Source organism: Ochotona princeps, chromosome 18 (assembly GCF_030435755.1).
Source record: "Ochotona princeps isolate mOchPri1 chromosome 18, mOchPri1.hap1, whole genome shotgun sequence".
NCBI lineage: Eukaryota > Metazoa > Chordata > Mammalia > Lagomorpha > Ochotonidae > Ochotona > Ochotona princeps.
The window spans coordinates 42,570,478-42,714,656 of NC_080849.1; positions in this window are offsets into that span (position 1 = coordinate 42,570,478).

The following is a 144,179-nucleotide window of genomic DNA, read 5'->3' on the forward strand; positions in this document are numbered from 1 at the left end:
TTAATTATAATTAAATATACAAAACCTGCTAAACTCTCATTCTCATTTTTAATTTTCCTTATTAGTTTATCTTTTCATGAATAGACTTGCATTTATTAAAATTTCTCCCAAACAACTGTCTCCTGTAAGTCACATCTGAGCTTTTTAAAAAATGCTTTCTAAGAGCTGGCGTGGATTGGCTCATGCCTCGCTGGGTGGGACACAAAGATTAGTCACTCCTCATCATAGTGTTGAGGATTTTCCTGCACACCCCACCCCCAAAAAATGTTCTGCACCTTAAATGTCGACAAATATCTTGTTAGAGTTACAAGCCAGTCTAGATTATCCTAAAATCTGCCAAGATCAGCAAAATTATACTTCATCACAACAAATGGCTAAATACTAAAATGAAATAGACACGAGACAGCTGAATGGTACCTTATAGCCATTTTAAGGTATATAGCAGCCGGTCCTGTATATAAACTAAAATTGAAATGTCAGTGAGCTAATCATAGGTTGTGGTTAAGAACTTGCTTTTTTTTTTTTTTTTAACATACTGGTTACTCAAAACCATGTCAATTCCATAATGTTGCAAATTGCTGTTGATGTTTATTGGGACTCTTAATTGACTGTGATGATATTCTACCAGCTCTAACTTCGGACCAGAAATGGTCTCCCCAAGAAACTGTTCAACCCATCTGAACAATAAGTAGCTGGACTCTATGCTTGGTATATGTTTGCAAGGAAAGAATCTTGATTGAATTTGAACTGTAATATTGCATCAAGGTGGAGGAATCCACCAGGGGGGAGGGGCGTGGAGAGGGGTGGGGGGATTCCCAGAGCCTATGAAACTGTCACATAATGCAAAATAATTAATAAAAAAATGCTTTCTAATTCACAGATTGTGAAATTGAACCCTTATAAAGTAAAAACATGAGGCAGACACTTCTGTGTTTCACTTAGCCTATGGTGTCCTTGCCTGTCCTTCATTACAAGAAATTCAGTGATTTCAGGCAGTGAAATTATTGCCTTACAATCACTGGGCTCCCCGAGTTCTTTGCTTCTCTGGTAGTTACAAACATTGGTGACCAGTATTGTCTGTAAGGGTTTGTGCAGGGGAATTGCAGGTCCTAGCACAAGATACTTACTGCCTTCAACTGGAGCCCATCTGGCTGCTGTAAATCACCTAAAGGCACTGCATCGCTGATGAATCACAGGATCGTCCCATGTGCCACTGACCAAACAGGAACTTGGACGTGAGCTGATTGTGTCCCTCTCTGCCCTACTTTCAATCAATAATGGAAATCTATAAATTCCCTAACCCCTTTTCCACCCCTCAGACCTCGACTGATTGGCTTTTGAATGGCAGGCCAGTGGACGCAGGCTTAGTATCCTACAGTAATACCTCCAACTAGTTTTGGGTACTATACAGAAACAGTTACAATTTGCAACTTTCTTGGGTTTGTAAAAGCTATTTGTATTTTTATTTTTCAAATGATGTAGGTATTTGCAATGGCAAAAATGTGTCATGCCGTTTTGCCCTATAATATATTAATGTTTTATAAGTAGCCTGTATTGAAATTTTAAACCATGAGTTTCCTTCAATAATTCATGAATAAGTGTAATAATTGCTTGCAGTTATGCTGATTGAGTCTTAATTCCTTTTTTTAAATTTTATTCAAGATTATTCATAGAAACTTTCTGCTTTTGGGAATTTAATCCTATGTCTTAAAGAGATAATGTGATTAAAATTTCAAATCATCCCATGGATTTTTGAATAATTTGTAGGTAGACAGAAACAGCAATTATATCAGGTTTATAATTATAATGTTATGAAAATGATAAACACAATACCAATGTTTTGCATAATCACATATTCAGGGATATAATACGTAAGTATGTGAGAATCATTACTCAAATCCATAATATGATTAGTTTTTCATGCCAGATGAAATAGACACCATTTAATCTTTTCTCTCTGAGTCCAGCTTTTCCCCTTAGAGTGTTACGTTCTTTGCTAAATGGAAATTTCTCCTAGGGGATAGTGGATGACTTAATACTCTTTTGCTCCTAATGCTCTTACCATTTTTCATCTCAATATTGTGTCTTCAATATTTCATTGAGCATGTGGCAAAGTTCAAACCAAATGTCATGAGTCTGCTTTTCTTCCCTTTTTTCTCACACCATTCCCATTGCTGATCATTATTCCAGACAAGTCACTGTGCCTAAATATTCGTAGCATGAGTTATAGTAGAATCTTTCAATTCTTTTTTAATGTTAATGTAGTGCCAACATGTGGTGTCTTTAATTTTAGTTTTTCTCCTTCAATTCATGGCCTATCTGAATATAAGAAAGTAATATATGTGGTGATGATTTCCTACATAATGCTAGTAACTTCAGCTACAATAGACATTGTATTGATGAGCTGAGTATTCTATTAGTTATGGTTGTTCTAACCAAACACTCTAGAGTGGGTGGCTAACACTAAAGAAACTGATTTCTCACAATTTGGAGACCAGAGAGTCCAACAAGGTGCTGGGAAAGGCGGCTTGGAACAGGACTTCTCCCTTGTTGGTTTCCTTGTGGTATGTTCATCAGGCACTCACTTAAAGGGAGTAAACTGTTTCCTTTCATCTCAACAGGAGACACTGATTTAGCAGGAGACTGTATCTTACCCTAAATCAGGACCAAAAGCCCATCTCTCAATACCACGCCACTGAGGTTTAAGGCTTCAACATATGAATTTGGGACGGACACCAACAATCAGGCCACATGAAGTGTTACGGGTTGTGTTTATTTCCCAAGGGCTCCTTGGCTGGAGGCTTAGTCCCCAGTGTGGCTCTAATGAGAGGCTCTTTATTGTGTAATCTGATGCAACTCGAAATGGTGGGGCCCAGTGGAAGGTAATTAGATTATGGGTACACTCCTCTGGGAAGATGCTGCAGTCCCTCTAGGGGAGGTAGATTAGTTCCTGTGCAAAGGACCTGTTACAAAAGTGATTTCCATAGCCAGCGCTTGCTCCTCTGCTCTTTAACTCTGCGGTTATTCTTTTCTCTCACATGGGCTTACACTGTGATGGCATCCAATACAGTAAGTTCTTTCAAATGTCAAAGGAATGCATAATTCTATAGCAAAGAAATTCTTCCAGAGCATATGAAAAGAATATTTCACAATTTACTTTGTAAAGATTGAATAGCAATGCACATTTGAACAAAGATTGTGCAAAATGAGACATGCATAAACAATATTCTCTAAAAACGTATACTCCGTATACTGACAGAACATGGAATACTACCAGTATAACAGTAGGATATGAGAGAAGGGAATTGCTGAAACAGGAACATAACAAAGTGATATTCAATACGGCGAGTCACAAGGTCCTGTCCAAAGTCAAGTATCATGCTTTTGAATTTGCAAACTGGAATCAGATAAACCACTCTTCAATGTAAAAACATACAATTCCAGTTATTTTGTTACCTCAAGTAAAAAATCACTCAATCTGTATATTTCTAGAAAACATTTAGCTATTTATTTAACTTTATCTAATAGGACAAAAGTGAATATTAATGTGCTTAGTTCTTTCATTTAATAATGTTTGTAAAACTGATTCTTTGCAGGCATGAAGGAGGGTAAGGGTGAGATAGATCTCTATGCTCCTAAATTTGCATTGTGGAATATATAACATGTGTTCACTTTATATCAATAAAAGTTATTCCTACCAATAATCCATCAGTTTTTGCTATTGCTTCACTTTATATTAAAATGTATTTACTCTATTATTGGTGAGAACCATCTTATTTATCTTCTTAAATATTTTAGAAAAGGTGGCTGTGGATATTTTCATCCATGTTTCCTGGTTGAACGTAAGTAATGGTTTTTTGAGCGTGTATAAGATGTGTGGATATTCCCATCAACAGTATAGTTTTATTTACATTGCTTCACATACTCATGAATATATGATGACTTATTTTAAATATTTTCCAGGTGCTGGCATTGTAGTATAGCAAGCTAAGCTGTCACTTGTGATAATATCATCCCCCATGAGTTCCAGTTTGAGTCCCAGATCTTCCACTTCTGATTCAGCTCCTTGCTAATAGCATGGAAAATGCATTAGAAGATGGCCCAAGTACTTAAATCCCTGGCACCCACATGGCAGACCTACATAAAGTTCTTGGTTCCCAAATGCTTGCTCTTGGCCTCTGCCTGGCCCAAGAGATCACTCATGCTTCCATTATTTTGAAATGCATTTTCATGTTACTCATTTAATATTTTCTGTGTGTGCCTTTGTGTTTGTTATTTATTAACAATGTTTATATATATATATATATATATATATATATATATATCAGGAATTTTAAAGCAAGATTTATTTTATTATTGGAAAGTCAGGTTTACAGAGAGGGGAGACAGACAGGAAGATTTTCTGTCTACTGGTTCACTTCCCAAGTGGCTGCACGTTTGAACTTGAGCCAATCTGAAGCCAGGATCCAGGAGCATTTTCTGGGTCTCCAATGTGGGAGCAGGGTCTCAAGACCTTGGGTCATCTTATACTACTTTCCCAGGCCACGAGCAGGGATCTGAATAAGAAATGGAGCAGCCGGGACATGAACCAGCACCCATATGGGATCCCGGTGCATACAAGGTGAGGACTTTAGCTACTAGGCTATCACACTGGGTCTTGAAGATTTTTGCGTCATGCGTTTCATGGGTTCTTTTTATAGAAATATTTACCTATTCTTAAGTTTAATATCGCCATTAAATTTTTTGTTAGAACTATAGACATATTAAGGATAATTGATGTCTTCACTATATTGACTCTGTATCCATGGCTATGATGTATTTCTGCATTTATGCTAAGTCTTGTAAATAATTTTTGAATGTTTATTATCTAAAGTTCAGTGATAGGAAGGTAGGAGAGGGGTTGGAGAGAGAGGGGGGAGGGAAGAAGGGAGGGAGGGGGAGAGAGTGAGAGAGTGAGAGAGAAATATCTTTCATCTTACAAAACCCATAAGAGCTGGAGGTTGGCTAGGCCAAAGTCCAAATCTAAGAACTCCATCAAGATCACCATGTGGGTATTAGAAGTTCAAGTACTTCAGCCATTATGCATTACCCGCCAGAGGGTCTGTTAGCAGGAAGCTGGAAGCCGAATGCCAAGTGGAAGCCAGAGTGAACCAAGCATTTCTTCTGGGATGAGAATCATCCAAGCAGTGACTTAACCCACTGTGTAACGATGCCTACTCCTTCTTTAACGATTTTCCCTCAGGTTGACCTTTATTTTCGTAAGAATCTTACGGAGAATTCAAAGATTACTCTCTAAAATGACATAATTTTGATTGATAATAAATGATGTCATTAGCAAAATAAGTGGTTTTCTCCTGACATTTGGAAATGTTATTAAGGGGCTGGCATTGTGGCATGGCAGGATAAACTGCCACTTATGACGGTGGCATCTGATATTGTAATGCTTTATCAGTCCTTATAGCAGTCCTTGCTGCCTCACTTTTGATCCAGTTTCTTGTTGTAGCACCTGGAAATGAAGTGCATAATGGTTCAAGTGCAAGGGTCCGTGGCACCATGCAGAAAACCAGGGTAGAGTTCTTGGCTCCCAGCTTCAGCCTGGCCCAAACACAGCTATTATAGCCCTTGGGGGTTAATCACTGTATGGCTGACCTCTGTGTCTCTCTTGGTCTGTCACTTTCTGTATCTTTCTCTTTCTCCATTCCTTCCTGTCAACATTCCATTGAAATAAGTAAATGAATGGTGTAATAAAAGAGCCTTTAAAACAAATAAATAAATGTGCATAAATGCATACACATGTTCATTTGTAAAGTAAGAAATATGGTCAACACATTGGATATAGAGTCGTATAAAAATATTGTACTTACTAAATCTGTCAATGTAAAGGTTTTGTGGTATTTACATCAACAATTATACCTTTTACACAAAAAGGAGACCTTTGCTTCTGCCTTTCTAATGTTTATTTTTTAAAATTTGGTTTTTCTTCATAGAAGTCTTGCAATAGCTTGTTGAACAAAAATATTGGCATTTTTGAGTTATGGCTTTAAAGAAAATTACTAAAATCCTTTTTGTATATGAGGAATATTCTCTTTATTTGTATAACATTCCTCTGGTTTAATTTTAGTATCTGGCTTCTAAAATAAACGTGCAATGGAAACACACATGTAGGACTTCACTGTGGATAGGAATTTAGCATTTCCCAGGGGTAAATGCTTTGAAATAGAATGGCTGTGTTCAGGAATCTATATTTCTTTCATCAGTGAAACAACGCTTTATGTTCTCCATCATCCTAGATTTAGCAGTTCTAATGGCATCTGGTGGTATTGCTTTTTGTTACTAAGCAGCATTTCCCAGAGTAGTCCAGTTTTCCGATTCTCTATTTAATCTTGATCTGATTTTTTATACATAATTTCATTAGTTTCAACAGCTCTGTGAAGAAATTTTTCAAAAGTGACACATTGAATTTTATCATCTTTGATTCTTTCAATCATATTGATCTTTATTTGTACTTGTAATATTTATAAAGAGTTATTTTACTTTTTCTATTTACTTCAATAACTACCAATACTTGGACTCTCATTTTGCAATTTGCTCATCATGCTTGTACTCATTCACATACACTTGTGGATGTGGGTTCTCTATTTTTACTTCCCCTTGATGGGCTCTAGAAGCACTACAACTTAAAATGTCCTAAGCAGCAATTATTTTCTAAGGTAGGAATAGTTTGGGAAATACAAGCTTTCAGGGTTACATGAATGAAGGCTTCCATTCTGGCATCCTAATATCACTTTCCATACTCTGGTTTCTCTTCAGATTGTATAAATCTTTCGCCTTTTACTAATATCACTTTCCTTCTTAATCCATCTACTAGTTCCACTAAAAAAAAGCTAAAATTAAAAATACTTCTTTTTGTTGTTGTTCACAGGTGTTAATTTTCTAATTAATCTCCCAGAGGTGACATCATCTGGGGTCGTCCCATCATGTCTCCACAAATGCTTAGTCCCAGACTTCTTACGCTAACAGAGCTGAATGATGTCTTCAGAGAAAACTTCATTGTTTCCATTGGCACATTCTTGCCTTTTTCTGTTTGTTTTAATGATTTGAATTATGTATTTGAAGAGAGAAAAAGAGGGAGAGATAGAGAAATGCAGTTTTCAACCATTTCATTCCCCTAAGTATGGCAGTGATTTTAACTGGGACAGGACAAAGCCAGGGGGTGGGAATTAAATTAGTGTCCCTGGTGCCTGGCAGGGTCAGGACTGGCACGACCGCATTACCAGGAAGCTATTATCTGCAGTGGAGCCTGGATGCATACCTACATGCTTGGATAGGCCTTGGTAGTATAACGGGCACAGTAACCATCTGTTGCCTTTCACCCTATGTGAAACTTTAATTTTCTTACTCTAACCTTCTGTAGCTTTTCTCAAGAGTTCATTGGGCTTGAAAATAGAGTAGACATATATTTTACTTTGTGTTCGGTATCAATAAGTGCATCTATGAACATTTCCCCTCCATAGTGCTAGAAATTGAAGCCTCTATTAATTAATCCAGAGGTTTATTATTGTAAAAATGAGACTATCATTTCTTTCCATAGTCTGATAGAAGAGATTATACGGTATAGTGGGTTAATAAGACATGCTTGCTGGTTTGGGGATCAAACTGGACTTCTGGTTTTTGCTTTAGCTACACCAAACATTCTTAAATTTCATTTAACTTGATATACCAAATAACAAGCATGTGTCATATACAAAATATAATCGCAAATGTATCATGCTATATTGCATAGTAGGAGGAGTTTAATGACAGGTTTGTATTGGCTTCCTGGTTTCTAGTTCATCACATCCAACCAGTCAATTATCGCAGTGACAAGATGCTTCAAATCTTGTATAGTGTAGTTCCTGGTTTACAATCATTTAATGTCAAAAAGCCAATTTCTATTTTCTACTCACATTTTCAATTATGATTTAAGAGTATTTCTGAAATTGACACAAGGTCAGAGATGGCTGTACAAACTCAGCTGTAGCACACTGGTCCTTTAAAGGAACTATCAGATATGGTTTTCTACATAGGTTTTTTTCACTAATTTATTCATCTCCATTTGTTTCATTTCTACATATGTTACAAAGGTAGTATAAATGATTTTTGTAAAGTAAATATTAAATTGATGTTTCCTTGTAAAACATATATCAAATTTTATGCAAATTTGGAATTTGAACCATAATGTTTCTTTATAATGAAAAAGCTAGTAAGTAATCACACTGCAGTATCCTTCTATGTGAAGCTTTCAGCTAAGTAGTTATTGGGACAAAAAAAGATTTACAGAAATGGAGTCAGGCAGTCTAATTAGTTCTTCCCTGAATTCCTGTTAAGATGATAGAAACTTACTCTTGACCTTCACAATCAAGTCATACAACCACCAGTGAGTGATGACTTTATCTAGCGCTTTAAAAATGAATGAAAACTGCCTCACAAACGATAATTCTTTGAACTAAAGATTGATACGACATCTACAATTCTACAAATGAGATGAACTGTCCCACTGAAGAAAGATGGTTCTGTGGAACCTTAAAAATGGAGCTAACTGCTGCGCACAGCTCTGGAAGGAGTCAAACACCACTGTGAATCAGAGCCCTACTTAATAACAAGTAGACGGGGAGCCACTGTAATTGGGTTAAATGGCTGTATTAACTCCATTTTTCTTGAAATCCTGGCCTGATCTTTATTTGCTTTATTCATAGTTGCCTTAAGCCACCCTGGCCAAATGACAGTGACTCAATTCCATTTTAATTACAGTCAATAATAACCCCTCTTATTGTGGGTAATACTGATAGATTCCCATGCTCTTCAAAGATTCATTTAGTCTGCCATCAACTCAAGCTTCTCTTTCATATGTCCAAGATTCAATAATCTCTTAGAGGTGCTAAACACATCAATCAAATGGCATTAATGGTACCTTGAAGTATATTTTGAACTCGCCAGTCAGATGCAAGATTTTTCATAGGTTTCTTACCATTGCCGCTTCTTGTCTCTTTTTATTTTTTCCAGATTTATTTGTAAGACAGAGGCACAGAGGGAGAGCCAGGGGAAGAGATTTTGCAATCACTGGTTCACTTCCCAAATGGGCATAAAGTTGGGGCTATGTCAGTCAGAGGCCAGGAGCCAGGAGCTTCTTCCTGGTCTCCCATGTAGGTAAAGGAGCTCAACACGCGCCACACTGTGCTGCTTTTCCAGGCACATTAGGGGGAGTTAAATTGGAAATGGAGCAGCCAGAACTTCAACCAGTGCCTTTATGGAATACCGGCATGTAGGCAGTGCTGTAACTTATTGTACCTCAATGCCAGCCTGATTCTTGCTACTCCTAATTCGCCTTCTGTGTGCCTAAGCTTTAGTGTTGTTTTCTTGGGAAACGTCTGGGAACAAAGGCTCTGAGCCTCAGTGTACAGAACTGTGATTCACTACAGAAGATCCACTTGTGCCAAAATATTGAACAAAAATCAATTTCCCTTAATTGATCATTTGCGGAAAAGAAATTAATCCTAACTAGTTAGACTGCTTTGTTTGCTTTGTTCTTATTTGCATAATCTGTTGCTTTTTTAAAAAGTCACAAAAACTTGAATAAATTTACCGCTGTGTATTAAAGTGAGTCATTTTGATGCAAATGTCTTGTCAAAGAAAATGATTATTAAGGAGGAAACAAATGGAAATGAGTAAATAGAAACCATATTGTTATGGTTTTATCAGCATGTGCATCCGTTGGATTTTATAAAGGAAAGGGAAGCAGTGGCTTCTGGAAGAGAATGGTCCTGTTTATATTTTAAAAAGTTTGATCACTACTAAAGTTTTAATAATGTATCTGTAATCAGCTAAAAATCAAAGTGTCTATCAAAAAAAATAAAGTTACTTGCAATACAATGACATAGACTGAGGAAGCATCATTTAAAAATATTTCTTTGTAAAGGCAGAGTGGCAGAGTGGGGGAGTTAGCAAAAGAGATCTCTTGTTCTGTTGACTCTCCAAATGGCTGCAACAACAAGGACTGGGCCAAGCTGAAATCAAAATCCAGGAACTCCATCTGGGTCTCCCATGCAAGCGGCAAGAGCCCAAGCATGTGGACGCTCATCTGCTGTCCTCCCAGGCGCATTAGCAGGGGACTGGAAGAGAAGCTAGTAGTCAGGTCTCCAAACCAGCAGTCTGCTATGGCTACACTACAAAGTTAGCCTCCAGGGTTTATTTTTAGCACAGAAAGCACCATGTACAGAGTGATCAAAAGTTGATTTAAGGAGCTTGCTTTCATTTTTACTTATTATTCATTTTATTTCAAAGTCAGAAACACAAAAGGGATACATAATTCTCTCATCTGCTATTTCATTCTCCAGTGATTATAACAGTTGGGGCTAGGCCTGTCTTCTGTGAGAGCCCAGATTTTCTTTTTTTAAGATTTACTTTATTTTTATTTGAAAGGAGAGACAGAAGATTTTCCATTTGCTGATTCACTCACAAAATGGCTGAAGCTGGGCTGATCTGAAACCAGGAGCACCTTACAGGTCTCCCAGGTGGGTACAGGAACCCAGGGACTTGGGCCATCCTCTTGCTGATTCGCCAGGACATAAGGCAGGGAGTTGGATCAGAAATAGAGCATCCAGGATGCGAGTTGCCACTGGATGGTCAAGGATTAACCTGTTGAGCACTGCACCAGCCCCCAGTACCAAAATTTTAATCTGAGTTTCCCATGTGGTGACAGGGGCTCAACTGTTTTACTCATTGCCTGCAGCCTCCCAGGTACATAAGAGTGGGAAGTTGGGAGTGGGAGTCAGAACCAGGACCTGAACCCAGGCATTGTGGTATGGGATATAGGGGTCCCAAGGTATCATACTGTGCCAAACACCTGCTCCAGAGAAGTGTGCTTGAATGGCCTATATTCATGGTAATGGGATTAGAGGGGAATAAGATGGCCAGACACAGGCTAAGGAAAACCTGGTAGAGCTGGCAAAGAGTTGAGCTTTTATCCTATAGTTTGTGAGGTTTACTGAGAGTGGGAAGACATCATATAATCCTTCTTAATGTAGTTTAGATAAAGATCTCATCTAACAGTGCAGGAGATGTATAAACAAGACTTGGAATACAGATGTTAATTAGTCTACAAGACAAACTATCTGACTTGAACAAAAGAAATGAGAGAGCAAACACAGCTCAGTGTTAATTTGGAAGTTAAATCCAAGGAGACCCATTTAAAGCATACATGTGAAGGGATATTGGAGAGAGAGAAGTGTCCAGTTAATGTAACTTTCTAGGTTAAGCATTTGGATGACTGAAATGCTATGAAATTATACAAAAATGTGTTGATCCTACATCTGTGTGTGTGAGCAGGGTTAGGATATAACACATGATGTGTGATTAAAATAGACAAGGCATACTTATTGTTTTAAGCACATTACCACCCAGCGGGAGAATTAAAATATGCCCAATGTACTTAAAAGACTATGGAAGTGAAATTTTCCATCTCCTTAGAATGTGTGAGGAAGACGTGAAGCAGAACCTATCAGGAACATAACAGGTAACTTATAGAAAACAGACTCAAATCAGCATTAGACAACAGTTAAACTACAAAGACATACAGGGGGAAACAAGAGCGATCCTGACAACCTCTTAACAGGAGGTCATATGCACAGAGCAGGGGGGAACCCCAGAGTGGAACAGGTGGACAGGAGGAGGCTTGTATCCCAACCCTGGAGACTCCCACATCCTCACCAAGGAATATCAGTACGAGCACCAAGGACTACATCCCAACTGCCAAGGAGACCACTGGGAATTGGAGTGCCTTCAGAGGCCAAGAACCCTGAGGTATTCCACCCCTGTTTGGATCTACCACATGGGATGGAAGAGGCCCAAATCCTTCCTCACAGGATCCAAGGTCATCAGAATGGCAGCCAGGGGCCCTGAGTGGTCCGCAGAAACAGAACAACAGTAGACTTCCTTCAGGACTAGGGAGGGGAGCTTTCTCTGGTCCTTACTTAGTTCCAACTTTGAATCCCCACCCTCTCTTGCAATGACCTTCAGGGTCGCTCTGGAGCCCCCCGCCAAAACAAACTAATAACCAACCAACCAAACAAAAAATTAGACTAGATAGGTAGAGAACAACAAGGAAAGCTTAGAATCAGACAGGAAACAGTCAGCGTGGATTCACATATACCTTACTAGGTAGGATACAAAGATTAGTTACTCCTAACTGAGGTATTGAAGATTTCTCTGCACAACCCTCCTAAAACTGTTCTGCACCTCAACTGTTGACACATGCCTTGTTAGTTATAAACCAGCTTAGACTATCCTAAAATCTGCCAAGTTCAGCAAATTATGCTTCAACACAATAAACTGCTAAATACTAAAATGAAAATAGACATGAAATAGCTGAATAGTACCCTATAGCCATTTTAAGGTGTATAGAAACTGGTTGTATATAGACTAAAATTGAAATGTCAATGAAGTAGTCACAGGATGTGGTTAAGAACTTGCATTTTGTAACATATTGGTTACTCAATACCATGTCAATTAATTCCATAACATTATAAATTTTTGTTGATCTTATGTTGGGGCTTTTAATTGATCAGAATGATATTTTGCCAGCTCTCCTTCAGACCAGAGATCGTCTCCCCAAAAAACCGTTGAATTTTTCTGGACAATAAGATGCTGGACTCTATGCTTGGCATATACTTGCAATGAAAGAATCTTGACTGAATTTGAAATGTAATACTGCAACAATGTGGAGGAATCCACCATGGGGAGAGGTTATGGGGAAAGGTTGGGGGAATCCCAGAGCCTATGAAACTGTGTCACATAATGCAATGTAATTAATAAAAAAAAAAGACTTTGTAAAATGGTTTAAGCCAAGGTTTTGTGTTTTGTTCATTGTCATGATCTACACATATTAAGTGCTCAAGAAATACTTGTTCGATGCATTAAGACTGAGAAGGAAGGTAGAAAGGGGAAAAGATAAATGCATGTAGGGGGAAGGCACTCTGGTACAGTGGATTAAGCTGGCTTCAATCTCGACTGTTTCACGTCCAAACCAGCTCCCCTCCCATGCATCCAGGAATGCAGTGGAGGATGGCCAAGGTGTTGGAGCTCCCGCCTCATGTAGGAGATGCTGAGGATTCCCTGGCTCCTGGTTCCTAGCCCCAGCTGTTGCTGCCATGTTGGGTGTGAACCAGAAAACAGAAGATATCTGTCTCTCCCCCTCTCTGTGTAATTCTTCCTTTCTAATGAATAAGTAATGAATCGTGCACTTGCCTCTGTACTTGTCATATTCACTATTACTGTCCTCTCCGCAGGAGAAACACTTTGGAGACAATGGTTCTCTATGGAACATCCCAGATGGCTAGCTTCATTTATAATTTTCAATTTCACCATCTGGAAGTTTCCATTTCATATGTAGTTTTCAATTCTTCCCAACTGTTTAATTTCTTGTTTGAGTATTTGCATGAAGTCTTCTTTATATTTTTTTTCTTTAGACAAGTGAGATCCTTAGTACAAATGTTGCCCCGAAGCTTAGAGCATATTCTTTTTTTAACAATAAACCCTGAGTTATTGCGATTTTTTCAAGTGACTTAACGCCAGGAGAGCTTTCAAATCCACTCTCCGCCTTTTAAAAAATAATCATACGAAATATCAATTTGCTTCTAGGTTTGAGTACATGCATACACAAACATACATTCACATATGTCTGTGAGGGTTTAAATTGGCTCTACTGACTACAATGTTGAAAGTATAAACAAGAAAGAGAAAATAAAGGTTATATATTTTTTTAAAAAGCCTCTAGGGGCTGGCACTGTGACATGGAAGGTAAAGCTGCAGCCTGTGGGACCAGCATCCCATGTGGGTTCCCTGGCTGGAGTCCTGGCTGTTCCACTTCTGATTCAGATACCTGCTAATGGTCTGAAAAAGTATCAGAGGAAGATCCAAATCCTTGGGCCCTTTTGCAGACATTGGAGACCCCAAAGATGCTCCTGGCTCCTTGGTTCAGAAATGCCCATTTTTGGTCATTGTAGCCATTTTGAAAGTGAACCAGCAGATAAAAGCAATTCTGCTTTCTTCCCTGTCTTTCCTCCTTCTTACTCTCTCTCACTTTAACTTTAAATAGATAGATAAATAAATAAACAAATCTGTTTTTATAAAAAAGAAACCTTGCATGAAAGTATAACCTATAGTCACTGTGAAGTTAGAACTGTGTCAAAAAGTTATGAAGCATTGCCCCATTTAAATATTCTTTTAAAAGTAAAGGGGCTGCATAGTGTGGCATAATAAGTAAGTCCTCGCCTGTAATACCAACTTCCCATGGGGACCCCAGCCGCTCTGCTTCGGACCCAGCTCCCTGGTGATGGTCTGGGAAAAGCAGCAGAAGATGGCTCAAGTGCTTCAGCTCCTGCACTAATGTGGCACGACTTAGATGAGGCTCCTAGCTCTTGCCTTCGGTCTGGCTCTGATGGCACTTGCTGCCATCTGGGGAGTGAGTCAGCAGTTGGAAGAATTTTCTCTCTCTCTTTGTCTCTCTCTGTAGTTCTGATCTTCAAAATCTCTAGAATATATAATCTTCAGAATATACACAAAGTTTGCATAAAGAATAAATGTGATAAAGCACATTACATTGATTTCTTGTGTGGTTCAATGTCTCTATGGTTCTAAACTAAAATTGGTCATCCCCAATTTAGGTTTGGGTCTGTATGTATACGTATGTACAAGTGTAAGTCTGTTAATACTATGGAATATTTTCATGGATCTACTAAAACAATGGAAAAACACTGAAAAAGTGTCATTTGCTGCCTGGAGCAATGAGACCCAACCACAAATATATGAGCAAATTGGACACACAAATAGGGCCATAATAGCATCTTAATTGCTTTTGCTAATAAACTGTTCCATTTCCTTCAAACAATAGGATTGCTGGTTCATTCTAATGTGATGATTCTGTGGCTTACAGCATACTTTGTGAGTTTTAGAAGAAAAAAACTTTCTTAAAATATGGATATGTATCAAACACCACTTTCAGGCTTGCTACTTGTAAAATCTGAGAGTAGACCGAATGAAATTTGCATTACAATATGTTCCCATGAGGACTAGACATATAGCATATGTATAAAACCAATAGCTTGCAAGTAGGCTATAACACTTACATATAATATTATATTGCATATCATATATTTTATATATGACATAATTCTTGCAATATATGCAAATTCTATGTCACATTGAAATATAATTCTAATAAAAATATTGGTTTTATTTAAGTTAATTCTGGCTCTTGCTAGGTTTTCTTCCAAATGGTTTCAGTTGCACTTAGTACTATAGTCTCTCATTAGAAATATCCATAGTTCAATGAACTAATGACAAGTATAAAATAATCTAGCTGAATTTTACAATTATTAAAGCAAATGCATTAGCAATGGGAACACAGAATTTACTCTCTCTTGTTCTAATGGATGCCCACAGAATGCAGAGTATAGATAAAGTTACAGCAAAGTGCTAACTTTTTTTTTTAAGCTTTAGAATTCTACCAGTTTTATCTGTGAGTTATATCGATTGAATTCAATCTACTGATGGAGCACCCAACTCCCAGGGGTCAAATGTGAAGTATTTCACTGGGATGCAGTGTATATTTCTTTTTTATAAAAACAGATTTATTTATTTATCTAGCTATTTAAAGTTAAAGTGAGAGAGAGTAAGAAGGAGGAAAGACAAGGAAGAAAGCAGAATTGCTTTTATCTGCTGGTTCACTTTCAAAATGGCTACAATGACCAAAAATGGGCATTTCTGAACCAAGGAGCCAGGAGCATCTTTGGGGTCTCCAATGTCTGCAAAAGGGCCCAAGGATTTGGATCTTCCTCTGATACTTTTTCAGACCATTAGCAGGTATCTGAATCAGAAGTGGAACAGCCGGGACTCCAGCCAGGGAACCCACATGGGATGCTGGTCCCACAGGCTGCAGCTTTACCTTCCATGTCACAGTGCCAGCCCCTAGAGGCTTTTTTAAAAAATATGTAACCTTTATTTTTCTTTCTTGTTTATAGTTTATTTATTCGAGAGGAAATGAAGAGAGAGATAGCTTCCCAGGTTGTTCATCATCGGAAAGCTAGAACTGGAAACAGTTAGGGCTCGAGCACGGGCACTCCACCTGAGATGTGGGCCTCTTAACCACTATATTAATCATTAGGCCCAATGCCTACACCTTCGATTCTACCCTTTATAAATTTGTTATAATTTTAACACATACCATTAATTCCTTTCAAGTGGTCACTGCGCACCTATCAACAATGAGAAGCAAGTAAAGCAGGCATTCAAGGAATTCAAGGAATATGTCACACTGGAAATGAATCAAATGAAACCTGATATATCAGAAATTAAGAATACAGTGGAGCAAATTAAAAGTACAGTGGAGAGTTTCCAGAATAGAATGAAGGAGGCAGAAGAAAGAACCTCAGAATTGGAAGATATTTCCTGTCACCTGGGGGAAACAAACAAAAAGCTGGAAGCAGAGCTGGATCAAGCCAAAAAAAGTATTCAAGAATTGAAAGACATTATTAAAAGGCCAAATATAAGAGTTATGGGAGTGCCAGAATGTGCAGAAAGAGAAGCTGGGTTTAAAAATGCTCTTAATGAAAAAAGAGAAAATTTCCCTAATCTGGTGAAAGAATTCAGAAACAATATCCAGGAGGGTCACAGAACTCCCAACAGGGTTGACCAAAAGCAATCTTCACCAAGACACATGATAATCAAGCTCTCTTCAATTGAACATAAGGAAAAGATCCTTAAATGTGCACGAGAAAAATAATCAACTGACATATAAAAGAATGTCAATTAAACTCAAAGGAGACCTCTTACAGGAAACTCTAGAGCCAAGAAGAGAAAGGAGTGACATATTCCAGATTCTAAAAGAAAAAAATTATCAATCCTTGGTCTTTGAAAATGAAATAAAATTCTGCCACAGTAAAGTTAAAAGAATATGCCTCTTCTAAACCTGCCCTACAAAGGATACTCAAAGATGTTCTCTTGACAGAGAAAAGGAATAGCACCCAGTAAAACAAAGGCAAATGCAAAGAACATCCCAGTAAAGTAACAGAAGACTAAATCAATGAACAACCCATTACTAAAATGACAGGACCAAATTACCACCTATTTGTATTAACCCTAAATGTAAATGGCTTAAACTTATCAATCAAATGTCATAGATGAGTAGACTGGATTAAAAAACAAAATCCATCTATTTGTTGCCTACAGGAGACACATTTCACTAATAAAGATCAGCAAAAATTATATGTCATGGAGTTTGATTTTTTTGTTGTCGTTTCATCTCTTTAAAACACTTTCTTCTGATTAAATTCTTCAGTGACTCATAGATCATATAGAAGCATCATTTTCTTCAAGAAGGTTCTTGATTTTCGTTTTCATTTCTTCCATGACACATTAATCATACAGTAGTATGTTATTTAACTTCATGGTGTTGTTAACTTCTTTTTTTCTTCATACAAATATTTCTATAGCCGAAACTACAAAAATCACAGAACCAAGGGACTTGAGAAATTCAGAAGAGTAACAGTTCACTTCCTTGAAGCATGTGAGGACTGCTCCAAAAAGGGAATGGTGTTGGAAGGAGACCTTGAACTCTTTTCAGTTTCAATGGTTTAGAGGTGGAAAGCAGATAAAGTAAGGAGCAGGGGTGGCGTGTGCTTTTGGGAGAATGACATGAACGAAGGTGTGGGAGAGGGCAGAGGCTATCATGTCTAAAACACAAGATTATGTGTGAAAATTAGAGGAAGTTGTTAACTTTTAAAAATTGATTTATTTATTTGTTGGAAAATCAGAATTATAGAGAAAATGAGAGACAGAGAGAAGGGTCTTCTGCCTGCTGGGCCACTACCCAAGTGGCCACAACAACCGGAGTTGAACTGATTCGAAGCCGGGAACCAGGAACCTCTTCCGGGTCTCCCATGTGGGTGCAGGGTCCCAAAGCGTTGGGCCGTCCTCAACTGCTTTCCCAGGCCACAGGCAGGGAGCTGGATGGGAAGTGGAGCTGCTGGGACATGAATTGGTGCCCACATGAAATCCTGGTTCATGCAAGGTGAGGACTTGAGCCACTAGGCAACCATGCTGGCCCTAGAAGTTGTTAAATTTCACACTCAAATGTTGAAAACCAAGAACTTTAAATTACTGAATAAAATTGTGCTAAACTTTTTCTTCAATCTTGTTAAAATTGAATTAGTTTAAAAATGTAAAACAATTGAGTAAAAATGTTTTATATCCCATTAAAGCTAGTAGGTTCAAAAATGAAATTGCAAATGCTGAAAACAGAATTGCTAATTTTATTTTTTACTTAATAAATTTACAAATGTTATTGTTCCATGCCCAGTAAATGTTAGTCCATTAGTTTCTGCATAATTTGAATAAACATTGGAGAATTTAGATTACAATGAATAGCGACAGTTTTGAAGAGGAAATAGTGGAACTGAAGAGAAACTGTGTCAAATAGTAAAAAAAGAATTCAGAAAGACAAAGGGTAAAGTATTTTGGCCTAGAATGATGCTATGCACTGTTTTAGTTTTATAGAAGCTTTGTGGAATGGAAGAAATAAATTTTCTTGAAGATATCTTCCCATAATGGTCCACTCCAGAATGGGGTAGAAAGCAATGCTAGTGATAAAGTTACAGTGCCAGTTAAATGTTATCAGGAAAAAGCCAACTTACAGTTTAATCAACTACGTAAGCGCCCTACTCTGTGGAGCTGTTGTGTTTTAGGAGTATCTTAGGAAAGACAAAAGCAATTATTCGATGAGTACAAGATTAGTAAAAGGGGTGGGCATCCCCAGGCGGGAAAAGAGAAGGCTGGAGTACAAGAATGTGTTCAGTTGTCACCCAGCACAACAAGGCTAAAGGCATACACTGTCTGGGTACTGCCAGGACACAAAGCTTGGCAGCTGGGATTCCTGGGAATCCTTGTGGAAGACAACACAGCACAAAGGTATTTGGTTGCCCTGATGGGCTTATGGTGGTATTTAGCAGGTTTCACTGGACTTATCCTTATAGAATCCATGGATTATTTCATCAGCTAGCTCACTGACAATATTTCTGCAGACTACATTTTCTTCAAATTAATATTTTATTCTTCGAGATAACTTATTTTTAACTTGCATGATTGTGAAAGGTTTAATGCTCCAATGAGTTATTAAGTACAGTTAGAAATTTGACTTTGAACTTTAAGAGTTCTTCAGTTCTTTTTAAAATGAGATTATTTTCTTGAATACACATCTATTGCTTTATGAAGCTTCATTAAGCAAATCTTGTAAAGTACAAATTACATTAAACTAATACAGGCCAGATGTGTACATATAATGTCCACAATCTATGAAAGTCATTGTTACTACTGAGAATGAGTGGGTTCATAACACACCGGGCTACTCATTGCGGCTATCATTCGAACTTCCGTGAAAAAAAAATATATGTATTAGGTACATGGCTCTTACCTTCAAAAGGTTTGAATTTGTACTCTAATAGATATGCTACTTAAAAAAGCCCACAAGATCCTGAGATGTCAGCTTATCTGTCAGTTCCATCATTGCTAGGAAAGGCTGCGGATGGAACTCAAGCAGGGGAATGAAGAGGAACATGGGGCTTTACTTCCATAATCACAGTGGGAGTTCTTCACTTCCGGTAATTACTATTAGCCTATGGGGTTATGGTTTGGGTGCCCGATTTTAGAAAATATAACTTCTTTGGTGATGGAGAAAAACTAAAGTGCAAAGGATTGGGATTGTAAATTATGTCAGAGCAAAGACTGTGTCTTATCCACAGTTGCATTTTATAAATGTTTGAGCCGAGTTGTACAATCAACACGTTTTTTCATGTAGCATTTTCATTAACTACACTTTCACTGAAAACAAGTTGAAAATTATGTATATTCTGCTTTCAAGGATGGGTCTAGCCTCTAGGAAGGTGGAGAAAAAAGCTGAATTAGGAGAACTTTACTTCAAACAGTACTGTTAAGTGCATAGCACTTTGAGTACCTTTGGCTTTGTGGATTACAAATATTACTAATTTCTCTATATTGGATTTTCAGAACAAACACTTCAGATAAAGACTTTACATATTAATTGCATTTGGCTTATAAGATTACTTAAGCTGTGGATTTAAGAGGAAAAAACTGAAGAGAGATCAGATATTTTTGCAGTGGTTAATAAGACCCAGCTTGAAATTCCTTCATTCCATACCAGAACACTTGGGTTTGAGTCCAAGCTTGGCATTTGTTTCTAACTTCCCGTTGGTGTGCATTCTGGGCAGCAGTGGTACTGGCTCCAGTAGCTGAGCCTTTGGTGTCCACACTGAAGAGCTGAGTTTGAATTCCTGGTTCGGACTGTGTCCTGACCCACCTCTACTGCTGTGGACATTTGAAGTGTGAAACTGGGTGATAGATCTCTTTCTCTTTTGGGTTTTGAGAAAAGTCAAGACAACTTATTTTTAACAAAGAAAAAAAATGAATCTAGACAAACAAATGTTTGGATGCACTAGAATTGCCCAGAGGAAAAAGAACCAAAAATAAGAGAGAGGAGTTTGTAGGTGATATACACACACACACATTTAGGAGACACATACATACAAATGAATTACTGAAAGAATTGGCTTATTCGAAAATTATGGAGGTTGGAAAGTCTGAAATCTATCTGGCTGACCAGCATTGTGAAAAGTCACGTAAGTGTTGCTGCTGTAATCTTGTTTTAAAAAGATAGAAGAGGGCTGATGTGGCAGCCGAGTGGACAAAGTCCTCACCTGGCAAACATTGGGTTCCCGTATTGGTGCAGGTTCTAATCCCACTTCCCATCCAGCTCTCTGCTTGTGGCCTGGGAAAGCAGTCAAGAATGGCCCCAGACTTTGGGACCCTGCACCCACATGTGAGACACAGAAGAGGCTCTTGGCTCCTAGCTTCTGATCGGCTCAGCTCCAGCCATTGTGGCCACTGGGGGAGTGAACCATTGGACAGAAGATCTTCCTCTCTGTTTCTCCTACAGTCTGTATATCTGACTTTCCAATAAAAATAAACTAAAACATACACACACACACTCACAACAGGCCCACAGGACAGAAACTTGGGCAGAATGCCTTCTCTCTCTCTCTTTTTTTTTTTTTTTGCAACTTCAGGTTTTACTCTACATATTTGCAGTTGCATGAATGAGGCACATTCCTTTTAATTCCTTTTATGGAGGATAATCTGCATTATCAAAATAAATTGATTATGAATTTTAATGATATCTAAAAATACATTCCCAGCAAAATCCGGTACCACAACCTAGCCAGGCATCTGCTGCTTGTCAGCTTGGTATTCGTGCAGAGAAATTGTACTCAGTCCCACACAACATTAAGAAAGTAGTATTTCTGTCACAGCAATACTCCCTACCTACACCTGAAAATTCCTTAACCCTTTCCTCAGATGAAGATACAAAGCCTGAGTGGTATTTACTCTTCTCTTGATATCTCGTAATTTAAGTATTTATGTCAAGTTAGAAATGATTAAAAGTACTGATATAAAACTACTCATAAACTAGAGATGAGATGAATATATTCATAATAAAATCAGAAAAATTTAGGAATAATTAGTTTTTGTATCTACAAGTGGTTATGTGGTCGTTGCTGGGGCCTAACCATCCACTATTTAACGCTTGTACCTTTGCTTCAACAAGACCCTTCACTGTTCTTGTGTCTGTAGTTGGTGATGTGACTCAAACTTGCAGTTCTGAGTCTGCACCACCACTAGTACCCCTGCATTGGATTGCCATTGGTAGTTTGCCATTGGGTTTCACCACAGGGAGGGTCAGTGGTAGAGGATGCATGAAAGTCTTTGAAAACCATCTCAACTTACTGATGTATTCAGGCAATGGATACACAGGAAGGAGGTGGTTCTCAAATTTTCAAAACATTACTAGAAATTTTTATTTCAATAGTTAGATGCCACCTAGAGGAGAAATCATATTTCCTAATTTATGGTTCAATTATGGTGGGGTAAAAACATACTGATATTAATAAAGCTACTTATATGAGTCTTATACTTTTATAAAATATATGATCAAGACACAATATATGAAAGGATATTTTGAAATCTGCGACTTAGAATAAAGTTATTGTATGAAATTAAAAATAGAAATATAAGTCTTACATTAACTGATTTACAATAATACCATATCTGATGTGAGGTTTTTATAATGTTATCAATATAATGCATCGGATTGAAATGGATCAAATAAAAAAATGGTACAAATTAACACAAAATCCAATAGACCTGCAAGAAGCTGTTACCACCTATTTTAATCTGTACTGGACTTTCATGGAATGTTTTGAATATATGACTTTTAATATGGTTCAATTTTACAAAACAATCTGATAGATTTTCCACATGGAGATGTTTGAACTGTTATACCTCAGGGATATCTGTTCAGCAGAATTTTTACCTGTCCTTCTGAGACTAAATGCTGATATAACTTCCTCAATCCATTAAATTAATAAAATGCTTCTTAGGGAAGTTTGCATGTTGGGAAGTTCTTTAAGGTCCCTGATGAAGCCTAACTGCAATGGGAGGGAAGCTCTGGCTGACAACCCCACAGCAGTAGATGGGCAAAAGGGCATAACCTGGCTGTACATTTTGTGATTGTGGATGCAGGCCATCCATGTCTGTCTGCCTGACAATGTCACTGGTATTTGGAAGTATGGGTAAGTATGCTGAGTTACGAAGTTGAAACAAAAATGTAACATATCACTATAGCTCCACAACAATGTTGACTAGCTACAATATCATGGGCAAAATGTCGTCCCTGTATCCCTGCTCACTCCTCTGTTAGGAAATGTGAGGAGTTAGATAGGATGATAGGTAGTTAGGGTCTCTGGTTCCTGGTGAAGCTACCCTGTCTATAGTGACCATTCAGGAGCAACGAAGAATCGAGTACAAGAAGGCCTAGCTAAGAGAAAATCAACTCGAGCCAGCTTTTCAAAAAGGACTCTTAATAACCCTTCCCTCCATTCCCAGCCACTGAAATGTAAAATTTTTTTAATCAAACCATTAACCAGTTTCTTTTGCAGGACTAGAAGCGTCCCTCCGTCTCCCATTCTTCCCACCAGGCTGCAACCACTGCCAAGAGAAAACAACTCCTAGAAGCCATAGAGAACAATGCCCCTCTTTCTTCATATATAACAAAAGGGAGGAATGTAAGGAGTTATTCCAATATCCTTCCCTGGACCCGGCGCCATTCCTTCTTCCTCACACCTCACGAAATTCCCGCCAGCCTAGCTATCCACCAATCGGATGTAACCTGGCATTCCACCTGAATCCCACCCCCAATCTTCCAGCCCCCTTCCTAACCCCGCCCACTCACCAATCATCCCTAGGCATTCACCTGCAGGCACCAATCCCCTGGGGGCCTGGCTTCAATCCCTCCCAATCCCCACCCCACACCTGGCAGACAAAAAGGTCCCCAGGTGCGGCCCACTCTCTGGTCTCTCTGGTCTCTCCCCTCTCTCTCTCTTATCTCTCTCTCTTCTCTCCTCTTCTTTCCTGATCTTCACCACCTCTATCCTGTTCCTGCTCCGTTGGAATAAACCTCCTAAGATACAAAAAAAAAAAAAAAAAATGAACAAACCCATTTAAACCATGAAAGACGATCTTCAGTGATAACCCGGACACACCAGTTTAAACATTAACCATTTCTCCTAACATCTGTAAGTAGAACCAATTTCATGGAATTGTTTAAATTTCCAAGGATCAGAGAATTTAGGCCACATAAACCCTCAAGGGGGAAAATACTTGAATGTGACTTGCTGTGTCTTCCGACCATAGTTATACACCTCTACCTTCTTCCTGAATTTTGTTTTAATTATTGGTAAATCTCTCCTGTTTTTTTTTTTGTTTTTTTTTTTTTTTTTTGCAAGGCACCTAATGTCCACCACTAGGTACGGAAACTAGGGTTAGAGTGAGTTATTACAAAATCCTCAGTAGAGCCTAGGATATGATACCTTCTTCCCAGAAGCTATGGCAAGGCACACTTTGGAAATGTATGATGGCAGTATGTCATAAAGCTGTTGTCGTTTGAGGCCAGGGAGCTTGAGCTAAACACAAAAGGTGAAAACACATGTATGGGGGAAGGTGAGAAGCTGTGCTAATATTTTAAAATGTATCTACAGCCTTGACAGTGGCTAGGAGTTGGGGGCAAAGAGTTAGAGGAAGGACCTGCAACCTGTGATCTGAAACTGGATACATCTAATGAGGGCTCAGTTCCCCAACGATCAAAGATCAAAGTCATGGTTTCCAACCCTGTGTGAGGAAAAAGACTCCCACGGTCCTGAGATTTCACGCTCTATTTACAAATATTAGTCACCAGTCTTCATGTTCCTCTGGGTCTCCGTATGATTTCTCACCAGTAGCTCTGAGCTTTTCCAACTCTGAAAAGCTTTTGATGCCTTTCCAAGCCTGATTGCTCCATAAAGGATGTACCCACATACCATTATCTTAGGGTTCCCTTCTCAATCCCAAGCATACATGGAGTATCTTACCCATCAATTTTGAGAGCTCAGGTTTGGCTCCCTTGGTCAGAGCTGAGGTATCACAACTCTCTCATGCAAGGAGTTTCTCTAGGATTCTAGGTTGGGAAGATATGTTAAAATTTATTTCTTCTCTATCCTCTGCAGCACGTGGAAGCATTCTAGGTAACGGCACTTTGTTAGGGCATTAGACTTCCTTTGGAAAAGTATCTGTGTCTCATCAGAAAACACATGGTTTCTGTCTCTTTTGCAGGCCGCGGAGACTGGGCAGAGATACCAACTTCCAGCACTTTGGGATGTCCTAACTATACTTCTCATGAAATGTCATCATCTTGTTTTATTCTCTCAATATGTTCAAAACACCTCATGCAAGATTTCATTTATTTTGAAATGCCCCTGGGAGGAGATGGGCAGAGAGTGTCATTGTGGTGCCAGTAGAATTTGGGTGAGTGAAGCTTCATGATGCCAGCTTCCTTTGACAAGATGAATCTTCCCTCAAAAGGTTCAGTTCCCTCTTTTGGGAGGGGCTCCACTCACAGAGAAATAGGCTTTTCCAGAAGATAGAATCACAACACTCGGTGAGATGTACAGACCACTGTGCTCGGAAGCAAAGGTAAAGGGGTGAAACCCCTAGAGCTCACCTTCTGAGCGAGAGGAAAAGGAGAACTACAGAGGGCTTTTAAGATTTGGACTCTGGAATCCCGTCTTTCCAGTGCTCATGCAGCAGGCTGCGGTTTTCCAACGCTTAGCAGCAGAATTCTTAACATCGGTAGATCTCAGTGTGAGTTTATCTTATTTTCTGGAATGATAAATGATAGGATGCATAAACTAAATTTCGAAAATGAGGCTTTTTAGGAACAAAAAAAGACATTCTCAGTAAATGTTGGTTGCAGTAACTTTTCAGAAGAAGAGGAAATTGTGTGTTTCTGGAGATTGTTTCAAAGGAGACCCAGACAAGAGGCAGGTACAGGAAGGCAGATCTGCCAGTTATTCTGAAAATGTAGACATACCACAGCCTGGCTTTCCTCCTAGATGCAGAGGTGTCTTTTTTCTCACACAAACCAATAAACTAACTCAAGTAGCAAGTGGGAGTCCCATGATGAGTACTGACATTCCAACCATACCACAGTCAGCTATGAGCCTCCTTACAGAAAAACCTCCGCAGCTTACCAGCCAGATCTCTGATCTAGACAACCAGCCCTTGTACATGTAGCTTTCTTTTTTAAAAAATTTAAAGATGTATTTATTTTTATTGGAAAGTCAGATTTACAGAGAAGGAAATACAAAGAGAAAGATCTTCCATCCACTGGTTCCCCAAGTGGCCACAATGACTGGAGCCAGGAGCCAGAAGCCTCTTCTGGGTGCAGGGTCCCAAGGCTTTGGGTCATTCTCCACTGCTTTCCCAGGTCACAAATAGGTATCTGGAAGAGAAGTGGAGCAGCCAGGATACAAACCTGTACCCATATGGGATCCTGGCAAATACAAGGTGAGCACTTTAACCACTAGGCTATGATGCTGGGCCCACACAGCTTTCTTTACAAATGCAAAAAGTTTAAATTTGTGTCAAGTATAACATGATCACATGCGGTTCTGTTCCATATACACTTGAGGTGATAATAAGTTTTGTGTCACGTACTTGTGTGGGACAGAAATGATCTAAGATACATTTATCCAGGTGATCATTTGGCATAGCTGTTAAGCTAATAGTTCAGACACCTGCTTTCCACAGCCTGGAAGTGCTAGCTGGCTCAGCTCCTGCCTACAACCTCTGCTATGACTCATCTTCAGCCGCAGTTTTAATGGGTGTGACAGAGTTCCTGCCTTCAGCCTGAGAGACCTTCTCTGCTCCTGGCTTCAGCTCCCACCTGGGTTCACAGGTCTATGCGGGTCAATCTGACATGCGCTACCTCCTGCTCCTTCAAACACCCAAGACACAGAACGGAAAAGTAATTTGTGAAACTGAATCAAAAATAATCTTTTTCTTAAAAAAAAAAAAAGATAAAACTCAAAGGTTTAAACTTGCCACGAGGGATTAATTGGAGCATAATCATTATTTGAAATGCCACAATAAATTGTAAATCAATTTCAGAGTGTATGGTTATTTAAAATTTCCCCCAGGAAAAAGTATATAGATTAGTTAATACAAGTAGCTACACTTCCGTAAGGAACACTGAATGTTTAATGTCAATTCAAGAATTAAATTACAATTTAAACTAGACTGTGACAAATCTGAAAATTAGATTGTCAATTAGCAAACAGGTATAATCAAATCCATGCCTTATCAATAAAGAATTGTCTAAGGAAACCGTGGTAAATGTGAATGGAGACTGCCAATGTTACAGAGCAAACATCAGCTTGGAAAATGTTTTCTGAAATGCTGCTAATGCCCAATGGCTATCTTATTTTAATGTAACTGTCTTGGCCACAAAGACATTGCATTAGCGTTTTGGGGGTTGAAGTCACCTATTAACTCAAGAAGGAATATGGCCTTTTTGGTTTCTCCAGTTAAGAGCTGACTAAATGACTATTTAAAATGCCGATTCACTCTCTGGGCCTTGCATTCACTCTCTCATTGTCCTGTAGCTTAGATCCCTTGACTATCACCACTGAAACTATGCTTGGCAACTTTCTGCAGAACGTATCTGTGAAACTTGAGGGTACCCAATGGTCTTCGCATTTTCAAAGGCTACCATCTCTAAACAATGGCAAAACAGAATTGAAACCCATAGGCTATATTGTGAAAGAAATATATTATTTCATCTGACTTCGGCTCAATTTTCTGTCAATTTCAGCTATTTTATTTTCTGTTTCTTTGCTTATATTGTTCTATCCAGCAACTTCTGTAGCCTGCATTAACACAACAAATCTAATTACATCATATAGGTAAAGTAGGTATAACTTTGAAGAACACAGTGAAAGAAATGGAATTTTTTTTGTCACTTTATCACAGTATTTACCAGTCATTGGGTATTATTCTTTGTAGTTTTTTCCCAAACAATTTTACTACATTTTAAAAAATAAGTACTGATCTAATATTATGGAATTTTTAAAGATCCTATTTTGATCTGTTACATATTTTCTTTTCCCATATCTTGAAGCAAAAATTTTCATCCAGCTGAGTTCTTATTATTCAGTACTTCTAATAGTCCTTCTCTTTCTTTATTAACATGGTGGAGTGAATCAGCACAAGAAAATATGGCATCACAAAGCTTTCTAACATTCTCTTAATTTCCTGATACATTTATCTCAGTTAAGGAATTTTCTTGACAATGGCCTCTACGTGGGACCACAGGATGTTCTTCAGACAACACAGAAAGGAAGAGCTTAGATTCTGTAATCAGCTAGTTTGGGTTTAAATACATTTCTACTGCATCTGAATGGCATGCCTTTCAATAAAGTTGATCTCTGCACAACTTCCCTTCATATATTTTTAATGTAGAAAAATGAAACTGTAGTATGAGAGTGGCAATCTGGGGATATGACAGTCATGCACAGCCTTTGTTAATACTCTTGAGGAATAGCAGGTCTTTCACTTTTTTGTTTGCATGTTATTATTATTTACTTAATCTTTGTTTATATCATTATCGAATGTAATGATAAGCCCATGAACTTAAAAAAAGAAGGAACTCTATGATATCACCCCCTTCTATCTTAAAAATGGAGTCTGTTTTGGGCAATAAGTTATAAAGCCACACAGTTGACTAAGACTGTAAGTTTGTAGATTATAAACACATGTTAGAGTTACTCATTAGTATCTTTTGTCACAGCCACTATAAGATACAAAAGGCCCTGGTATATGTATCAGATCTTGCATTAGGGAATAAAAGATGAACAAGAAAGAGATAAAACATGCAAATTAGCCCTCTTCTGAGCCCTTCAGAAACGATTGTGTTTTTCTGTTGCCATGCAAACAGGCATTGCACAAATTTGATTATTTATTCTGTCATTCCTGTTACTGCTATTAGAAGTTTTTTTTTCCTGCCATTTTATTCATATTTTGTCACAAACACTTCCTTCTTTTAAATTTGATTAGTGTGTTATGGACTCTTTGACAAATAGTAATACTCATCCAAGATTTCATTTGCCTCATCACAGACTCCTATCCCTTTAGAAAAGTTGAGTAGTGTCATGTAATAAGTTTTGAGAGGAATGCTATGTGTGGCTGCTAGGCTGAGCTTGGCAGAGGCTTAATGCTGTTCCAACAAGTGCCCAGACCAGAGGGCCCATCACTGGGCTGCCTAGAGCAGAATCCCTGCTTTCTGCAAGGGACAGGTACAGAGATGGAGACACTCTGGATATTTGAAGCCACAGGAACTTGAAGTTTATTGGTCCTCTCACATTGACTCATCCAATCTCAGCTGAAATCTAATTGTCCAAATTGTTTGTATTATTAGGGGGGGGTGCTTTGGGAAATATTTGGGAACTGCTGAAGTTAAGAGTTCCAAAGCCACATGGTTTGTCAGTAGGAGGAGAAAGAGACTAAACTTGGCAAACTTGCTCTGTCTTTTCAATGTGGTATTTTCTGTCTTCTGACCCCAGCAGGAAGTCGAGCATCACACCCTTAAATTTCCAGATCTGAAGCTAAATAAGCTTCTTGTCTTTATAAATAATTATGTCTGTGGAATACAGAGCAAAAGAAGGCAAGGTGAGATTTCCCGGCATCACCTAGCCAGCCTTAACACACACAGAAGCCAGTATCAGCAGAGAAATGGTGTTGTAACAGACTAGCCAAGATGCCAAAGAACCTTGCAATGATTTAAGAGTCACTGAGAGAATGGTTGTGGGGTGAGAAAAATAACAAACTACTTTAAAAATAAACTTTCATTTTGGAACAATATTAACTTTCATTAGCAATATGTTTTTGCAGAACTAAAATACTTCGTAAACTGTTAAGTTGGAGTGGTGAAGCGAGCTGATCATGGCGCACCTGATGGACGGTGTAGGAAAACAGCTTTAAGAGTGTATGTTGGTGGCGGAGACTCGCAAGATGGCCGACATAGGAGGAAGACTGTGAGAGAGCTCACAGACAGAGAGGGCTAGAACGCGACAAAAGCGTAAGTGGAGCAGCATAGAACTACAGGGAGAAGAACATGAAGTTCCCTGGACAGTGTGGAGCCAAAAAAATCCACACAACTCGGAAGAGCAACCAGGGAAAAACAAAGCAAGGACAGGGGAGACGACTTTCCGCTCCTGACCTGCTGAGTCACCTCTGAGTGCAGACACTGAAAGCCGCAGACCGATCCGCAAACCGACCAGCAGACTGACCCACAGACACAGTGATCGTGAGGACTGGTGGCGATTGGGACCCGCTGGCATCTGCTCACCCTGGTCACCAGGACTCGCCAGGACCTGCCCCCCTGCGGACACCAGGACCCTGAATCACCGGGACCCGCTGGCATCTGCCCACCCTGGTCGCCAAACCCCGGGACCTGCACCAGCCGCAGCCTCCAGGCTCCATCGCGACCCGCCGCGACCAGCAACGGACGCAGCAGTCGGGAGACGCACCGGCGGCCAGGATTCCCACCAGAGGAAGAGGCAGACTGCAAGATCCTGAGGTTTGAGTGAGTTGGGTGGGGACAGTGGTGGGTTGGAGGCTTCGGGAGTTGGCCCCCCAGGGGCACGCACAGAGCCTGAACACAATTGGTGCTAGTCTCCCCGCCCCTCCCCCCCCCAGACTCCAGCGTCTAGAGACACAGGGCGAGTACCTTGAAACTGCCAAAACTGTGTCTGGGAGAAAGGCAAAAGGCACACTGGATACTCCCCCGTGCCTTTGCGGTCTGGCACTCAGCTGGGCGGTGCTATCCCACAGGAACCCAAGCACGCCTCTGGGCTGGGCAGTTCCCTGCTAGCGCCGGGGCGGTCGGTCCCCTGCAAGTGCTGGGGTGGGCGGGCCTGCGCAGGAGGCACTTCCAGAGAGCACCTGGAACACCCCATGCCCTATAGTCCCTTGCTCCAAGCCCTGTGATCCAGCGCACAGGGGGCGCGCACAGCGAGTGCCTTCACTCCCCCACGCCCTGTGGTAGCATACCTGTAGGGGATGAGCTGAGAGTGCGCTTTGAATCCTCTGGGCCCTGGAAGTGGCGCCCTGAGGTCCAGTGTTCTGGAGACGCACCAAAAGTGCCTTGAAAATTCCCACACCCTGCTACTCCAAGCCTGCAGACTCCGATCTCTACAGGATAGTGCTTGGAGACCCCTCAGCACACTGGTGCCTAGGTCTCTCAAAAAAGAAACACTAACACAATGGGAAGAAATACCAGAAAAGGTAATGATCCAGATGAGAGTGCCAACACCCTACCAATAAAGGATCGAAAGCCAATGTCTATTTCGGAGATGCGAGATGAAGACATAGAAGATCTACCAGACAAGGAATTCAAAAAAATAATGTTAAAATATGTCAGAGACAATGAGAAGAATTGGGAGGACTTCAAGGAATTCAAGAACCACATAGCCTCAGAAATACAACAAATGAAAAGTAAAATCCTTGACTTAGAGCACAAAATTGAGAGCCTAACCAACAGAACAAATACAGCAGAAGAGAGGATCTCTGAAACGGAAGACACACAAAACGAACACACCCAGTTCATGAAACAGCTGGAGACAAGTCTGAACAAAGCCAATAAGACCATACAAGAAATGAAAGACAACCTCAGAAAATCGAATATTAGGATTATTGGCCTTCCTGAAGGAACGGAAAAAGAATCAGGAATGCAAATGGTGCTCGACGAAATTATACAGGAAAACTTTCAAAACACTTGGAACATGAATCCAGCTCAAATCCAGGACGGTCAGAGGACTCCCAGCAGATATGACCCAAAGCGATCTTCACCCAGACATATGGTGCTCAAGTTCCACTCCAACGAAGACAAAGAAAGAATCCTGAGACAAGTACAAAGCAGAGAAAAGATCACATACCGGGGAAAACCAATCAGGATCACTGCTGACTTTTCTGAAGAGACCTTACAAGCAAGAAGAGAATGGACAAAGATCTTCCAAATCCTGAATCAGAACAACTGTCAACCAAGACTATTGTACCCAGCAAAGATCTCATTCGTATTTGAGAACGAAATCAAATACTTCCACAGCAAAGAGAAATTAGAAGAATATGCCAGCACAAAACCAGCTCTACAAAATCTCCTTAGAAATGCACTAAATCCAGAAAAAAAGGAGGTGAATCATAAGCAAAGATGGCAAACAGGAAGATCTCCCCACTAAAGTCCACACAAGGAAGGGCAATAACACAGATATCAACACCCACAAAAACAAGTATGGCAGGGCATAATCACAACCTCTCAATTTTAACTCTTAACACAAATGGCCTGAACTCACCAATCAAAAGGCATAGATTAACGGAATGCATCATCAAACAGCACCCAACTATATGTTGCCTACAAGAGACACATCTAACCAGAAGAGATTCGAAGAAGCTGAAAGTGAAAGGTTGGAAACAGATATTTCATGCCAATGGACGAGAAAAAAAGGCTGGGGTAGCTGTCTTAATTTCAGATGATGTGGTCTTCAATCTGACACACATCAAAAAGGACAGGGAAGGACATTATATATTGGTGAAGGGACTGATCCATCAGGAAGTAATTACAATCGTGAACATATATGCACCAAATTCAAATGCACCTAGCTACGTGAAGCAATTACTCACGGACTTAAGGGGAGACATAGATGTGCACACAATAATAGTGGGCGATCTTAACACCCCACTAGCAACTATAGACAGATCAACAAAACAAAAACTCAGCAAAGAAACAACAGAACTCATACAAACAATAGAACAACTGGACTTGGTTGACATTTATAGAACTTTTTACCCTAAGGCCACAGATTATACATTTTTTTCAGCAGTGCATGGCACCTTCTCCAGGATCGACCACATGATAGGACACAAAGCAAACCTAAACAACTTCAAAAAGATAGGAATCATACCATGTACCCTCTCAGACCACCACGGAATGAAGCTGGAAATCAGCAATTCAAAATGCCCCAGGAAATACAGAAACTCTTGGAGGCTGAACAATATGCTACTAAACGAACAATGGATCAGAGAAGAAATTAAAGATGAAATCAAAAAATTTATGGAAACCAATGAAAACTCTGACACAACATTCCAAAATTTGTGGGACACTGCCAAATCAGTGCTGCAGGGTAAACTCATCGCAATTGGAGCTCATGTCAAGGCCCAAGAGAGACGCCAAATACAGGAACTAAACACCTCCAGGAATTGGAAAAACAACAGCAGAAGAGCCCCACACGCAATAGGAAACAAGAAATCATCAAAACAAGGGAGGAAATCAACCAGATAGAAATAAAAAAAACCATACACAAAATCAATGAATCAAAAAGCTGGTTTTTTGAGAAGATAAACAAGATAGACACCCCACTGGCCCGACTGACAAAGAAAAAACAAGAGAAGGCAAGAATTAACAGCATCAAAGATGAAAAAGGCAACATAGCAACAGACACCGCATCCATTAAGGCCATAATTAGAAATTACTACAAAGCACTGTACTCCAACAAATCAGAAGATCACCAAGAAATGGAAAAGTTCTTAGACTTCTACCACTTGCCAAAACTTAGCCCAGAGGCAACAAACGACCTGAACAAACCCATAACTGAAGTAGAGATTGAATCAGTGATTAAAGACCTCCCAACAAAGAAAAGCCCAGGCCCAGACGGCTTCACTCCAGAATTCTACAAAACATTCCGAACAGAGCTGACCCCAATCCTCTACAAACTCTTCAAAACAATAGAAAAAGAGGCAACCCTTCCAAACTCATTCTATGAAGCCAACATTACCTTAATCCCAAAACCAGACAGAGAACTAACAGAGAAGGAAAACTACAGACCTATCTCTTTGATGAACATTGATGCTAAGATTCTCAACAAAATCCTAGCCAACAGAATTCAAAAACACATCAGACAGATCATTCATCCAGATCAAGTAGGATTCATCCCTGGAATGCAGGGATGGTTCAACATTCGAAAATCTATAAATGTGATACACCACATCCAAAAACTGAAAAATAAGAATCACATGATAGTATCAATAGATGCAGAAAAAGCTTTCGACAAAATCCAACATCACTTCCTACTAAAAACCCTAATCAAGGTAGGCATAGATGGAAAAATCCACAACATAATTAAAGCCATATATGAAAAGCCCAACGCCAGCATCATACTGAATGGAGAAAAGCTGGAACCCTTCCCACTGAGATCTGGAACAAAACAGGGATGTCCACTTTCTCCACTACTATTCAACATAGTCCTAGAGGTACTCGCTGAGGCCATAAGACAAGAAAAAGAAATCAGAGGAATCCAAATGGGAAACGAAGAAGTTAAACTCTCACTATACGCAGATGATATGATTCTTTATGTAGAAGAGCCAAGAGACTCAATACAGAGACTGTTGGAACTTGTACGAGAGTTTGGTAGAGTGGCAGGGTACAAAATTAATGAACAAAAATCAACAGCCATAGTGTATGCGAACAGCCCCAAGATGGAAAAAGACTTAACCAGCAAGATACCATTCAAAATAACAGAGAAAAGTATGAAATATCTGGGAATAAATCTAACCAAAAATGTAGAAGACTTATTTGAAGAAAACTACAAACCACTTAAAAAAGAAATTGAACAAGACCTCAAAAGATGGAGTAACATCCCATGCTCCTGGATACGTAAAATCTATATCATTAAAATGTCTATACTGCCAAAAGCAATATATACATTCAACGCAATCCCAATCAAATTGCCCAAAACATTCTTCATGGAACTGGAAACAATGATCCAAAGGTTCCTCTGGAAGCACAAAAAACCACGGATAGCTAGAACTATCCTGAAGAACAGGAAGTTAGCAGGGGGAATCACAGTTCCGGACCTCTGGACATACTATAGGGCAATGGTTATCAAAACAGCGTGGTACTGGCACAAAGATAGAGAGGAAGATCAATGGAGCAGAATAGAAACGCCAGAAGGAAACCCACACAGATACAGCCAAATAATCTTTGACAAAAAGACAAACGACAATCCAGGCAAATGGGAAGGTCTGTTCAATAAATGCTGTTGGGACAACTGGTTGATAGCCTGCAGAAACAAAAAAATAGATCCACATCTCTCACCATACACTAAGATCAGATCTAAATGGATAACAGATCTAAACCTACATCCAGAAACCTTCAAACTTTTGGAAGAAAATGTTGGAAACACACTGCAACACTTAGGGGTAGGCCCTCACTTCCTAAAAAAGACTCCAGATGCAGTAGAAATCAAGACCAAAATAAACAATTGGGACCTCATCAAACTAAGAAGCTTCTGTACAGCTAGAGAAACAATCAACAAAGTAAAAAGGCAACCCACAGAATGGGAGAAGATCTTCGCACACGACATAGGTGATAGAGGGCTAATATCCAGAATATACAAAGAGCTACAAAACAACCAAAATGTCAAAACAAACAACCCACTCAAGAAATGGGCACGGGAAATGCGCAGACACTTCACAAAGGAACAAACCCAAATGGCAAATAAACATATGAAAAAATGCTCAAGTTCCCTGGCAATAAGGGAAATCCAAATTAAAACATCAATGAGGTACCACCTAACGCCAGTAAGACTGGCCCACATGAATAAAAGCACCAACGACACTTGTTGGCGAGGTTGCGGGGAAAAGGGAACCCTACTCCACTGCTGGTGGGGCTGCAGGCTGGTACAGCCTCTATGGAAATCAGTATGGAGAATATTCAAACAACTCAAATTCAATATACCGTATGATCCAGCAATAGCACTCCTAGGAATATATCCAGAACACTTGTTCTATGAGAAACCAACATGCACTCCTATGTTCATAGCAGCACAATCAGTAATTGCAAAAACATGGAAACAACCAAAATGCCCATCAACAGAGGATTGGATAAGAAAGCTATGGTTCATCTACTCCATGGAATACTACTCAGCTATTAAAAAAACAAAATGCAGTTCTTTGTGGCCAAATGGGCCAAACTGGAAACCATAATGCTAAGGGAAATGAGCCAATCCCAAAAGGTTAAATACCACATGTTTGCCTTAATTTAAGATGATATGATGTTATGTATAACATGTTATGTTTTGAATGTTATATGTTGTGTATAAACTAAAATTGAAGTATAGGTGAGGTGGTCACAGAAGGTGGCTGGGAACCCGCATTTACTTTTAACATATTGGTTACTCATTACTATGTCAATTAATTCCATAATGATGTAAATTTTTGCTGATGGTATGTTGGAGCTTTCAATTGACTGGGATGATACTCTGCTGGCTCTGTCTTCAGACCAGAGAGGGTATACCTAAGAAGCCGTTGAACTTGACTGGACAATAAGATACTGGACTCTATGTTTGGTATATACTTGCAATGGGGGAATCTCAACTGAACTTGAGCTGTGGTTATGCAACAAGGTGGAGGAATCCACCATGGTGGGAGGGTTTGGGGAGGGGTGGGGAGAACCCAAGTATCTATGTAACTGTGTCACATAATACAATGTAATTACTGAAGTTAAATAATAAATAATTAAAAAAAAAAGAGTGTATGTTGGTGGCGTGTCAGTTGTATTTAATGAGATATTATAAGGGATATCTGGTTTTTAATAAGGCAATGATCAGTTTTCAATGTAATGAAACAGAATTAGGGCATTTTTTTTTAACCTTCATCGTTGGTCAACTACTTTTACCTACAGTATTAACAGGCATGAAGAATATTTTTGATGACTATACATACAACTTTCAACTAAGTAAAAATGTTTTGCAGCCAAATTAAAACAGAGGACATTAAAACCTTTTTTCACTGGAACCTAGAGAGACTTGAAGTGCCACTATTACATTTAAAAAACATTTACTTGTATGTTAACTAATTCAGGTGAAATATTTAAGATTGTTTAAGTTCTTGAAAGAATTATTTTTTTTCCAAACAGGCCAACATATGGCCTTACAACAATTTTAGGAGGTTAAATTATGTTGTGGCAATAGACAACTCTAAAATGTCAGTGGTTTACACAAAAGCAGTTTTCCATGTTCCATTATATGATCATCATCGGTTGCCCCAACCATTCTGCTCTTAAAAACTTACAATGAAAAGGATTTGGGATTTGACACAAAGTGGTCATTATTTTACTTTGATTTTCCTCCCAAATGAGAGATTCTTGCTATTGTGTTTCTATGAGAGAGCACGATAACAGGTCTTTTTGGCTCCCAAGTTTGTGGACCTGGAGGGCTGAAGTGATATTTGAAATTAACATTACTGAAAGATGCCAGAGTATAAGGTGAGTTACTGAGTGAGTAGAAAGTTGCTTGATCTTCCCTGGGAAACTAAAATGTGCCCAGTTGGAGGAAAAGGAAGACAATAGTATGTTTAGTAACTAGAAGTGTACACTGGACCATATACAGTGCTATCCCCCTGATTTCCACAATCCCTCCATTACTTCCCATCTGACCAATGATGACCAATGCAACGTGGGACTTGGACTGAGGCACTACCAAGGCTGGCTGTTATCCCTGACATTTAAACTAAGCTTGTCTTGTTCAGCTGCGCTGGTCCAAGACTAGAGCCCTCTGCCAGAATTTGCCTCTAAGAGCCATAGGGAACAGAGCCCCCTGGTGACCTGCATGGGGCATGAACCTTGAACAAAATAATCCGTTTAAATGACTGAGCTTTGTAAAAATGATTTGCTCTTAAAGTCTATATTTACTTGATCAAGGTAAGTTCAATTATGTTACATAAAGCGTAAATTCTATGTAAGAAACTTTGTTTTGAAAATATCATTTTATTTTCTTTCTTGTTTGAGAGGACACTTTAGCTACCTTATCTGTCCTATTCACCCCTCCCCCTGTTCCTTGGGGAAAATAAATATTATAAAAGTAACAGTGAAAAGGCAGAGAGCGTCCTGCACTATAGATGTGCTGCTTCAAATGCATCAAAACATGTGGCAGAAGTGCTTGTTTTTTCCTTCCCACATAATGGTGCATCAGAGGCTAGACACACTCAGGAGATGGTTATTGTGACTGTCCTCTGGGAAATTCATAATGGGCGCTTGCTTTTTGTGCATTCGTTCTAATCAATGCAAAATAGCAGATTGTGGGTTCCATAAGCAAAAGCACAGACATTTAATCACATGAATGTCCATGGATCTAAAAGAAAAATTAATTATTAATGATGCTGTGGTTAGGCTCAACTTCAATGAATAAATTATTTATTATGCTGTATACAACAAAACTGTGTTATAACACAAGATAAGGTAAAGGCCTAGCAGAAATCCCCAAGTTAAAAATGAAGAGACCATTTCCTAACAGTGATGATTCCTAAGAGTGTAGCATTCCAGTCAGCCCACTTGGGTTTATTCCCAGCAACACCCAAAGACCAGTGTGAGATAAAAGCTGCATTAATATTTACAAAATTCTTTTACTAAGTTTTTGATAGCTTATTGTGAAAAGGCATAATTCAAACTGTAATTTGCTCTGATAAAATGGAAATCTGTACCACCTGAAGCAGCTTTCATTAACACACGGAAGGTTGACAAGCTAATATCGTCTAGATGTTCTGCCTTTTAAATCCTAAAACTCCTGTAAATGATAAAGCACATGGTGCCATCCTCACCTACTGGTCCCTCTGTGGCACACAGCTAACGTATGCGATAAGTTGTTCATTCTGGAATGCCCTAGCAGGTAGACCTTGAGGGACAAAGAGACCATCATCACAGGATGCTGTTTTCTTCTGATGGGCACTCAGCAAACAAATGCTTCTTTGTGGTCCTCTAGTTTCTCTGTCACAACACAGCACAGACAATTGAAAGAGATTAATTAGGGAAGTCACATTTGAGAATTACTTTCAAGAATCTCTGATCATTTCCCACTCTCTTTATCTCCCTTCTCCATTACAGTGATTGAAAAAAATGGGGAAAATGAGTTCCAATTTATGCCAGGCTTCCTTTGGCATTAAAGGAAAACCAAGATAGTTTGGCGTGGTTTCACTTACAGTAAACTGTGATACTTTTATTTCCCGTGCAGCTAATATTCGGAGTTTGCAATGTTGTGGATAAAATGGTCAAACTGAAATGTATTCTAGGGCAGACAAAATATTAATCATCTTGGACGTCTGGAAATTTCATCTGAGTTTGTGGTATTAAAGCATACAGAGGCAATTTTTCAGATGTTGATACAATATTCACTTTTGAACCACTGGTTCACAAAACACAGGCTTCATGGGGAAAGTGGCAGGCAAAGTAAACATGAAGATTTAACAGAAAACAAAACAGAAATAAAAACCAAGAGCTCTGTAGAAGCCTCAGGTTCTATGTTACATTAGCCAGTATATAGCTTTATTTGTTTTTAGAGATACGAAAATACTTGTAAATTTTTAAATATACATTGAGTTCTTGTGAAATTGGTGCTCCACATTACAAGATGGATTACATTGTAAGAAATATACATAATTTTGTACTTTAAAAAGAAGATAGCAAAGAGTGAGTATGTGGGGAAACTGGTGGTGCTTGCTGTGCTGCAGACAATGGTCAAAGCTTAACAAACTCAAAGCTCCTTTAAAACAGGATTTATTTACTTTTGTTAGAAAGGCAGGTTTACAGAGAGAAGGAGAGACAGAAACAACTTTCATTGTTTCACTCCTAAAATGGCAAAAACAGCCTGAGCTTGGCCAATCCAAAATCAGGAGCCAGGAACTTCTGCCGGGTCTCCCACAGGGGTGTAGAGTCCCAAAGCCTTGGGCTGGCTTCCACTGCCTTCTCAGGCCACAGACAGGGAGGTAGATGGGAAGTGGAGCAGCTGGGACACAAACTGGCATCCATATGGAACCTTGGCAAGTGCAAGGTGAGGATTTAGCCATTAGGCTACTGTGACAGGCCTTATCCCAACACAGAAAAAAACAAAATTGGACACTTTCACTATTGAAATCAGCCAAATTTTTATGGAAGAACCAATCCCAATTTGTAAATTAAAAAAACTCTAGTTTTAAACTTGAGATCTCAAAATACAAAATTACTACAAGAAAATACAGGGGAAATATTGCAAGACATTGTCAGAGGTTACAAGTTCTTGGATAAGATCCCAGAAGCACTAGTAATAAAAGAAAAAAAATGGAAAAATGGAATAACATCAAGCAAACTAAGGAAATGATACAAAGTGAAAAGGTAATTCATACAATGTTAGAGAATATTTAAAAGCTATGTACCTGATAAAGAATTAATAATCAAAGTATATAATGAGTTTCAAGAAACTCAACAACATCCTTGTTTAAATGTATTCCAAAGTATTTTTATAATTGTTGTGAATGGTACTGATCTTGTAAGTTCTTTATAGTCATGACATTATCTGTGTATGCAAACATAGTGTTTGTGTGTTGATATTCTATCAATTCCCTCTGAATACATTTATGGATTACTTGCAGTATTTTGCTAGTACAAATTTATCTCATTGGATGGATGCATATTTTAATTTCTCCAACATGTCTGAGTTAGCATAAGTTTCCATCAACAGTGAATGAGGAAACATTGGAAGCCCAGGTGAACTCTGTCTTCCTACGATGAAGCTCAGATCATGAATGAGAGCAAGATGCAAGACTAAGGGAAGCGCTCTGTTATCCGTTCCTTATTTGGGCGCCCACCCCTCCTCTGGGAAGCGTCTAAGCGTGGGTTCCTTTCCTTCGAAGGCCATGTAAACAGCAGGCTGCTCCTCGATAACCTCCTTCTCAACAGACCAATCTGTTTCAGAATTATTCCAAAACAATATTTAAAACTATGCCACTTTTCTGGGACACGCAAATGCTTTGAAAACCAGGCTGGGTTGTCATTGTGTTCCCTGCTCTTTAAATCAGAGTAACAGACTTCCTGAATGTAACGGGACAAATACTACAAGTCACTGACACTCCATGTCGTCAATGAACACGGGTGATTTCACTTCTCTTTACAAGTAGCAAATATTTAGTATGCTAGGTCTAGAATAAATGTTTCACTTGGTGTGGACCCAGAACAGTTTTATTTGATTCCAGTCTGATGCGCTCCACCTCAAGGAAGGATGTAATGAACAGATCTTTCTTGTCTTAAGTATATATGTAACTAACTTGGTTAGCAATGACTTACAGATATGTCAGCTTGTTTGCTCTAATGAGGCACCAATGTCTCCTTTGCAAATACTCAGCCCTGAAGTACCACTGGGTGTTTGTAGAACTATTTGGAAATGTGCACTGGAAAATAAACATGAAAAAGCAATTGAATATGTCTGGAGCAAAAATCTATGTGTTGTTTCTGAAGATCCTAAAAGACGGGCACTGTGAATTGACACTAATTTGCTTCTGAAACGTTTCAATGCTGCTATTTTCCCCAGTAGAGATAAAAAAAATGTCTACAGCACTGCATTGTTGAAGAGTAGAACATTTATAGAGAGTGCATATGAGCAGGGTCATTCTATTTGCCAGTTTCTGCTTTTGCTTTCAAGCATGTCTGCAAAATCCTCAGCAACTCATGTTGCATGTTGACATGATTTACCTTGAAGCAGCACACATTCATAAGCCTCCCATTTAATTACAAGGTTCCTACCTAAGAAATCTTTCCAGGGCAATCATGTTCACTTTCTACCAATTGTCTGTTCTAATCAGAGATCAATTACAGGGAAAATATTTTGGGGGAGTTAGAGAAAAGACTGTTTTTCATGTTTGTTAATATTGTTCTACTTGTAGTCATCAATACGCTGGCTATGAAAGATATTATTGAGCATCATCCATTTTGTATTATTTATAACATTCTTATTTTTGAAAGGATTTATTTTTTATTTTTATTGGAAAGTCAGATATACATAGTAGAGGAGGAAAAATAGAGAGGAAGATCTTCCGTCCGTTGATTCACTCCCCAAGTGGCTGTAGCAGTCAGAGCTGAGCTGATCCAATGCTAGGAGCCTGGAGCTTCTTCCAGGTCTCCCACAAGGACGGAGGATGCCAAAGCTTTGGGCCGTCCTCGACTGCTTTCCCAGGCCACAAGCAGGGAGCTGGATGGGAAGTGAGGCTGCTGGGATTAGAACTGCACCCATATGGGATCTCAGCATGTTCAAGGTGAGGACTTTAGCTGCTAGGCTACTGTGTTGGGCCCTATTTACAACCATCCTACTACTTATGACACTAAGATGACATTTTGCTATTATGAGAGCCTCTTTTATGCATAGAAACTTCAAGAAAATGAATACCAAATTACAGAAACAAAAGGATGGTTCTATCTTGTGGATTTGTTACCCCAAAACATAGCTAAGCAAAACCCATCCTGCTAACCCATAAAAACATCCAGCACACCAATGCTATTTTATGCACTTTGGAAGATGAGCTCTTAGTAAAGGTATTCCAACAAAACACAAGTGAGTTTGAAGAGGGCTGGTATACTTCCAATGATAAGAAAGTTACTGTTGTTCAGGCACTGTGGCACACTGGGTTAAGTCACCATTTGACATGCAGGCACCAACTCTGACTAATGCATACTCAAGGAGACAGTGGATGCTGGCCAAGTGCTCGAGTCCAGGCTACCCACAATGAGACCCGGATGGAGTTCTGGGCTTCTGGTTTTAGGCTCATCCAGCCCATGCTCTGATGGGTACTTGGGGAGATGCCCCCCTTTGACATTTGGTCTTTTAAACAAATAAATAAACTTGAAGCAAACAAGAAGTGTTGACCCATTTCTGGAGCTTACACAGTATCTGAGGGTGCTCATATGTGAAGAAGTGGCTTTAGAACATGATGCTGTTAGTTTTTACAAGTCCCTATATTAAATGACTGCCCAACCTTCTGGAGTTCAAAGCAGTTGCTAGATGCCCACTAACAGAGGAACTGCACTGTGACCAATGGAACCAGAAGAACAGAGTGGCGCCCGACCTTTCTTGTAGTTCCTGTTTTATTTTCTATTTTCCACTTCATGACTTATTCCTTTCAGTTTTCTCTTTCATCTCTTTCCACTTTGCTCTCCGGAGTCTGTCTGTACTCAAATTAACAAGAACAAATAGAGAATAAATGTCCTTTAAGTATTAAATTTCGCACAGAATGCTGCCGTCTAAAATGTGGATTTACCTTGTTCTTGGCTTTTCATGAACTTTCTATCTTCTCCTGGAATCTAATAAAGTAGTGCAATTTGATGTTAGGAACTTACAGGTTGTGAGCTATGTTCTGAGCCTTTCATTTCAAGTTCAGATTATTATTCTTTGGCTTCCTTGAGGAAGGCAAAGAAATCAAAACCAGAGATTAAAACCATTGTTAGCTTCCGTCTGTTCTGGCTCTGCTTGCGTCTCATCTTTCTACTGTAATCATTGACTTCCAGCAACATTCCCGCCAGATGCTGGCCTGTCCCTCTCCAACTCCTGACTTTTGTTCGCTTTTCATCTCTGAGTGCTACTTGCGGCATGGCCTGAGCACCAGCCGGCCTGGATGACACACCTTCACGGAGTGGTCCCTCCTCTCTGCACACTTGTTGCTTCTCTGCCTCTTGCTCCTGCATTCTCTAGTGACACCCTGCCTCTGCCCACTCATGGATTCCCTACCGAATAACTGGCTGCTTCCTGGTCTACAGATCGGTCTCTGCAATCAGTTCCCCTCTTCTGCTGGAGCATTCAAATTGCTCTCCACTGAACACTGCTATCTTCTGATCAGGGGTAGTATTTTCTATGTAATATTTTAGTATATTTTTACTAACATTTTACTATTAGTAGGTATTATTTTTCTACGATATGCCACTTAGTATCTGTTTGCGCAACACGTGAAGAAGTAAGTGAAGAGAGGAGGGAATGCCTGAGCTTTGAAGATTCAGGCTACTCAGGGTCTAGACTGCCTGGTGTGGCAGGTGTTGAGCTTGAAGTTCCCTTCCTTGTCAGTAAGCAAAAGCAGTATATTTTAGTAACTTGCAAAATCCCCTTAAGAGCCACATACTGTTCACAGTCTCACTAAGATTTCGCTTCCTCTTGACCTCTGATTTGGTCTTGAAATGCCTTTTCACTCTAAAGTCAAACAAGTATTGTAGGGACAAAAGGTGAAAATAGGGCCTGGCGTGATAGCTCAGTGGCTAAAACCCTTCCCTGGCAAGCACTAGGATCCTATATGGGTGCCAGTTCATGTCCTGGCTGCTGCACTTCACATCCAGTTTGCTACTGTCGGCCTGGGAGCGCAGTAGAGGGTGGCTCAGACTTATGGGACCCTGCACCCGCCTGGGAGACACAGAAGAAGCTTCTGGCTCCTGACTTCGGATTAATCCAGCTCTGTGCAGTCACTTCAGGAGTGAAGCAGTGGCTGAAGATCTTTCTTTTTGTTTCCTTCTCTCTGTAAATCTGCCTTTCCAATAAAAATTTTTAAAAGGGTGAAAATAGAAGAGGAAATATTGCTAATAAGAACATGCTCAAGGTATATTTCAGTTTCAGACTTGAAAAAGTAAACTTTGGGCTAAAGTGTGGATAGTTTCCACTTTTCTGCTTCTACAATAACTTCTTCACATGATCATGTTAATCAGATCTTTTAAAGCATGTAGAACAGAAGGAACAAGTCTGGAGAGATTCGGTGAAAAGATCAAATAGGAATGTATGCACTAATATTTTTAATTCAATACATTATAGCAAATCCTAAATTAGGTCATGGTTAAATGCACACACACATATGTGTATATGTATGTATATCTTTTCATACCCATTATGTGTACAAATATGTGAAAACACAGGCATGTACACAATTTTAAAAATTCCTTGATAGGTATATAGATACCACATACATGTTTTGGAGTGGAAATTACAGAAATTCAGGTTCATAGAATCAGTCATCACAGAAGTGGTAAATGTTGTGACAAAAAAAAGGGCTTAAAAATCTTCACTTTGACTTAACAGTGAATAGCAAGGCCATGAAGATAACTAAAATGTTTTTGCTTGATAGTTCTGTAGTTTTCCAGATGAACTTTTCAACAAGATAGAATTTTAAATTAATGGGTCATGCCTCCTTAATGTTTTCTAGCTAATTCAGAAAGCAAGGGAAAAAAAAAACCTGCCTTGGTTTCACATCTTGACCTTTGAGAAATTCTAAGAACAGCTATTAGTCTTCAAGATGGATGACTAAGGGCAAAGCCTGGTGGATGGAACACACCGGTCCTCGCAAGTCTCCGAGGGCTGTATACCCCTGAGGTTATTCTCTATTTTGTAAGTGATCTCAGTTCATATAATTTGGAAACTTATGATTCTGACATGTTTGTATTATTTTCTACTCTCTTTAGTTGCCTTTAGTTCCTTTGCTCAAAGACGACTGCCCAAAAAGCAAAGATGTTTAAAAATCTGCAGGTGGCTTCATGCTAATGAGGGCTCACTTAGATAGCCCAATAATTCAGAATAAACAAGAAAGTTAATTTTAAATATTCCTCATCTACATGGATATACTTCCAAGTTTTTAACTTATTTGTTTCAGAGGGAGAGAGATAAAGATATAGACAGACAGGGCACACCTACGCACTGGTTCATTCCCTAAAGGCCTGCAACAGCCAGAACATAACAGGACAGACAGAATCCACAAACTTAATCCAGTGCTTTCCTTGGAGGTGGAAGAAACTCCACTGCCTGAGCTACCACTACTGTCTTCCAGGTCTTCATTAGCAGATAGTAGTAGTCAGTCACCAGAGAAAGATGCAACTGCAAGATCAAACATCCTCCCTTACTTGAATATCTTTTCTTTCTTTTTTTTTGGGGGGGGGGTCATGAACATGTTATGTTTTGGTAATAAGGAAGCATAAAAATGCTGTGAGTTGTCCTACTGCCAGGTCTCTTCAAATTTGTAAGGTGTAATGATAAATTGCTTTAGGAAATAAGCCTGCTTTTGTTGAATGGCAGAATGATTTTTTTTCATACAATTATTTAGATAAATTATAATGAGATAGTAGATGTAAAAGTTAGCTTAAAAGCAAGTAAGAACATCTGGTCAATTAACCGAAGGACTTTTACTGAAGGTATGTCCAGGTATCAAAGTGATGGCGGGAAACTGGAAAACAAGCTTAGTATTAGGAAGTGCATATATACATAATATGCTAGTTACAGTATAGATTAGATCAAATGTTTCTAGTCATAACTGACAATAAAATATACACAATGTATTGAGAATTTGTAGTCAGCAAAAAAATAAAACATTCAGTAGAAAATTACTCAAAGTAAATGAGCAAGTAATTTGCCACAGAAACCAAAGTTCAATAGAGATACAACATTCAACCTCAAAGCAATTAAAAGAAACAGATGTCAAAAATGAAAGTGAGGTTAGAAGTAGGGTTCTGCAGCAAACTCTCTTTGGGACTCGGGAGAGGAGCTTTCTCTGGTCCCTATTTAGTTCCAACTTTGAATCCCCACCCTCTCTTGCAATGACTATCAGAGTTGCCCCAGAGGCCCCCCCCAAAAAACCATTAGATTAGATAGACAGAGAACAACAAGGAAAGCTTAGAATAGACAGGAAACGGTCAGCTTGGACTCCCATATACCTTACTAGGTAGGACACAAAGATTAGTGACTCCTCACTAAGGTATTGAAGATTTCTCTGTGCACCCTCCTAAAACTGTTCTGCCCTCAATCATTAACATATGCCTTGTTTGAGTTACAAGCCAGTTTGGACTATCCTAAAATTCGCCAAGTTCAGTAAAAATCATGCTTCAGTACTATAAGCTGCTAAATATAAAAATGAAAATAGAAACGAGACAGCTGAGTAATACCCTATAACGATTTTAAGGTGTATAGCAGCCAGTTGTGTATAAACTTGAAATGTCAATGAGGTAATCACAGGATGAGGTTAAGAACTTGCATTTTCTAACATATTGGTCACTCAGTAGCATTCGAATTAACTCCATAATGTTGTAAATCATTGTTGATGTTGTGTTGTGGCTTTTCTTTGGAGGGGATGATATTCTGCCAGCTCTACTTTCAGACCAGGGATGTTCTCCCAATGAAACTGTTGAACTTATCGGGACAATAAGATGCTGGACTCTATGCATGGTCCACGCTTGCAATGAGGGAATCATGACTGGATATGATCTGTACTACTGCAACAATGTGGAGGAATCCAACATGGGGGGAAGACATGGGGAGGGGTTGGGGGAATCTCAGAGCCTATGAAACTGTATCACAAAACGAAAAAAAAAAAGTAGGGTTCTGATACAGTGCTAACCTCTGGAGATGTTCACAGTTCATGTTGGGGTGTTTGGCTAAAGCTTTGGCTACTCTGCTTCTGATCCAGTGTCCTATTTATGCACACTATCCAAGAATGAAGATGGTAGCCCAAGGGTCTGAATCCCCGCCATCCACATGGGACACCTGGATATAGTTCCAGACTCCTTGGCTTCAGCCTGGCTCAGTTCTGACTATTTTGGGAATTGGGACAGTAAATTATTAGATTCATGTTCTCTCTCCCCTTTCTCCCTCTCTTTCAACCCTTCTCTCTCATATTTCACATAAAATGGAAAAGGTCAGCCTGGCTTTCCATAGACCTCACTTGGTCGGCTGCAAAGTTCAGTTATTCCTCACTAGCTAAGTTATTGGAGATTTCTCTGCACAACCCTCCTAAGACTCTTCTACTCTTCAACTGTTAGTATATGGCTTGTTAGAGCTGTAAGTCTGTTTTGATCATCCAAAAATGCACGACAGTCTATAAAATCTCACTTGAATATACTATAAACTGCTAAATATAAATAGAACTTTAAAAAAGACAACAACAACAACAACAAGAAATCTGCATATGAGAAGGGGATCTGTTATCCTATATTTGCAGCAGCACAATCTACAATAGCAAAGACATGGAAACAATCCAGATGTGCATCCAAGGAAGAGTGGCCAAAGATATTGTGGTACATCTACTCCATGGAATATTATTCACTTATTAAGAAGAATGAAATTATACCATTTGCAACTAGTGAAATGAGTCAATCACAAAAGATCAAATACCATATGTTCTAATATAAGGAATCCATCATGGAAAGTGCAACTTCAATAACCCAATCCATACTGGTTGTTTTGATGTCTTTATTTCAGTTTCATTTATTCCAATACTTTCTTTTCTCTTGTCAAATTAATCATTGGCTCATGGATTACACAGTGACATCATTTTTCCCAAGACACTTTTGTGTTTGCTTTTTGTCACCCATGTGTTGGCTACTCAGTGGTGCATTGCTTCATGATGCTGTAATTTGTTGTTGTTGTGGCTGTTGTTCTAATTCATACCAGTTGTTGACCTTGTTTCATGGCTTCTCATTTATGGAAATGTATAGCAATGGAATACTGGGGTCTACCATATCCAGATCTGGGGGTACAATGCAACATGCTTCCCTGCTTCCAAACAAAAGATGGACCCCCAATGAAACTGTTGGAAATGTGTAGACAATAGGATTCTGGACTGTCTGACATTGTACCAGCAATGTTGGGGCACACTTAAACAAGAGACTGATGGAATTATGACTCATTATTTAGGACTATACGATTGTAGCAACATGGGAAAAATCTGTCAGCAGGTGGGAGTTTGGAAGGGCAATCCCAGTCTATATGAAACAGTACCACAAAATTAAAAAATTCAAAATAAAAATACAATAATAAAAAAAGAAACTCAGATGCCTTGCCCAAGGTCACTTAAAAATGTAAAATTTGGACCCAAACTGTAAAATCAGAATCTTGAATTTAGCTAATTGTATTATATTTTTTCTTTCTCAAATGGGAGGAAATGTCTGTCTATATTCCTATAAACTGGTTAATACTGCCAGACTGATAGCAGAAGATCAACAGTATGTATTACTATTTGAAATGTATTTTGGGTACATCCTATGCTTTGTGAGTCAGCATGTTTTATTTTTGTGGCCAATATTTGTCCCTATCTCTGCAGGAGAATTCATCCTGCTTTCCCTCTCCAGGTCAACCTGGGGAATGAGACTTCATGTGACCAGTGAAATGTGAGCAGAAATTACATGCATTCACTTCTGCACAGGGGCAATGAGAGCCAGTGGTTGCTGTCCGTGCTCACGCCTACCTGACACGACCACATTTACAGTGCTACCTGTCCTACTAGCCTTGAAATGCAGAATAAAAACAGCAACTCAGACAAGACTCGCAGATCCACAGTAGACATTTGTGGTTGAAAAATCAAACTTAGTTACCTTAAGGTACTAGGATTAACTTGTTATTAACTAGTTCTTCTGGTTGATTTTTTTAAGCTTAATTTGATATTCCTTAGTGCCTTTCACAGAAGACTTATTAACAGCTGATAAACTACTAGCACAAATAAGAAGATGGCTGAAGTATCTCTTCTCCCCTGGAGTATTATTCAAAGTTGAAGAGGTTTGAGATACAATGAGCAACATTGCCCTTTGCACAGGTTGACTGTGGCCTTGGGGGACAACGCTTAGCTCAGAAAGCAATGTTTGTTATGTTCTCCACAGTAATAACTTCATAAAATTACCTTATCATGATACAGTTGCTCCTCAAAGTTCACTCCACTCACATCTATTAATTAGTTGATTGGTATTTGTATTGTGAACATTCCCTTCCCCAGCCCATCATGTGCTTTTGCTCCTGAAGTATCCAGTGTTGATGTAGAACACTCTGGCTTTCTAGTCTGCCTCGTCAGAACTTTAAATATTTAATTCATATCATTATAAGCTCCCATAGCCTTAAAAATATATGGATTTAGTTGGGATATAATTCGCAATTATTCAACAAAATATTGGGTTGTGCAGATGTAATTGGAGTCCCCTAATTAGCTGACTCCAAGAAAAGTGAGATTATCACAGGCTGCCACAGATGTGCCTGCCTTAACCTATCTCAAGATTTTAAGTGCAATAAATTCCTCTGTAGCTTTTGTGGCCCAGTTGACACACATTGCTTTACAGCATTGCACAACAAAACTAGCTTGTTAAAGCATACACTTTTTATAATGAGAATTATTTTGTATTTATGAACTTGAGCAAGAAAACAAAATCTGAAAACACTAAGAATTGGTGGACATCTGGAATCAGAGCACTGCTTCTGGGCTGATGGTGTACTGTATACTTGTTAGATAACCTTAAATAGATCTGCAAAAGCTGAGGAAGTGTTCACCAAGTGAGATAGGCTACTACATCACTAGATATGTACTGTACATTTCTTACACATGAGTAACTGTACACTATTTCTTACAATGTAAATATGTAGTGAAACATGTTTATATAAAAGTAGTAAGACTGAAAAAACCAAATACCTATAAGGGAGAGAATTTATTTAGAGTATGTTCATATAACAGAAAATCCTCATAGGTAAAAACCAAATCCTCTTGCAGGCTTGTTAGGCAAAAAGCACATTTTAGATTAATGCTTCCTCATGTGTCAGCTTCTTGAATAAACTGCTTTCTCTTACAAAGAAAAAAAAGCTGAGATTTTTGTATTGTTAGGTCACAGAAAGGAATGCTCTGATATCAAGAGTTTAGTAGGTGCTAAGAGCATACAAGGCTTACTCGTATGGAGAAATCAAAATAAGACACCAGAAATTCCCAGGAAGCCTACTAGACCATCTGGAAGTTCAAGGTGGGATTATGGTATCAGTTTGGAAAACCAGAGAAGTAAAGGAGTCAGAAAGGCTAATTTGGGAAGCATTATATTTCTATTTTGAGAGATGGCAAAGTTGAATCTTGTAAAACATTTCTTAAGACTTGTAGCAAAGCCCAGATTTAGAGTGCTAGAGTTTATTTCTCTGCATTACCAGAATGCTGAAAGTTAGAGGGAAAACTGGACACTGGTACTGTCATTCTGAGGCCGTTCTAGAAACAACAGAAATGTGTCAAATACTACTAATTATATCATTAAGGGAATTTTAAAAATCATATAGATTTTTATATTTTCTGTTAGAAAGAATTGCCCAAAATGTATTGATATAGAGCAGATAAAACTTGATCTAGTTAAAGCGATGATTGGAAGTACTGTTAATTTATCATATTTGAATTATAACCATAACTCAATATTGAAAACATATATATATATAAAACTTATTTTTGAAAGATTTTATTTTTATGCTCAGAAGACAGAGAGGAGAGACAGAGGGTGAGATTTTTCCATTTGCTAGTTCACAACCTTAACAGCCCCAAGAGCAGACTCAAGTTTCTTCTGGTCTCCCACATGAATGCAGGGTACAAAACACTTAGCCCACCATGGACTATTTTCCCAGGCCTATTAGCAGGGAGTTGGTCTGGAACTGAAGCAGCCAGGATTCCAGCCAGCACCCATAGAGGATGCCAATGGCAAAGCAGGCAGTGGCTTTATCTGCTTTGCCAAACAGAGTCAGCCCCTAAATGCTCCTTTTAATAGATTGTTTCTTAGAATGCAGTTATACAGGTTTACTACTATTTCCTGACATTATTTTTAGGTGGTTTATTGAAACATCATTATGTGGTTGCATATCTTCTAAACAAACAAAATGTGCTTCTTCTATTTCTCCAAAATAGGAGATTGAGAAATTAAAACAATTTCTTTAAAAAAAATGATATGCTTTTTATTCAATATTCATCAGCAGATTTCTCATGGAATTTAGATTTCAAAACCAAGAGATTAACCTTCATGGAATTGGATAATTTGCATAATAATGTAATTCACAGAACTAACAATCTTCATGCCTATTGTACTGTTGAGGTGTGATATTTGATATTCCCTTGAGATTTTGTGTCTTAAACATTTCTCAGCCAAACAACTGTCCTGGCATTTATGTATGGATCAATGTAGAACGTAATCATGTTGAAGAAGGCATGTAGCAGATAGTCTTGCCCTCTAGAAGTTTTATCCAAAAGAAATAAAGTCAGTGTAGTAGGAAAGAGAGAAGTGTCCTCGCATGTACCGCTCATGTCACAAGGGCAAAGCTGTGGAACCAATCATGGTGTCCACTAGCTGAGGGATGAAAACAGAAAATGCAGTATATAAACATTGTAAACTATTTCTCAGTTAGAAAAGAAAGAAATACTGCATTTGCAACAAAATGGTTGGAACTGGAGAAAGCTGTGCTAAGTGAATTAAGCTATACACGGACAGATTAATGTCACACTTTCTCTTACAGGTGGACATTAATATGTAGAGTATAAAAATTATGTGCATGTCAGATCATTTGGTATATAGTTACAGATACTGTCTTTACTGAATTATACCACACATATGTGCCCTTCTTTCTTCATTTTATAACGGATCCCACATTTTTTGTGTAATGATATCCACATTTTCAGAGAAATAATATAAATTTTAATATCTACATAAACAAATATCAAAAGTGTTATATCTTAAAGTAAAAGTCAATCAGTTGAAAATACATGGTCAATGGAAGTATGCAGGATTTTGTTGCGATACCTACTCTCAAAATTTATTAGATGTATCAGATAAACACATCAAGTGGATTCATCTGCCTGAATATATATGGAGTAAAATTATGTTGGCACTGCTTAGCTTTCTCGTAAGGATAGTTCTTTTGAAAACTCAAGTTGAACTGTAAATAACGAGCCCCTTTTATGGCACCCTTAGAACAAGCAAATTAGAATGCATGACAAATTGATTCTGGTATAAGAATTAAATTAATTTTGAGCTCCTTTCATCCATGTCAGGCTCCTAATCTTATTATAGCTCACCAGTCTGGTAAAGAGAAGAGGCAAGGAGAAACCCAAGCCCAGGAAACAACGTTCCTTGCAGGTGTGCCCTGGAGTAGAACTGGTGCAAGAATTGTCTTGTAGTAGCAGAAATGGAGGAAGCTAGATTACCATACTAAGTGCATGAGAAAATTACTCCAATCATTAGGACAGAAAATCAAAGAAATACAGAAAGAATACTTTGAAAGGACCATGTTAAGTGGCTGTGACATCATGAGCAAGGCTATTGTGAAATAAAATGTTCAAATGTATGTCCTGATCCTTTTATCTGGTAGTACTTTTCCTTTTTCAGAGTAGGACAGAGAAGGTGTGTGAGGATTTCCCTGGTAGGTGTCTCAATTATTAGGAGTAAAGGTGGTTGGCTTTTATGACAAACTTGCCAGACTACAGCTGAGATCAAGGGAAGCGGAAGGCCCAAAGAGGAACATGCAACCCAAGTGCTTAGACTTCAGGATACCCATAAGGCATCCGATTCTCAGGCTCACCAGTGAAAATTCTAGCCAGGCTAACACAATTCTCCAGAGGGAAAGCTAGGGATCCACACTGCACATCATCATTCCTTTGTAGTTCCGATTGGCCATTACTCTGAGAAACACAGAGCCAGATAAAGCAACCAGGGAGAAAGATCTGTTGAAAACAGTGTGTGTGTGTGTGTGTGTGTGTGTGTGTGTGCACTCGCCCGCGCATGCAGGGTTTGGGATTTTGTTCCAAAGGTGAAATAGCAGGCAGGACATAGGAGTTATTGGGCAACACCTAATTGTGAGTTGGGCACTTAAATATTGTCACTGAATCTATTTATTTATTTATTTATTTATTTATTTATTTATTTATTTTGGCCCTGGAGGAGTCTGAATTTAAATGGCAAGGAGAGCCACAGTATAACATAAATCATTTAGAGTGTTAGAAGGATAGAAATCTATGGAAAAAAATTAGATAGACTGTGGTAGGGGAGTCCAATTGCCTAGGAGTTCAATTATAACATTAAGCTGAGATGTCAAAATCAGCTTCACCGAGAAAGAGGTATTTTAGTGAAGACCTACGATGGTGCGGAAATTTCTCATGGGACTCTTTGGGGAAAGGGCATGCAAATGGGTCTCACATGACTCAGTGTAGCGTCTGCAGTCTGTCTTGGGACTGCAGTGATATAAATGAGTGGTAAAGAATGAACTGGGCTCAGGACATGAACAGCATGATAGACAACTGTAAAGACCTTGTTGTTTTCTTCGTGGAAAATTGAGAAAAGAACTGTGTGATCCTAGTTTTAGTATCTTTCTGGCTGCTGTAGTGAGAATTGACTCTACTGAGTATCCAGTGTGCTAGGAAGAAAGATGCTATTTCCCACTGCTGCTGCTTGTGGGACATAGTCTATGATTATAACACAAATCTATAAAGAGTCTTTGTAGAATAGATGTGGATTAAGATGATGTGGTAAAGAGGAACAGGGAAAAGCTTGAAGACCAGGGGGTCACGCTCAGTGGAAGGATGACACTGTCATTAGCTGAGAGTTTCAGAGACAACCATAAACTCCTCATGTCTTCTACTTTTCACAATGACAAAACAACATGTTCAGGTTAAGGACTAGCTATTTGAACAACTTTTTAACCTTTCTTTTTACAACTAAGTTAAAATGACATCCGTCCCTTTTACGTTCTAGTTTTTTGAATGTGTATGTGTGTGTAACACATGGAATAATGAATACCATGCATTATTTTAATGTGCAAATTAGAAAGCTCTAAAATCTCATAGCAAGAGTTACAGCTGTACATTATTTTTTTACACAACATAAAAACTGAATAACATTTATGGTACCATTTGTTTTATATACAATATATGCCAGGTAATTCACAGAGCAATTTGAGTCTGCATGTACTAATCCTTTCAGCAATGTTAAAACGACTTCTGAAATGAAGTTGAGAGAATGTAAGTGAACTTCCAAGTTCAGACAATAAATAACATAATCATGGTTTAAAATCAGACTTTTAACTGAATTTTAACTTTTATCCACTGCCTTACTGGTAGATAAAAAATTAGCAACTAAATCTGGTGAACTATAATCATCTCTTCCAAATTTTATAAACAACTGAAGAAGAATAAAAGCAACTCAACTTGGAGAAAATACTGAAAAGATACAGTGAAACTTTAATTATAAAAGAAGGTTGAATGTGTATGCCAGGTATAACTATGATGAGGAAGGGTCAGAATGTATTAGTGCACGGAACCTCAGAGTTTCTGATTCTGTTAAGGAGTCAGTTAAGTAATCCACTGACTGAAGCTGTGAGGGAAGGAAACCCTAAGTGATCCAATGCCTTCCAAGGTGTGAGGATAATACAGCTCTTGTAATTCACACACTGAGCTGCTGTTATACCCTTTCGCAGGATTTTCTTCCACTCAAACTAACCACACTTGAAAAGTGACATATTTTATTCATTTCATGAGCTGTTAGAGCAATGTGAGCTATGTAATTTTTATAAATCCAAAGTATGGAGGAGGATTAGATCACTGCATAAGTTACATATGCAATAAGTTTCCATTAAAACTCAGTTTAGTCTGCTTTTTTTCTTTTGGTTTTGCTTTAATTGTTTTGTTATAGCATTATTTACTATTCTTTGCCTCTCCTCATTCACTGCAGATTACAAATGCCCTTGCTTTTGAGTGGAAAGCAAAAAGGAAACATTATTCCTTTTAAATAATCTATGAATTTCATAAGTGTTCTCCCATTGACCTATAAATTGTCAATGTACAGAGTGATTTTTTCAAATATTGCTTTGATTTGATGTTTTGATATTTTACTGTTAATACCACCAGAAATGGAGTAAATTAAGGATTGATATTCATTTTATTCTTTCCACTGAACACTAGGAATTTTTATCAGTTTTAATATTTCTTGTTTTGAAGATTTTTACTGCTTTTTTATCATCCCACAAACTCATTTGAGAGCCATCAGTCTTCTATTTTTTTATTATAGTAAAACAAAATTTTTAACGTATTTCTTTCAAGTGCTACAGAATAAATGCGAAGATAAAATATCCTGCTACTATTTGGGAAGTCCTTGCTCATCAGGATTCAATGCCGGAGAAAGCGATTCCTGGAATAACCTAACACAAGCATGAATCTTTAATGCACAAATATTTATTCTGAGTATTATATTGAATCTCCTTCCTACTTCTGTAACTTAGTTATCCTTATTCGTTAAGGAGTTATGTTTGTTATTCTTTCCAGTTTGATAAAACTCATGAAATCTCCAAACTCCTTGGATTACTTCATATTTATGATAATCCTTTGGTATTGACACAGAAGATAAAATTATATCAATTTACAGATGAATGTACTAAAATTCGTACATCACCCCAATTCTATTTCAAAATTAGTTAATAAACTGATTTGACAGGCAGAGAAACAGACCCAAAAGGAGAAACAGCTTTCTCATCCCCTGGTTCAATGTCCGTATGCTCATAATATCAAGGGCTCAGGGCCAGGAAATGAATCCAGTCTCCCAGACGGTGGCAAGGATGCCACACTTGAACCATTACAATTGCCACTCAGAGAGCGGGGCCAGATTCACGAGCTGCAGGTAGATGCCAAGCCCATGAATGTGTCCTAACCTCAAGCCCAAACATATTTACCCACCCTTACCCCAACTCACTCTGGATCTCTCATTTGGATAGCAGAGATTTTAAGGATCATCTGCTCTCTTCAGGGTCAAAAACAACTAGGAAGCTCAATCAGAATCAGAGCAGGTGGCATTCGAGCCAGGCACATGAACATGGGATACAGGTATCCCAAGTGGTGTTTCAACTGCTTCCCCAAATGTCTTTCCCAGGTTTTTAATTGTTGGTAACCTAGCTCTCTTTTAAAATTCACTTATTTTTACTGAAAGGCAGATTTGTAGAGAGATGGAGAGACAAAGTGGAAGATCTTTCATCTGTGGGTCACTCCCCAAGTGGCCGCAATGGCTAGAGCTGACTGGATCTAAAGCAAGGAACCAGGAGCCACTTCCGAATCTCTCATGCTGGTATAGGCCACAGGTAGGGAGCTGGATGGGAAGTGGATCATCCGGGACAAGGACTGAAGTCCATATGAGATCTCGGCTCCTGCAAGCTGAGGATTTGGCCACTGATCCATCATGTTGGGCCCTTGGTAGTCTCTTTGTATACAGCCTTGCCAGTGGCCATTTTTCTATTATATGCATGTTATTAAGTCAATTCAGTAAAAATTTGACCCTATGAGAGCTAAAACCAAGAAATACAATGTAGAATAAGAATTTCTGAAAGTTCATTTTCATTGCATACTTGATTTTGGCAATATATATTAGGATGAATTTCATGCTATGAACAGCAAATCATATTTCTAATTCACATATTTGCAAAAATAATTAAAATCTTAGTATAAACCAGTCTTGATTTTAATAATTTGCTAATGATTAATTCACATCTTCTCTGCTAGTTTTTATAAATGCATATTCCTTGATAATAAGGTTTTAAAATAAGATGTGTATAATTAGACATCTACAGGATATATTAGGAGACATTTTTGTTAACTTTATGTTTTACCACCATAAAATTATTAGTTAGCATTAGAAGTGCAGAACTCTGGCTGATCTTGAAAAACTCTAAGTACTACAGCATTTTAAATTTCTTGGGATAATTTAAAAGCAAACAATGACATTTTCTGGTATTCAGTTGGTAGAAGAGTAGGTGGTAGGAAAAAACTAAAATTTCTGACTTGACTTTGGTTTCTAGCCTATTAATTCATATGGATTAATTTTTAAAACAGAATTTAAATGGGAATCCAAGTTCCCTCAGCTCATTAACAGGCAATAGCCCTGTGTCTCAGACAGCCTCTTCCTTTAAGCTGTCTTCTTGATCTTGCTCAGTTCATTCTGGTATCTAAGCAACGGCCCAGACCTCATCCCTCACCAGTCATAATAAACAGCAAGACCCAGTGGTCTCAATTCCTCCCATCCTTCTTTGCTCTTCCCCAGCCACACTGGTCTCTTGTCTTCTGTGGCTCTGTCAGGCACATTTCCTGCTTAAACATCTATACGTAAATCTGAACTTTAGTCATAAATCATTTCTCGTAGAAATCCATGCAACATTCTTCACCTATGTCAATTGTTGGACCAAAAGTCACCTTCTCAAAGATGTCTAGACCATTTATTTCCTATGTCCATCTCTCAAACTACCTCTTCCTAAAACTTTAAACTTCTAATACAATACTTATATATGTTGCTTATTGTCTGCACTAGTCTTTTCATGTCACTACGAGTGACTTTGATAACAAATTTGTTTTCTTATAATTCTGAGGGCTTGAAAGTCCACTATCAGTTTCCAGTGGAAAGCCGTCTTCTTGCTCTGTCTTCACAAAGCCATTCTTCAGGAAATGTACAGGTGTGTGTGTGGGGGGGGGGGGTTGGGAGGTGGGAGGAGTGGGGAGCTCTATGGTGCTCTTCAAACACTCTATCAGAGTAGTAAACTAAACTTTATGACTTCATTTAGTTGTAATTATAGACTAATGCAATTAAATACAATCACATTGGGATTAGAGCTTCAAAACATGAACTTGGGAAAGAGATATGATCCAAGTTGGTAGCAGTGTTACTAAAAGCTCTGTGATGATAGATACCTTTGCCTAGTTTGTGTACTCAGTATTCCCAAGGCCACCAAATGTGCCAGAAACATAGTGGGCACCCAAGAAGTGTTTCTTTAAAACATTTCTGATGATTATTTGTGGGCCAGACAGGCACAAGGAGAAACCAGTGAGTACAACTCCCACCCATTAGTTCATCTCCCAAATGCCTGTAAAAGCCAAGGCTGAGATGGACTAAAGCAGAATCTGGAACCCAACCCTAATCTCCAAGTTTGGAGACAGGAGACCAACTACTGAAGTCATCACTGCCTCCCAAGACCTACATGAGCAGGAACCTGAAGTCAGGATTCAGAGACAGTAATTGAAACCAGGGTTGCCAATGCAAGACACAGACATCTTGATTGGCAAGCTAATTGAATTGCTAGGCTAACTGCCTTCCCCATTCAAAATATCTTTGAATCAGTTATTGGGAGAACTAAAATGGTATTTGACGGGATATTTTAGGGACCCGCCTGTTTGAAATTACAAAGAACTTGGATAGTACTTTGGATTAGTGCAATTAAAACACTGATTGGGATGACCTAATTCCATATCAGAACACCTGGGCTCAAGTCTCAGCTGCTAGCCTCTTGTTCATAGAGATTCTGGGAGACAGTGACAATGGCTCAAGAAATTGGGTTACTGATGCCACTGATGTGGGAGACCTGGATTGAGTTAATGGTTCCTGACTTTGGCCCATCCTCTTCATGGCTTTTGTGGTCACATAAAGAGTTGATAAGTAGATGGAATTCTCTCAAAAAAATAAAAATAAAATGATGATCTTGACTTAAGCATAATAATAAAGGAATTGTTCCTATAATTAACTGATCATTATTTTTCCTTTACTGATGGTTTCACCTTGTCAGTTCCCACACTCGCTTGTTAGGTTATCATTTCCTGATTTTTAAAGGAGATTGTCTGAATTCCATGCAATTACAAACATATGAAAATGTCCACAAAAGGCAAATGGAATAGTCAGACTTTAGCATAGTCATTTAAATGGCCACTGTCACACAATTTCTTTTTACAAGTGTTCCATATAATTTTACATAATTTGGCACCCTGAACATTTGGAACAAGATCCATTTTATCTATAATGCTGAACAAGTAAATAAACTCTGGGTCTAATCTAGCTCCTCAAACATTATTCCTTTCGTTGATGACCCTCTTTAAGTATCAATAGAAAGAATATTCTGGTGTTTATAAAGACCATAGAAGATTCTGAGTGTCCTTAAAGAAAACTGGATACAAGATGAGGGGCTTATGTAGGCACCCAAATTACCCTATTCATGTGAGAAAATGAAAGGTATTTATGCATGAAGCTTAATTCTGACTTGGAACACTGACTCAGGTTCCTTTCTTTTCATTCATTTTTTTTTGGTCTCTTTCCAGCTTTATAATATATAACCAACAAAAACAGTATATATTTATGATGAATGGCATTATATATTGATATGTGTGCTCACTGTGACATGATTAAAATCATGCTAATTAACATAACTATTACCTAACAGGCTTATTTGTGGTGAGAATATTTAAAAATGAATCTTAATAATCTTCATGTGTATTAATAATTTTTATCATTGTTATAATTATTTTTAATGAGAGGAAGAGTCATAGAGAGATATTCCATCTGTTGATTCGCTCCCCAAATGGCTGCCAAGGCCATAGCTTGGATGGTCCAAAGCAAGGACCCAGCAACTTTGGGATCTCCCAAAGTTCCAAGGAGTTGGGCCATCTCCTGCTACTTTCCCAAGCTATTAGCAGGGAGTTGGATTGGAAGGGTAGCAGCTGGTACTTGGCCGAGCACCTATATGGCATGTCAACACTGTAGGCACAGGCTTAACCTGATACGTTATGACATCTGTCCCTACACATTTTCAAGTAGAGTTTTGTTTTCATGACATAATTGATTTGAGCTGATGGAATTGCAACATTGCTCAGGCACAGGGTTGGAGGACTGGATGGTTTGGGGTGTTAAGAGGCAATATAGTTTGGCCCATTGGAGAGAGATCAGGGATTATGTGAACTTTGACCCTGAGTAATATGTGATCAGAGGGGGGTGCCTCCAAAACTTGTAGGATATTACACCACAAAAATGTCAATTTTTAATATAATTTGTTGAGTAGCATCTGTGAAAAAATAATTTCACTGTGATAAGGAATTCAGACTGCATCATATGGATTATACCTTCATAAGCATTTTATGACATTTCAGAGTAGCAGTACAGAAATGGAACTTTCCTGAGATGCGTTGTGTGATTAGCTCAGGTTTCCTGTAAGAAACAGACTAGCCACGTTTTTAAATGAAGACAGGCTAAGAAAATGGAATGCTATATTTTGACTCATGAGACTGAGCATTGTGTCTGTTAGACTATGAACAAAGTAGTTTGTATTATACAGACAATAGCAATAGCCTTGTATTTGTTATTTCCAATTGTGTCAGAGGAAAAAAGCAGGATGTTGTCTGTATGGAAGTATCATAATAAAGTACTTTCACGGAGGGGCGTAAACCAGCCCTAAACATAGATCAATGGAAGTATTGACAATGCTTGAAAATGTCTGAGATGTTTACCTAGGCTTAGTTGTTATTTCTCCACTCTGTATCTCATAATGAGGAAAAATAAAATAGAAAAATAATAACCAGAGGCTAATAAAGAGCTTACAAAAATAGCAATGTTGTAAAAAGCAAAACAAAACAGGTGAGGGGATATTTAAAAAACTGGAATGCACTGAAAACAGTAGGCACAGATGGCTTGCACAATAGGGTATTAAAGAGAACCAGCTTGCGAACTTACCAAACTAAGCTTCTCCAGTCAGCAATAAATCACTGGCAGATGAGTGGGAGGCTCTATTCTATTTTATGGATATATGAAAATCATACCACCCATTCAAACTGAATGACAATGAACTTTTCATTGGAACTGTGTATATATATTCTATATACTACATATTTTGCATAGTAAATGGTAACTTTATCTTTTACTTTGTGTTATTCTTCAAATGTAATAAGTTTATTTTAAAGTTTAGTTATATTTATAGCCTTTATAATCACAATAAAGCTGCAAGACTAAATAAGGATCTCAGCCAGCTAAACCAGAATTTAATTCAATACATTTTGCCAACATCTTGAAAAATTGTGAAGTATTAACATGAATAAATGTGTTCAGTATCTGAAAAACAGATAAAAATCTTGACTAAAACCAGTAGCAATAGTTTAGTGCTCTGATAACAGCACTATAAAATAAAGGTATTTCTTCCATAAACATTATATATGTATATGTATGTATATACATATAAACATTTATATATACACATTTATATATAAACAAGCATTATATATAAATGTATATAAATATTCACATATATAATGTTTGTGGAAGAAATATCTTTCTATCTATATCTATACGCATGTAGATATACATGTATTTGTATACATTTGAGAAACTAATAAACCTCGCTTTTCCGGATAGTGTGATGGAGTTTTTGCTTTGTTTTACATTCAAGGAATCTGATTGTACATGGTCGAGAGATTGTAATCCCCTCCCTTTTCCTTTTGTCTTTTTGGCCTGTACTCCTATGTTTATGTTGACATTTGAATTGATTTTTTCTTGATATATTAGTCTGTCCACTTTACTCTGATATCAATTTTTAAAAAGATATGTAGTTGTCAGTTTTACATCCCTATAATAGAATATCTGAGACAAGCTACTCAAGGGGAAAATGAAGTATAGGGGTAACTCATAAACATTAATTTCAAAATTATAGTTCCCAGGACACAATACTGTAGTGTAATGGGTAAAGCTTCCATTTGTATTTTAGGTGTCCACATAGGGTCACCAGTGTGTGTCCTGATGCCTCTGTTTCTGACCCAGTTTCCTGTTCATAACCTAGACAAAGCAGTGGGGAATGGCTCAAGTCTGTGGGTCCCTCACACTTAAATGGAAGACCCTGATAAAGCTCCTGCCTCCTGACTTTGGTCTGGCCCAGCCCTGCTGTTGGGACCATCTGGAGAGTGAGCCAGAGGATAGATTTATCTCACTGTATTTCTCTCTCTTGTCCTCCCTCTCTCTATGTAACAATGGTGTTCAAACAAATAGAAAACTTCTATAAATTATAGTGTCTTAACTTCCTCAATTCTGTCGAGGCCCCTCATTGGCGATGACAATGATGGTGGTGGTGGTCGGATTGTGCTAGTGCTGGAGCTGGTGGTCACATCTTAAATGAAAAGTGGAGAGAGTTACAGTTCTTTTCAAAACAAGAAACCCCTTTTATAACCATGAAAGGATCACACAATAAGTAGCTCACATCCCTAATGACCTCAGGACATCCCCACTTCAAACAGGTTCCTCAGCAGTTTCCAGCACCATATCTAGGCCAAGCCTCAAATCCCCCGAACTCTCAGTGAATGCCTAAAACTCATCCAACACATGGCAAAATGTGTGTGGTACAGGTATGTAAAATGATGTAGTGGTGTGAACTGCCAAAATCATAGTAAAGAAGGAACACAGAACTACAATTATGAAGACATTCATTCCCTGTAATTAAAGAAGAGAAAATGAAGATATCTGTTAACTTACTGAATGGTTATCATACACATTGTATTCAGATTTCCAGAAACACGATTTGTGAAGTATCCTGCTGTCTATACCCATTTACTATATGAGGATCTTGAGACCACAGCAATTTCAGTACTTTTGGGAAGGTTAGGTCTACTCTTGTCATGTTTTATCTTTCTTAAAATTAGCAGATAATGGAGACTTTCAGAAATTATCATATATCTGCTGAATTCTTATCTGTAGCGTTAGAAATATGTGCAATTTCCTTAAGAGAATGAGAAAGGTGCTATTCCCTCTCCACTATCCCTATTTCTAGAATTTGGGGAGGATAAATTAAATTATGTGCCTTTTGAAGTGTGTTATTATAGTATTCAACTCATTAGACAGTTTGGCATAGTTATAGGACATCAGATCAATACAAGAAAATCAGCAGTCTTTACATACACAAACAGTTCCATGGCTGAGAAAGAACTTGAAAGCTCAGTCACAAATACAATACCTGCCAAAAATTAGAAAGCAGAAGAGATCCAATCAAGGATGTGAGATATCTCTACAATCAAAATCACAACACATTAAAGGAAGAAATAGAAGATGTCAAAAAAAACGAAAAAAAATCTTGTATGCTTATGAATTGGTAGAATACCATCAAAATGTCCATATTGCCAAAAGCAACTTACATATTCAATGCAATCCCAATCAAAGTATCTATGATGTTATTCTGAAATCTACAAAAATTATGCTAAAATTCATATGAAAGCATGAGATCCCAAAGAGATAAAGTAATCTTCAAAAACAAAGGCAAAGCTGGAATCATCGCTGCACCAGATTTCAAGAGGTGCCCAGGGAGGTTTTAATCCAAACAGCTTGATCTTGGCACAAAAATAGACATGTAGATCAGTGGAACAAAATAGAAATTACAGAAAATAACCCATACTTTCACAACTGATTTTTGACCAACAGAAATCTATTCACAGAGAAAGGACTGTCTCTGAGAAACGGTTGTGAGATAACTGGATTTACATGTATAGAAACATGAGACAAGATCCCTACCTTACACCTTATACAACACTCAACTCCAAATGGATCAGCGATCCAAATCTGTAACTTGAGAGCATCAGATCTCTACAGGCAGGCATTGAGGAGACTGCAAGAGACAGATGTAAGCTAAACCATTTTGGGGAAAGACTGCAGAAGCAAAAATAAGCACACGTAATTTCCTCAAGTTAAGGAGTTTCTGCATTCCAAAGGAAATCATCAACCAAACAAATGAGACAGAGCAGAATGAGAGAAAATGTTTGCAAATTATGCAATTGACAGAGGATTAACATCAAGGATCTATAAAATATGTAACCTCTATGAGTGAGGTTGGATTACTGTTTACAGCCTTCATCTGTATTCTTGAGGAATAATATGATTTTTTTCTACTTGCTAGTTGTTATTTTTTAACCTAATGAGCGCTAAGCCTATGATTTCAACGTGAACTGAAATTATGCCATGATAAAATTATATAAAATACAGAAACATGAGAGGAGGAGGTGGGTGGGGAACACGTAGGGGGGAGAGTAAGGAGGGAGAATCAATATGCTCCTAAATCTCTATTGTGAAATCTGCGGAATTTGTTTACTTTAGATAAATAAGCTAAAATATTTTTAAAAGCTATCTTGCACTTCAGGTAGACCATGGGGAGTACTGCCCTCAGAAGGGGTTGAGGTAATTATTGTGAGGCCACAGTTAATTGCAGTGAAAATGATTTGTTACACGTTAATAAGTCTGATCCCTGAATCGATCTCTCTTGAAGTTTTTATCTTGTCATGTGACCTCTCCCTTACAACTCGCTGCCATAAGATCATCCTCCATGTTGTGACACAGCCAAGGGAGCCCACAACAGGAGCTGGGCAGGTGGGGACACATGATCTTGGACTTGCAGGCTCCACGTTGTGACCTAAGTAAATCTCTTCAATTTGTAAAGTGACCAGCTTTGGGTATTTTGGAACAGAAACAGAAATCAGTAATAAATAAATATAAATATAAATATATATATAAATAAATTTATATATATACATATATATAAATTTATATTTATGGAGTATTAGGTATGTTTCATTACACATATCCATTATGCAATGTACACGTCAAGTTAAACATATGCTTTGCAAATGTTCAGCATTTCTTCATGGTGAAAACATTCAAACCCTCCTGCTAGTTTTAAAAACATATTATATATATGAATATGTATAATTCATATATATATAACACATGATCAATATTTATAGTCAACCTACTGTGCAACAGAACACTGGGAGCTATTGCTCCTATGTAACTGGCCCAATACCTATTAGTCAGTTATGCATCCCGCCCTCACCACTCTTCTTTCTGGACTCTAGTAACCGCTGTTTTACTCTCAACTTCCGTTAAGATCAACATTTTTAGATTCTACATGCAAATGATTTCATATGATACTTACCTTTGTGTGCTTGGCATTATTTCACTTGACAAAATGACTTCGATCCAATTCCATATATTTTGTTACAAACAGCAAGATAGAATTTTTTAAAAAAAGACAAATGGTATTATAATGTGTATGTATATCAGATTTTTTTTTCCAACTATCAGTTGATAGACACTTATAACAATTTCTTGGCTATTGGTGAATATTGTGCAATAAACATTTGGGTTCAAGATATCTCTTGGATATGCTGATTTTCTTTTCTCTGGGTATATATTCGACATTGTGTTTGTTGGATCATAAGATACTTCCACATTTTAGCTCTTCTGAGGAACCTCCATGCTGTTTTCAACAGTGGTGCACATTCACACCGATAATATACAAGAGTTCCCTTAGAAATGTGTTTTCAACATGAGAAGAAAATGTTGTGCTTGGCAAAGCATATGGGACACACCAAGGGATGACATCAGTATGTATTAGGGGATATGCCTCTTCTCCCCAAAAGGAAGCTTTGAGACGTGACTGAGTGCTGATTAGTATAAGAGACACAAGGCTAGTTTGTAGCTGAAACCCAAAGAATCGTAACTTCCCATGAACCTGAATGCTCCTTTTATCTCTCAGGATACATAAGCCTCCACTGGAGGGCTGTGGTGTGGCGCTGAGGATTGTAGGGATCAAGGTGGGTTGTCCGTATAGTGAGAGAGTTTAAACCATGAGAACGTTAGCAAGAACAAACAGGAAAAGCTGCTCCTGTTGTGTTGTGATTTGTATAATGGCAGAGGTGTTTGACTTAAACTGTTTTTTGCTTGGGTCCCTTTGGCCTTCTCACTTTCATGAAATGCAAAGACTTCACATGTGTTCTTCCTCTTCTATCACTCTGGAGCCTCTGAGATGAACAGAGATCTAACCAAACAATGACAATGAAGTTCATGCATGCATCGTCCATGATCTGCATGGGTCTTGCAAGATTAAATAAATCATGTGCAAATTCAAAGCTTAAGAGACCGATTGGCTTCTGGCTGTTATGTGTTCCTTAGCATGAATGTGTACATATGTGCTTACCTGGACGTTTCTTCCATGTGATCCTCTTGTTTCCCAGCTCTTGATTGTAGCTTGAATCTTGTTTCTCCTTCCAAGTCATTCAAGTTCCAATGTGTTAGTTCCCCTTTCACAGTGAATGGACTATGGAAGAATTTGGCAGAATTGAGAATTACAATCTGGGTGATTTTTGAGGACAGGGATATACCACAAGACTACTGAGATTCCTAGTGTTCTCTTCATTACCTTCCAATTACACTGAACTAATCCAATGTGGTAGGGTCTAGAGGCTTCATGGAAGCCCAAGGTGTACTGAGCCGCAACACTGAATCTGTCTTCTTTATATGCACGAGTTACCACTTGAGGGTAAAGTCTTACTTCAGGGTTGTTCATTTTATTGTTGCTTGCTTTTGTAAAAACTATTTTGGTTTCTTTCAGTCTTAGGAAGGCTACAATACTGCTGGCTGCTCAGAGGCGGCATCTCAGCGGGAGTTTATTGTCCTGGGCCACAGATTTCACATGCAAGTGTTTCTTGTGTCATTTTGCTATCAGTTTGAAGGCTGGATCTTTTTTTAGGAAGAAGGCAGATATGAGAGAAGGACCTTATTTTAACCAAGGGCTGTTAGTACAAAATATATTAATAATGCTTGTTAAATAACTTCTATATTTTGTTCTTTTTTTCAGCAATGGAAAGCTCATTAGCTCACAAAAATGGCTCTAGTGACTGCAATGGATATTAGCCAGATAATATGACTTGTTATAATTAACAAATTCTACTTTATCACAAAATATTAATATTACCAAGGAAAATAAAGAGATTAAAAATCGTGCTCCATGAGGCCCCCATACCAAGATAACTATCTTTTAAACTGAATCAGAAGGTGCTTTAGTACGAACAAATATAAAATATAAATCCATATCTAAAGTTAAATTTCTCAGGGTTTCCTAAGTAAGCCAGAATGATTACACAACAAAAAATGAGCTGTTAGAAACAGTCTTAGTTCTCTTTTCATGTTTGTCCAGCAATTAAGCAAAGCTTGTTAATATAACCCCAGGTCCATAAAACATATTTTAATAATATTTTGATAATGCCACTCTTTACTCATATTTTAACATCTAGAATTAAACCTAAGAAGCCAATAATTTTATATTTCTGAGAAAATTATCATGCAATAGTGACATGCATGTTGTAAGAAAAATTGTGTAGTCTTTATCATTTCTACTCAAAATACTCAAGGCATATACGATCTTCATATTGTATTTTCATGTCATCTGTGCCAGCACTCCCTGAAAATACCCAATGCATGGATATCCTTCACAGAAAGTAGTGGATTTCTTGCATGTAACCTAATACATTACCATACATTTAAAATCACCTCTACATAAAATATCTAACATAATGCTCATACTATGTAAATAGTTGTCATACTATTTTGGTTAAGGGAATGATGACAATTAAAAAGTCTTCATGCAATCAGCACAGTGCGATTTTTTTGGAACTAACTTGAGTTCATTAAGACAGAATGCTCATGAAATCAGGTACTTAAAGCAGTTTCATTATTTGCACATAGGTAGTGAGGGACAATAGGGGACTAGGAGTCACTGTCAGTCAGTCCTTCAAGGCTTGAAAGAGCTGCTCAATCAGATGGAATTGCTTCTGCACATGCGCCATTTACACAGCAACTGGAAGGCAGCCTGCATTAGGTTTATATTCCAGCACCTTGTGGCCCATTCCTAAAACAACGGAGGGCACCCTATTCCCGTGAGGTTCTGAAATAGAGGCTGGGCTGTCTCTGGATACTCCCTCTGGAGGGCAGGGTGTCGCTTCCCAGCGCATTCTACAGCTCTTCCAGACAACAGTGAGACCTGCAGGGCAACTGAGTCCGTTCAAGTGTACTTGGGGAACATCTTGCAGCTCCCTGATTTGCCATTGAAATAATAAAAACAAAGAATAAGAAGACATATCTTTCTACTGTGCCATAGGTAATGTGTATTTGAATAGCTTCAATCATATTAGCACCAACATTAATCCTAATTTACTTAAACTTAACAACACATTGCTTTGATTGAAATAAGAAGTGAAATTATGGATTTATAATGAAATGTTGATAAGCCAATGTTGGTTACAAAATGCATTTACAATGCAATGAATTGGATATTTAAATTAATGTTTCTCAATACAAAGAAATGAAACTGCAAGAGGCAATTCAACATTGAGAAAAATTATACATTGGTCAAAGTATAAAACACCAACAAATATAGTGATTTTATAAAAATGTAGTCAGTTGATAATATCCTACAACTGAATTCAAATTTTTCTTTTCTAGTCAATCAGTAATATGTCGTAGTAACTAAATTATTAAAACTCTAGGAGAGAATTTCATCTAATACACTGACTATGCTACTTACAAGATATAACATTCAGCAAGTTAATTCTTGCATTTAAGATTTAGTTTTTGATCTGGTGTGATAGCCTATTGGCTGAATTTTCGCCTTGCACATACTGGGAACCTATACGTGCACCAGTTTATGCCCTGGCTGCTCCATATCCCATCCAGCTTTTGTTCGCAGCTTGGGAAAGCAGCACAGTGTGCCCCCAAACCTTGGGACCCTGCACCCGTGTGGGAAGCCTGGAAGTAGCTTCTGGCTCCTGGCTTTGGTTAGGCTCAGGTCATTGCAGACACTTGAGGAGTGAACCAGCAGACAGATTATGGACCAGTATTGAGTGCTGTTTCTGGTTCCAGCTGTTCTACTTCCCATCCATCTTGCTGCAAGCACCCTGGGAAAAGCTATGAAAAATGGTCTAAGAGGTTGGGTCCCTGCCACTCATTTGGAGGACGGACATGAAGCACTTGGCTCCTGATTTTGGCCTGGCTTAGCCCTAATCACTGTGACCATCTGGAGGAGTAATGAGGAGACAGAAGATCTTTCTCCCATCTTTTAAACATAATTTCCAACCTTGCTACCTTATCAACTAAGCTCCGTGTCTATATTCTGAACACGTGAGCCTCTATTAGCGCCTCCTGCTGGTTGTTTCATCTCTCCTGTCCGGATCCTTGTGCTGTGTGAGCAGCTCTCCTGATGGCAGTGTGCTCTGAATAACCCTCCGTCTGCATTTGCACTGAACCTACTCAGTCTTCAATATTATTTCTTCTTTCTACTTTTCTGAGCCCTGTCTTCATCCTGTGCCCTGACAATGGATTTTGGCCATATAGTTCTCATCTCATTGATATATTTTTTCCACTAGTTAATCAGAATTTGGGGAAGTTGCAGCAATGGTTGCCTTTCAGTGTGGCAGCCTTTCAGCACACAGAAAAATCCATTACAATTTAAAAACAAATAAAATAGTACATTATAACTGTTATAGAAATCAGACGAGTCAGAAATATCTGAGAGACATTTTTGTCAGAAATTAGTTCCTGAAGCTATCATCAAACACAAGCCTTGTTTACTTCTTTGAACCATCAAATACTAGTTCTTCATTTCAGGATCTGTGTATGAGTTGCTTCTGTACAGTTCACCAGCTCGATGTTTTTTTTAATCTAAAAATCTGATAAGCACAGCCATCCTTCTAGAGGCATGATTTTATTTCCTATGGCTTCAGCTGCCTGTGGTCATGTATAGCTTCCAAACATTTGCAAATTCAACTAACTGTGGATGAAAAATATTTAAAAAAATATTAAGTCTATGCTGAACACGTACTGATTTTTTTCTTGTCATTTTTCCTTAAACAGTACAGTACGGTGACCATTTGTATAGCATCTGCATTGTATGAGGTATATTAATTAATCCAGAGATGATTCAAAGTGTGTGGGGGATGATGCAGAGATGAATACAAATTCTATGCCATTTTACATAAAAGATTTGAGTATCTGCTGGATTTTGCTGTCGACCACAGTCCCAAATCAACCCCCTGCAGATCCTGAGGAATTACCATGCCAAGTGTTTGTTTTAAATCTTTTAGGGGGGAATGATCACCTTTGTAGAACTTGGGTTACAAAATCACATCATAGTTGCTAAATATAAGGTTTGGTTCTATGGTATCAGGAATCCACTAAGGTCCCTGCAAGGTATTTGCCACAGAAAAGGATGGTCAGCTTACATTCTGAGAGAAGCTCTTAGCTGCCTCAAGTCAGCAATTGTTCAGGCCTATTTCTTTGTCCTGAAATGCACAAACACCTTCTCTTGGGAAAGCTGCTCTTAGATGTTTTTACTCTGTTTCCTTAGTTACTCTACACTGTAAATTTAATTTCTTCATAGCGACATATTTCTTTTCCTTTTTTGGGTCAACATTCTTCCTTTGCTCGCAAGAATCACGTTTAGTCATTGCACTTGAATCTTCACATTTCTACTTGCTAGGCAAGTTTTTCCTCCCACCTCTAGTTCTGCTGTTACACTTTCACTCCATTTACCTTCTGCACTATGTTCCTCACGCAATTAATTGACATCACTCTCACCTTGTCCAGCCAACAAGATTGGTGATAGCTAGCTTCTGTTCTAGCAGGGGTATGATTTCTATTTAGTACTTGGCATTCTTGCAGTGAACTATATATCCTCTGCAACGTATCACACTTTGGGGGAGCTTAATGATTGGAAACGTTTTAAAACTTGACAATATCTAGCTTCTCCCAAATTTATCTATATCTGGTATTAAAAATCAAGTGCTCAAGGCCAGCATGGGTGGTGCACCAGGTTAATCCTCTGCCAGGTGGTCACAGCACTCCATATGGGCACCAGTGTGTGCCCTGGCTGCTCTACTTTATTTTTTTAAATTTATTTTTAGCATATCTCTACGTATTTTATTTCTTCCTTTGTTTTTTTTAAACATATATTTTTATTGCATTTCCTTTTTTTAATACATTTTATTATTATTCTTATTATTTTATAGTACAGTTTCATATTCCCTTATCCCCTCTGCAGTTCCCTCCCCCCCACCAGTTCCTCTATATCATTACTAACATATAGTTCTTCATACTCAGTCATATGTCCATCATTGTGGGCCTGGACAATGGCACAGAGTCCAGAATCCTATTGTCAAGATATAGTAAACAGTTTCATTGTAAGTCCATCTTTGTCTGGAAGCAGAAATGCATACCACACTACATCCTCACATCTGAATGTTAGCCTCCATTTCACAGCTACTGTACATCCCCTTAAATGAAAAGTCATGTTTCAAAATCAACAATAGAAAGAAAAGAGGAAATTTACAATGCAATGAAGTTAAATGACATGTTACTAGATATGACAGTCTCCATTACACAACTACTGTACATCCCCTTAAATGAAAAGTCATGATACAAAATCAACAAATAGAAATTTACAATGCCTGAAGTTAAATGACATGTTACTAGATATGACAGTCTCCATTACACAGCTACTATACATCCCCTTAAATGAAGAGCCACAAATTCAACAACAGGAAGAAAAAAGAAATTTACAACACCAAGAAGTTAAATAACATGCTATTAAATGACTAATGTGTAGCTGAAGAAATGAAAATCAAGAACCTTCTTGAAGAAAATGATGCTGCCGTATGATCTACGAGTCATTGAATGATTTAATCTGAAGGAAGTGTTTTGAAGAGATGAAACTAAGAGAGAATAACAAAACCCATGTGATATAGTTTCTGCTAATCTTTGTTGAAGTGTGTCTCCTCCAGACAATAAGCAGATGGGTTTTGTTTTTTAATCAAGTGTACTAATCTATGATGTTTGATTAAGCTTAAGCCATTTACATTCAGAGTTTAATATACATGGGTGTTACGTTGGTCAGTCATTTTAGCAATGGGTTGTTCATTGGTTTAGTCTTCTGTTGTCATTTTACTGGGATGTTCTTCCTGTTTGCCTTTGGTTTTGGTAGGTGCTATTCCTCTTATCTGCCAAGAGAACATCTTGAAGTATCATTTGTAGGGCAGGTTTGGAAGAGGCAAATTCTTTTAACTTGTCTTTACTGTGGAAGAATTTTATTTCATTTTCAAAGACAAAAGAAAGCTTTGCTGGATATGTTATCCTGGGCCGAAAATTTTTTTCTTTTAGAATCTGGAAAATGTCACTCCATTCTCTTCTTGCCTGTAGAGTTTCCTGTGAGAGATCTCCTGTGAGCTTAATTGGCTTTCCTTTATATGTCAATTGATTTTTTTCATGTGCACATTTAAGGATCTTTTCCTTATGTTCAACTGAAGAGAGCTTGATGATCATATGTCGTGGTGAAGATCGCTTTTGGTCAAGCCTGTTGGGAGTTCTGTGCCCCTCCTGGAACTTGTTTCCCAATTCTTCCTCTAGATTAGGGAAATTTTCCTTTATTATTTCATTAAATACACTTGCAAACTCAGCTTCTCTTTCTGCACCTTCTGGGACTCCCATAACTCTTATATTAGGCCTCTTAATAGTGTCTTTCATTTCTTGAATACTTTTTTGGGCCTGATCCAGCTCTGCTTCCAGCTTTTTGTTTGCTTCCCCCTGGTGACAGGAAATATCTTCCAATTCTGAGATTCTTTCTTCTGCTTGCTTCATTCTATTTTGGAGACTCTCCACTGTACTCTTAATTTCTCTAAAATTTCTGATATACCAGCCTTGATTTGCTTTATTGCTTCCTTAAATTCTTTGAACTCTTGCATGAGCTTCTCATTGTTGATCAGAATCTTTAAAATGAGTCTCATGGATTCTGTGTGCCCCATTGTCTCGATGTCTTCCTCAGTTAACTCTGAGATTGGCATAGGGTTTTGCTCCCTTGCAGGAGAGTTTTCAGCAATATTCGTTGTGCCTTTTTCTCTTCTTTTGCTCTTGATCATTGTACTTCTGCTTAGCAGAGTCTTCTCCTTGGGGTAGGTTTCTAACCTGTGTCACCCACAGGTCTACAATGCGATTTTACTTATTGCGGTTGGTACACAACTTTCCCTGCAGCCACTTGTGCCACAACCTTCAGCAAGTTCCAGGTCTGGGTTCTTATGTCAGATTTCCACTGTGGTCTCCACAGCCCCAGCTCTTGGCTCACCACTCTCCACCTCCTGTGATACTGTGGTGAGGCTGCACTGTTGTCTCTGCAACCTTTCTCCCACTTTCAGTTGGAGCAGGTCCCAGAATTAGAGAGACACCAGGTGTCCTATATAATTAGGTTGTTGGTGGCGCTGATCTTGTCGGAACCTGTTGGACGTTAGGTCTGGGTGCCACACGGACCTATTTTGACTGGTACGATGACACAGTCAGTATTATTTTCCTGCGGGACCAGTGCAGTCTCGGACCTCAGCAAGTTCTCGCGAGATCAGCACATGCGCAGTTCACTGTTCTCCCCTGCAGTCCTAAAGCTATTGCCACAGTGCCCAAAATGGTGCCTGCCGTACAACCACTAAGGTTCTTGATTTGCTGGCGTTCAGATCCGAGGGCTATCCCAGACCTGCCCTGAGTGGAACCCGTAGCATGCCACGTTGTTGCAGTTCACCCAGACAGAAATGAGCTCACTCCCAGCTCAGCGCATGCTCAGTCCTCTCCCTCGCCCTTTCCTCCTTACACAAAATGGCGCCCAATTCAGCTCTAGGGGGCTGACTAGACTGTGAAATCCACTCTGTTCTCGCACTGCCTGTCTGAGATCTGCTGCTCTGTCTCTGCTCTTGGTCAAATCAAACGGACCAGCAGAATGGATAGTTCTTTGTCTGGGTTTAAAACCCAAGCTCCCAGTGAAAGTCCCTTCCCACCTGGTTGCTGGTGGAGTTTCGGCTGCTGTGGAGTTCAGATCGCCGTGCTGGAGTATCAGTCTCTGCAACACCACACCGTTGTGTCCACTGCTTTCCTGTGTCTGTCAGTCTCCAGGTACCCCTCTGCTGTTGTTCTGTCCTTTCCTATTTCCTGAAATATGTCCTCTCTACTTCATCCTGGTTAAATGTTTTTCCGTCTGTATAAACGTGTCCTTACCCTATTCCGCCATCTTGATTCTCCTTGCTCTACTTTAGTTCTAGCTCTCTGCTTATGGCCTGTGAAAGCAGTGGAGTATGGTCTAAGACCCTGGACCCTTGTACCCATGTGGGAAGCACAGAGGAAACTACAGGTTGCTGGATCAGGATCAGCTCAGTTCTGACCCTTGTGGCCATTTGGGGAGTGAACCAGCAGATGGAAGGACTTCTCTTCCCATCTCTCCTTCTCTCTGTGTAAAATCTGCCTTTCAAATAAACATAAATATATCTCTATTTAAAAAATCCAGTGCACAGCCCTATGGTAATCTATGGATAGAGAATGCAGGCAGGAGGAAAGGTCAAATGAGAAGTATTGCTATGCTCCTAAAGTTGTTTTTGTGGTATGTATGAAATCCATGTACTTTATGCAAATAAAGAAATCAAGTGCTCTTTGCAACAGAAGCAGTCCTATTAATCACCTACGTGTATTGCTTCCATAGAAAGAGAGCAGAAAGTGAGCAATGGTGTGACTCTGGTTTCCAGGGATCAGTCACTGAGTTGTTTTTTGTATGGTCTGGAGTCAAAGAAACCTGTATACATTAGTTCCTTCTTGTGTTTAGGCATCCAATATGTCTTAATTTCCCATGTTCTCATAAGGGTAAACCCCACCAGGAGTGTAATATGATTTCAGTCCCCTAAGTCAGTTATTAAAATAATTTCTTGGGGGTCAACACCTTGGCTCAACAGGCTAATCCTCTACATTCAAGTGTCGGTATCTCACATGGGTGCTGGTTCATACCCTAGCTGCTCCACTTCTGATCCAGCTTCTTACTTATAATCAGGGAGAGCAGCAGAGAATGAGCCAAGTGCTCAGGCCCTTGCACTCTCATAGAAGACCCCAAAGAAGTTCTTGGCTCCTGGCTTCAGATCAGTTCCAATCATTGTGGCCAGGGAGGAGTGAAGCAGCAGATGGAAGCTCTTTCTCTTTGCCTCTCCTTCTCTCTGTAAATTTGCCTTTCTAATAAAAAATAAACTAAGAAAAACAATTTCTAGGATTTCTGTCCCAAACTAGCAATTTCATGTCTCATTCACCAAACAAATGCAAACAAGGTCTCACAATGAGGGTCCATATTTCCGAACAGTAAGACTGCTTGGTAGAGGGTTACTATAGAGTTGTGGAAGATAGATACTTTCTGCAAGAAACCAAAAAATTTCTCTTTTAAGATTTAGTATTTTTATTGGAAAGTCTGATTTACAGAGAGGAGGAGAGACAGAGAGGAAGATCCTCCATCAGATGATTCACTCCCCAAGTGGGCATAATGGCCAGAGCTGAGCCGATCTGAAGCCAGGAGTCTGGAGCCTCCTCTGGGTCTCCCAAGCAGGTGCAGGGTCTCAAAGCTTTGGGCCATCCTCGACTGCTTCCCCAGGCCACAGGCAGGGAGCTGGATGGAAACTTTTTGTTTTTGTTTTACCAAGAACTTTTTAAATGTTCTAGGGCAAATGCATTACTTTCAGAAAAGCAACTATGTGTCAAGCTTCCCTAGCCTGGCGATGGGGAAAATTCAGAGGTAGAGAATTTGAGTCACTGGTTTGTGGACATTAACTGTGCATACAATCATAGACATTGTGCATGGAAAGGCGAAGAGCTGGAGAGCTGGCAGAAGATCAAACACACTACTAACAACGGTCAAGGAGAAACACGAGAGTGAGAACATTGAAACTATCACAGCATTTCTTGAAGGGAAGTAATAATTACAACAGACAACAGCAAGGGTAGAAAATATTTGAAGATTGTGATTAACAAAACAGACCTAATTTACATAAACACACAGGTAGAATCTTCCACTGATGTCTAGACAACACATTTACCTCTGATCCAGCATGCTATCTGTACTGACCTATACAATGATCCCATTTGCAAAGGATTGAAATTATAAAGACTATTTTATCAGAGTTCAGTGGAATAAATTTAGAAATCACAGTTAAATAAAGCAGACCTGTTTTGTGAAGTTGAACAGTATCCATATGACTATTCCAACAACAACCAAAGAAATAAATTAGTTATATTTTGAGTATATTGATGAAAATATATTAGGTGAAATATTATGGAATAGATTTGAATGTCAGAAAACAATTTATCAATTAAAACAAGATAAAAGAAGAAAGATTAAAAATCAATCATCTAAGTATGCATCCAGGTTGCCAGATTAGAAGTGGAGCAGAAGGGACTTGAACGAGCACCCATGTGGGATCCCAGCATTGCAGGAGGCGGCTTAATCAGTTATTCCTTAATTCCAATCATCTAAATATGCATCATAAAAATGGAAAAATAGTCAAATTTACCCTTTAAGACATAAAAGTTATCAGAAGCAGAAATGAGGGATATAAAAGACATGCAACAGAGAAGATAAACTAGGGCCTTTTGTTTTCAAAAGGCTAACAAAATTGATGAATCTTTACAATACTTGATGAAGAACAACACAGACATGAAAAGGAGCTAATTTCAGCATTGAAAATGTTACACAAATATAAATCTTACAAATATCAAGGCAATATTGTGTAACTTCAAGCCAGCGGATTTGTCATGCTGAACAAAATATACAGCTTTCTAGAAGAAAAAAAAAAACTAAACCCTTATTTTCCATAGCTAGCAGAATCAAAACAGATCTATACACATCCTTTTATTGAAGAAACTGGCATTGAAATGAAAGCTATTCTCAAAAGGGCAAGGATAGCTTCATTGGTATGTTTTGTAAAATTTCAAAAACAATTACTACCAAGTTTACCCTATCCTTCACTGAGAGCAAACAGGGAACTCTCGCGAAGCACATACCCAATGTAATCTTGCATGCATCAATGCAGTTCAACTCATGAACCAATTAAAAAGATAAATCATTTGACTATATCAAATGTCACAGATAAAATTATTAAAATTTGACCATCATTAATTCTTAGTCATCAGAGAATGAAATAGAAATATTTTAATTTGCTGTCAGCAGAAACTTCTAAACATAAAGGCTCGTGAAAAATCATAATAGTGCTATCTCTGACCTCTGTCAATAGGACTAAATGTTCATTACTGACACTTAAATTCAAGTTATATTGGAGATCCTTTCCAGAATAGTAAGCAAAGACAGATATGAGTTTAACTATAATTATAGAAACATATTATATAGATAACTATATGTTGATACGATTATATAAAGGCAAGTTAATAACATGATGTTGAATGCAGCAAATGCAAGAGAATATGCAAACTATTTGAACATAAAAATTCAAGTAGTATGCATATATGTCAGCACATACAATTCAATTATGTTGTTGTATAAAGTCAACATTTTGCAATAAAAACCTAAATACTATAATTAGTAATAACAGAAACGGTAGCATAACACATATGGGGACTTCAGAAACTTTAAATTACAGAATACTCCTACACAGAATATTTAAAACATGGAGAAAAATGAACAAAGAGTGTAAAGTTAGTGCCATGTTTCAGATTTGGAAAATCCAATATTCTAAAGCTGCCAGTTAATTCTTCTTTACTTACCTATAGTTTAAATGAAACCATAATTAAAATTCTAACATGATATCTTTAAAATGTCAAGCTAATTCAGAACATATTTGGCCATGCAAAAAGAGAGATACAGATCTGGAAGAAAGGCAGAATTGGACTCACACTATTGGTATCAACAAAGTAAACCTACAATAATTAAGGCAAAGTGTTACTGTTCCAGGTTCAGAAGCAGAGACCAGTGAGTCAGAAAATATGAAGTTAATTGATGTATACATATATGAGTATTTTACTTATCAATGAGCGAACAGTGTAGTGTGGAAAGGAGCAGTAGAGGACAGGGAAAATTGAACCGCTCTGGGACAATGAAAGGCAGACACTGAGGCCTGGGTGGAAAACCAAACTAGGGCCCAGAGATGCTAAGACGACATTGGTACAAATGGAAATGGGTGGGTGGAAACCGGGGAAGGCAGAAGATAACGGGAGACATGGAGATTATTTGGGGAGAGCAAAACGAACTGCTTTCCCATCTCAGATTTAGGTGAGATGCTTTCTGGAGTTGGGGCATCAAGCTGGGCAGTCAGCACCCAGTCAATACCCTGCAGTTCTCCAGAGGTGTGGGAAGTCATGGGGTGCCCATCTCCTGGATGGCATCAGGGTTTTCCAAGCGCAAGGCTTTAATCTCTGAGAAAGGACTTTGCAATCGATTCTGAGCAGTTTGAAGCATCTGTAGGCTAGCTGAAGATGGAAACACACTTCTGCAGCTTGATGCAAACTCAGATCCTTAACATTTTATCTTCATAGTTTTTATAATTAATATACATCCAACCTCCCTTATTAATATCCCATACGTATTGTATATAATAGTTTGTCAATGGTAAACACTTAATGTGTTGAAGGAATCACATGATTTAGACATTCTTTGAAGAGCTAATAAAGGAGCTGTCACCCAAATGCAAAAAATACTATTAAACTCATTACTTTCAAGTAATTCACACACGTACTACTTTGAGGAGGGTCCCCATAGAAACGTGTTGGTGTTTAAAACATCGTGAAGTGTATATTCACCTCTCTCATTTTAACGGCATGTGTGGTTGACAATATGAAAAAGACTTTGGATTTAGAAATGGGATTGAAAAAAAAAGTCACATTTCCCACATAGGAGTTGATCTTATTAAGCTAGCTTCATAACCGTCGCCAATTTCAGTCATGAGTTTACATATTTAAAAGTCCTCATCGTGTTAATGCACGTGGGGTTGACTCAGGTGCACTAGCTAGGAAGGAATGGATACATTTCAAACTTTCAACACGTGTCAATCTTTGTTGCCCCGTTTATTACTTCAGAGTTGGGCTTTTATTTTTCTTTCCCAAGTATCTGATACTTGGTCTGATGGAACTGTGTCATATCCAGTTCAGTGTATGGAGTTTTCATTCTTCCCATGGACCGACACTGTCAAGCTTCTTACCTCCCCTTAGCTGAAGTGAGTCTGTGCTTGTCCAGGTCTAAGACCCTCCCTTAGAACCATTTGCTTCCACATTTCAACATTTTCTGAACTGAAAGGATCACTGCACAAGAAAATAAACAAATTACTTAATTTGTTAGATCAAAAATTCCTGCACATAGTACTTAAGGAAATAAAATATTTTTCTCTTCCTACAGATTAAAATTTTGGGGCATACTCTTCAAAAGTGTTTAGTAAATAAAAATACAGAATCTTATTTTTCAGAAATGTCTAATACTGAGTAGGATGTCTTTAAAAACATAGTTTAAAAGTTGAGCTTGTTGAATTACTGTATTAATCAATACCAATTTAAACTCGTTTGAACTGATTCTATGTTTAAGAGACGGAGAAACATTAAATGCTTCTGGCATCTTTTTAGTGCACTATTGTTTCATTGCATGCGCCCAAATATGTTGAAGATTTCTTCCTGTCCTTTGATTGGAGTGGTGAACTTACTTTTTTGTCCTCTGAATTTATAGCTTGAATTTTTCAGACTTAGCCATATTTATAGTGTAAGTCACTGCTTAGAATTTCATAAAGAATTGAGAAATAGGGGCAATATTTTCTCAGGATGACATAATGTTGGATGTAATGAAGAAATTTATTTTTTAAAAAATTGACCTTAATCATGTTTTTGCCTCGCAGCTTGAATAATATTTCCCTTGAAATCTCTTCGTCACTTCTTCTGGCTAATTTTGGTGCTCATCTTAAGTGCCTCTGAGTTTTCCTTGGAGTTATCTTTTAGTTTCTTTGTAACTAGGATATTAAGTATGAGAATTGGAATTATAACTGTCTTCTTCTTTACCACGTAAAATGAATTGAATTGGATTATCAGGGCTCAAAATGCAGACAGCTGGTTAAACTCTGATGGCTTAGTATTAAAAAGGTAGATGCTTAAAAGTAGGGAATTTATGTGCAGATGACATCTGAGACAGCGGGATGTTTCTGGGTCCTCACACGCCGTGCAGGGCCAGCTCAAGTGTAGGCTGGACTTACCATCTTTCAGAGCTCACAGTGTGCTTTCTGTTAGCACACTTGCTATAATCAGCCTCTACCTGACACCAGACTATGGTCCCCTAATCCTGCCACCTCAGACGGTAAGATAAAATAGACTTTTTCTTTCCCAATATTTTAGCTAAAGAGATGAATATCAGACTCACACACTATGCTCTTCATAACCTCAGTCACAGGATCAGTCACATGTGTACAGCAATTGGTTGATAAATATTTGTAGAAGCAGTCAAAAGATCTATACCTTGCAGCACAAATCATATGTTTTACCGAAGATGCACTGGAAATAATAAGTAAGGACCAGAAATCAACAAAGAAATTCTGGAAACGTTGATCCTGTATTTACAGTCTCACTGCATTTATTCCTTTGATTCAAATAGAGCCCTGCAGTGTCCTTCCCAATCCTGTGTGCCAAAATGATCACTGTTTTTTTTTTTTTTGTTTTTTTTTTTTTTTTTGTGAGCTCTTTTGAATTGGATTTCTGTCTTTTAGGACTATAATAATCCTAAATCATATTTTTATATTAGCCAAAGAGCTAAGAATGGAACATCAATGCAATTAGAAGAAATATATTTCTATATTTATTGGTATCTACTTGTAGCCATTAATCTCTTGTGTTCTGAGGGCACAGAGTTGCCTGACAGAATAATTCCTGGAGTATTACACTAGGGAGTCGGAATATTACACTAGTGGAGTAGAAGTTGCACTAATATGTTTCATGGATAAGAGCTGATACATAACATCTGCTGATTCTATAAGAAAAGTAAACTGTAAAATGCTCATGGGGAATTTGATACAAATACTACTTGAGGGCATGAGGGAGTAATTAAACTTTGAAAATTTAAATACTACAAATTTTAAAAACTGACTTATTTACTCTTTTCCTTTGTACTTTCAAATTAAAGTTTATTCATTTTTATTGGAAAGGCAGATTTACAGAAAGAGGAGATGGAGATAAAGATCTTCCCATCCACTGGTTCACTCTTCAAATAGCCACACACCCACACACAGAGGGAGGGAGGGAGGGAGGGAGTGAGAAAATTGCTAATGGAATCCAACAACACATCAGAGATCATCCACCCAAACGAAATGGGATTTATACATGGCACACAGGTTTAAGATACATAATTAATAAATATAACACACTGTTCAGTGTCCAGCAGTAAGGGGCTTGGTGCACAGAGTCGACAATCATACATATGAAAACACAAAAGTTCCTAAATAGCTTAAGTAAACTTAAACAATGAAAAAATTCAGAGGAATTAAAATATGGGATTTGCAGATATGACAGGGCAGTTACAATCAAAACAACCTGGTACTGGTGCAAAAATAGACATGTGGAGCATCAGAACAGAGTAGAGATCACAGAAAGTAATCCACACTTCTAGAACCAGCTAATCTTAGATAAAAAAAAAAAAAACTCAAATCAATCCCTGGAAAAAGCACAGTGTCAACAAACAGTGTTAGAAAATTGGAATCTCTGCATGCAGATATATGAAACAACACCACTGCTGACACCTTTACAAAAGCCAACTCAGTGTGTCAAAGGCTAACCCTGAGATCGGAAAGCAATAAATCACTAGCAGAAAATATATGGGAAACACTAGAAGACAAAACATTTCTTGGGTGAGATTCCAGGGCCAAAGGCAATAAAAGAAAAAAGTAGAAAAGTGGGCCAATATCAAACTAAGAAGTTTTTGTACTAGAAACAATAAGTGAAGAGAAAAATCAACAGAATGGGAGAAATATTTGCAAAACTATACATGTGGTAAATAATAATTAACTTATACAGGGTGCTCAAGAAACTCAGTGACAACAAAATAATCCACATAAGAAATGAGTTATGGATGTAAACAGACACATGAAAAAAAATGTTCAGGATTCCTGGTCATCAAGGCAAGGCAAATGAATACCACCATAAGGTTTCACCTCCTCCTGGTTAGAATGACTACCATTCAAAAGTCAGAAAGTAAGAGGTGCTGGTGAGGAATTCAAGGAAAAGTCTTCCTATCACTGATGATGCAAGCGTAATCCAGGACAGCCATCTGCGGAGGTAGTGCGGCTGTTCCTCAGAAACCTACCACAGCACCCCGCCCCTCCCCTTCCTGGAACTTACCTAAAGGAAAAGAAATCAGTACGTCAAGGAATGATCTGTACCTCCATGTTTCTGGCAGCTCAATTTATAAGTGATAATATTGAATCAAACACAGATGTCCAACAACAGATGATGGGATAAAGAAAATGTAGAATATATGCACAATGGAATACTTTTCAACTATAAAAAAGGATGAAATACTGTCTTTTGTAACAAAATAGATGCAATAAAAGACCATTATGCTTAAGGAAATAAGCCAGTTCCCAAAATACAAATGTCATGTTTTTGTTGTTTATGGCAACTAATATATAGAATATCAAAATGCACAATATGAGCGAAATTAATCTTTTAAAATAGACATTTATTCTTTTTAAATAAAGATTTATTTATTATTATTACAAAGTCAGAAATACAGAGAGGAGCAGAGACAGAGAGGAAGATTTTCCTTCCGATGGTTCATTCCCCAAACGGCAGCAAAGGCTGGAGCTGAGCCAATCCGAAGCCAGGAGCCAGGAGCTCTTCCAGGTCTCCCACATGGGTGCAGGGTCCCAAGGCTTTGGGCCATCCTTGACCGCTTTCCCAGGACACAAGCAGGGAGTTGGATGGGAAGCATGGCCGCCGGGATCAGAACCAGCGCCCATATGCGATTCCAGCCCGTGCAAGGAGAGGACTTCAGCTGCTAAGCTACTGCGCTGGGCCTGATCTATTAAGTCTTATTTGAAAGGCACACTTTACAGAGAGAGGAGAAAGAGAGCTCTTCCATTCATTGGTTCATTCTCCAAGTGACCACAATGACTGCAGGGTCCCAACCGTTCAGGCCAGCCTCCACTGCTTTTCCAGGAAATAAAGCAGAGCTGGATCAGAAGTGGAGCAGCCAGGACATGAACTGGCACCCATGAGATGCTGGTGTCAGCAGGTGGAGGATTAGGTTGTTATACCACCACACCAGCCCCACAATTGACATCTTGATGTGATTTTGTTTTTGTAACTCATGCTTCTACTCCTGCGGAACAGTTTATTTACTTGGATTCTTTATTTAGTGGATTTTTTTTTAGTTTTATCTGTTCAAGACACTTTCTCACTAAATTCTTCACTGACTCACAGATCATAAAATAGCATCATTTTCTTCAAGAAGGTTCTTGATTTCCTTTTTCATTTCTTCAGCAACACATTTGTCACTCAGTAGCATGTTATTTAACATCATGACATTGTAAATTTTTATTTTTCTTGCTGTTGTTGATTTTATTACTGTGGCTTTTAAGAGGATGTACAGTAGCTGTGTAGTGGAGACTTTCATATCCAGTAGCATGTTATTTAACTTCATGGTGTTGTAAATTTCCATTGTTCTTCCTGTTGATTTTGTATTATGGCTTTTCATTTAAGGGGATGTACAGTAACTGTGTGATGGAGACTATCATATCCCGATGTGAGGATACAATGCATCTCTACTTCCACATCAAAGATGGACTCTTATTGAAACTGTTAACTATCTCTTGACAATAGGATGCTGGACTCTATGCCGTTATCCATGCCTACAATGGACATATGACTGTTTATGAACTACACTATAAACTCAGTGTGGGGGCAGGAGACTTGGGGGGGGGCAAGGAAAATCCCAGGACCTATAGAACTGTATCGTAAATTGATAATAATAAAAAGAAGTAAAGTTAAAAAAAGTAAATTGAAAATCTATCATCACAAATATTAAAGGGAAATAAGAAAGGAAGAGGAGGGCCAGGGCCCGGCTCTTTCTGTTCAGCTGCCCTGTTGTAGGTCTTCATTCATTTATGCATGACATAGAAACCATAAAGACAGATGACACAAATGTTTCTTTTCTGTATAAAGGGAACAAGTTTCATGTATTTCCACATATCCAGATTTAAGAACATGCTATTTCTTAGTTATATTTATATTGGAACATCAATAATTATATGCATTATAGGTTGCTCCGATTTCATAGTTAATAAAGTAACTATTAAATAACTTACACTGAGGCATTGAGTTATAAATATTAAGTGCAAGAGGAGGTAATTAAAATGATAAAGAAAAACAAGTGAGAGTATTTTGAAAAACCAAGAGATTATATAAAATTTGAAATAAATAGCATTTTATGATATTTTATCACTGAGTGTAAGTTATGTGCTATCCAGGCTTTATTCGTAAAATTTACAATGACGGGAGGGACTGATTGCTCATCACTTATCACACACTACAGACAAGAGGTAAACACGAGGCTGGAGAGAATCGATACAATAGGTTACACTGATTCGAGGCATTTTTCCCTCTTTTCTATAACATCAATGTTTTCCAAAATTTTCAGGATAGGCTGTAAATACATTATATATGTATGTGAGAATTCACATGTCTATGCACATAATCCAACTGTGAAGGGAATATTTTTTAACAGTACATTTTCTAACCTGTAACTTCATATACCTATTTGATTAATCTGCCACATAAATATTTCTAGTTCCCTAGCAGGTTCCGCATTACTTCTTCTTTTGGTTGGCAGGTTAACACTATTTTCACATTGTTGTCCAGAAATTGTTCTTGAAATACATATGAGTAGACAAATACACTACACACTGCCTTTTTACTAAAGTTTGTCCAGGTGGTAGGTTATGTAAGTATTGCAAATCCTAACATCTTTGTAGTTTTCCAGTGAACACATATGTCTGCATTGGCTCATCATTTCTGTTGTTGGGCATGCTGGCAGCTTACCAGTTTGAGAATTTCTGCATAGTCTTGATTCTTTTCTGTCTTAAATTCTTTATTTAAATTACAGCCATGAGTTTGGGAACTTGGTATCACCTAGAAAGTTAGACACCGATTTCCTTCAAGAGCACTGCCTATTCTCCAGCTGTCTCACTCTGCATGCTGGTCTATGCAGGTGGTCCCTAGGTGTAAGATGCTGAACGCGAGAGCATGCCAGCGTCTGTCTTCTGAGGACTCAGATGGACTCCTCCGTGAACTTTAGGGCCTTACGGAGTAACAAGTGGAATAGGACTATCCGAGGATACGCACAGACTAAGAACCTCATTCATCACTTTGTGATTAGTCATTATTCTGAAATTTAATTTTTAAAGTTGTTTTATAAATGGCATTGCATTGTGACATTACTTCACTAAATTTAAAGGTTTAGAAAAAAATTCTATTTTAGGAAAAAAAAAATTGTCTTGAAGTTTCAGGATGGGTTTTTATTGTGTGTGTGAAGAAAAAAAATTCCAGGCTATCACTGCAAAACACTGAACACAGAACATTTTTTTTTTCTTAAATTTGATTAAACTACTTATCCTCTCTCTTACATTAATTCCTCCCCTACCTTGTGCTGAGTGAAACCTCTCACAGGTTTCCCTGATCATGTGCTGAGCAGATATTATGAAAAAGTTGGAGAGTAAAACCAGAGCCTTCTTCAGCCAAATTCTAAGGAGAAATATATTAAGAATCACAAAAAATTTCTCTCCATAACTGACAAAATTTGTCCAATTACAACAAAGCACAATAACATGTTCTCCAAGAATGAAAGCCAGCTATGGTAAGTATTTTTGGCATATCCACCATGCTATTTATTGTAATTTTATGGCAGGTGAGAGGAAATAGGGCTGAAACACAGAGTTCTTATATTAAAGTACTCAACTTAAAGAAGTACTTGCCATGAAAATATATACACTTGAACACACAAATTACTTTATATATACATCACAGTAACATTTATAGCCAATTCAGTCTACTAAAACTTGGTTTTTCAGAATGCTAATACTTCCGTCCCAATATACAACTATAGGAGGATAGAACGCTGAAGACAACATTAACTCAGTAAAAATTTCCAAGTTATATATTTGAAACTTTCAAGAATTATCGGGAATCCAGAAACATTGCTTTTACTGGGTTAGATTCTTCTGACCAAACTGTATCTAGCTTGCAGATTTTTCAAACTCTCATTTTTATCATTTTAACATTTTATCATTTTATTATTTCCTTTCTTGGCTATTGTGTATCAGAAGATGCCTGAGAAATGTGTGAGCGACAGAATTCTAGGGCGGAAGGTCGAAAGGAAGTGATTTCAGTTGAGCTCTGACACAATTCCCTGACAGAAATGTTCTCACCGATTGGATGACGTAGCTTGTTTATACAATCACATTACACATGCATTGAGCAGTCTACTAGTTGGCTTCATAAAATCCTGAATTTGATGAAGAGTTTGAAAAACTATTACATTCCTGGCATGCGACCGGAAGGAGTACAGGGCTTTAAAAATGGATGTTTCAAGAATCTATTACGTTCAATTTATTCAGCCATCCATCCCTTCATTGTACCCCGAAGAAGGCCCACAGACACTACCTTACCCATACCTCTGATTATACAGACACGGAAAACTACTTAGAGCATCCCTAGTAGATTATGTACATTACATGGCTGGAGTAGAATGCGTTAAAAGAGAAACAAGCAGAAGGTAAACAATATTACTGCAGCATTTAAAGCAAGACGCATGATACAACACAAAATAAATGTTATTTATCTCCTTACTCTAGTTTGTCTTGGTAGACTAAGGAATATACGCCTTCCAGTCAGAAAGTAGACAGACAAAAGAAATGTCAGTGAGCGGGGCCTGGCATGATAGTCTAGTGGCTAAATCTTTGCCTTGTACATCTGGGATCCCATATGGGAGCCAGTTTGTGCCCTGGCTGTTCCACTTCCTGTCCAGCTCCTTGCTTATGACTGGGATGGCTGCAGAGGATGGTTCAAAGCCTTGGGGCCCTGCACCCGTGTGGAAGACCTGGAAACAGCTCCCGGCTGCGGGCTTTGGATCAGCTCAGCTCTGGCCACTGCAGCCATTTGGAGAGTCAGCCAGTGGACTGCTGTCTCTGTATCCTCTTCTCTCAATATATCCGCCTTTGCAATAAAAATAAATGAGTGTTAAAAAAAAAAAAGAAATGTCAGTGAGGTAGAAAAGGAACTAATTTACTTTACACTTTTACATATTTTGGTCTAATTTTTTTTTTTTAATGGAGTTTCAAGAGTAGAAAGACCGCCCACATTCCTTTGCCCATCTTTAGAAATTGCTAGAAATTTTTGTTATATTTGTTCTTTCTTTTTTTGGGGGGGTTGTAATGATTTATTATTTTTTTAACATATTTTTATTGCATTTCCTTTTTTTTAAAACTAATTACATTGCATTATGTGATACATTTTTTTATGCACTGGGATTCCCCCCGCCCCTCCCAAAACCCTCCCCCGAAGGTGGATTGCTCCACCTTGTTGCATTTCCATAGTTCAAATTCAGTTGACATTCTTTCATTGGAGGTATTTACCAAGCATAAAGTCCAGCATCTTATTGTCCTGGTAAGTTCAATGGTTTCTTGGTGAGACCATCTCTGGTCTGAAGGTAGAGCCGGCAGAGTATCATTCCAATCAATTAAAAGTCCCAACCTATTATTTCCAGCCATTTACAACATTATGGCATTAATTGACATGGTATTGATTAACCAATATGTTAATAGGAAACTGCAGGTTCTCAACCACAACCTGTGACTTCTTCATAGACATGTCAATTTTGGTTTACATTCAACCATGTTCTATACACCTTAAAATGGCTTAGATTGCTATTCAGCTGTCTCATGCCTATTTTAATTTTAGTCTTTAGCAGTTTATAGCATTGAAGCACGATTTCGCTGAACCTGGCTGTTTTTCAGGTGGTCTAACTCTATAATTCTAACAGGATATATGTCAACAGTTTAGGTGAGCATGTTTAGGAGGGGTGTGCAGAGAAATCTTCCATAACCAGTGAGGAGTAACTAATCTTTGTGTCCCACCCAGTGAGGTATAAGTGCATCCCCGCTGACCGTTTCCTGTCTGGTTCTAAGATTTCCTTGTTGTTCTCTGTCTATCTATTCTAGTTTTGCAACACCTGTTCTTTCTTTTAATCAGACAGTTTTTCTGTCTATCATCTGTCTCTGTAGAAATAGGGATTTTGAGTATTAGAATGTACTGTGGCAAAACATAAAACATAATAAAGTTCTAATACTATAAATTTTAGGTCCAAAGGACACAAAAACAACATTAGAAAGTTTCATAATGAATTAAATTCACTGCATTTTTAAAAAATCATTTTTAATGCACTGAAAAGTGGCTAAATTAAGAGCAAGAAGGAAAATGGTGACCTTTAGAAAATAATTTCATGAAAATAATAGAATTTTTACAATGATGCTATAATTCTTTAAACATCACAACAATCATTTCCATCAACAGATTGTATTACACAACAGTCATGAGTATCGCAGTATTGACATAAATGCAAATATCTCATGATAAATTACTTACAAACTACAAAAGGAAAAATGATAACTTTGTGTTAGAGAAGTATGGAAGACATACATTGCATTTTTGATGATTTATTTATTTATTTGAAACCAGAAACCAAGAATTACAGAGAGGGAGAGAAGCATTTTAGGGGAAAATTTTTCATTCATGGGTTCACTGCTCAGAGGACTGCAAAACCTGGGGCTGGGTCAGTCTGAGCCAGGAGCCTCTTTCAGGTTTCCCATGTGGGTGCAGCGGCCCAGATTCTTGGATCATCATCTACTGCAGTCCTAGGTACTTATCAGAGAGCTAGATCAGAAGTAGATCAGCCAGGACAGGAATCAACACCCACATGGGATCCTAGCACCACAGGGCGTAAATCTGTTTGCTAAGTCACAATGCTAGCCCCCATACATCAAGTTAAACTTACAATAGACAGAAATGGGATAAACCGGTATCACCAATCTCCTGATGAGATGCAGTAACTCTGTTTAAATATGTAGCAACTGAGTCAAAGAAAGAGAATACTAGACAAAGTCTACCTAAAGGTGCTCCTGCTTTTTAAGTACTATGGATGATACAGACAGAAATGAGATTTGATGACTAACTATTGCTTATTTCTGGAGCAGGTTCTTGACTAGAGAGAGAAGTCTTACTACTAAAGCATTGTTGGTATAATTGACATAACCAGTAAGAGTTTTTTGCATGATTGGATTTGTCAAGGTTTCACAAAAAGAACATTCTGACTGAAATTATTGAAGAATCTGTGAATAACACTACCCCTGCCCTAAGTGTTAATGCTTTTATCACTGTTTCAGCAAGGCTCCAAATGTTGACCAACTTGATCTTTCTTCCTCCCACATCCTATGTTCCTTCTTTGACAAAAAGTTCTTTTGTAAAAAAATATTTTTCTTAAAAATTTTAGCCTCATTCATAAAAATTATACATATGTGAAGTGACATTTTGATGCATGTGTACACTGTGGGATATCCAATTCAAGGCAGACATTTACAACCATGTGGGTAGAATTGGAGGACATTAATAACAACATTTTTCTCTACTCTGTATTTCCAAAGATTCTGATTTTTAGTTAAAATGAAAACACCTCATGCCTGAGAGTGATATGGCTACATCGATATCCATCCACTGCACTCTTAAGTCAATAAGAGAAATAATTACCCACAATTTTTACTAGAAAATTGAAATATAGGAAGACTAACCAACTTTGCCCAAAGCCACACAGCTTGTAGTTTGTGAAATTATGATTTGTGTGCAGGTCTTCACATTGCAAACTCTACACATTTACATTGGAAAAGGCCAATCCCCCTGGAGGGGATAATGACAAGAACAGACGCCTAACGTAAGCCATAAGGGCAGTTTTTATGAAATACATTTTGTTCGGTCTGGATTTTTAATTACCTTTTAGAATAACAGTGGAACAAATTCATTGCATTTTATTTTTCAATATTCTGTCAATTTATTTAAACCTTAATTATAGTCCTTATTATTTATACTTCATTATATAGTTCTTGTTAATCAAAATATTTCTTATAGGTTCATTTCTTGGTATATGCTCTTGCTATTAGAACAATGTTTTTCACATCGAGGGTCATCAATAATTGCTGTTTCCTAAACATATGCCATATTAAATAGAGCAAATATTAGCTTATAATATAGCTTTATGTAATATATAAATGCAATCATTATAAACTGGATTACAGAAAAAAATCCCTAAATTTTTTAAGAAAGTTGCAAATGAGGGTGGGAATGTGGGGATTTCTAAATTTATAACCTGTCCATTAAGTAAAATTTGCAGGTGCTTCGCTGGCAGGGGTCTATTTTGAAACATAACAAATGTAATTAGTAGGTGAGAATCCAGACCTCAGTCGCCAAGGGGCTGAATACAATTAAGCAGCTGCAGGGAAGAGAAAATAATCAAAGGTGAGAAGATGGGAAAACTGAACAGAGGCTCATCAGCCTCAGATATAAACCCATCATCCATAGTGCTGAACAAGTGTAAAGCCCTTTGAGTTATCATTATCTTCATACAATAAGGGTGAGCTTACATCACTCGGCTCCTTATGGACAGAGAAAGATGAAAAGGATTTGTCTTCATCACAGGCCGTCTTTTTCCTGTGAATGGCCTCTGACCCACAGAGTAATTAGCTTCCGTTGTATTCACCTGTTAGCTAGACAAGCACAAATTCACGTCACTGAAATTCAAGAGATTTTTTTTTCCAACCCAACGAGGCTGTGTTTTTGGAGTAAGATCCTCCATTAACTGCTGTTGTGAAGATAATAAAGCCATCTCCCGGCAGCTAGGTCCCCCGTTCCCCGCCTCCCTTCTGTCAAGGCTGTATTTTACGGTCTTTCCTCCTGTAACTGGTGGAGGATTTACTATTTTGAAGATCACTATATCATTTTAGCGGCAACAGAGGATTGGGTAAATGTGTGGTATAAAATATGAAAGTGGAAGGAAAACCATTAATAACAGGTAACAGTAGATAGGAAGTGCTTTCATCAATAAATGTTTTGACATTCGGAGGTTTAGAGGCTGAAAAAGATGAAATGGAGTCTCGATACGCAGTCTGGGAAGTTCTCAGCACGCCAGGCTACACGTAGTCTGACGTGGCAGGGTCATTATGATCTTCGGTTCCTTTATCCAAGACACACTAGCAGCACTTAAGGATTTCTCAACTAAAATATGCCCTTCTGAGAATGAATTGATATCCCTAAGCTTTTCTTAGGGGCTTAATATTTTTAACCTCTTATTCTCCATTGCTTAAGTGTTACAGATATTTAAATGGTTATACAATATATAAATAATATGTAATGTACTGCATACTTTAATTAATGTAATTAATATATTAATATTCAACTGAAAATATCAATATATATAGCTATTTAAATAACATTTAATATATTATAAACAATATATCGGGCCAAGTTTAGTAGCCTAGTGTCTAAAGTCCTTGCCTTGCAAGCATCGGAATCTCATATGGTTGCCAGTTCTAATCCCGGCAGCCCCATTTCCCATCCAGCTCCCTGCTTGTGACCTGGGAAAGCAGTCCAGGACGGCGCAATGGTTTGGGACCCTGCACCCGTGTGGGAGACCCGGAAGAAGCTCCTGGCTCCTGGCTTGGGATCGATGCAGCTCCGGCTGTTGCAGCCACTTGGGGAGCTAATCATCAGAAGGAATATATTCCTCTGTGTCTTTCCTCCTCTCTGTAATCTGCCTTTCCAATAAAAATAATAAATAGTTTTAAAAATAAACAAGATATAATATACTGGATATTATATATATATATATATATATATATTTGTATATATATATATATATATATATATATATATATATGAGAGAATTTATTTTAAGGTCTAAAGACAAAGGAGCTGGTGGGAGAGTGACTTTAAGCCCCGTATCACATACACATGATCAAAGTACATAAGGGCCTTCCAAAAAATCATGAACAATGTGCAATTTGGAAAAACTGTGCATGGATTTTCAAATGCTCTTGCACCCCAAATGTATGTTTTAATTTTATTTCATCTATTAATTCTATTTTCCCACAGTCACTTCAATTCTTGCTGCAAGCTAATCTATAGGCCTTTTATTACACAGAAGACAGAAAAAGGTCTTTTGCGTGCATCTGTGGTCTCAAGCATGGCGCTTATAAATGACATCTTAGTGGAACACGGCAGCGCTCCCATGGCCAGCGAACGCTGCCATTCTAGAATCAGAGAGAGTGACAGTCTTCTGTATTGACTGTTTCGCCCACAAAACCTAGGACACATACTATCCGGCCTTTTACAGGAAAAGTGGTAATCCTAAGGCTATTTAAAATGACAGAAAATTGTTTACTAATCTTTGGTGCTCTCGATTGTGATAAGATCAAGCTACCACATGCACGCAAACACATCTGTAAACTTCAAGAGAGCGTACTACATATAACTCAAGTATGAAACAAGAGCAAAAGGAATTGTAGTGCTTTCTCTTTTGACTCGTAATTCTACAGGAAGTATAGCACAGAATATACTTGAATATGTGGTGTGTTATACACTGTTTTACCCCCTAGTTTGTCCATTTAATCATTTGATATTGTCATAATTGCCCTGTAAACAACACATTTTTTACTTATCTATGAAAAACAGTTGTAGTTAAGAACCACAGTACATACCTAGCAAACACAGTGAACGAAATTATCAGTCCTAAATTCAAGATATTTTTCTATCGGTCCTCTTTCAACAGATAAGTTTTATTGTGCTAACTTAGTATAGTGTTCACTCTTCCTGGGAGACAGGAAATACTACATTTCCTAGCCTTTCTTATAGTTAGGCAATGTGGTGGAGTTTTTGGACTCTGTCCTTGAAAATACCTCAACGCTTTCCAGTTTTCTCTACTTCTACATAATTCACCTGCAGTAATAGAGATTTCTGTCTTAATTAGTTATGCTGGAGCTTATGAGTGAAACATAAATCTCATTTCATATAAATCATCAAGTATGGGAGGCTAATCTGTTCTTGTTAACACATAGATAATGTTCTACTAAAGCTGTAGTTCATTTGACACATCCTGTACAATAGTGAGTTGTCGGGCCTGGTGCGATAGCGTAGTGGTTAAAGTCCTCGCCTTGAATGCACCAGGATCCCATATGGCGCTAGTTCTAATCCCCGGCAGCCTCGCTTCCCATCCAGCTCCCTGCTTGTGGCCTGGGAAAGCAGTCGAGGACAGCCCAAAGCCTTGGGACACTGCCACTATGTGGGAAACCTGGAAGAAGCTCCTGACTTTGGATCCCCGCAGCACGGGCCATTGTAGCCACTTGAGGAGTGAACCACTGGATAGAAGATCTTCCTCTCTGTCTCTCCTCCTCTTTGTATATCTGACTTTCCAATAAAAACAAATAAATCTTTAAAAAAAAATTGAGCTGTCTTCACTCTCGATTTTAATTCAAACACATGTGCGCTGGAGGCACTATCCCAGTCTGGTCAACAGCGTAAGCTCGTTGTGAACAAGAGACCTCTTAAATTTAAGATGACACGATGTTATGTATAACATGTTATGTTATGAATGTTATATGTTGTGTATAAACTAAAATTGAAATGTCAATGAGGTGGTCACAGAAGGTGGTTAAGAACTCGCATTTACTTTTACCATATTGGTTACTCATTACTATGTCAATTAATTCCATAATGATGTAAATTTTTGCTGATGGTATGTTGGAGCTTTTAATTGATCTAATTGATCGGGATGATACTCTGCTGGCTCTGTCTTCAGACCAGAGAGGGTCTACCTAAGAAGCCGTTGAACTTGACTGGACAATAAGATGCTGGACTCTATGTTTGGTATACGCTTGCAATGGGGGAATCTCAACTGAACTTGAACTGTGGTTATGCAACAAGGTGGAGGAATCCACCATGGTGGGAGGGTTTGGGGAGGGGTGGGGAGAATCCAAGTGCCTATGAAACTGTGTTACATAATACAATGTAATTAATGAATTAAAAATAATAATAATAAAAAAAAAGAGACCTCTTAGATTCCTGGCTCTCTCCTAAGTTTCAAACACATATTGACAAAACTCTCAAGGGTATTACTTATGGCATACTTTGGGCAATCTTGGCTTAGTTGCTATAAATGTTGTCTATGATAAAAATATTGTTAAAAAAATAACCTTGTTTGTTCTTCTATACTTTTTTTGTATTCTCCAAAAATTGGCACAGCATTGCAATAACAATCATCCTATTTTTTTATTCTATAGTTTTTATTAGGTGTTATTTTGTGGTATTATTTTTGTTAGATATTTGCAAAATGAGGGAATTTCCTTCTCATCGAAGTTTATTGTGGTACTATTGACTATGTTGCCCTTTTTTAAAAGAAGTATTTAATTTCTATTTATTGAAAGGCAGAGGGCAAGGAACATATACCTTTGTTTATACCCCAAATGCCTGCAGTTGCTGAGGCTTGGCAGTGCAGGGATCCCAGTATTTGAGCCATCACTTGCTGCCAAGCATGTGCAGAAATCTGGCTGAACGTGTAGACCCAGAACTTGAACTCAGACATGCAGATATGGGCTGTATGGGTCCCTAGCATCTGAACCATTAGAACAAGCAATTTCCTCAATTTCCAAAAATCCTTCAAGTACCACCAGATCACTTTTTTGATTTTTTCACAGGTAATTTTTCTCTTCATAATTGAGGTAATGACTTTAATACGTATCATCACATCACATTGTAACTTTTTTTAACTTTTTCAAAGTTTAAATATGAAAAATGTATTTAACATGTTTACAAAGATGATAAACAAACGCACATCAACTAGTATGCACATGAACAAAAGCTCACGAACTAGTATTCATCACTATTCATTCCCATTAGTGGGAACAAGGAAAAAACAGTTTAGTAACTTTAGAAAATAGGCAAATATTCAAGATCTTAGGTATGAAGTTGCATTCTTTATATAAGTCTGTGAAACTTTGTCTACTCATCTTAGTCATGTGTACTCAAGAGTGCATATCATAGAACTGTATTTTCAATATTCATGCAATCAGTTCACTAGTTCTCTTTTCTCTAGTGTGATTCAAGTTAATCTAACTGGGGTTATGCTATGGATTCATTTATACTCTAGTTCTCTGCTCAGTCTTCATTGCATTCCTGTGTTTGCAGACAGTTTCCATGATTGTCATATGATGATTACCCTCCTAGTCACGTATTGTTTCATGATGATGACATATATTAGTCATATGCCACATATTGTTTCTTATGCTGGGTCATCACACAATCACAAAAACCTAATTAGGTACCTGATGGTCACAAACATGGTTGGGAAAGAGTCGGTGGTGGTATGTGTTGCCAAAAACTTAACAACCTGCTTAGTAGTAGCCACAGTTAACTGCCTCTGTTATTTTCCCTGTTGAGGACTCAATAGATTCTGTGACTTTAAAGCATATATTTATAGGAAACCAAATGAAATTCTAGCACTGAAGTTCCAGAAGAGATTTACTCTTTTGAAAAACAATGTTGAAGAGAGAGAGCATCCAAGTGAACACTAGATTCTCAGAGCAACTTAAGAGGCAAACATACATGAAGTTCTATTAGAGAGGACAGCACGGGAGAATTTTGAAATTTATATACATCTATATAGACAGAATATATCTACATATCTCTATCTATACAGGACCTCGAAGTTGTAATCACAATATTCTAAGCCTGTACTACTAAAGAAACTACTCTAGATGTGAGAATCCCATTTGGGAGTCTATTAGAGTTAAGTCATCATTAGAGAATATTCTTGGTGAATGGCATGCAGTCACAGATCCTTCTGAAAAGGAAGAACAGGATTGAGCTGTTGCAATCACTGAATTGCCAATAAAAATGCTCTATCTATAAGTAGGATACTTATTTTATATCAAGAATTGTTTGTGAAGGTCATGAAGTTCAAAACATGGGTAGTAATCGTCTGAGACAGGGATAAAACCTCATGGGTCCCAATGGAAAGGACTTATGCCGGCTCACCTGTGGCTGATCTCCACTAAGGCTCAGCCCTACCCACAGAACTGCATGTTTCCCAGTAAATTGTATTGACATCCTATTCATTTTTCTTTTGCTTATGAATTTATTTAACAGATGTTCCTCAAGCATTTAGTTTGCTCCCAGTAGGAACTCAACAGATGGTAGAAGGAACACTGAAGCACTTCTTTTCGTCAAGGAAAATAGACGAAAACTGAGCAACAGTAGTTCCTTAGTAATAGTTGTGAGAAGTATCCCTTGTCAGGGCTTGGGTCAGGGCGACATTCACAGAAATGTCAATGTATGTAACTGACAGTATCCCCAGGTACTCACACAAGTGAGAATCTAATACCTACTAATTTTTGCTTGTTTAGGATCATTAAAAATCTGTTGAAAATGTCTATGGGATGGTGATTTAGGTAGGTGACTTAGAATCCTGGGAAAATCTTGTCACCAACTCAGAACCGCATGAAGGAAAAAAAAATCAGTGCAGAATTATTGACGAGAATATAGCATAATTTTAGCTTCACATGTCACTAGAGACCTCCTTGGCTTCTGTAACCCAGTGAGATCAAAGGGAGTGCCCCAGAGAAGTGATTCAGAAACAGCCAATGATCCCGGGCAAATAATGTCACGGATAGAGTGATAACCCTGCTGAGTTCTAATTAGTTTTCCTTAATGGGCCCCCTACCCAGAAGTGCCTTTTCTTCCCCATTTTTTTAGTAAAAAGATAAAATTACTGAAGCAAATGAAGGATAAAGGGATAACGATAGTTATTAATTGAAAACAACATTTCCTTCCCATGCAGATCATGCAGTCTCTTGCTAAGGAGACCCCAGAGGGCAGAGGAGACTACACAATGGAGCTCTCAGAACATGCCATTTCCTCTTGTTAGTGAGACTTGCATCTGCTGATGTGTTCAGCTGTGTTCCACTCTTTGGGAACTAAATGTGTTCTCTGCAGTAGGAGTCGCTAACCCTTACCCAGAACCTATTGGTATGTCATTCATTTCAGGTATAACTTCTCGCTTTGTTTGAACTCTGGTTGCAGTTATGATACTTCTGTTCTCACGACCAAGTTCACAGTTTATACTGCCGTTCTGGTGAAAAGGCTGGCCTCTTCATCAATGGTTTGGCATATCCTCCAGTCTCTTGCGCGTATCTTGGAGTTTGACATCACGTTTCTCTAGAGACACGTGCTTTCCTGAATTGCAGCTTTCACACGGACTCCACTTACCCAGGAATTCCCAAAACTGAAATTTAAGTGCTGGTGCTAACTGGGACTGTGGGATCATTAAAATCATGGGTTCGTCTTCCCTTGTTCTCTGTGAATGATGGTGGGATCCCGCTTGTTGCTATTATAGCACCAAGGCTCTCAAACTCTTCATGGCTGTCCACTATTCCCTGCCATGTAGTCCTATTTACAAGCAGGGATAGAATTTTTTTTTCAAGGGTAGCTGGTGAGCACCTCTGTCTTTTACAGGGTTACCCTGACAACATCAGGCTCAAGCAAGATAATATCCCTTTGCATGAACACAAATTTTATTTTTAGAGCCCATTCATCTTTGCCATTGAATGCAAAATAATCAAGGAAGAACTAACTCATAATATGTTTCTAAAACATTTATTTTTTTGTAAAATGCAGATATACAGAGAGGAGGAGAGATGGAGAGGAAGAACTTCCACCCACTGACTCACCCCTAAGTGGTCGCAACGCCTGGAGCCAGGATCCAGGAGCATCTTCTGGGTCTCCAATGTGGGTGCAGGGTCCCAAAGCTTTGGAGCATCCTAGACTGCTTTCCCAGGCCATAGGCAGGGAGCTGGATGGGAAGTGGGGCCACTGAGACATGAACTGGTGCCCACATGTGCAAGTTGAAGACTTTAGCCACTAGGCTACCATACCTGGTCCTATCTCATAATGTTACACGTCTACTCTATACCCCTGAGAAACCTATTAACACTAAAAAGGGTTGATTAGTAAGGAGAAGAAGCAAACTACACAGGGAGAAGGCACAAATTTAAAACTTGGAAAAACTCATGTTCTATTATACAGTGGGGTGACTCAGGTTAATAATAATATATTGTGTATTACAAAAAAGAAAGGATTTTAATGTCCTCAGGACAAAGAAATGGCAAATATTTGTGGTCATGAAAATTCTACTTACCCTGATGTCCTCATTACTCAACATGCATATGTACGGAAATGACACAGATGCATATAATTATGCAGAATTAGTATGTGTATGAAAAATACTGAAAAAACACTGTATGGGGATACATTTTAAGCGGCAAAAACCAGTAGGCATGAAAACATTGTCGTAGCAACTGCTCTGTGACAAACGGGGGCCTAAGAATCCTCACGGTCAGCTGTGTTATCTGGAGCATTCATCAACTGCTTTTGTGTCCTTGGTTGTGTTCACATAGAAACTTTTGTTCACTCTTAAAGACCAAGCTCCAACATCACCTTTTCTATGTGGTCTTTCTTCATTGCTCAACTGATGAGCTAATGGTATATTCCTCCTGCCTCTTGGTTCTTCGCGTATCAATTTCACCTTACACTCTGATGTTGAGTTCACATTTTTTTAATTTCACTTTGTAAAATTATTCTTTTTACACGTTTAATTTTTATGTTTTTAGCTTTACGTATCAGAATTTGAACTCTTCAGTCATGATTTCTAGTCTATCCTAAGGTCTAGACATTGTTTGCTTGACCCCAAAGAGACAGTATCTGTTAAATAAATCAGAAAGAAAAGCATGAATCTTAGTAACATTCATTGTCATCGCTAGAGCTTGCCAGAGGATGTTGTTTTTATTTAGTACTTTTTCCCAGCATTGCCTTTTGTTATTTCTTCTATTGTCAGGAAAGATAAGCAGAAATTATGATAATGCATATTTACGTATTTTAACTCCAGGAGCCTCATGAGTTTTATATGTATAATGGATAATTCCTAATATTTATCTTTTTACTGATTTAGCCAAGTTCTGGCCATCACTGATTTGAATTACTGACTAGAGCATGTTTTCTAGTATATAGGATGAATCAAACTATCTGTTCTGACACATGCACAACTGAAAATGCTGTGTGTAACACTCCTGGGTGATGTCTCTCCTCCAGGAGAAATTTTGGACTATCACAGGACATCCCGAAAGAATTAGCAAAGTTTAACTCAGATACAATTTACAGCCCATCAAGTTTAAGAGTACAAGTGCAGAATTGGGAACCACGCTGTGGCTTCAAAACAGTTTTTATTGACCCAACAATGTTTTAATAACATCAGTCAAGATGTACTCTGACATCTGCTTGATATATTTTGGTCACAGTAGAATTTCACTGACATCTCTAGACACTTTTCTCATTTGTCTCCATGTCTGCCGCCCTCTTCCAACAAAAAAAATCCATTTACAGCCAGATCTATTTACTCAGAGGCACTGAGTTATCCTTAACTACGGCAGCAAAGGAGGTTTTGTTTTTTTTCTTTTTCTTTTTTGCAGCTCACCTTTTCCTCATGGATAACCCGAAAGAGTTGTCCTGAACTTTCATTAAAAAAAAAAAAATCTTCCCTTTATTATCTGAGATTTAAGTACTGTCTAAAGAGGTAGAGGACCAGGGCATTACTTTGTAATAAAAACTTTCCAGGTAATTTTGCTCTGCAAGGGAAGTACTATCTCAGAACAAGTTGTTCATTAGACTTAACTGCATTTGTACTGAATTTTTAAGTCATTGAGTTTATGCAAGTTGACTTCTTCCACAACTTTTCAAATGAATCTTAAAATTACTAGTGGGCTACAAGTTAGCAAAATGTCCAGTGGAGAAACAGCATGAGTTCCTTACTTTTCATATTGACTTTTAACTCTACCCATTTTTCTAAGCCTTTTGATTAAAATGAGCTGTTTATGAGTATTTGTATTTTGGATATATGTTTGACTTGTAGTAAGGCTTATTCGTGTTTTTATACTTTATTTAGAATTGTGTTTTGCTCATGTTTTAAATTGGCTGATTCATCTAACAATAGATTAGGCACTTAATGTCCATTGAGCTAAATATGAGGGTGTTTTCAGAAAGTTCATGGAAGTGTGCATGCTGTTCATTTTTCCTCATTTTGAAACCTTTTCTTATGAAATGTTGGCAATATGCTACTAAGAGTTTATGAAAATATTTTACCCCCCTACTAAATAGTAGGCATTATTATATGCATAACTAAAATTAATGTAAGACAATATCATACATTTCACTGCCAATTTAGTAAAAATGCACATAGGAGTTTCACTCAAACTAAATTTTAATTGCAGCATATACCTGTGAAATATACATATACACACACGTGTGTGTACATACATACACATATATGTACATATTGCATATGTAAATCCAAACAAAATGGTCACATATTCTTCACCTTGTAAAACAGTTGTCATAAATTTTGTTTCTTCATTGTAAACCATATGCTGTTTCTTTTTGTGGAAGAGCCAAGAACACCTTCAGCAATATTTTACAGAAATTATGACCACTTACAAAATGATTTTTTTCAATTTTTTATCATTTCTTGAGATAATCATTTGGTAAAACTATATAAATTTGCTCTAATTTACAGAAAAATGAACCTTAAGAAAATTTGTTAAATAACTTTTTAAATGAACAACAAATTTGTTAAAAAATAACTTTTTAAAATAAGCAATCATGTTGTGGAACAGAGATCTGCATTCTGGTTACTCTGTGAAATATTCTGCCAGCCTGTTTTCTCCAAGACAAATGTGCTTTAGTTCACTTCCTGCCCAGTGATGACGGTATGAGGGCTTCAGCCTTCAGCTCTGCTGGAGTGCATTTCCCAAAAGATTTGAACTTTCCTCAAATTATCACAAGGTGGCAGTGCACCAAACCTTAATTCCTAATGTTAAGGCTCACGCGTTTGTTGTGTATAGATACTTGCCTCAGACGCGAAGAAGTAAAGAGTAATTGGTCAATACTTCACTGAAACAACTAAAAACAACGGAGAATGTTGTTTTCACATCGTGAGGAATTTAAATCCTACTCAACCTACTTTTGTGTATGTGTTTCTTCCATAATCTACCCGGAAAATACTCCTGGTCTAAAATTTATTCTTTTACTGATGCCTCTTATGTAAACACGTTTTCCCAAACTGACTATTATTGAGGTATTAGCTGCTGCCTTTGCAAGTTATAATTGCCATGTCACGAGTAATGTAGACAATTCTGAGCATTTATTACAAAGTCTCTTAAAAAGGAACATGGCCTAAATGCACCACGCAAATTTCACTTTGAAACGAATGGGTATGGCTTGCATCTCTTAACATGCATGTCACTTCTTCATTCGATCACCATAGCTTTCAGGCTCTTAGAAACTCCCTTCCTTAGCCAAAACAGTAAAGATGGCTTTTGTTCCAGTGGCAACATGTTGTACTTCCGGCAACTCCGAGAGAATGAACCAGGGATGACATTTAGGATTTTATATGCTTTTAATGCCAATTTTAATTAAGGGTCTCTTTTCTCCTTGATAAATTTTCTAATTATATTCAAATAATAAGAGAAGCCCTTTCCAGAAGGGCAAAACAATACATACATTTTCCTAAGGTGACACATCAAAGACCAGATGGCATAGTGATTTGTTTTACCTCCACTACTTAGAATTCTTTTGTTGCTCAGTTTCTGTTGGAGTTTGATCTTAAACACATCAAACACCATGGCTCTCCATGTTCATTTTCACCCCGCCCACAGCTGACTGTAGTTTATGAAATTTTAAAATCATTCTGTGTTTAAATACCTTTCCTGACACTCAGGGGAGATGAAATATAGGTTTCCTTTCAATTTCATCAATGTATTTTTTTCTGCCTTTCTTGGTGTGACAAAATAAATCTGTTAAAACACAGAAACAAAAAATGGTGGAAATCAAGAATAAATGTTTGAATTAATAGAGAAAAATGCATTTTCTTGCTGAGTGAATTTATGAAGCAGAAAGTGCCAGTGTGTCTGTGTTTAAACTGCAGTCATTGTCTCAGGATCCTCTTTTATTGCTTTCTGTAACGCTTTCAATTTACCGGAAACAAATCCATCAGATGAATCAAGTTTGTTTTACATTTTAGTTTTCTTCAATTTATCTTGTGCATGACTATTTTTCAAATGTCATTTGTATATCGTGCCCTCATTGTATTTGTTCTTCCTTTATATATATACACACACATAATTCTCCCTATATGTAATTTTATATGTATATAAATCTCTATCATATATAATTATATATATTCATATATATTTTAAATTGTATACATTTACATCATATATATACATATATATAAATATATATACACACACACATATATATATATATGTATATATTTTTTTTTTCTCCCAACAGGTCTTCAGAAGTTGGGTATCTGCTGCCTGGAGTAGAAGAATGGGCAGAAATAACCTACTAGAAACGTAGGCTTCTGTTATTCTAGTGGGTAAAATTTATTATTATTAACAAGTAAGCTGATCTATCACCTGAAATTCTCTGGGAAAACCCTTAAAGTATCTACCCTCTTATGGGGGATATATTTTCCTGTTTCACTGTCAGAATAAATTTCAATAAAAAAATCCATTATGTGCTAGGAAATTTGATGATGGAGTGAGATAGCTTCCAGAAACACTAAGTTGTAATTCCTAGTTCTAGATAAAATTTCTCGCACAGTTTACAAATTTCACAACTATTTATTTCCAAAATACAGCTGAGAATAGCATCTTCAGAAACATTGGATATTTATGTCTTCTGATTTTCCTGAACAAGACCAATGAAAAGTTCCCTTTTATTTATGTATAATACCTTATACGTGATAACATCTATTGTTAAAACCAAGGTAAGCTGTCCTGTGCTGCCTTTGTGTTGGGTTGCAAACACTCGTTGCATTCTTTCAGTTGGATTAGTTAGAAGGAAGCAGACGCTCCCCTGGTGCGTCCGTCCAGTGTGGTTAGCCTGCCTTCTTCCTGGGGATAAATGGGCTTCACTAAGCTACTTCCACTGGAATACAGGTTTTGTAACTTCCTGTTTCAGTTCAATTTTATATCAAGTTAAAACTATAAAAATTAATAGCCATATACTGTTATTTCTCATTTAAAAATATTTCAAAAAGCATGTATAGCCTATTTGAAGTAGTGAAAATTTGCGTTAAGGATTAATTTGAGATTTTTGGAGTAACAAAAATATCAGTATTAGATAAAATGTGTTCTCTCATTTTCAGGAAACATTTTCTAGTAAAACACTGCTAAAGTCATTGTTTCTTACGTTTCTTATAACTTGCTTATACCATTTAATATTTTTATATTGAAAGTTTCAAATAGCAGTGCTGTAATGGTTGTGCATGGAGATATCTGCTCAGTAAGACTGTTATACTTAATGAACCTGGCTCTGTGTACCCAAGTACACTGCATGATTATTTTTCAGAATGTGCACTTTTATTAACTTTTTGAAGACCCTTCATATACACAATTTCAAATTTTGCCTCAAAGATCTCTTATTTACATTTCTAAAATGATCTTTAACAAAAATGTATTTATTTGAGAAGAGAGGGAGAGTACAAGGCAAATACCTGGACAAACATAATATTCCTATTAGCTGGCTGGGCCTGGGACAGTCCGCAGTCCTGGTGCTTCCTATTGGCAACAGAGACACGCTTGCTGCCTCCCAGAGTGCACATGAGTATAAAGCTAGTGAGCAGGAAGGGAGTGGGGACTTGAACCCCGTCCTCTGCTCTGGACTGCTGGTGTTCCACGTGCTAGCTCAGCCACCAGGCCAAATGCCCATCATTCTATTTGGTGTATCTGTGTTTCTACTAAAAAACAAAGTTGTGCTTACAAATATAATGACTTCTACATCCTGCAATAACTTCTATTTATTTAACAATACTGAACTTTCTCTTGTTATTTCTGTGAGGCACAACACTAGGTTTTGATGTTCTGATTTCCATCACCATAAATTAGTCTTTGATTATTAATAAATGGGATCATGTGTGTTTGCATACTTTTGCCTATGTTTTATTTTTAAATTAAACCAATACTTAGAGGGAGATTTACTTCTGCAGTTGTAAGAAGCCATAGCCTCCTTGGGTGTTACAGAATGGTCACGTGGATGCCGTGGTCTACAATTTCAGCAATTCAAGCCTGAAGACATCTCACACATAGTGGTATCCCCTGACACTTTGGCCCAGTCCTGACAGTGCACCAAGTATTCCAGCCTTTCCAGGAGGACCAGACACTGCAGGGTACAAACAAGCTACCCCATGTTGCCTGTCTGCGTTCTGTTCCAACAGACCCCTTGAGCTACCTCATGGCACTTAGTTTTAAGGTGCCTTGTTTATAGTTGCAATAAGCAGATTCTTTGATGCATTATGCTTTTATTATTCCACTTGAAGTGTTATCTAGTTTTTCTTGTGGGTTTTTCCCCCCCCTTCAGATCATGGGTGGTTTGAGAGCGTGAGGATACATTTCCTATTTTCACATTCTCTAAATGTCTTGCTAAAATATATTTTCAATTTTGGTCAAAGAACATACTCTGAGTGAATGGATTTCTTTTAAATTTATTGACTTTTATGACCTACATATTTTTGGGTGACGGTTCTATACATACTTAGAGTGCGTGTTCTGAAGATTTTATTGTTTTTATTCTACAAATATGAATCACTTGGCTTAAGCTGGTTGATAGTGTTCTTCAGATGTTTTGTATTTTTGCTGTTTTTTTTTCAGTTCACTTGTCCTGTCAACCACTGAGACAAATTAAATATGTCAAAATAATAGCAAATTTATCTGTTCTTTCATTTCCACCAAATTTGCTCCATGTATTTTGAAATTTTGCTAGTAAAAACATGCATGTAGAATTTTCACATTTTTATTGATACTTATATTATTATAGTAAGATCAATATTATATATGGAGAACACTTTATCTTATAGTAAACTTAATCCAGTTTATCAGGTTTTATGTTAACTATTGGGTAATTGTCTTAGAAATGCCACTTGTGTGATATCTTTCCCAATTATTTTGCTTTTAATTAAATAATTAGTATTGATATCAAATTAAATAATTAGTATTAATATAATAAATTGGGTAGTTAGTATTATGTCATAAACAGAAAACGGGTTTTTTCCTCAAATTTGTCATTTATTTGGAGTGACTGCTTGTTTCTAAGCAGATGTGGTAAAGATCATTCACTATTTTATTTTTCCTCAATGATTTTGTCCCTAATATACTATTCTTGTCTGTTAATAATGTATTCTTAGAATTTATGTTAAATATATATTGACATTTTAGATACACTGGAAGATTACCAAAATTAAGACTGCCAACCAGTGAAAGGGGAGTATCTATGGTAAAGAAAGACAGAATTAGGTACATAAGTTACCCTAGACTTCAGAATTTAATATTTATCGGTGACATTTGGAAGATAATAAAGGGGATTCAAATACAAAAATGTGATCTAGAAAGGTACCTAAATAAAATGACTAAAAAGGATAATAGATAGAAATATAGATCACCAAGCCTAAACCAAAATTATAGAAAATGCTATAAGATAAAATCTAGGTTATAGTGTATTTGCAATAACTTTAGCTACAACACAAAAAACACAAACCATGATAGAAATAAATGAGTTGGATTTCATTAAAAATTAAAAACTTCTTTTCTGCAGAATACAGACAAAAACAAAAAAAAAAATCAGAAACAAAAAAATGTGTTTGGAAAACACATAGTTGTGAAGGGACCAGTAAGCAAAAACATCCAATGACATCTTACAAACCAATACTAAAAAAAATTGAACAACTAAAATTTTTAAAAATGGACCAAAAAGTGGAACAACGAGATACCAACACACATCCATCAAAATGGCCAAAACCCAGACCACCGACATTGATGTAAGTTGACGAGATGTGGAGCAACAGGTATTTCCATTCATTGTTTGTAAGGATGCAACATTGGAAGAGGGGTTGGCAGCTTCTAAGAAAACTAAACCTTCTCTTATCACATACGAGCCAGCAATTGAACTCTTGGTATTACCAAAATAATTTTATAATTAATGTCCATATAAAAGCCTAGACATACGTGTTTATAGTAAATTTATTCATTATTATAAAGATTTGTAAGAAATAAAAATATTCTTGAATAGATTTATGGATAAGCAAACTGGATAAATTGGTTTTGAACATGACAAGACACACTTTTCACATGCTGCTTTCAGGGGGTTGATGTTTGGCCAAATGGTTCAGACACCTGTGTACCACACTGAAGCACCAGTGCTTGATAGCTGGCTCAAACTCCTGACACCATTCCTTGCTAATATAGACCCTGGGAGTTCATAGTGATGATTCCACTCATTAGGTTTCTGCCCACTCTCCCCCACCCCCCTATATGGGAGACCCAGGATGAGTTTCTGACTCCCAGGGTTGGCAGTTAGGAAATGAACCTGTGGATGGGAGTTTTGTCCATCTTTGCTCATAGAGGCTGCACTTACTATATGCATGTAAGAATACAGTATGTTTACAAATGATTTTAAATCGTGGAGTGTATCTTCGGATCTCTTAAAATATAGGTGTCCTTTGGCTCTCCATGACATAATGTTCTCTTTTCGAGATTCTTTAGGTTAAAAGAAATTTGTAATTCATCTTTAATGTAAAAATACATTGATAATGCTAATTTTAGGGTAATGTCATTTTGTCGGATCCATCTTTTGAGTCAATGCGTACATTAGAGAAGTCTTCAGTCAACACACAAAGTGACATCACTTAGGATCTCTACTTAAGTCTGTTACTGGTAAGGCAGTGGAGCATGGCTTTGTTACAAGCATGGTGATGGCACATAGGATACAATCAGTTCCTTGGTCAATTATTTTCTGTGTACCTTGAAGTCTATTAGACATATTGTGATGTTGCCTATACTGTATTTCAGTTATTCATGTGCCTATGCTGCTAACATATGGCCTGCTATGTGTAATTCAAATGATGTCGTCTTTTACACTGGTATCTAATGTGCACATGCCCTCCTTTCCCAGACGTTTGCCTACATGATTTGGCTGAACTAAGGCAGCTTAAAGAAACTTCAAGAAACGCAGTGACAACTTAGCTTATGTTTTAAAGGCTGGTTCTAAAACTCTAGTTGAGCTTTTGAAGTTTTGCAGGCTAGATGTTAGGCCAGTGGTCTTCATTTACTAATCTATGGAATTATATAGCTCTACTTTTTGAATTGTGAATACTCAAAACAGAGTTGAAGTGGATTTTCTTCAGTGTTCTGCATTGCCAATGAGTTGAAATATCAAGACATGTGTAAAGAGAACATCCGTGGAGGTGGAAGGTTCTATCTACTTCTTCGTTCAGAAGTTGTTCTGTGTAAATCTTATCATGTCTATCATTGTTAATAATGTCAAGAAAAACATCAGGCTGAAATTTTGGTAGTGATCTAGCTGTCTGTATGATGAAGAGTTTTAGGAAGGAAAGAAGAATCAGTGTTAAAAACCATGCCTTTTGCAAATGTCTAATGCTCATGAGTGATTGGTGTGACAGAGGGAGACTGCTCCATGCCTTTCATTTTGAACTTTTGTAACACACCCAGCCCAAACACAACTTTGGCATGGTGTTTAGCCTAACAGTTTGAGGGCTCTGGCTAGGTGTCCATGTCTCATTTCAGAGGGTCTGACTTTGATACCTGACTACCACTTCCTTTGATGGCAGACCCTGGAAGGCAACTTGATGGCTCAAAGGATGGGGACTCTGCTGTCCACATAAGACCTGGCTTGAATGTTTTGGTTTCTGTTCTGGCTGTTGTGGTAATGTGAGGAGTGAACCAGTAGAAACCCACTGAGTGGTCTTTCTGCCTTTCATATATTAAATTACTTAGAATCATAGAATACGTATCATTGTTTTGCTTATATATATAATACCCCCTTTCTCGTTTCTGACACTAGGTATTTTGCTTTCGTTCCAAATGTTTCATGTCTAATTCCTTGTTTTCCTATAATTGGATTTCTCATGCTTGGTTATTTTATTGTGCCATTTTGTTTGCAATGAAACAATTTTTGGACTTCCAAATTCTACTAAAATCTATTGCTACATTTTCACTTGCTCACTGAATTTATAATTGTATAACTTACTTTCTAATTTTTTTGTTTTTAGTTATTTTGTTACAAGTAACTTGTTAATCACTTTTCTTGCTATTCATTTTTGAGAGCTTTATGTCATAAAACATCCAGTAGATTAGATCTCACATCATATGTTAACCAATTTTGAAAGTTTTGATGTGAAACTATCACTAGATAACAGATTTTCAGGAGGATCACAATACACCTATATACTTATGCTTCTGAAGTCAATTTAAGATGAATATCACAGGAACATTGTGATAAGCTCATACTTTCTACCACTGTTCATAATTGCTTTTGAAAATTTAATAAGCACCTGAAGTAAGTCAGGGAAAATGCTAGCCAAGACCCAGCTGGAAACCATTGTGCTAAATGATACAACCCACTGCCCAAGACAGATATTATGTGATATGTAAAAATTGCTAATACATAAAGCATAATACCCACACAAACCTATAAACTCCACAGGGGAGATCAGCATACTAGGAAGGGAGATTGGCATACTAGGAAGTAATGGAAAAATACAACATGTATCTACTTCTGAATAATAGTAAATTTGCATTAATTTTATACTTTTACATTATATTACATTATCTTCTTTCTTTTCTTACACTTGGCATGACACGACACATTTCTATATCAGCAAGGTAAACTTGTAACAATGAAATGAACAGCTATGCCACTGTAATAACTTGGTAATAAAAAGGGAACTATGATGGGAGGAACAGGAGGGTTGATCCCCTAGACTTACAGTACTATGTTATGGGAAAAATGTATTTTTTAAAATGCTAGCAATTAAATAAATTAAGCAATTAAATTCCTCACAGTAAGGTGTGCTTTTCTATACCACCCACTTCAACCTACTTCACTTACCCACATACAGAAGATCGCATTCAGGGTTATTCATTCAAATAGACCTAAAAAAAAAAAAAAGAAAGAAGTTAAGTTTGGGTTGTATGAAGAGCTTGTAGCTGAACAAACTGGTTATAGCCAAAAGGCAGAAGTAGGCATATAAAAGGAGGCTGTTCTATTTGTAGTATCCTGACATCCCTGAGAACATACAGAAACAACAACAAAAACCCTAAAGGTACAGGTGGGAATGCGGCATGGACATGGATTGAGTTTTTCTAGCAGGATATGAATAATAATGTTTATTATTCTCAGCTGAATGTTAATTACTCTTATCCTAGTAGTTGCCCATTCCTGTCCTAAGGAAGGAATCTAGATTAATCTTGAAAACTTCATGAAGTTAATGATGTACCTTACATCAATGATTTGGTAGATTATAAAAAAATGTTATATTTTGCTTATTCAAATACTTTCTGGATGTAGAAAATGTTGTGAAGACCATAGGATTATATTCACTATAACATTATCAGAACAAACATGACCAGGAATGAAAAGAGACATGCATTCTTAAGAAAGGGTCAACTTTAAATTATGTTGACAGAAGTTACTAAAGACCAGAGAAAACTAAGTATCAGGAAAATGGAAAACAATGATGTTATGGTCTTGGAAAAATACAGCAGTAGTCCTTCTAAAACAGAAATTGATAGGCATACTAAGAAATTTATTACAGCCAGACTATCCTGGCAAGAGTCAGAGAGAAGCAACAGGAATAAAATTCTTCCCTCCAGTTGGTGCTGGTTTTTAACTTCTTGGTAGAAGGATAGAATGAAAAATCATGAAGGCTTAATGGGAAAATCAGGAATAATAACAGTGTGTAATGGAAAACTTGTAGAAATATTTTCATATAAAAAGGATTTAGAGGACATAAAAGATTAAATTACTCCATTTATTTCCCTTTAGCGATTTGGCATCTGAAGAAGTATGAATGAGTTTAAATTTAAACTGTCTGTATTGATGGACAAAGGGAATTGTTCACTAAGTGTATACTCAAGTAATATTTCTATGCCTATAAGCCTAAAGTACATCTCCAATGTTCTGAAGCAGTACATTGCATCCTGAACACGAAATTATATGAGAACAAAAAAGCTTTTATAAGTTCTTTTCCTTTAAATCTTCATATCTTAAGCAGTCCAGACTAATTGCGACTGATGAGAATGCGAGTCAGATAGAGTGTTTTGATTTCACAAAATGTAAAAACCTTTTGTATAGGATAACTTTGTGCTACTAATTTCAAAATAATATGAGCCATTATAAATAAGGTCATTTGCCTATTACATAACTTTTGAAGGTATCATTTATTAATACAAACATTTAAATTTTATATATAATTTATATAATTTACAGTAGAATTTTTATATTTCATGATATAAACATTTTAAAGGGAATCACAGGTATTGGTATAAATGAAGGTGTCTTTTGAAGTGAATGTCCACTGCAACACTGCCTGTATAACACTATTCTCCACATTAAATCATCTAGCTAGCTTCATCAGAGCAATTCTGGCAATAAAAAGGTTCTTGCTAAGATTTTATTTATGTCAGAGTGATCACTGGATGTTTTCTGCTATCCTGCATTTTACAGTATCCCCCGGTTAACAGTGTAGGAGCTGAGAAAGGCAAGTCATCATTACACCTCATCCCTAGCATCTTTCATTTCACAGAGGACCTAGATTCATTGAGTTAATGATTCACTGGAAGGCTCTTGGGAAGTAGGTGGGAGAGAGCGAGACGCGGCTGGGAAACATGGTTCAAAGGTTCACGTCTTATTTGTTGGCCACTGGTTCTTTCCCCTTCTTTCTTTCTTCATGCGTTCATTCAACAAATATTTCTTGAGCAGCTGCTGGTTGCTATCTATTCATTCAATATAGATTATGTGAATAAAACAAAGCAAAACTCAGAATGTTAATTCCTTAGTTAGCCAACAGTGTCCGTTGATATTTATAATTAGGATGCAATAACTGTGAAGCAGATGTTTACAAGGAGGTAAACCTAATGAAAGGATTCTGTGAAGAAACAGGATTGATCCATGATTGGATGGAATTGTGTGTTGAGTACTTGAAAGGGGAAATGACATGGGGTCCTGAGAATAATCCAAGAACACTTCAAAATGTCCATGAAAAATGACATTACACCATGTTTATCTTGGTTCAAGCAAAACTGAAATTCATAATGACAGCAAAATAAACATATTTTTAAACCTTTTTCAACTAACTCTTGAAGCAGTTCACACAGGAGGATGTACTCTCAGTGGATAACTGAGCAGAGGTTCTGTCTCAGGCAGAAGCCTAGAAAATTTGGAATAGTAGGTTTATCTCCAGAGTAGGACAGACCTGAGCCAGGAATCAACACTGCCCAGGATCTGTATTCCAAGAAATCCATATTTAGCTGTGTTCCAAAAATGGGGACATGATGGAATATGCTGACAGTATGAGATGGTGATCTGAATATGTTTGTAAAACATAACTCATATGCATAACCTAAGCACAGAGCTGAGCAAATATTAGTGGGCCAGTTAAGAAGTCATTAAGCCCTTTAATCATTTGGTATTTCCTTCATCTCAAGATACATTGCTTCCACATGGCATTTTTTTCAACCTCTTTACCATGTCTTTCATCAGTACAGTGTGGCCAAAATTGAGCCATAAGTTCAGTTAATCATGGATGCTTCTATGGCAAATCAGTAGTTATGCTGTATTGAAAGTTTCCATATTCAGTTTTCTATTCACCAAATTTAGCTGTAGGAAACAGAATCTGTTTTAAAGCTTTTTTTAAATGTCTATTTGAAATACAGATTTAAAGAGGGTAGCTGAGAAAGAGCAGGTCTTTGATCCACTGACTTACTCCTTAAATAGCTAGAATGGCCAGAGTTGAGCTGACTTTAAGTTGGAAACCAGGAGCCTCCTCTGGGTCTCCCACTTGGGTGCAGGGTTCCATCTTCTGCTATTTTTCCCATGTAATACATAGAAAGCTGAATTGGAAGTGGAGCAGCCAGGACATGAACCAGTGCCTATATGAGATGCTGGTGCCACTGGGTGGAAAATTAGCCTGTTGAGCCATGGTGCTGGGCCCAGGATACTTAAACATCTCATGAAGAGTTTTTATTCTAACTATGTTAGCAACTATTTTTTTTTTTACTTCAGGAATATTCTATATAGATAATCTCCCTTATTTTGTCTGTGAAGAATTATTTATTAATTGCTTTATAAGAGTACTAAAGTTCAAAACAAACCAAGATGACCCAAAAAAGGGTAAACAGGAAGAATGCTAAAATATGAAATTTTCCAATGATCTTTATCCTTTTAGTTATTAAATTCTACATGAACGCCATGAATATTGAGATAAATTCTTCTTTATCTTTCTATAAAATCTGTTCTTCATTTTACTCTATTATATCCCTTTCCTCCCCTAGTGTTCAACCACTGACCATTACTTATTTTGCAAATACACTATGACATTATACTAGACTTTCCACAATTGCCAATACCTACAATGCCATGATACGCTTAAATAGAAGAATGTGGAGCTTATGACTACTGGTGAAGGACTATGTTATTATAATAATATGGGGGAGGATAAAATACATAAAATCCTGCATACCAGTCACTTGTGAATTATGTACTTAACCCCCATCCTACTGCTATAGGTTACTTCATATTGGATTAGTAGTTCAGTGATAAGATCTGCACATTTTCTTATTACATGATTTGGGTGATGAAACTATGGGCCTGATAATATTTTATGTTCAGGTTGGCTTATTCTGGTTAGCTGGAATCAATTTCAAATTGTCAGTACTGCAAACATTACCCTTCTAACAAACTTGGCAGATATGTAGCTAAATTCAAGTTTAGGCTTCATTTCCTCATAGGACATTAATGAGTTTTGTATTCAAAGCAGCAACTATGTCTTCACATTTAAATTTCCTTTTAATACACAGTTGAATACATATTTTATCCATTTTCATTTTTTATTGTATGAGCCATTTTTAAAAAAATGGTATTCAAAGTACACTTTGGTGGTTTGGTGGGACGTTTTCACAGATACACATGTAGACTAAAATGATGGAACAACTTACCTTCATCTTCTGAGACACAATCCTCATGCTTAATGTGGACCCGAATAAATTCTAAGCAATTCTATCTTTGTGATTCTGTTTGTGATTTTATTTTTTCTCCCTACTGATTTTGTGAGGCTTTGTATTTGTTGTGGTTTATGCATGATCAATTCATTGTTTTCCATTGCTGACAGCAGTGCAGCCGTTTGGGGGGTGGGCGTGAATCAGTGGATAGAAGATCTTCCTATTTTTTCTCTTCTCTGTATATCTGACTTTGCAATAGAAATAAATAAATCTTAAAAAATTAGTTCTTTCTCGTGCCTAGTGCAGTAGCCTAGCAGCTGAAGTCCTCCCCTTGCATGTGCTGTGATCATATATGGGCGCCAGTTTGTTTGGTGGTTCCACTTTCAATCCAGCTCCCTGCTTGTGGCCTGGGAAAGCAGTGGAGGACGGTCCAGAGCCTTGGGAGCCTGCACCCACATGGGAGACCTGGAAGAAACTCCTGGCTCCTGGCTTGGGATCGGCTCAGCTCCAGTCTCTGCGGCCACTTGGGGAGTGAACCATAGGACAGATGATACTCCTCTCTCTCTCTCCTTCTCTGTGCATCTGATTTTCCAATAAAAATAAATCTTAAAAAAATCAGTTCTCCCTCACGATACCGGACTGGTCTTGCTGACCAACAGTTTAGGACAGGTGTGATGCTGTATAACTTCTCAACTTCTCAGATTAGGTGTTGTATTTATTTATTTACTTTTAATGCTCTTGTTCTTGGTTTGTCTCTCTCCTTTGGAACACTTGCTCTTTGCATGAAAAGCACTATGAATATACCCAAGTGCTGTGAGACTGAAGCCTATGGTTGGATAGGAACTTAGGCCACCACATGAATTTCCAGAAGTCCCTGTTAAGCTTTGAGATGACTACAAGTCTGGACAGAGCCTGCCTATAACCTCTGTTTTAAATTCTGAAAATATGTTACCTTTTAAATAATATTTGGGCTACTTTCTAATTAAAAGATTACCTAATTTGCATTTTCCTAACTACTTATATAGACTTACTTATAAAATAAACTGATAGTAAGATTTAAGGTTATGAAAATTTCGTTGGTGCCTAAGCAAAGCAAATGATATCTTACACTTTTACATCAGTAGTAGTCATGTTTTCCACACATACGTTTGAGTATCATTTCCAAATAAGTTTAGATACCCTGAAATAATATTACATTGAGCTTATTATTTGCTATGAGCTTATTACATGGCTTATTATTTGCTATGGTTTGCAACTAATGTTTCTGACTACAGAAACAGATTTCTAAGCTTACATACATTGTTTTGTTTATATATGAATTGACTTATTTTTATTTCATCGTTTATCATCAGATTCTTTTATTCTGCTGATATGATATTAATGTAAAAAGAACAGATTCAATGTAGTTCATAAATACTATTTTAAGAATATAATGTTATTCACTTCCCCTTCTCCCCTTACCCTCCCTCATCCTCTTCTCATTACTTCAACTTTGCTTAATCCTTCCTTCCTTCCTTCCTTCTTAGTTTTTGAGGTAGAATATTTTTATTTACATTACATCCAAGGGCTTACTGGTCCACTAAATATAGAGTTCATTAACAAATAAAAATAAAAAAGACCTAGTCCATAAGGAATGCAGACAAGAGGTACAAGCAGTAATCAAATGGAAAGGCAACCATTTCATTCACAAGCAGTAAATATTAAAGTGATCACAGATGATTAAAACTATAGAAACATTTTAAGTCATTGGTTTGAAAGAAACAGAATTTAACCACAGTGTATTTTTAGTAATACTGGTAATACACACAGTTGCTATTTTTTTAAAAAAAATGGCAAATATGTTTATTTTTGCATTTTAACAAAATATTTAGGGTTCTTCTAGGAAAATAGCTGATGATAAGTAGCGGACACACTTGTCCTACAAAAAAAGAATATAAATGGCTGATTGTTGACTAACACACTTGAGGGCGAGTGCTGGAATGCCAGAGCATCTATGAGATGGCTAAACTATGAAACATAGACATTCAGGATGGAAGAGGAGAACAAGACACATGGCACTGAATGCCCACCACCCCATCTAAATCAGCTTGACTGTGGTCAAGTTTTCCTGTATGGGGAGCAGGTAAACAGGAAGTTCCAAACAGCAACTATGGATCCTATGGATACCTGAAGTTTTTCAAGCCAGGAATCATTGATTTTATGGATACATGAAGTTTTTGAAGCCAGGAGTCCTACTTTCCTTATGGGCTCCTAACTTTGTTTCTTCTTAAAATTTTTCGTGATATGGTTCCATAGACAGGAATTTCCCCCTTTGGCATCCCCTATTCTGTTTTCCCTCATAGCATTAAAATAGTATAGCTCTTCAGCAACAGTCACAAGTCCATCATTCTGGACTGCTCATTTGAGTGTATCATGATACTGTAGGTATAGATTATGGTAGAAAATCCAGCATTCTGTTGTCAGTATATACATTAAGGACTGTCAGTGGGGGTAGCCCTTTTTGGGGGGGAGCAGAGATGCATATTGCAATGTATCTTCACTTTCTGGCAGGCTAATCTCCATTATACAGTACCTTTAAGTGAATATATGTATATCCATGTTTACCTAAATATCAAATCTTAGATTTTGCATCAAGGTTGCCTTATATCAGAGAGAACATAATAATTATGGAAAAACTCAATGAAGTATAATACTGCCAGATAATACAACAAAACTAGGAAATTAGTTCATGTTCTGACTTAGAAATTAAGCAGATAAGGGCCAGCACAGTGGCTCAACAGACTAATACCCTACTCTGTGGTGCCTGTATCCCCTATGAACATGGTTCATGTCCCAGCTGCTCCACTTCCAAACCAGCTCCTGCTTATGGTTTAAAAGACCATACCACTATTTAACTAAAAAGGTATTTTTTATTTGTCAAATTATCTAAATTCTGAAAGTGAATATTCTAAAAGGCAAGAAGAGTTGTAAGTTATATTTTTAAGGATATATTCATTTTTTTTTTTATTTGAAAGGCAGTTTTACAGAGAGGGAAGGCCCAAGTGGCTGCAAAGGTCAGAGCTTAGTTGAACTGGAGCTGAGAGCCAGGAACTCCCATTTTGGTCCAGGACTCTTCTCTGGTACTTTTCCAGGCTGTAAGCATGGAGCTGGATCCTAAGTGGAGCTTCCAGGAGCAGGGATGCTGGTGCCACAGGGCAGAGGATTAGCAAGTCACATTGAAGACTTCAGAAACCTTATAGGCTAGTACAGAATAGGACAATTCATTCAAAATGCAAAAAGGAAAAGAAATTCCTGGGGGCCCGCCACGGTAGCCTAGTGGCCAATGTCCTCGCCTTGAACATGTCGGGATCATATATGGGCACTGGTTCTAATCCTGGCAGCCCCGCTTCCCATCTAGCTCCCTGCTTGTGGCCTGGGAAAGCAGTTAAGGACAGCCCAAAGCCTTGAGACCCTGCACCCACATGGGAGACCTGAAAGAGCTTCTGGCTTCGGATCGGCTCAGCACCGGCCTTTGTGGTCACTTGGGGAGTGAATCATCGGATGGAAGATATTTCTGTCTCTCCTCCTCATTATATATATATCTGCCTTTCCAATAAAAGTAAATAAATCTTTAAAAAAAAAAGGAAAAGAAATTCCTGCAATCAAGAATACTATACACAGCAAAGATACGCAGACATGCAATAGAAACGAAGTCTTTTTGAAACAAAACTAGACAAAGCAAAAGTAGAAAATTCATCAGGTGACAGGCCATACAAATAAGGTGCAAGAATATCATGTATCTAACACGTATCTAGAATAATGTGGATGGTTACTACCAAATTAAAAAGACAGCAAAGCAACAAGTCTACTAAAAGAGCAGATTTGATGCGGAGAAAATGAGAAGAGCCAAACGACAGGAAGATAGGAAACGTGAATGGAGTCAAGGACAATGTTCACCCGATCACCAATGGTACAAAACAATCTTTCAATTATGTTTACCTTCCTTTCATAATAAAACTGTCACAAAATCAGAGTTAGAAGGAATGTATCCCAACATGATCTATATACCATAGTCTATACCTGTTATATATTATATACATAATATATAATAATGTGTATAATAATATATTATATATATGTATATATATATATATATATATACATATAAACACCAATAGCTTACAACATATGAAGGATGGGGAAGTTCAGATTGTTTCCTCCAACATCTGAAACAAGATAAGTGTGCCCACTTTCACTAGCCATATTCCATAAACTCAGAGAAATTAGTCAATAAAAGGAAATAAAAGGCATGCAGGTAGGTACGGAGGAATCAAAGTGTTGCTGTTTGTAGAGACACGATCCCATATTCAGAAAAATCCAACATCTGTACTGGAACAGAAGTGATGAAAAATTTAGTAGTTGTGGGATATAAAAATTGACATGAATTCAGTAATATTTTTATACAGCAGTAATGAAGTTGGTGAGAAAAAAATCAGGTTTGCAATTATGTTCATGATGACTACAGAAAACAACATGTAGGAGTAAGTTTAATTAAATAAGAAAATGATTTTATTGAGGAAGATTACAAAACACTGATAAGAGGATTTGCAGAAGACACAAAAATATGGAAATCCTCCTAGTACTCACAGACTAGAATTAATACTGTAAAAGCACCCGCACAACAGATTCAGTGAAATTAAAATTAAAATGACAATGGTAGTTTTAAAAAAAATGGAAAAGTCTCAAATTCATATGGAAACACAGAGGACCCCTGTAGGACCAAATTTTGTTCAAGGATGAGAAAACTGGAGACACCACTGTACCTGATTTGAGGATGCCTCACAGGGCTTCAGTCACCAAAACAGCATAATACTGGCATAAAAACAAACAAGCAAACAGCACCACAAAAGCAGGGAAACAGAATACACTTCCCAGAAATAATCTGTGCATCTATAGCCAGCCAACTTGATAAAAGTGCCAAAAACATATCACGCAAGGAATAGTGCCTTCAATAAATGATGCCGTGAACACTGAATAACTGCATGAAGGAAACGAACCCAGAGCATGATCACTTACCATATATACAAATGAATTAAAATTGAATCAAAAACAGAGGAGTCACAGTTAATGAAACTTCTTGAAGAAATATCTTTTCAAAATAATGAGTTTTTGACTAAGACCTAAAATATGTAGAAAATAAAAGCAAAAAATAGCACAGTGAAGAAAACATTCAAAGGAATGAAGAGAAATCAGAGTGGGAAAAATTATGTGCAAACTGTTTATCTGACAAGGAATTCAGCATACACAAGGGCTTCAAAAGACTTGACAATAAATTAATCCAATTTAAAAATCATCAAATGATGTGAATAGATATTTCTCTAAGTGAAAAAAACACAGCAAGATATACAAGTGGCTAACATATAGACAGAAAATGCTCAAGGTCATTCTTTATTAGGGAACACAAATCAAAACCACAATGAGATATCATCTCACCCCAATCTGAAGGACAAAAAGCAACAATAACAAATACTGGGAAGAATGCTTGTAGAAGGGAATTCATACACAGTTGGTGGGAAGGTAATGTTATTTACAGCTCGGAACTCCTAAACTTCAAAATTTCTGTAAACTCACTGAAAATCACATAGATTTCATTTTCTACAGAGGGGCTGTAGAAATAATGTGATGTTGTGGGCACTCTCCATATTTGATGGTTAGTTCAACATCTTTGTTTCTGTCTGTGAAGAGTCAACAGGAGAGATAACAACCACCTTCCACGGATTTTAAAGTTTATTTGAGGGAATAACATGGTGGTTCAATCTGCTAATCCTCTGTCTGCAATGCTGGTATCCCATATGAGTGCTAGTTTTAGCCCTGGCTCCTCCCTGCATAAGGACCTGGAGGGCAGAGGAAGATGGCCCAGGTTCGTGGGTCCCTGCACCCACATGAGAAACCCAGAGGAGGACACGACCTTCTGTCTTCAGATCAGCAGAGCTCCACTGCTGGCAGCCATTTGGGAGAGAATCAGTGGATAAAAAGTTTTCTATCTCCCCCCGCCTTCTTTCTGTAAATCTGCCTTTAAAGTAATAAAATTTTTTTAAGTTGTGGTTCAAGTCTTAGCACTAAAAGAACTAACTAATGACTGATGATAGAAATCATGAAATTATTTGTTCAAAGTGTGCATTGGTTTTGGTGATTAGAAATTATGCAAACTTGAGTTAAGTCTTATTCCTTTCTTCATAAGGTATCCATAATCTTAACAATCACCATAAATTATTTTAAAAATGAAATAAATCAATTTGAATGAAATTTAATTCTCATTGACCTTTCTTTCCCAGACTTTTGGAACATTTTCATTCAATTTGCTTAATTTTCAGGGAATTTATTATTTGTTTCTTTTCTATAAAAAGCTATTCTCTTAATTATAACACAATTGGACAAATTAATTGGATGACTAAGGTCATATCTAGAGCCTATACTTGAAAATGACTTTCAACTAATAAGAAAATCCAAGCCCATTCTGAAAAAAATTTGCTGATTTATACATAGAGCCAATACATGTGAAGCCCTGCTAAGAGAAGACACTTTGTAGCTGGCACGTAAGAGCATATTTTCATAGATGACAGTGACACTCTCTTTTTGGCCAGTCAGGATTAATAGCACATTTGGAAGGTCTACAAAATTATGAAAATACACAGATGAAGGCTAATGGGAAGTGTAGTTGGAGCTTGGGATAAAATAGTGAATTATAGATTGTTGGAAAAGAAACCCAGATTTTGGAGAAAAGATGTTGTCAGTGGTTAACTTTCTAGCCCTTGGGTGTTACAGAGCAAGCTCGAAGTTGATATGATAACCATTCTTGCTGAAGCTTAAGTCAGTTGGTAGGTCAAACACACCAAGACCAAAAGTTTTATTGTAGATTCCTTCTGAACACAAAACAAGGGATACTTTAAGGTCTTTCTGAAATGATTTTCCATAGCAGAAAGCTTTCTCAAGGGACAACGAATATAACAACATTTTAGGGACAGGTTGAGTTCACTACCTGAGCATTTTCCTCCAACAAAGTTGTGAAGTAAGGTTTCATCTGTAACAGTGCTTTCCAGTTTCTGCACTGGAGTCCATTCATTGGATTATGTAAAAAATTCCACACAAAAATCAAAATTGTTTTATAGAAGTTCAAGCTGGAAAGCACTGCTGAATCTCACGCATGGATATCAGCCATCTTTTGTCTAATGAACTATTGCTTAGCAATGCATGAACACTATGGTGTTTTGAGAGTTGGGATCAGGAATTATCAGAAACCTGTGGATATCTCCTAGGGGAACAGACCTACGAGTTGTTCTGAGAGTTGACCCTATTGGGGAGGGAATCATGTACTGGAGGTAGAGCAACAAGAAGTTTTCAGGGATTCCGAGACAAACAACTAGTTTTAGCTCTTACTCTACAATCAAAATATGTACTTTCTCTTTTAAATACAGAATTCAACACACAGAGGAGCCATGATTTTAGTAAGAGTAGGAAATGGGCATTTGGAGTAGCAGTTAAGACACCCATTGGAATGATTGCATTTCATAGCAGACTGACCTGGTTTGAGTCCCAGCTCTGTTTCTGAGTCCAGCTTTTACTAATGTGCACCCAGGGCAGGGATGGTGGGTAGCGGCAGAACACTCTTATTCTCTTAATCCCACTCTTATTCTCTTAATCACTCATTTTCTCTCTCTCTCTCTCTCTGCCTCTGTTTCTGTGATAATATATTTTTTAAATTAAAAGGAGATAACAGTGTTGGCAAATGTTCAGCATTACACCCAAAGTATTGCCTGCTTTGGGGAGTATTGGTGGAAAACAGTGCTTGTGGGAATTAAAATTAAAAGTTACGTGGGTTCCATTGAAAAGACCCACTTTCATTTCTCTTGTTGAAATCCATACTTCAATTAAAGCCCAAATAAAATATTTCTTTTCTTGCGTGGCCTGTTCTTTGCAGTGGGATGAAAGGCATCTCACAAGAGGAGTTGGGAAGACACAGAGATCTGAAGGTGACCGGTACGGAGTTAGAAGGGAAAACAGAATAAAGACTTGCAATTCAGTGATGTTATTTTCCACCATGCACAACTTCAAACACACCACTGAGAACAGTCTATGAGTAATCACACTCTTAGTGAACTTGTTTTTGTACTAAAATAGGAATTCCTGCTGGAGGCTTTAACCTTGAGCTTTATTGTGTGTCTCTAGACATCACGCACATTGTGCTCATCTATCTAGGTTTATGGAAGCAACTACAACATTTTTTTTTAAGATAAAGTCTCCCATTCTGGTTATCTAAGAATGAAAAAGAAAAGGCAGGTGAGGAAGTCAGACTTCCAGTATGCAAACGAGAAAGCAAATATGGAAATGCCCTATGCCCTGCCTTCTGAAAAGCCATACCTATGAAATAAGTAGACATCAGTAGGTAAAGGAATCCATGCAATACAGTTGACTGTTTCAGCTTGCTTTTAATTCTAATGTATGATGTATTTGTTGTATATTTCCTGTATTACATTCATTATAACTAATAGACTTTTGGCACAGTGGTCAAGAGGTTGTATAGGATATCTGAGGTTTAGTCTTAGCTGCAAATTTAGAATTATTTTTCTGGCTGCTGCACTTCTCAACCAGCTCCCTGCTTGTGGCCTCGGAAAGCAGTCATTCTGATATAAAAAAGTTACTAAATAAGACAAGAAAAGGAAGTAAGAGTTGCGGCAAGTTTCTCTCTTTCCTCTGCTTAAGGACTTATCTGTCTTGGTTTTTGTTTTTAAGCAAATTTACCTGCCATGATTGAGAATGAGCCAGAGCTAAAACATCCACTGGGCTGGAGACAAAGGTATGTTCATATGGTAGGAGGGGCTGGCGCACTATAATCACTATGCCTCATTGAGCCTGCCATCTGCTTTCATATTTGCAGACCTAGTAGAACTGATTACTGTATATGTGCTATGGATGCTTTGCACTACAACGGCAATGCTGAGCGTTGTGACTGAGATCCTAGAATCTAAAAAGCCTGAATCATTTAGCATTTGGCTCTTTCTAGGAAAATATTACTAATCCTTAGTGTCTAGAATGTGAGCCAATGGTTGAATCTAGAAATTCTATTTTATTTTTAAATAAAGAGAAGCAAATAAAAATAATTTTCTTTTTTACTATCTGTCATTTCTTGGGGAAAACACATAACAAAGAGTTTGATCAATCAGTATTTTATCCAACATTTAGTGATATTCTAAAATGTATAAGAAATAGAGCATGATGGCCATTTTAAATTTGTAGTTATGAAGTTGAAAGTCTTCCTACAGTAGGAAAATGGAATTCAAGGAATTTAAAAGCATATTGCAGGATGTCAGTTGAAAACAGTTCCTCTACAAAAATTGGTAAAAATTCACTTCATCTGGAAGACTAGTAAAAGGATTACAATAACCAAGAAATGCCAATTTTCTAAGTGGATGGCTTTTAAAAAAAAAAGCTCTAAAGTGGAGAGCTTTGCTGCAATGGTGTTTACTTTTGCCCCCAAGCCATTCTGACTACTGGTGGTCTTGAGGACAGCGGCTGTAATCCCTAATGTGAAATCCTAATACTCCGTTCTAGAGACAGCAAGGCAAATTTTGGGCTCCAGGAATAGTGCTGACCAATTGCAAACCTGCTGGAAGAATGCGGAGGGAGGCACAGACACATGTTGGTTGGCTTGTGTAAGAGGTGATTTAGTGAAAACATTTACAAAAAGCAATCCAGCTGCTACCCAGTCTAGTGAAAGAAGCAGTTGAGAAAAACAAGCAAAGGACCCCAACAAGACGTGAGAGAGAGAGAGAGAATGAATGAATGTGAATAAGTCTTTGAAGAAATAGGGCATTAGACTGGTGCGGCGGCTCAATCCTGTACCTGCAAGCACCAGCATTCTATACGGGTGTCAGTTCATGTCCTGGCTGCTGCCCTTCTCAGCCAGCTTCCTCTTTGTGGCCTGGGAAAGCAGAGGATGGCCCAAATCCTTGGACCCCTCTGTATCCACATGGGAGACCTAGAAGAAGCTCCTGGTTTCTGTGTTTGGATTGGTTCAGCTCTAGTTATTGTGGCCATTTGGAGAGTGAATCAGTGGATGGAAGATCTTTCTATGTCTCCCTTTCTTTTTGCAAATTTATCTTTGAAATAAAATGTGCATGCGCGCACACACACACACTCTTAAAGGAAGCAGGACATTGATTTTCTAGGATAGTTTAGTAAGTCATACTATTCACTCAGAACAGGTGTGATAACCAGGTTTCCTGAGAAAAGTGGAAGCTTTCTCCTCTGGATGTATAGCTTGTTCAGTAAAAGCAGGGAATAATGGTCACGCAGAGTTATAAATGGTATGGATGGGTGTTGAAGGGGTGCTGTTAAACAGAGCCAATTTGCAAAATCTAGTTGTACTCAGCTCTACCAGACTCCAACAATTCAAGGTAATCCCTTTCAAAACACTAACTTAGCATACACTAAATGATACATCTATCAGCACATGGAAGCAACTATGGTGTTGCTGTATGGGTCGGAGCAGGATCTAACATTATCGGAAGCCTACAGTCTCATCTCAAGCTCAGGAAGGAGAATCCACAAACTCATAGCAAGAAACTGGCAGTCTAGAAAAACTCAATCAATAATAGCTGAAAACTTAGTTAAATCAATAAATCAAAAGAATGATCTTGGAGAGAAAGGAAAGGAGTTGTGCAGATAACTCAGTTGAGAGATTTGGATCAGAAATCCAGCACAATTCTGCAGGTGTGTGGGGAAAAAGCAGAAGGGGCAGAATAATTTTGATTAGATCTTGAAGACATGTATGTAACACTCAGATTGATAAACTCTTAAGAATGAGACTTAGTTCAGTTCTGAAAACTGAACTATTAGCAAACAGCAAACTTTTATATCTAAAGACAGACTTCCAATAAATTCTTATATACAATTATAAAATGCAATTACTACAGAATGCCAAAATTTAAAATGATTTTTTCTTGCAGTATATATTTGCAGTTAAATCATTTTGTGCAATATCTGAATTTTATTTTTGAAACTACTCTTTAAAGATTTTTAAAATTACCCAATTTTTCTTTTTGCCTTAAAGAGCAGATAGATTTATTGCTTTATCTTCGTCTCAGTATGGTCTGGGAAAGAGTGATATATTCTATATACAAAACTAATTGTAATTATAATTTATAAGTGACTGTATATACTGACAACATTTAAAGAATAATTTTAAAATGCTGAAACTTAAATCTTTCACACTAATCACCAACATGATTGTAACTCATGAAAATTTACACTAGGTGTTCAACTAGAGCAGTTATTAAAACTGTGGTTATTAAATTTTATGCTAATTGCTTTCCTTTTAATGAAGGTTCACCGACATTGAAATTTGAAGTCAGTAATTTTAAAGTTTGGCTTGACAATTTATTTCACTAGGTTTCCACAATTAGATATAAATATTTAGCTATTTTCAGCTTCTTGTCCAGAGTAAGCTATGCAAATTCAAAGTTATTGAGGCATAGGCACATAGTAGAAAAAATTATGCTGTGTTTTTGATGTCATTAGTAACACTTAAATGACTTCAACTAGATATTGCTTTACTAACCTACACAGTGAATCAAAATAATAACATTCTAATTTCTCTTTGAAAATTACTTGTTTGTAAAACTGTTTTGTGCATATTAAAATGAATATTTGATAGTCCTGAATATCTATAATAAAAATAAAAATTCAGGAATTCATTTAAATTTGGTATTTCACAATTGTTTGCCATTTGTCATTTAATTGCTTTCCTTGAAGTTTTAAACATATAATTAATGTGGGTTAGCTCTAGAAAAAATTCCAAATGTTAATTTGTCCAAGATAACCAGGTTATGTTTTAGCCCTGTGAAGTATTTTGATACATTTTATTATTGAATGACATTTAACTTCCTTTGTTTGCAAATAAAACTGTCATATTTTTCTCTAGTCCAATTTTAAATAGTTGTGCTTTAGAGGGTAACTCTAAGCAAGCCATCTTGAAGAATTTTGAGAGCTTTTCAGGGCAACTCATTCAAGTAATCTCATTTCTCTTCTTGTATTTCAGTCCCTTTGTTATTGGAACTAAGATTTGCACATTTATGATTAGTCTTTTAGTGTGGACCAAAAATCCCAAAATTAATTTTGTATATTTTAGTGGGAAAAACAGTTTAATTGTGTTGATACCTTGATTTTTTTTTTTTAAGTTTAGGAGTAGAACAACAAAATTGATAACATTGAGAAATGGACGTAATATAAAAACAGAGGAATCTTAAGTTGCAAGATTCAGTCAAACAGCTGCACTTAGGAGTTTAGGAATCACAAACTTGTCCTTTGAACATTTTAGGTTAGAAAATCGAAGACCTGAAACCTTCAGTTGTAGAGAAAAGATGGAGATAAAGCTTAATTGTACTATTCATTTCATAACATCAGACATTCTTTGTTAGTCCTCATTAATCCAAAATGAAAGACTCATTTTGTTAAAAGTTTAAAGTTTTTTTCACCGTATTTAAAAGTGACAAGCAGGTATTTGAACCTCTGACGGTGTATTACCATGTTTTTTATCCATGTGTTAACAGCTGATATTCACATTGATTTTATTTTGATTAGATCTCTCAATTGTTTTGTAAATTGACAGGGTGTGCTAAATCGGTTTCTGGAAGTCTCCCGAGACTGGCATACTCTCTATTAAATATTGGTTGTCATATTTTGCTGTTTGTCATTAAAATGTCTCTACCCATAAAGAACATTCACGGTTGAATGAATTAGAAAATAGCTTGCAGTTAGGTTTTTCATTCTTGAAAGAAAGTGAGGATAGTATTAATGATATTAAAGGAATGAAATTGTGTGAACTTTGTCGTTTCGTGGTAACCCAGGAAGAGACAAGCACGGAGTACAGAACGCTTGCAACTCCTGAAAGGCAAATAGAGACCACCATACCTTACCCGTCCTTTGCCTTGTTTTTGAGCACAATGTTGAGAACAGTTGTACAATGTTAAGCATGTGGAATGTACCAATTTCTTTTTGCTGCGATGTAAACTATTTTAAACATGACCTAGGGAATCCTGATATTGGCATTATGATTTATTAATCGAAAATTTATTTGAATACATATTAATAGCACATAATATTTACAGAAGAGCCACAGGAAATAAGAGAAAGTGAGACAGACATTATATTTTAGTTACTGTCTTTGATGTCTAGACATTTACCTTTTGGCATATCATAATTTTTCATTTCAGTTTGAAGAAATGCTATCTGATTTTCACTATTCTAGGTCAGTTTAAATTATAAAAACTTTTCTAACATCCTGTAAAAGACGGAAACTATGATTAAACTAGAGATTGATATTATAATCATTTAATTCTAAATGAAAAGTAATTCCAATAAAACATGGATCTGATTTGAGTGAAAAATTTTAAAATAGTAAAAGAAAAAGAATGAACATCTTTTCAAACAAACTGGAATGGAAAATGACACCCTTAATAGCAATCTGGAAAATCTGCAGTTAGATGCAATTTTAGCAGCACAGCCTGAAACAACCGATGAGTCAAAGATACAATCACAGAGGATCTAGAAAATACTTTGACAAATAAAATTAAACTACAACAAAACTTATGGATGCAGAAAAAAAAATCAGTGCTATGATGGAAATTTACAGCTGTGAACACCTTTTATTAAGAATGTAAAACAATCTCAAAATAGTAGCAGAATGAGTTTCTCAAATTAGTGAAGGGAAATGAATGAAGAACACACAGGTTACATACAATATGAATGAATGAAAGCTTTTTTTCCCTAAGCTCAGAAATACAACAATGATGACTAGTTTATCTAGTTAAAATCAACTTACAGTAACTTCTAGCCAGAGAAATTAGGCAAAAAAAAATTAAGGACATAGATTTGGAAGGAAGGTAGTAAGACGTTATTTATATGTATAAATATTCATATGTATATATTACCATGCTCACCCTTTTTTTGGTTTTGCTTGTAGTTTTAAAATTTGGGAATTCGTCCAACTTTACTTTAAATCAACTTTATCACTGTTATAAAAAAGGTTTTTCAAATTAAAAGTAGCTCCAAGATACTTACATTTAAAAGATATGTTGGATTTGAAAAGAATTATTACCTTAGATAGAAAAAATGTATCTCAAAGAAACAGATAATAGAATAAGTTGGCATAAGTATCTAACACAGTAAGAGACACGGTAGCTCTAGGTTAGGTTTGCACAAACTGTTCATCTACAATCAACTGTTAAATTTCTTCTCTAGTGCCAGAGGGACTAGCATCATCCCCGCCATTATAATTCATGCCAGGCAGTGGAATCCATCACCTAACTTTTTCTTTGAGGAGAACACCATTAAATAAAAGCTACATAGGAATCAAATCTTTGGTTCAAAGTTGATAACAGAAGAAGCACACTTTTGGAAATTTTTTTTAAGGGAAGGAAAAAACAAAACACATAGCAGTTTATAAATGTGCTGAAGATGATAGAACCTGGAAGACCAGAGAAATAATGCTGAATTAAGTTAAATCTTTTAAAGGAAACTGCCACCCAACTTCAATGAGGATGAGCTACCTGGTTGGATCTCAGTCACCACAGACAGTGCGGGAATGGAGCTGACCTTCAGCATTCAGAACAACCTGTCTGGAAGGCTGTTGACTGGTTATTGTACTAAGCAAGGTGCACCCTTGGTTTTCATTCCTCTTGCTCACGGACAACTGTCCTTCACACTACCTGGGATGGCAGAGACCTATGGGAACCAGCTGAGCAAACTCTCCAGGGAGGAGGAGACTGAGGGTCTCCTCACTCGGAGTGCAGTTTTGTCCCCAGTGGCTCCTTGGAGTGCTTTCATGCTTTGCCAATAAGCACTGGTGCTCCAGTTCATAGATTAACCAAGAATAATGCTATACAACAGAACAAAATAGTTTTGTTAACTTTTCTGGAACCCACTGCCTGTATGAGAAATATAAATCACCAACCAATGAAGTTATATGACAGTATCCTGAGTTTGAACTATTTCAATTAATCCTAGTGACATAGCCTAAATTTAAACTAATGCAATTACATCTGGTGACCGTAACTAATGTTTTGCTGAACTTTTTAACCTGTTTGAAACAAGTTGGAACTGTTGCTCTGACAAATGTATAAAAACTGAAACCCTGGAACTAAACTTTTGTCAGTTGCCCACAAGAGCGGTATCTGCCTCATTTCAGGTTGATGCCCTCCCCCCGCATCCACAGGGAAAATTCGCATCACAGCTCCTGGGAGATGTTTATCCAGGCAGTCAAATCTTGATGCATTCCCAAGACTGGGGTCAGGAATTCTACACTTGCAGGATCAGAGTACGATCTGTAGTCCCGTCTCCTTGCAGTTGGAGAAGAACTCTCACACCAAATAAATACTAGTATGGATATTAGTACATGAAAATGAGAAATTGGTGAACTTTTGGCATCACTTTCATTAAAATGCATAAGTTGTCTGTAACTTTGTTTCTGAAATTGTTTCATTATTGTCAGCCCACACATAAATATTGAGAACAGAAACTAACAGTGATGCTGCCTAGTGGTTTTGAAATACGTTATGGTCCATAAAGGTGTACAACTATCACACATTAAAGACTACAAAGTCCCATTCAATGCAAGGACTTAAAATAAACAAAACTGTTGCTAGCATTTTAACATGGGGAAGCAGAAAGCAAGTAAACTAGGACTGCAGAGAGGGGCCTGACGTGGCATGGGCATTATTCTGACTCGTAAGTGGTACTTTGCAGTAGGTAGATGACTTGTACAGGTTCAGACTGAGCTGGTATCCTAGTGAAACACTTTGCTTCAGGCTTTTCAATGTTTTTAAAAAAATTTATTTACTTTTATTGGAAAGACAGATATACAGAGAGGAGGAGAGACAGAGAGGAACATTCACTCCCCAAATGACCACAATGGCCGGAGATGAGCCGATCCCAACCCAGAAGCCAGGAGCCATTAGCCTCTTGTGGGCCTCAACGTGGATACAGGGTCCCAAGGCTTTGGGCCATCCTCCTCCACTGCTTTTCCAGGCCAGAAGTAGGGAGCTGGATGGGAAGTAGAGCAGCCAGGATATGAACTGGCACCCATATGGGATCCTGGCAAATGCAAGGCAAGCACCTTAGCCACTAGGCTACTGCGCCAGGGCCAGGTTTTTCTATTTTAAAGTCTGAACTGAATTGGGCATATAGAATGTATTGATGTGGGACAGCACAGAGCCTTATAGATAAGCATGAAGTAAATGTGTAAGTCCTTGCCTTGCATGTGCCAAGATCCCTTATGGGTGCCAGTTGATATCCTGGCTGCTCCACTTCCCATCTAGTTCCTTGCTTGTGGCCTGGGGAAACAGTCAAGGATGGCCCAAAGCCTTGGAACCCTGCACCTGTGTTGGGGACCTGGAAGAAGCTCCTGGTTCCTAGCTCCTGATCGGCTCAGTGCTGGGCATTATGGCCACATGTGGAGTGAACCAGTGGATGAAAGATCTTTGTCTCTCCTCTCTGACTTTCCAATAAGAATAAATGAATGAATGAATGAATCTTAAAGAATTACCCTACATAAATGTGTGTTATTTGGATCGTATATTCCATACGTGTCAGTGTTTATTTGAAATGAATACTATAAGACCCTTTAAAAAATGACCACCTTTAGAAAATGCAGATAGAATTCTGACATAAGGAAAAAGAATTAAATGTGAACCAAGTAAAATCATTTTTAAGTTTTCTGGTCATTTACCATGTGATGAGAAGATAGGAAAATTGTTAGATGGAATAAAAGTCCAAGGGAGAAAAGAGAAATTCTGTAAAAACACTCTTCTCACAGATGGCAGCTTGTACCTTCATTTTATTTCTAGCTTTCTAGAGTTCATGATAGCGTGTCATCTTCGGTTTGTAAGTATCCTGCAACAAATCACAAATTACTGCACATACAGCATCGATGCAGTGTCCTGAATATCATGAATGTCATAGACATGATTCCTAATCGTGTATAATCCCGAGACCATGGAAATACATGAGTGCTCTAAAAGACCTCCAGCATTTGAAGACTGATCCAGTGTCAACAATTATACATAGCAGAGCAAAGCTCTTGTGTTTTAAGTTTTTTGTCATATTAAAATAGAAATGCCCCAACAGGAATTAATACACTATACTTTCAGCATTATTATTCACTGGCATTTCACTTCATTTTAGAACCTTTTATAGTTTTTTTGGAATATAGGATGTATGAAGCACTGATTAGAAACATGATATTCTTTGATTATTAGAATCAATGTGGAAGATGAAAACGTTGGATATCAGTGAAAATTAGTTACTTCAAAATCTAAATGTTTTTATCCCTTGGAGTTAGCCTACTTTTTACTTGTTCAGAGTTAAGATGTGTGGCAAATTAAACCTATAAATATAGAGCAGATTAAGATTATGTCTTACCAAAAATGAATGAAGGGGGAGGGGGGAGATAATGATTGGGCCAGGAGTGGAATGAAGGAAACAGCTTTGCCTTTCTAGAACTGTCTGTGGAATTCATAAAATCCATTCTCTTTATATTAATAAACGTTTAAAAATGATATAGATAATAGACTGATGAGGCAGTGTAAGCTGAGGAATACTTGCTGCATTCCTGGGACATTCTGAAGTATTTTTGTGTTCTCAAGATGTATGCTTTCAGTTGTAGCTTTCTTGTGTCCTTGCAGCTTAATGAACCCGTGAGTCACCAGGCAGAATGTCAATGGGGCTGTTTGTTCCAGTGGCATGCTAACCAGAGTCTTTTATTCATCTCTATGAAGAAAAGCAAGGAAGTCCTGTTTATTCTACCAGTGAGTTGGAAAGTGCCCTTGTAGAAGGTACAATGAAGACAAAGTGTTCAGAAATGATCCCTGTCCCATTGAAGATACATGAAATGGCTATTGCTTAGTTACTGTCTATTAATTTCACCAATTATAATAACTACATACAGACTCCAAATAAACTCTATTTAAGGAGAAAACTAACGCAGCAGAAGTCTTCCTTCAGCCATAGCCCTCCCACGGCCACAGTTCTGCCTACTACGTACAGCTTCTAAGGTCTTCACTTCATGTTTCCTGATGTCTCTTCCCCATGGCCCCCTTTCTGTGTTTCACTTTCTTACTCCTCTACTTCTGTAGGCTTATGATCTTTATATCATTAGCCTCCTCACTATTTAATATGTGCCAATCCCAACATCCACTAATTTACAATCATGTTTTCCCTTCCTAGATTAGAGAAACAAGCGGTTTGTTGAATATCAAAAACGCATTTCTGCACCGGTAGCATCTAACCTTGGACTTTTGAATTTGAATAGTATCAGGAAGCAGAAAAGGAAAGAGACTAATTGCCTATTAAAACACCGTCTTACTGCTTTTAGTTCTGGTTAGGAAGACCTCAGTTTGATTTCTGCCTCTGTCCATAATTAAACATCTGATTGAATAAAATAATTTAATCCTTCAATCTTCTCAAATATGATAGATTAAATAGTACCTATGGTATTTGGAAATCGTAAGATTGCCAATGAATGTAGAGTCTTTCAAACATTAAAAACAAATCTACGTAGATTTGATGTTTGCAAATGATTTTGATTTAGGCTACTAAAGGAAGGCCAAATAAGATATGCACATGCCTTAAGTAATGATCTCCAAACTTTTGTGATCACATGCATGTATGTATAAGAATAAATGAACACAAAAGCTTATGATATATATATGTATATATATTTATAAATTATACAGCGAGAAATATATGGATTTTGGCTCATATATATAATATAGAAAAATTAAAGGGCTCAAACACTACTTGCTAAATCATTTTTAAATTGTTAGACTATTTTCTCAGCATGTAGTTTTATTGGTTGACATATTTGAAAAGTTGCCGCATTCGAATACACAGGCACAAAGGAAGGAGGACTTATTTCCTGCCTTAACTTGGTTATAACTGATTCTGTGAATGGATTTTACCTGTGAAGGCTTTTTCTGGAAAACATCTTACTTCGCAAAGCAGCTGCTCCATCAAGATGGGGGTTTGACCTCTCTGCCACAAACTCACTGCCTTTAAGGACAGCACTGCTGCGGCTATTTTCTGATTGCAGAATTTGACAAATTTGTTCTAATGAAATTTGACAGAAATGTTATTCTCCTTAATCTCTAACATGAAGAGATGGGCTGGAATATTTAAGTTTCCAAAATTTGTAATGTATCAATACATTTTAAATATTGGTTGAAGAATACATTTTATTTTTTATTATTCCATATGTATTATTTCATGAATTTTAAAAAAATGTTTTATGACAAAATAAATGATAATTTCAAGCAAGACTTAGAACTTTCTAACTTTTTAATAAAGCTAGCAAGATATTTAATACTCACCATTATATTTATTGGAATGTTAATTGATATAAGTTTATTAGACAATTGTATTTTATTAACCAATTTAACTTAAGTAAACTACTGTATAGCCTTTTTCCATATTCAGGATGTTTTGTTTATTATTAATTGATGTAACCTTATATTACTATGTTATATATTTATATAGTTCAACTAAAAACACAATTAAAATACATGTCTATTTATATTTTGATAATTTACAATTTGCAGAATTAAATTCGTAATTATATGTTTACTTATATAAAATGCTAGTTTTATCATTTTAAAATTATGTTTTACCATCATAATGATAGGATCACATTTAATCACATCAATTATTTCATAATGACTAAAATATAAAATTAGGAATAATTATAAACACATTTGTCTAATGCATTTCTAATAAAATTTGTCTATATTTTAGATTTATATAACTAAATATTCTATAAACTCTGTCCCAATTATATACTTATACAATTATATAAGTATTATATAATTATATTACATAATAGTTACATAAAATAGTTATATAGTTATATCTGTATATAATAGTTCTATAGTTATTATATGTTATATAATAGGTATATAGTTTTTATATAATAGTTATATAATTATAGTTGTATAAGATATACAAAATAATGTGATAATTTAATACATTATATAACTATCATAGAATATGTAATATGTATTTCACGCAATTAATCACATAACACAATCATATTAATTATGTCATATAAATATATAACTATTATGTCATCATATGTTTTAAGTATAATTAGATATAATTAACATAAGCATATAACACAGCTTTAATACAAAATTATACTTATAAAATTTAAATCCGTATGTATATAAATATAAATCATAAAATATAATAATCACAATACAAAATTAGATATTATGATTACATAATTTTAATCGAATTGAAATGTAATTAATTTCTAATTTCTAATGTGATTTATATCCAATTATATATTTTAATTGAATATGATTAAATATAAATTACATATTTATTCATATAATACTACATAATTTCTGTTTACTATCAACTGATACAACTTTATTCAACTAGTATATACTATTTTCCCATATACAGGATATTGTTTGAAATGTCCTAATCTTTACATCTTTTAACAAAGACTTTATAACTTAATATGGAAATCAAGTCACTTTTGATACCAGAAAGATGAAACACACAAGGGAAACTTCAAAAATCCAAAAGCAAATTCTACAACTAATGTCATGTTTAATGGTGAGCATCTAAATGATTTAACCCTTGGACTAAAAATGAGTGAGACTTCCTAAAGTCATTATATAGATGCAACATTGCACTGAAATCCTTGCCAATGAAATACAAAAATGAAAGATTGTTTACAGAGACAGGAAAGGTATACAATTGCTTTTGGTAACAAAGGACATAGCTATATTCAGAAAATCCTAGACAGAGTTTTTAAAGTCCTGGACCTAATAATATTATTAATAGTTATAACATCAATAAATTTTAAAAAAAGCTTAAGTTTAGCAAAACATGTAGAAGACCTATATGCAAAAAAACAAAAAAACAAACAAACAAAAAACTGATGAAAAAAAATCTAAGGTCCAAATAAATGAGATTTTCTCTTTCCATACACTTGAATATCTTTAAGATCTTAATTCTCATTTTTATCAGCAGATTTTCAAAACTCTGATTAAAGTCCTGGCCAGCTGTTTTTAAGACATCCATGTACTTATGCTAAAATTTGCAGGCAGTGTCAAAAGAACTGTTGCTGGAGAACAAAGTTGAAGAACTGACACGAACCAACTTGAAGGCTTAATATAAACTGTAGTAATCAGGATAGTATGTAACTGACCAAATGATAAACAAATTGATCAACTACTAAAATCAAGAGCTTAAAAACAGTATTCAAAAAACCTTTGACAGGCTGAAAAACACATTTTAATGAGGAAGTGATAACATTTTCGGCAAATGTTGCTGTGAAAATTGGATGCTTATATGCAGGACAAAAACTGCAAAAATTATACTCTTAAGCTTCAAAATGATACATTATCTAAGTATAAAATACAATGCTATTCATTCCAGCTTCCTCCCAGTTCAGCAAGGTAATGGGGATCAACTGGGTGTCTCCACTAAGGAGACTCACACCACACTTAAATGTTTCTTCCAGTACCCTAGGTGAAGACACAGTTGGTCTGGGCCTCACATCCATCTGGTCAGACATCATCAGAACTCTCCTAGCAACTTCTATTTGCCTCTCAAAGGGAGAACTCTTCTGGTTTTGGGCAGTCCTCTCCCAAGTTCTCTGTTGGCTGTCCTTTGTTTTAGATCCTGTGTATTTAATTTGTTTCTTAGAGCAGCTTCCTCCAGACTTGAACTCATGGAATTCTAGGTAGCCAATGTATGCACTGGAGGCTGCTTCTGCTAATAGCTGCTGTGGCCCCTTTGAAACCAATTTTTCCCGGAACCTTGGCTTGACTGTGGGTTCCTTTGTCCCTTGTCAGTTGAAGAATCCAGAAACCAGGGTTTCTGTAAGTAGCAGGAGGAAAGGAAAGAGCCAAGGACTACAGTGGGTCAGACTAACTCCACCCCACAGATCCTTGCTGGCATGTCCACACTAAACAAGGCAAGAGTTGCTTTATTCTTCTTTGTCTCCAACAGTCATACTCTGTTTCTACTAAGTTGATAGGAATGTGTACTCCTTCCTCCTCCTCCCTTTTAAAAAACAAAGCAAAACAACTACAGAATGTATTGCTCCAATAATCCTGCCTTCTTTCGGCCATCTTTCCCACTACAAAGAGATCAATGTCTCTTTGATCTTCTCTTACTATCATAATCATAGTGCTTCCTTTCCTACCATGTACCATTAATGCATTTCAAAAGTTCTTACAGGAATAAAACTTCTCTATCTGAGTCATCCCTCAGGAGTACAAGCCTGCTCTTCTTCAATCCAATCCAGATTCCTTGCCCCGGATCAACACACAAGCTTCCAGAAAAATCCAGTACCTTCTCTCTCTATACTCAGAGTCAGAATTGATGAATCAAGGATGAAAACCCCGGCCATTCTACTTCCTCAGCTGTTACAGCTCCCACACTGTAAACAGAGCCAGTCATACCAGGGACTCCCACCCTGCATTGCAGGAGACTAGATGAACCTTTGCCTTGTATTGTGTCTGCACCACGCCCCGGCCTCTCATTCCTTTCCATCTCCTAGTCCAACAGCAGAAACACCCACAAAAATGGAAATGTCGGGGAGAATCCACCTCAGCTCATCTGCTCCCCTATAGCACTGGATTCGTCCATCATTTGGAACACCCCAAGACCTTCATACTCTAAAACACCCAGCCTGCTCAAGAACTGGACTGCCATCACATGCCAGATCCATTTATACAATGTATGACCACTTCTTAGAAATGTATTTTTTCTGTAATTTTATTTGGTTGTGAAGAAAACCAACTAAAATCAACTAAAGACCTACTCCTAAGCAACTATTGCAAAATAAATAGGATAAATACTTCATAGCATTGAAATGGAAAAGGCTTTTATAGATTAGGTATGAAGATATAACGAAGTACAAAAAAAAAAAGGAAAAAATGAAAACTAAATGAACAAAACCAAACAAAATCACAGCAGTTTGTATTCCAGCAAAAAGCAGTAACAAAGCAAAAAGAAAATTTGCAGAATATTTGCAAATTGTAACTCTGATAAGAGTTCAAAAGGAATTTAAAAGAAAGGCATACTAACATTTTTGAAAAAATGCTCAACATTATTCATCATCACGGAAATGCAAATCTATACTTGATCTTAACCAAAAGGGCAAGAAGTGATGGGAAATGCAAATCTAAGCCACAGTGTCACCTCCGTTAAGTCAGAATGGCGACTATTTTCTTAAAGATTCATTTATTTTTATTACAAAGTCAGATATACAGAGAGGAGGAGAGACAGAGAGGAAGATCTTCCATCCAATGGTTCACTCCCCAAGTGAGCACAATGGCTGGTTCTGTGCCAATCAGAAGACAAGAACCAGGAACCTCTTCCGGGTCTCCCACATGGGTGCAGGGTCCCAAAGCTTTGGGCTGTCCTCGACTGCTTTCCCAGGCCACAAGAAGGGAGTTGGATGGGAAGTGGAGCCGCCAGGAGTAGAACCAGTGCCCATATGGGATCTTGGTGCGTTCAAGGAGAGGACTTTAGCCGCTAGGCCACGCTGCCGAGCCCCAGAATGGCTATTAACAATGTAAATGATAAAATGTGCTGGCAAGGATAAGGAGAACATAAAAGAATGTGTAGTGTTACTGGGAATGTGTATTATTATAGCAGTTGTGAGAGCTATTGTTGAACTTTCTCAAAACAATAGAGTGACCATGTTATATTGCATTTCCATTACTATACATATACACACAAATAATATATATGTGTATATATATAAAGAATATATATATGTTATATAGCATTTTCATTACTAGATATATCACAAAGAAAATGAAATGGAATCTAAGGAAGATGCAATGATCGCCTCATATTTAATATCACACTATTCATAACAGCCAAGTAATGAATCCAAAATCCCCCTTTGCCCCAGTGTACAGAAGGCCAATGCCCACCGTGAGGAGTATCCTGCACTACACTGTCACACCATGCATAAAGGAGCTGCTGCTTTGTTCCAGCCTCCTCCCTTAGATGTATAACCCCCAGTGCTGTATACTCTACGTGGTCATGTCACATGATCACCCCACCATGTGGAAGTGGTGCTAACTCATCTCTCACCAGGGAGCAGTTCATCAGTCTACCTCTGTTGACTAATAAAAATCTTCCTGAACAAAAAAAAAACACACTCACTTTCTGTCTCTCTCCCCTGCTTCCCTCCAGTGCCCCAAACCAAGTCCTTGCCTATCCTCTATCAGAAATAATTCGGGCCCAGCACAGTGACCTGGTGGCTAAAATCCTCACCTTGAGTGCGCCAGGATCCCATATGGGCACCAGTTCTGATCCTGGCAGTCCTGTTTCCCATCCAGCTCCCTGCCTGTGGCCTGGGAAAGCAGTCGAGGATGGCCTAAAGCCTTGAGACCCTGCACCCACATGGGAGACCTGCAAGAACCTACTGGCTCCTGGCTTCGGATTGGCTCAGCACCGGCCATTGTGGTCACTTGGGGAGTGAATCATTGGACAAAAGATCTTCCTCTCTCTCTCTCCTCCTCTCTGTACATCCGACTTTGTAATAAAAATAAATAAATCTTTAAAAAAAATTTTTTAAAAACATCATTGACTTAAGGGAGTACTTCAGCTGGCCTTACAAAGTTCTAGTTAGCAAACTCTTGGAGTCATTTGCTTGCCTAATAGATAATAACCTCGATGGCCAGTACTGTCTTGGGGTGATTAGAGAAACTCAAGGTCAGGGAGGAATGTAACTGCCACCTTCATGGAACCCCCAAACCAGTTGAAGCCCACGTGGCTGTCATAAATTCCCTAAAGAGTATAGCATCACTGACCAATCACAGGAAGGTCACAAGATTCATTGACCAACCAGGAACTTAGACACAAGCTGATCACACACATCCCAGGCCCATCTTCAATGTATAAACACCTTAGCCCTACTCTTGACTCCCGTCACTGGACAGGGAGCCTGGGCATTGCTCTCTGCAATCAGTTCCTACTTTTTCTACAATCCCTAGTGTCAGTGATTGACATTCTGCACATTAGGCAAGCAGACACAATTGGTGGGTTCTATAATGTCTTCAACCAGTTTGTGGTATTGTTTGGCAACAATGACTGTAGTGCATTTTATGTATTATTTGAAAAAAATTAGCCAAAATAGAGTATTTTGAATGTCTTCAGGAAAACACATGCTACATAACTGAAGAAATTGTTGAACATTGCCAACACAATATATCTTTAACACAACATTACATAAATCAGGACAAATGCAAAGCATTAAAAAAAAAAAGGTGATCAACTTGATTTTATTTGAAGTGATGAGATGCCAACACATGTCTATTTTAATGACCCAAATGAAGAAGAAATAATTGACATTGCTAAATACTAAGGTGGTTGTAGGGTGACAAAAATTCCCTTTCACTGATGAGAAACTAAATGGTGCTGTCATTTTGAAAGACGATTTGATAGCCCTTGCGCAGATACAGCCAATATTATCATAAATTCCTAAAGGGACTCTGGTGTGTACCCAATTGATTCAAAAACGTATGTCCTCATAAAAAGCTGTGCATGAATACATTTTTGAAAGATTTATTTGTTTTTATCGGATAGTCAGATATACAGAGACAAAAAGATTTTCCATCCACTGATTTACTTCCCAAATAGTCGCAATGACCAGAGCTAAGCTGATCTGAAGCCAGGAGTTGCTTCTGGGTCTTCCTCTCCTGCTTCCCAGGCAACAAATAGGAAGCTGGATGGGAAATGGAGCAGCCAGGACACGAACTGAAATCCATATGAGATCTAGGCGCACATGAGGTAAGGATTTCAGCCACTAGGTTACCATGCCAGACTCTATTCATGAATATGCTTTTATGCTTTGTGTTTGTTTTATATGCTGTATTTACGATAACTTCCAATTAGATACAATGGAGATGTCCTTCAGTGAGCAAGCAAGACTGTTTTATATTCAGACAATAAAGCCTCTTTTAGTAATGAAAGGAAATCAGTTATCAGACCACAGAAACATTAGGCACATTCCTAAGTCGAAGAAACTAGTCTGAAAAGATTATATACCGTACTGTACTATACAATACCAAAACATACTATAAGACAGTATAGTCCAAAAGACTAAACTGTAACATCCAATTCTCTGGCTCTTTGTAGCAGATAAGTTATGGAGATAGTAAAAACAATAGTCATGTATTGGTGTTTGGAGGGAGAGAGAATGGGTTAAATACACAAAGCACAGGGAAATTTTAAGACCATGAAACTATGTTTAGGATACTTGAAAGCTGATATGTAATCTTTGATGTCACACAACCTAAAACTTTACATCACAGCTAACTCATGTTACTAGACATCAATTCAACAGAACATTTAGGAAGTTGTGGAAATCCCAGTAAGGGCTACTACGTAAAACAACAGAATGCAATGTATTATCCATACATGAAGCAGTCTCCCAAGGAGAAGGCAGAAGGGAAAGATCCTGGCATCTAACTGGGAATGAATGGAATCCCTGAAACTAAAAGCAATAGCAGAGTATGCCAAAGCACCATGGTGCTGTTCATAAGGTCATTCATATGGAATAGGTTAAGAGTTAATCATTCTAATGCTACTATACATTAACACTGCACCTAAACAATGAACTAAGTGGTTGTAGATGGTGAGATCTGGGTTTCCCTTTGCTGGAGTGAGACTCACATAAGCAGTTAGAGGAGGTTAGAATGGTATGTGTGGCAGGTGTTGAAAGTCAGGAACACTGGTGTCGGTGCAAATTTAGCTATAGAAATCATGATATATAGGAGTGTTCATTATGTGTGCATACAGGAGTTAATATACACATAATCCAATCCCTTGCTGTATAATCTGACAAGCTTGAAATTAATGCATCAGTAGCAATAAGCACACCTAGAGCACAGATTTGCATTTATATTGTTGTCCTCTAATGAAAAAAATAAGGTTTTTATTGAGATGTGGCTAATTCCTGGCCTGGGAAGGATAGTATACACTGTGAACCTGGATTATCTTCTGTTGAAAAATAAGGACTTTTGCCCTCCCCAAAACGGATGGCACAATAAGTCAAAGTACAAAGAAGGCAATGCAACCACTCAACAAAGCCAAAATAACTAACATAATAAAAAAAATACTGAGCTGCAGTCCACGCATTAAATAAATGTCTATAAGTTCACACTGACACAAATGATTGAACACATTAATCAATGGGAAGAAGAGATAAAATTCCTCTGTCAAACAATTCTAAACAATAAATATTCTGCCTCAAAGTGGGTAAATAAACTATTTGTTGAAGAACATTATGCCTTCCTTCTAAAGATTACAGGATGAAGAAGAAAAAAAAAAGCCTCCAGTTAATGTGCAGGAACCTTACATAAACTACCTCAAGTAGTTGATCAAGGTCAGGATCAGCTGTCATAAATCACGATGATAGTGCTGGCTCTTAGGGTGATACCATGACAGAATCAATTTATCTCTTCAGTTTTTCCTCCAAAGAATTCACTACTCCAGATTAATTATGAAAAAAAAAAATCATACATATTGCAACTAAGGGATCGTCTACCAAATACCTGACTAGTACTTCCCAGAACTGTCAGGGCTATGGAAAACAAGGGAATTTGCAGAAAGTCTTTGAGGTACATACGAGAACATTAAATAAATTGTGGAACCCTAGATGTAATACAACAGAAAGACAATACATTTTTAAAAAATCAATGAACTATGACAACTTAACGACAGCCCTTTGTTATTGGTTTACTGGTGAATATTTGAGGAGATAAAATTTACTGTTTGCTCAATTCTTGGTTTTAAGTTATCATTCTTTTAACCATTGTTTCTTTTCATTTTATAGATGTTTCACTACTTTGGTTAATTGGTTAATTTTATTCCTACATTTTCATTTTGTGCGTCTTAATGATGGGACTTTTTTTTTTTTCTTGCGTTTCCTTTCAGTAAATTAGTCATTAGCACACAAAAAGTTTTTTTTTTTTTTCCTGTAAGCTGTAACTTTACTGAATTGGTTTGTCAGTTCTAATAGCTTTTAGATACCTCATATCATCTGCAGAGACTGATATTTTGAACTCATTTCCAATTTTGAGGCCTGTTTTATTACTTTCTCCTCCCTACTATCTTGTGTTGATATTTGTAGTAGTATTTGGAATAACTGTGGTAAGCATGTACATCCTCGACTTATTCCAAATCATTTCCCCATTCAGTATGACATTGGCTGTTTGTCATTCATCAGCTTTAAAACTTTGAAGAATATTCTTCCTATGCCTATTTTGTGGAGGAATTTTATCATGAAGAGATGCTGAATTTAATCAAATGTATTTTTCACCTATATTGAGATGACTATGTTTGCCATTCTGTTAATGCCGCTTATGGCATTAATCAATTTGCAACTATTGAATCTTCAAACTTTAGTGGAAGGAAATCAAGAATCCACAAAATAAGGCAAGTTGTTCCATGCTTATGGATTAGAAAAATCAGTATCATTAAAATGTCTATACTGCAAAAAGCAATCTACAGATTCAGTGCAATTTTTATTAAAATATCAATCCACGGATCCACAGACTAGACTAGAGAGCACACAAAATGATCCTCAATCAATTAATGAATCAAATGATTTTTGACAAACATGTCTAGACCACACACTAGAGACAGACTAGGCTAGGTCTCAATCCCAACTGAGCCATGTACGAGCTATAATGGGTATGGACGAGCCATGGCTGGGCTGAAACATCCAACAGCAAGAACCAGAATGGGTCAAAGGCAAGTTAAGAAAAGCCACTGTTCCTGTAGGACAGAAGGTGAACTGAGTAGTGCTGGCTCATGGACCCACTGGTATGTGCGAAATCTGGGTTCTGATGGAGGAGCCTGGGCAACTCCTCTGACAGGACACAGACACTACAAGTAAGCGCAAGAAGCATGGAAAGAAACAGCCCAGAAGAGGTTATGGAAAGTGTCCCACTGGCATACATTTGGCATGGGTCGGGGCAGACCAGGCTGAATCAGTTCACATCATCCACTGGCTAATCCGAACACCAGAACAGTGTGGGTCGAGCCAGGTTCAGTCGTGACAAAAGCTGTACACAACACAGAATGCCAGGGTGAGGTTGCCTGTGCCAGATGTGACCGCAGCACCCAACCAGCACACGTGAGAATCAGGAAGGGAGGGGCAGAGCTGGCAGGGGAGTAAGGGGTTGTTTCCTTAGACAGCTACTCCCATTGGAGAGCGTGAGCTGGGATTGGGACAGACCAGACTAGGCAGGGCTACAACACCTGTGCACCTATGTGGACCAGATCAGGGAAGAACCAGGCTGGGGTGATTATTCCTACTGGTGCAATCTACAATTAGAGTGGGTGGGGTTGTTGGGACTTCTCTTGCAGCATCAGCTGGCAGAAGCTGGCACTGGGGGCTAGTTCTGTCAAGTTAAACCTCAGAACCACCTGGAGAGTGCATAATCCGGGAGTGAGGGTGGCCTGGGAGGGAAATAGTGGGCTCCTCCCTCTTGGGCTACCACCCCACACGGAAGGGCACGAAAACAAGGGCAGGGGCTGGGGTAGGTTGAGAGACATACAACAATATCTGTGAAGGCTGGATAGTTGAACTGGTTAGATGGAACAAGGTTTTAGTACCCATTGACATGTATGAGAGCCGAAGGGGATGTGGGACAAACTGGACTAGTCTGCCACACAGAACGGCAAACCAGGGCATGGGGCGGGCCTGGTGGGGGTTTTTGTGGGTTGCTCAGACTAGGCTGCAGCCCACATTGGTTTGTGTGAGGGTTTTGTATGTGCTGGGCAGAACCAGGATGGACTGTGACACCCATTGGTTCCAGTGGAAGATGGGGATGGAAACAGAACCAACCCAGCAATTGCAACCAACAGCTGATCTGGACAATGAACTGTGCCAGGCCCTGTGCTTGCTAGTACATACAAGAATCTGGTCTGGGAATACCTCACACAAAGTTTCTTTGGGGAATCCCCCCAGTCGAGCCTCTGGACTCAGAACCCTAACCATCAGATGACAGAGGACAGAGCAGGTCAATCAACCACCTCAGCTATATGTTGGCAGTGAAAAACTGGGCAAACGAAGACTCTATGATGGACTATGTGAATGAGTGGATTCTTCAATGACCTCATCGTGCTTGGAGTGGTTAGAGTGGCAGCAATTCATAACTGTTGAACTATCAAAACCATTTGAGCAAGACCCTCGGAGCATGCCCCACATCTGGGACCTGGGTTTGGGTGGGAGACTGGGTGGGGCTTCTCCCTTAAAATCCCCTTTTACATCAGCTATATTAAGGAAACAATACGGAACTAATTGTCTTGCCCCCCCCCAAAAGATATTGTAAATGAAACCAACTGGTAGAGCGAACCAGCAGATGTATGGCAGTTCTGTTCTTCTTTCTCCATAATTCTGCCCTTTCCATAATAAATACATAAATATTAAAAATTAAAAAAAGAAGAAAGAGAAACAATCTTTTACATAGATCATAGAACTGATCTATAAGTTTGTACCAGATAGCAATATGGAGCTATGGTATCATTGTTCAATAAAAAAGTTACATTAGGATTTATAGTAATGATGCTATTATCAATTAACTTAAGGGTTTTTTGTATCATAAAACTTCCTCATGTCCCTCTCTTCCAAAAGATTTATTTATTTGAAATTCAGAGTATATTTATTTGAAATTCAAAGTTAGAAGGAGACACAGAAATCATTCATCTGTTGGTTCACTCCCCAAAAGGCCACAGTGGCCAGAACTGAGCCAATCTGAAGCCAACAACTACTTCTGGGTCTCCCCCATGGATCAGGGGCCCAAGAAGCTGGGTCATTCTCTGCTATTTTCCAACACTGTAAGTGGGAATTGAATTGGAAGTGGAACAGTCAGTACTTGAGGTAGTGCCCAAATGGGATGCCAGCACTACAGCCAGAGGATTAGTTTGATATACTACCACACCAGCCACATTCTCTCTCCTTGAAGAATAGTTTACACTGGCTAGAGAAGTATAGATTGGCATGTATTTTTTTTTCAATCACTTCAAAAAATGCAACTCTATTATCTTCTGATCCTCATAAATGTTTATAAAAAAGAAACCTATTTTTACCACATCTTCCCTGTTATATAAAAAGATAACTGTCAGGAAATCTGATCTTAGTTCTAAAGGAAGAAATTGGAAGAATTCCCTTTTTGCTATAAGTAAAACGATATAAATTCAAAAACTGAGCAAAAGCTAGGAAATCCATATTTATACATATATTCAGGCAGAAAATAAGCTGCTATTCCTGACAGAAGTAAATGTGATGTATCTTACCGACTGGAGGCTTTGTGTTCCGGGAAGTGGATTAAGAA